The following is a 140,894-nucleotide window of genomic DNA, read 5'->3' as shown; positions in this document are numbered from 1 at the left end:
TGCCCACCCCACCCTCCGTGGGCCGCCTCCCCTCCTCGTGGGGTGTGGGGTGTCTCAGTCTTGGGAAGAGAAAGCAGGTTGCCTCCTGTTGCTGGGTTTCAGTAGTTGAATGTCTTTATTATTTATCTGTGTCCTTCTCGGTGTGATTTTTTTTTTTTTGTTAGTATTTGGTACCGTGTAGTGTTCTGCCTTCTCCCAAAAGGACGTGTATATAACTTCAGACAAATGTAAAGTGTGTAAATAAGACGGCTCGTGAGACTGACCCCTCTGCGTTCAGGGTGAGGCTGCCCCTCTCTGCATGGTGAAGAGAGACCCTATTTTTGTACTGCAATGCCATGTGGGGGGTCAGGGCCTCCCCGAACCAGCTGGGAGTTGTTGCCTAGATCCATATTTTTGATGATGAAATCTGTGGCTCGACACACCTACTGATCGAAATGGATGTCTTAGTCTAGGTTCCTATTTTGTCATATGGAATTGAATAAAAGGCAGGATGTACTATTGTTTCTGAATCACGTCCTTTGATTATTCGAATGGAAACCAAGGTTATGGCCCGTGCAGGTGGGTGTTCATCCGTGGCGTTTCTCCGAGGAAGGTCAGTGCGGGTCGACCACTAAGATTTAAGCAATCTCTCCAGGTATCTTGATGGTTCTTGAGATGTTTAGTTTTCACTTTCTCCTAAAATAAAAAGGCAGCTTCCTGATTTGGGGCTTTTTTCACCTGCGATGGAAGAGGCTGTAGCAGGCAATGCCTGTCAAGGGCCTTTGGCAGGATGTCCAGACTGACTGCGCTCACTTTCCGTCCTTGTCATCGGCTTTCAGTACCAACATTGGCTCTTCCGGTCGCTTGGAAGACGGGTCGCTGTGCGGGAAGGACGTGGACAGGGAGGTGCCCCGGCCCCCTGGGAGCACCTGTCCCGCCTCCCTGGTGGACGCTGGTTCCTGACCCAAAGCCTCTTTACCTCCCCACAGCATCTGATAAGACACAACTTTAAATGATGTCATAGCTCCGGACTTCCACATCTATAATCCATTTCTTCTGTTCCTGAGTGACTGCTGATACCCAGAAGCCACAGTAAAGTGCCAGGTGATGTCATGACTGGTCAAGGCACTAACCACTAAGCTAGCTGCCCAGAGCCCGTTCATGTCCTCCAGCTGAGGGATCCCACCGACCACGTCGATTTCACTGCTAGGCTAGAAATTACTGGATGGAAAGGGACTTAATCAGGAATTCAGATTCTTTTCAATGGTGAAGAAACAGCAAAGGTTCCCACAACCACTTAAAATAGTTAATAAAAATTAAAGTGCAGGGAAAGGGGGATACACTTCTTATTTCAAAAGTGTTTCCCGTGTGAAACCAGAGGCGCCTCGGCTTCACGAGCCTGAACATGTGTGTCTTTGTGGCATCAACTCTGGGCGCTCAGACTGCTGATCAAAGAATCAGAAATGCCAACAACCCCTAAATATTATTTATTTAAGTACGTTTCTGTTCTAAGTGCATTGCAGGAACCATTCCCATGGAACATCCATGAAGAAGGATTGTTAAAGGGCTCCAAAGCGATGGTTTTTAAACTCCTCACCCGCGGCAGCTGCGCGGCGGTGTGCGTCCCCGCCCCAGCCCTGTGTCCTCAGAGCCTGGGTTCCTGCTCAGCTGCACCCAGTCGGTGATCAGGCTGTGGTCGGGGCGTCTCCATCCCGGGGCTGCGTGGACGGTCCCCGCCCAGCCGCCTTGTGTTAAGACCCCGTGTGGGCTCGCTGGCTCCCGGGCCGAGGCGGGAGGGGCCGCTGGTCCTCCTCCTGAGAAATTGCTGATGATGCAGAGAAACAGGCCTGGGGGCAGATTTTAGCTGCAGTAAAACCTGGTCTGCAAAATATTCCATAAAAGCCTGGGCGGAAAAGACAACGCCCCTCGCCCACGTGTGGGGGACGTACTGGGCATCACGTCGGCATTCTTTACGGAGGGAACCCTGGAAAGGGAAGCCACGCAGCCACTTTCCTGCCCTTCCGTCCACGTGTCCACACCAAGTGACCAGGCAGGGGTGCAGACGTCGCCCTGCTTGCCGGCTGCCCACGGGCACGGACGGGGCCAGGGCCCCGCTGGCCTCCCTCTGGGACCTGGTGGGTGCAGCCCCTCCCGCCACTCCGCCCCGTGTCTGTGGGAGCCAGGTAAACTCTGACATGAATAACCCTTCCCACTTTGAAAACCCAGTGTTTTTTAACCAGAACTATCACTAACATACACCTTCCTGCTTCTCCCCCAAATCCACTAGACAGACTAATTGATGGTATTTATAGAGAAAGTACAAATGGTTACCTAAGAATATAAATATGAGAAATCTATTACAAATGACTGTGCTAAAGAAATGTGTGGCGTCAGTTTTGGACCATGGGAAATGTGATGGTATCTTTGATTTTTTTTTAAAAATCATTGAATTTATTGAAGCTTTTAAAATGCAACTATATTTAAAATAAAATAAAGTCAAGCTCTGTGAACCTTATGCTCCCTGCGTGTTCTATCAGAAGTGTTTTGTAAAGTGACTTGTTTTGAGTCACGGGTCTTACACACGTGCGTGTAACACGGCTTCCCGTTGAGGTGCGGTACATATGTTCAGAAGAGAAAGCAACGTAAGTGACGGCTGTTCCTTGCTGTTTGCTTTCGTGTGGCGCGCCCTGACGGGTGACGCTGCTTTCCTGTCCTCCGCGGTGACTGTCGCACCGTCCGGTCTCAGCTTGCCGGCAGCATTGCCACGGCTGTGGGGCAGAGCTGTCTTTCATTCCCCCATGTGCCGCTCCGTGTTACTGAGTGAGGAATGGCCCCGGGGGAGGAGATCCGCTTGGTGAGGCAGGAAAGAGTGCCGTTAATGTAAGTGCGTCTGTGCTCTGTTACGTCCAAAGTTCTCTGCAAGGGGGGTCCACCGGCCGAGCTCAGGGCGCGGGGGGCGGGCGCGGGGACCCAGCCGCGGTGACTCCCTCCCTGCAAGGGATTCAAGCAAGATGTGTCTGCGGACATCTCCTCAGGGGGCAAGTTGTGAGCACGGGGACTTTGTTACCCGCCCCCAACGCCTCCGAGGCTGGCCTGGCCCCCATAGTCATGAGGTGCAGTACGACCTTATAAACTAGAAGTTTTGCAGAGAAGTGTGACTTCCTTCCTCCCCTCTCATCCTGGTACTTGGTGTCCTGGCTGGTTCCACGTGTATGTTTTCTTTCTCGCTTAACGTAAAGCGCACCTGACTTGAATGTGCCGCAAGCAGGGATTTAAACATCGAAATGACAAAAGTCGTCACATTTCTTCTGTAACTGGCAGGTCTTTTAATTACGTACGTGATGGGCCATCTGTTTTTGTTTTTCCTGTTTGCTGCATCAAGGGAAATTCGGAAGCAGCTCTTGCTTTGACCTAAGGTTACCCAGAAGAAATAGGCCGCAGTCTCCCACTCGTACCGCCGGAGGGCAAAAGTTTGAGGGATGAATAACGGAAAGTTATCTAGAAACGTCCCACTCATTCAAATAATTCAAGGGTAAGTTAGGTTTTGAGTGATACATTCTTTTTCCTTTAGAAACAAGCCTCGAGCTCTTTCGTTTTCTTCGGAAATCCTCTAGTCTCCGCGTGCTTCTTCGGGGTGCGTCTGTGCAGAGAACAGACGCGGAGTCTCTCTTCTCTCAGGCTGCTGGTCCTCGATGCGTGTTTTGTTTGGCGCTTTTTGTTTTCCCTGGTTGGTTTCCATAGCAGCATTAGGTGTGGGTGTGCCGCTCAGTGGACAGTGACCAGAAGTGTTCAGGTGTGTGGTCCCTGGGCACAGGCCCGGGGGAGGGGCTCAGACGCCCTGACACAGGTGACGCTTCGGAGAGGCGACATCAGTCTGTAGGCTTCCGGGCTCCGGGGGAGGTGGAGCCGCCTGGGCCTCCCCCAGGGAAGTGCGTGTCCACAGGGGAGCAGGACTTGCAGAAGCAGCAGAGACGGGAAGAGTGTCAAACTCCCAGCATCTCACAGGTGCACAGCTGCGGGGCCCTCAGATTTCAGTTAGGACCTACAGGCAATTTAGGGAAATGAACTTGATCAATAAACATCTGTGAATGATTCGCTTTACCTGAGGAACACTCCGAACGCTTTCCGTCGCTCAGGAGACTTCATAGCATGTGTGGCCGTTGATTTCCTCACTTAGCTTGACCCCTGGCCAGGTGCGAAACCCGCCTTACCTCTCTCCTTGTTAGCGTGGCCGCTGTACCCCGAATTCATCTCCTGACTTGGTGTTTCCGTTCTTTTTGATTTCAGTTTGACCTTGATCTTACCAATTTTGCCAACTGTTCTGGCTGGAGAATAGAACAGGTTTTAAATTAAAATTGTAATTTGGTTGTTGTCAAGGATGGTCTCTGAAACTAAGCTCTGAACCCCAAAATCTTTCTCTCCAGTGGCCTGAGTTAGGAGCTCAGTCTTAGCAACAGACTCTGTGGTCTGCGACGAAGTGTGTTCGGCTGAAGACAATTGAGGGGTGTCCCAGGAGCCCTGGAAAGGGGCACAGATGATGAGTCAGTGCCCTGCACCCTCCCAGACAGCTGGCTTCTACTTGAATCACACAGGCCACCCCTGCAGTGCTCAGGCAGCATGTGAGCACACAGCACATGCATGAGCCCTACCTGTCAAGCCCTAGGGAGCCAACCAGGGGGTCCGCAGGCCCCCAGCCCACCCAGAGGCTCTGCTGCAGCTGATCTGGGGGGGCGTGAGAGTGTTTCTAACAGGGTCCCAGCTAACTGTGCAGGGCATGTGCACATGTGTGGAGCATGTGTGCACCTGCATGGGGTGTGTGCACCTGCGTGGGGCATGTGCACCTGCGTGGGGCGTGTGTGCACCTGCATGGGGTGTGTGCACCTGTGTGGGGCATGTGTGCACCTGAGTGGGGCATGTGCACCTGCATGGGGTGTGTGCACCTGTGTGGGATGTGTGAACCTGTGTGAGGTGTGTCACACCTGTGTGGGGCGTGTGTGCACCTGTGTGGGGCGTGTGTGCACCTGTGTGGGGCATGTGCACCTGTGTGGGGCATGTGCACCTGTGTGGGGCGTGTGCACCTGTGTGGGGTATGTGCACCTGTGTGGGGCATGTGTGCACCTGTGTGGGGCATGTGCACCTGTGTGGGGTGTGTGCACCTGTGTGGGGTGTGTGCACCTGTGTGGGGTATGTGCACCTGTGTGGGGCGTGTGTGCCTGTGCGGGGTGTGCACCTGTGCGGGGCGTGTGCGCCTGTGCGGGGTGTGCACCTGTGCAGGGTGTGCACCTGTGTGCTCTGCAGGAGGTCTGGTGAGGCTCCTGCACATCTCAATCCCACCGACTGGCACCAAAACGGGGGCCACTCCCCCACAGTCCACAGTTGGCCGGGCTTCCTTGGGCGTCATTTTACCACTTTATGAGCTGAGGATCAGCGCTGTTTCCAGCTTCATCGCACACCTCACTCAGTCACGTCACACAGTGTCACTGTCACCTGTCGGGCTCCTGCTTGCGCTGTGGAAACAGCCGTGTCACTGATGGGCAGGCGGGGCTCTTTCCCTTGTCCAGGGCACAGAAGCCCTGTGACAGCTCTGGGTCGGGGAACAGGCTGCAGAGGTGGCTCCCTAGTGTGCCAGACTCAAGGGCAAGTCATAGCACAGCTCTGGAGGGCATGCGAGCACTTCGAATGAGAAAGGCCACAGCAGGGACATTTAAGGATGGTGAATACGAGGCAAAGCATTTGTTAAATCCTTCTATAACCCCTGACTTCACTCAATAGAGGGCGGGGTGAGGGGGTGGATGATATAGGGGATAGTTGGGAGAGGATGGGTTGATGATGGGTGGCTTACAGATACAGAGAGGGGACAGATAATGGATAAATGACAGGTGAGCAGACAGACATGCAGACAGATGATGGATAACTAGATGATAAACGGATAGACGATGGATGAATAGGTGGTGGCAGAGGGATGACAGATGATAAAGCCGCAGATGAAAGAAGCTTGGTACCTGCCCTCAGGAGGCTGCGTTTAGCCAGGAGACCTCTCTGTGTGGAGGCCACAAGGATGGCCCGGCACGTCACCCTCTGGAGCCCCCAACTTCCACCCTTTCAGAGGGTTTGTGTCCAGCCCAGTAGGATCCTGGAGCCACGGTGTCCACCAGGATCAGCTGGGGCTACTTAACCCCCAGTCCCCCAGCCCACCAGAGGCTCTCCTGCCATGGGTCTGGGTGGGGCCTGAGAGCGTGTGTTTCTAAGGGGTCCCCAGTGACCAAGCTTTGTGAGGGGCCTACGTGGGGACCAGAGCAGTGTTCTCAGCCCTGTGCTCATCAGCATCGCTGCACAGATCACCTCTCCTTTGAAAGCTCGCCAGCTCCCTCCAGACCAGGTGAGTCAGCACTGCCATGGGGTCCGCAGGCTTCGGAACCCCACCAGGCTTTGAGAAACTGTAGCATCCAGAGCGCCTGGAAATCTCATTAAAAAGCAGACTCGGGATCCACAGGTTTGGGTGGGGCCTGGGACTCTGCATTTCTACCAGGCTCCCAGGGGATGTGGGTGCTGCTGGCCCTGGGACACATTAAGAAAAGAGAAAAGCCTCAAGAACTGCTGGAAGGCAGAATTGCTGTTATGGAATCAGAGAAACGCCTCTTCTACACGACCCAAGGTGCCCACAGGCTTTCGCCCTCCTGTCTCCCAAAGCCCTTCCTCTATCAGTTAAGTGTACACTTGACTGAAAATAACAGAAACCCCATTTTATAGCTTAAATAGGGGCTTGGTTTCCTTGTAAAATCCAAAGTTCAGAGTTAGGGCGTTGCTGGGGATGACTCAGCTGCCCAGCAGGCCACCAGAGGCATTCGTGTGCTGGTTGGTCCTCGTGCCGCTCCCTCACGACCACGAGGTGGCTGCTGCAGCCCAGACGTCATGTTCACGCTCCCCTCCAAAAGGAGAAAGAAGAACAGAGGCACGAAGCCGGAAAGCAACTCTCCATCTCTTCATCAGAAGAGTGAAAGCTATTCCAGGAGCCCCACCCAACAGCCTCCAGACCAGCACCGGGTCACATGGCCACCCCTGGCCAGCCAGGGGAGGAAGAACAGGTGTGTACGAGAGACAGTCAGCCTACCACCAGGTCATCGCTCGGCCTTCCCACCTGCTGCCCTGAGCAGGCCGTTCCCACTGACCCCTGGCTGGTGGGATCTTCTAGGCTCTCTCCGTCCCACCAGAGGTCTATTCTCTACTCTTGCTGTGAGCCAGGCAGGGAAGTGGATCCCTGCCAGTCCTTGGCTGGCATGCGCTTTATGATCAGAGACCTCAGTTTGGATTCCAGCACCGACCCTCATAATCTGCGATTCATGTTCTCTAAATCTTAAATCCAGGGTTTGCACAATGGGGCTTGGGGCGCCACCTCACTGGGCTTCCATGGTGGACCTCCCCCCTGAACCAGCCGTCACTGGGAGGCCTTTCCCGGCTCTTCCCAGGGCAGCTCGCTCGTCCCTCCTGATGAGGAGCCGGGCACCATTTATGAGCAAAGTGCCCGCTGGTCTGCCTTCTGGCGGCCCCATAAAGGCTGGTGTGAAGCCAGGCAGAGGGACGGCACCGGCCAGGCACTCCCGGTGCAACTTCTGCTGTGACCAACTGACAGGGTGCAGGCCTGGGGGACAGGGCCGCACAGCCCTGGGATCATGCATCTGGAAACTGGGGGTGCAGCTCAGCGTACAAAGGGTAGGGAAGGTTGGAGTCTCAGGAGGGTTAAGTTTAATAACGTGGGTGCAGTGTCAAGGCACCCACATGCTGAGCTCTGCCACCAAGTGAAAGCGAGGGAAGCAGGGAGCGGGTCTGATCTGGTGCTGGAGGCAGAGCCACTGCTCTGGGCAGTCCCTCCCTCCCGGTCACAACAGGGCGTCACCTTCCAGCAGAGTCCAGGGGCTCAGACTCCCACCTGGGGCTGCTGTAGCATCTTTGCGGCTTTGGTGCCCACGGCTCGTGGGGGCAGCAGCTGTGCTGTGAGCCGCGTGTGCGTGGCCGGCTCCGCAGAGCATGTCAGCTGAGCACTAACCCTGCGTTCCCGGCAGGAGTGTCCCTTCCCTCAGTGGCCGCTGTCACGGAGCCGGCCCCAAACCCTGGGCACCGTCCATGCCCAGCAGACGTGTGCCAGGGGGTTGCATGTGCGGAAATACCCTCAGAGCTTTAAAGAAGTTGGGGGGCCAAGAGGCACGCCAGCTGGCGAAGACCTTGACTACTTTCTGCGTCTCCCTCCCTAGTGCTTCCCGCGTGATGATTGGCGGGGCGTGCGGAGCTTCTCTGCCGCTGCGTCTCTGTGTTCAGCTTCACGACCCAGGCGACGCGGGCGGGGTGGGTGGGAGAACTTGAAAAGAATGGGGTATTATCAGTAAATGTGCTGGACGCCTTGCAAATTTGAGAGTGTAAATTGAAATTTTACAGGACTAATGAGTTTTTGAAAACTGTGAGCCAGGCTTGTGCAAACAGTTCTCTCCCCATTTAAGATTTTCTAAATGAGACTCAGATTTCAGGAGCTGCTTTCCTCCTGGAATGAATAAACAGCCGACGTCGCTGGTGTGTTTCCAGCTATTACGCTTACACCGTATCTTGCTTCCATGTCACTGTGGTGTGTAGTGTACTTGAGCCAAAACCTAGGTGCTTTGTAACCATCCCTGGACGCAGCTGTCACAAAGGTGAATTCTAGGTATTTGCTTTTCGTTTTTTTCACGGACTGTGAGGTCCTGGACATTTTCACACAAGCCTAAAATTAACTGTTGGAGTTAGTAACTGTGTTTTTGAAATTGCTTTTGGTTCAGAGAATTTATAACCCAGTGGTTGTTAGAGCATAGAAGCTCATTCTTGGGCTTCAGCCTCAGTGTCGGGTTTGAATGTGCATCAGTGAAGTGCTGTGGGCCTGGGCACACTTATATATTGAGTCCAGAGACTTGCTTTTAGGGGTAGCCCAGCCACATACCCTGCACCGTGCAGGTAACCTTTGGTCTTATTACAGTGACCACAGAATTCGCCTGACGTCACTGTCAGCTGCTGTAAATACCATCTGCCTCGATGCAGTTGCGCGATCTCCCTGGGGAAGGGACCCCAGTCCACGGTCCGGGCTGTGTTTACTATGCATTTACATACTCCTATTATGTGACATTAGGTATTTGAATGGGAGGAATATGCCATGTGTTCTTCAGTATCATTTTCTTCCTACGCAGGTCACGTGAAATTACGTCTTTTGCAAAAATAATAATAACCTACAGTATAGTTTATCTTTGTTGCCTAGAAATAGTCTTAAGTGTAATACAGAGAAATCAAAGGCAAAGTTGCTCACAACGGGAACTGACAAGAATTGGGGAAGTCATTACAAGTTCTAAGTTGTGGGTTTTCTTTTATCTTTTTGGTGTGTTTACTTTTTGCCCACAACAAAAATACAACAGGTGTTGTGTAACGTGCTGGGGATCTTCCAGCCCTCCAGTTCCATCCACGCACTGCTTCACATTGACCTTAATGCTGGAACCATTGATTCTGAACTTTTAACCTGTCATCTTTAGACTCAGCCGTTTGCTCAGCCGTCTCCTTTTCACCTGAAACAGCTTCTCATTCTGTTACTTCTGTGTTTAAAAGATTTAAGGATTTCCACCTGAGCGGTAGTTTTCATCCTGTGTGTTGCAACCATTGTGGGTCATGAAATCAATTCAGTGGCTCTAAACCACCTTTTTTTAATGAAAGAAAATAGGATAGAAAGTGTAAGGCTGCAGAGCAAGTGCAAACGGTGAGTTTTGCTTTATATCCAATTTCCTGGTGAGGGGTCGGTCAAAGCGTGACAAACGCCGCGGTATAAAGAGAGGCCTTTCCCTCTGTTCCTCTGTGTTTCCCCCTCCTTTCCTTCCACCTTCCTTTCTTTGAGTCTTTAGGTTCTTAATAAGGATTAAAGGCCAAGACTACAAAATCAGAAGTCAGCCAAGATGTCGATTAGGGCTCTGTCATTGGCCGGTGCAGTCACAGGTGAGGCACGGGACCATCAGCACCCCTGCAACGTGCGCGGGATGCCGGCACCTGCTTTCCGGGCCCCCGGCGATGCTCCGTGGGCACCTGTGCAGGTGAGAGCGGGATCCCAGTGAGCCCTGGAAACATCACCGACTGGCACTCAGCTCTCGGGTGAGCTTTTGCTCCAATGTTTACAAAGTCGATTAGCTCAATCATTTCTCCATTTCTACATCCCTTAACTGTACATTATTTATTCAGCATTTTCTGTTTGGGGTTTGGTTGGTTTCTAAACAAAGATGTATATCCCTTCTTATTAGAATTGTTTATACGTTAAGATTTTCTGCGGTCCATGAGACAGGAATGATCAGATATTACAAGGAGTAATTCCTGCTTGAACTGAAATATATTGGAAGAAACCTAACGAGGTTTCCGGGGATGGCAGCCGCTCAGCGAATTCACGCATTACTGGGAGAAGGGTGGAGGCTAAGTCACATCGGTTTTGGATTATGAATATGTGGGGAAGGGGATCACAAGCCACTCGGCAACGAAATGAGTAAGCCCTAGGATCTTCCCCTGTCTCGGAAGCTCGTGAAAATAAATCATTTAGGAAATGAAGAAGAAGGCCGAGCCGTACCACGACATGGGAGGGCCAGACGTCACTGTCCCACCAGGGCTGGTGCTAGGCTCAGAAGTGAGTCACGGACGTTTAAGAAAGCTGAAATAAAAGGTTCCTATTGGCAGTCGTTCTGTCTTGCAAAAGGGTTTGAGCTTTAAGTGGGTAACAACCATCAGAACCTTAATCTGGGGGATCTCGCCGGACTAGATCCTGTAAGACTGCGCCTGGTACCGACAGGCCAGGACCCCGTCCTGGTAAATTCTGCCTTTCTGGGCACCTAGAGGGAGGTAGCATAACTCGGTGGCCAAAGAATTATAAACCCAAAACTCCAAAGGAGATATAAACTTGATGGATCACCTTAACTACACAAGGCATAGCCGCAAACGGAACAATTGTCTGAGCAAATCCATACTTTTTCTATTTCTGAGAATCCAGGAGAAACACTGGCTTTTTGTGAGTTATGAAAGGCTGTGTGTGCTGATTGCCTTTGCAAATGGAATTTTACACCCAAGGCTTGCTTTCCTTTGCTGCTGTAAATCCAGCCCAACAGTGAAAAAGTCACCCACGTCACCGAAGAATCTTTTATCTTGGCCAGAATGGGCACAATCGGTTGTTGAGAAAAATATATAATGCGTTTTGTAAGCATTTGCGTGCTCCGGATCAGGGCTATAGGAGCAGAACCAGCCCCCTTCGTGAAGGTGGGATGTGCATTAAATAGGGGGCTGGTGGGCGTGGTCTCGTTGCAGAGGGGCGGGGAGAGTGTTCTGACCAGGTGGACACTTTTCTAAGACAAACAGGACTTGTGTCCCAGAAGGTCCATCCCAAGCAAGCACAGGACCAGTCTCGGGTATCAGCTCAAAGATCACTGTAGAAGTGCAAGCCTCACTGACCCGATATGGAGCTCTGCTGAACCCTGCGTGCCAGTGCTAGCAGGTGTGACGTGAACGCCAGTGACCACCGTCACATGACTCCTGGCCATCAGGTCCCCCGTTACTGAAGGACGAGCACACACACACACACACACACACACACACACACCCATCATCCGTGGCTGTTAAAGCCTGTGCCTTCCAAGTGGTCACTGATGTCTTTCTCTGGCAAGGCAGCTCCAAGACCCTGACAAGGTGGCCGGGGACGAGGGCTGAGTGGGAGACATCCACACAGAATTCTCTCCCCTGGAAACTCAACCTGGTGCCTTCATCTAACGGAGAAGCCACGCCATGGATATCAGCGGTATTTAAATAGCATTTCGAATACTGCCTGCAAGTTTTTGTCTACCAGCTCTGGCACGTGACAGGGACAGGGAGAGGCCCAGGTCCTTCCGTCTAGAAGCCTGAGGAGAGGGCCAGGCTCGCGGCGCCTCTGCCCGTGCGTGGGAGCCACATGGGATCCTCGGGCCCATTTTCTCCTTTTGATTTTCTGTCATGAAACATAAGGCAGAAAATAAAACAGAACAGAAACCACGTGGCCACCCCACTGCCGTGGCCAGCTGGGCTACCGCCTTTATAATGACGGCATTACATGCGCTGCTCACGACTGTCACTGCCTCGTTCACCTTCGCGGGTGACGTTGATGGAAAATCCCGCGCAGATGGATGACTTTTTATGCTGAATCAATTTGGTTTCTACGGAAAAGAAATGAAACCCGACAGCTGGAGGGAGCAGGAGAGCGTTTCCAATAGCGTCACGACTTGGAAAACGTTTCTTTCTCCTGCTCTCGCTCCTGTTACTAAGAGAAATTTCTGCCCGAGATGTGTTCCTTGCTGAGTCGTAGGGGCTGTATCAATCCTGGGAGAGACCCGCGCGGTGCACCAGCTGCACTCACGGCGCGCGGCGGAGGGCGCCCACCTGGCTGCGCTGTCCCGCCTGGCCACGCTCTGTCCTCTGCGCTGTGGCCCCACCACCCGCCCCCACAAGGGGACCTGCAGATGCCCCGCAGCAGCTGCCCAAGACGCAGAGGCAGCGGTCCCGGGCGGAGGGGACGTTTGGTTCGTGGTCTCCTTCAGTCCCCGGGGTTATTTCCTGTCAGGGCTGCTCCCTGATACAGGAGGGCCTTCACAGTCCCCACCAAATAATTAAGGGGTTCGTGATCCAGCTATTTTGACTGATAAAAAATGAATTCCGATGGTTGGACAGGCACATTTTACGCCAACTTGTGAGCAAGGCTCCAGGAACACCAGCATGCACGTGCTCAGGAAGGTGGGCCAGGCCGCGTCCCCAGCGGTCCCCAGAATGTCCGCAGAATCCCTGCGCTTCTGCCTTCCACATCTGTCAGCGAGGAGGCCGGTGGGCAGCAGGTTTGGACTCAGGGTTCGGACTCAGGCCCGGGTGTGGGTTTGCCTGCAATTTTTTCATAAGAACAGAGAACTCTCCCTTACAAAGAAACTGAAATGGGAGCATCGCTGAGGCAGTCAGGTCGAGAGGCCGAAGCCAGACCGTCCTTCGCCTGAGCTCTAGGCAGTTCAAACATCCCCGCCAGCCGGGAGGGACGCGTCAGCGTGCAGTCAGGCAGCAGGAGGGCCCGCTGCTCCCTGAGGGACTGGCTCCCCGCGTCTGCGCTGCTCCGCGCCGCCCTCCCTGGAAAACGCCGAGGCTCCTGCAGAGTCTCCCAGTTTGGCTCCTGCCGTCCCTCTCGTGTCCTTGATCTCAGATGCAGGCGGGTGGCTCTGGGGCCCAGGTTCAAGGCCAGGGCCCTCAGTCACCGCTTCTCCCAGAAGGGCCCATCTGGGACCCTTGCTGAGACTGAGGTTCTGCACGCTGACCCCAGATGCAACTCGCCAGCGGTCTCTGCAGGGAGGGCTCAGGACGCCCGAAACTGCCCGGAGTGTCTTCTCAGGTGCGGCAGTTCTGGGGTTTCCTCAGCAGGGGGCCCCTCCAGGTCATGGTGCTGGGGAGGCAGGCAGGGCGCTTGTCCCCATGCTGGGTACCAAATGTCCCAGTTTTGCTTGGGTCACGTGTCGATTTGGGGCAGCCCCAACCCTTGGCCTCACTTCCGCTCAGAGTTCTGACTCAAACATGGACCTGGAGGACCCGTGAACCCTCCTTGCAAAGCATGACGAGGGGAGGGCTCCCCTGTCACGACTTCAGAGCCTTTTCCTGGGGCCTGGTGTCTCAGCCCGTGTGTCGCAGTGGCCGCCGGTGCCAGCTGGCGATGCACAGTCAGGGAGGGACCCGGGACCCACTCATGTCCAGGCTCGCTGAGTCGTGTGGGAGCAGTAGGAGGAGTGCGTGGGGCCACCACTGGGCCGGTTGTTCTGGGGCCCAGTGACACCTGCCAGGGGACGCTCTGTGGGGGTGCTGCGTCTCTGGACACGACCAGCACGTCACTCTGAGTTATGCCCCTGCCCCGGTCCTGGCCATTTGTGAAGACCTTCCCGAGCTGTGAGGGGCTGTGGGGCATGGAACCGCCACCCAGGGCCGTCCTGTCCTGGGCGTGGCCTGTCCCAGCTCTTCCATGGGTGTGGCGGGACGGGCTGTGGCTCTGTGGAAAGCCACCCAGGCGCAGCATGTCCGCGAGGGCAGGGCTGCTGCCTCCTCCTTCCCCGAGTCCCAGCAGCCTCCCAGAGTCAGACCCAGGGCCGCCCTCGAGGTGGCCGGTGGTGTTCCCGGAAGAGGATGAGCAGAGGGTTCCTAGGACCGCGTGGCTGAGCATCGCCTCGTAGGGGTTGCTGCTCGTCGGTGTCACAGGTGCGTACTGGCTGCCATGGCAACACCTCTGCCGGGCGGGGTCCCAGTCGAGCACCAGTCAGCCGCGGTGTGTCTGCGCCTCGGGGTTGAAGCTGTAGGAAGAGGAGAAGGGGCCTCGCATGCAGCTCAGATCTGCTCCTAGTGTCCCCTTAGCCGCGGGTCACCTTGTTTGTATGACGACGCGTGAGTTCACGTCACGCTCTGCATGTGTTCCTTTGGAGGGGGTGTCCCCTACCGGGATGACTATGACAAGCGGGTGAACACCTAGAGCCCATGACGCGCGCACACAGATGCGTAGACCTGTTCGCGGTGGTCGCGTGGTCGCGTGGTCGCGGTGAGTCCAGTCTGCGGTTTCACTGGACGTGGCTGCAGGTCACGAGAGGCAGGGGCACTGACTCTCACCACTGCGCTCCCGAGAATGGGGGTCACTCTGAGAAGGAGCATTGTAACGTAGGTGTATGTTTAAACCACCATTAAAAATAAGGGGACAATATGCGTGTTGGGTTGCTCCCAGGACCCTCTGAACCCCCGGGAGAGCTGGCTGCCGTCGCCCTTTCTGGAGCACGAGTGCGGCTGTCGCCCAGTGGGGACTGCGAGGTCCCCCCCCCCTCCGACCCTGCGTCCTTGTGGAGATTCCCCCCGAGAGAGGGCAGCAGCCACGGTTGTGCCCGGAGGCTCGGGCAGCCGGCCGGATGGCTTCCTCGTGGAACTGGCTGGTCCACGGGACTCTTGCACACACCTTGGTGCTGTCCCCGGGCGACAAATTCCACGAAACCAATCAGACAGGCCCCGGAGAAGAGGTGGGGGCCCGTCCCGATAAGGATACAATAGTATAAACTCAAGTCCATGGCCCATTCCCTTCCCTACTTTGTACCTGATGTTCATTTTCCCAATGTCCTTTTTTGGCCCCAGCATCTCATCCAGGATCCTCATGACATGCAGTCATCAGGCAGGTACAGCAGCCCGTGGTCCCGGCTCTGGCGGGCCTTCCCGGCCGAGACACACGATTAGGTCAGGAAGGAGAGGAAGGCCCAGAAACACAAGGAATCAAGAACCTCGGGCCCTGAGGTCTCCAAAGATGCTCCTAGGATGTGGTTGTTGGATATGCGTCCGGTTTCACGTAGAACAGCCTAAATATCATCGAACTGTTTACCAACAAGAACGCTGAAGAAGTTGAAATGACAAGAGAGAGAAGGGGCTGTTGGCTGAGAACCATGCCCTGTAGGACCAAGAACCAGCGAACAGTGGCTACGTGGCGCAGAGCTGTAGGGACCAGCCCAGGCAGCTGGGGGGCCCACTCTGAGGCCGGGGGTGACGCATCGCCCAGGAGACTCAGGTGAAAGATCCGTGACTGTGCTGAGTCCTCAAGGGGTGGCCCTGGGTTATTGATACGAGTCACGTGATCCGGCCCAAAGCCCTGCTAAGGGCAAACCAGCTGCCGGTCTCTCCCTGGGCCCTGGGCTGTTGGCTTCCAGAGCTGTCACCATGTAAACTAAAATACTTGGGACCTCACAAGCTGCTTTTAATTAAATCGCCAAGCTTCCCATTGGGGGTTATCTGCATATTCGTGGCTTTCTTTTTTGTGTGAAATGAGCCTTGTTCTATGGGAAATGCCAGGCGAGCTTGCCTGGGAGGATGAGGACGCGCCGTCCTCACTGACTCCTGCTGCCGAGAGTCTGTGCCCACGACAGCGTGGACAGGCCGCCGAGCAGGAGGGGGTCCGCTGTCGTCGGGGCGACTAGGCTCTGTGGAAACCGACCGCTGTGACATCGTCACCATCACCTGGGGGGCCGAGGAGCGGAGGGACTATAGTCTGCTGTCACCAGGGAATGTGACTTCCTGGTGGCGGACCTGACGTGCACTAGAGCGAAGTTTCAATATTTACAGGGTATAACACGTGTGGATGCACATGTGTGTGCGTGCTCTGGTGACGGTCCCTGTCACCGCCCAGATGCCACGGGGCATGTGTAGTGTGTGCGGTATGTGGTGGTCCTTCCCTCGTGTCCAAAACATCCTGCGTCTCCAGGTGAAAGGTCTCAGTGAACAGACGGGTGGTCAGAGGCTGTGGACTGTAAAACGCTGTTTCTCTAAAACTGACCCGGGGACCCCGGGCTACGCCAGCCCAGCCCAGTGCAGCAGGCTCTCGTCAGAGCGGGGAGCAGACCCTGAGACTTACAGGGGAGGCAGGCCGACGCTGACCCCCAGGTGCCCGGCGGCCGTGTGGGAGGAGCCGGCAGACACAGGCCCAGACTGTGTGTTTCTGAATAGTTGTGACGTTCTGATAAAATCAACACGACCGAGGTCGCCAACCCTGGCTTCACTGTCGCTTGTCCCCAATCTTTCTACGCTGAACTCCGTGCAGGTAGCCAGCAGAAAACAGGGCGAGCAGCACACAAGGACCAGCCCGTGTTTCCCACGAAACTTCCATCTGGCCACAGGTTTGACACAGGTCTGACACAGGTCAACCTTTCTGCCTCGGGCCTGGGCTACAGCATTCAGGGTGACACTGGTCTCTGAGTGTGGCCCTCCCCCGTCACGAGGGCCCCCCATTCTCTCCTCACTCTGTGCTCTTGCCAAGGGGGCCTTTGTATCACCTCTGTTTCCTCACAAGCATTTCTGAATTTTATATTTTATTTTTAACTAAGGAATTAAAAAAGGAAAAGTTTCCCCTCAATGAAATTTCATTTTTAAAAGATTTTTTCCTTCAATGTTCAGTGTTCTGCCTATTCATAATAGAAAATATGGCAAATATAAATATACATACACAAAGGGAACTTCACCCCAACTCCCATCACTGTTGATTGTTTTTTGGTAACATTGTTATGCATTTCCTTGCAGACTTTGGGTACGTGTGCATTACACAGGTACCCACGGACACACATGGGTTAGCTCTGGGCCCCCAGTGCTGAAAGTGTGAGGCTGCTGCCTGCCATAGCAATGCCGATTTTTTCCGTGGGATCTGCTGATGCACAGGTATTGGAGAGCAAGGTGCTCCCCAAGATCCTGCAGTTACTACAAAGGTCCTGGCTTGTGTGGTGATTCTACCACAGGGGACAAAATTACACTGGTGTGACTGCCTTGTGGCCCAGCGATCCCACTGCTGGGCATTTATCCCCCAAAAACCCAAAACACTAATTCTAAAGAACATAAGCACCTTTACGTTCACTGCAGCACTGTTTACGATCACCAAGGTCTGGAAGCAGCCCAAGCGCCCATCAGTAGATGAGTGGATAAAACAACTCTGGGGCATTTACACAGTGGAATATTACTCAGCCGTAAAAAAGAAAATGTTACCCTTTGCGATAGTACAGATGGACCTGGAGAACATAATGCTCAGTGAAATAAGCCAGGCAGAGAAAGATAATATCAAATGATCTCACTCATGCGTGGAATCTAATGAATTAGCTGAGCCAACAAGCAAAATAGTCAGACTCACAGAGAGCAGGCTGACCGCTCTGGTGGGGGGTAGGGGAGAGGGGTGAGCAAGAAAAGAAAGCGAGAGAAGGAACTCAGGGCCATGGACAGCAGAGTGGTGGCTGAGCAGGGGGAGGGGTGGGTGGAGGTGGAAGAGGGTGTAGGGAGGTAAGTGGTCGTGGGAAAATACAGGTAAAAAAGCACTGGTGTGGCTCCCACAGGGCTGGCCAAGAAGGAAAATACAATGGAGAGCAGTTATCTGAGGGGCTTCTGCAGCGTCCTTGTACTGCTCTAGCTGCTCTTGCAAGAAATATGCTGTGGTTTGAACATTTAATAGAAAATTGCATCTACATCCATAGGTGCCTTTTTCAACTTTTATAAACACATTTAATGATAGCTGTTCTGTCCACAGGCGTTTGAGTGGATTCTCGCAAACACAGGCTGTAATGTGCACATCCTGTTTGAATTACAAGGGAAATCATTGGGAACAGTAGGGCCTCCCCCAGCACATGCGATTACTGCCGTGTTCCCAGAGCCTGTGGTTTTATTTTGTTCATCTTGACCTTTTCATACCATCCTTACTTTTCTCTTGGGAAGGAAAGAGTGATTAAGATGTGATAGTCTGTTTTGCATTTCACGGAAACATCATCTGGGCGCCCATCCCTGTCCTGGCTGGGACTGAGAACAGGTGAGTGCCTCCCGGAGGCTGACGGGCAGGACCAGCTCACCTGGGTGGGGTGGGAGCCTGGTTGGGAGCCCCATCTCTGCTCTGGTCCACACCCCCTGTTTAATGGAGCAAGTTCTTCATCCATGTCAGTGGACAGAATCAAAGGCTAATGTGGATTTATTCCAGGCAATTGCTCCCTTTGTTTTTCTTAATTCATGAGTATTAATATTCTTTAATGAGGGATTTATTTTATTGTTTGTTTTTTGGGGGGGGAGCTCTGCTTTCCTCCTTTCTGGAGTGTCAAGCAATAATGAGCTCTAAGTAACAGTATATTCATAAAGTATGAAGGGAAGAGGAGGGCAAGGCTTGGTGGACTTTCCTAAAATTCTAAGGTTTCACAAACCTTGGCATAGTCCCACGATTGCGCATCGGCGCGAGGCCTCATCTTGCAGCCTCTGTCCCTTCCAAGGCAGATCTGATGTGTCGCACAATTCTAAGCCTCAAATATCCGACCCGAAGAAAGGAAAAGCAAGCAGAGACACCAGCACCAAGGGCGAGTGGACGTGTTGTGAAATCTTTGTTCTCACACCCATGCTAAGGGCTTCGTAGGATTCTCTGACTCGACTCCCATGGAGATCTTTTGACGCTCATACTATTATTATTCCCATTCTCTGGGCAAGGAAACAGATGCTCATGTCAACATTGTCCGATCGGACAGCATCTGGGACGTTTTCTCACGAAACACCCAAACGTGGCATGCCGGGCCTTTGAGCTCTAAGACATGAGAGCTGATGAAACATGAAGGAGATGTTCACGGATCTGTGAGTGCTTGTGCACGCTTCGTACTAGCATTTAACGTCCCCCGTAAACTTGCTCAGCGGTGAACAAACAAACCATCAGAGAGATGGCAGCAAACACCCGGCTTGCCGGCGGGCTGCTCGGTAAATAATGACATCAAAGGCGAGCGGAGCCGCAGATGGTGGGCAGAAGGGAGGTTCCTCGTCTTCGCTGAGGATAAATTACGCACCAAAGGACTCACTCACTGCAAGTGCCCCATTCGGTTGTTTTAATATATCCCCAGAGTCAGGCAGCATCCCCGCAATCTGGTTTGAGAAGATTTTCTTCACCCCCAAGAAAGCCCACACCCACCGGCACCCCCACCACACCCCCAGGCCACCACGGAGCTGCGTGTCGGGCCCTCACGTGTGCTAATTCTGGGCGTTTCACATAAACGGAAGTGTACAACACGTGGTCTAAGAAAGATTATTTTTTATCGTAATTTCAGTAGCTGTGTACCCATCATAAGAACTCTTATTCAATGCAACTGAAATTGCTACTCCCAGTGAGGAGCAGTGGAAAGGAGGCCGCGTGAGAAGCGTCAGAGTCTCCAGCGGCTTCCGTGGGCATCAACAGTTAGGCGTTACTTGGCCCATCTTGAGCACGCATTTTCCAAGGCTGGTACTTTTCATCTCGCACGTGTGGCACATGTGTGCACACACACACACACACACCAGTGTCATGGTTTCCAGCATGGTGACCCCGTGTCTGTTAAAGGGCTGACCTGCATGGCACTCACTGCATTGGTCTCATTTCGAAGATGTTCTATGTCTTTTATTACATAAAATTTATGCTCCAAGAATTAACCAATCTTGGGGGAAACAATTTTTAAATTGTGTTTTCTGATCAGCTTATAATTTCCCTCTGCTGTTCATTTTAATCCGCATTCTTTATTTTCTCTATGTTCTGGTTATCATTTCACTTTTGCGGCCCATTGAAGTCCTCTGATAACACCAACCAACACAACAATTATCACAGAATACTCAACGTGGTCTCTATTCTCACGGTAGAAACCAAGGTCAGGAGTGTCCCAGAAAGGTCACGTTCACAGTCGCTTTGTCATCCGTGGGGGAATCTGTGTCACCACAATAGCTTGCTGCCTCGTGGACGCATCTCCACCGTTACGTTGCAGTTTTCCCTTTCAATCACTCAGCTCTGTGTCTAGACTCAGTTACCGGATAATATACTCACTGTCCGTCACCCAATTATTATGGTACTAAATAGGCAAATGAAAAGGTAAAAGGATAATAGCATGAACCTGTAATAAACCAGGGCCTGTAGGGCTGGAATATGTCCATGATGTTTGGGAGCCTCTCTGTTGTCCTGAAGAGCTTAAAATGTCAAAGGACACTGCACAGTGGCTGTTCCTAGCCTGAGGCCCAGGCCAGTGTCACGTTGCTCCCACCTGAGCTCGTCGGTGACATGGGGACAAGGGCCACCCTTCTCCTCGGCTGTCTCACAGCTCCCAGCCTTGTGGACAGCTAACCAAGGGGACCCTCAGTGACCTGCACTTTCACGGGGTGATGGCTGGGGAACGGAGCCTTCGGGTTTGAAGGGGGAAGCCGGCTGTCTAAAACACAGGGGGTAGTTGGCCGTGCACACAGGAGGCAGCCTGGCTCAGGGCCGAGGGGCCGCGACTGCGCCCGGGAGCCGGGTCGGGGCTGGCCGAGGGGCTGTGACCTTAGAAGGGTGCACACAGCCACAGTGAGGCGGGCCCGAGAAGGGGCTGGCTCCATGCAGGACTGGCAGCAGAAGGTGGCGCGCGCTCACTCATGCACATGCAAGCTCGGTCTGGTGGGCCTCCACATGAATCTCTCCCTTTCATCTGTGTGGCCGTCCATTTTACAGGCGGGGCCACTGACACTCAGGAAAGTGACTGCCCCGCGAGCTAGGGTGCACGAGGCCCCAACAGGACCCAACCAGGACTTGAAAGCAGGCACCCTTCAGAAAGGGAAGGCGGTCGGGGGCGTTCCCAGGGTCATGTGGGCCAAGACCTCCGTTACTGTCGGATGGGGATAAGGGGTCCCTTTCTCAGCGTGGAGAAAAGCCAGGGTCTGAGACTCAGGAGTGCCACCATTAACTGCCACATCGTCACATACAATGGCCAGGGGGTGCACTTCCCGCCGTGTGGGTGAGCCATGGTAGGAACACACAAATGGGACTCATGCCAGCGGAACCCACACCTCGGTTCCTTCTGGGGCAGCAGCCAGCCTCTGCCCCCGCTTAGGTTTGCACGCTGTTTCATAGAAAAGACATTCATATTAAAATCACAGAGAGGTTGTTGGCTACATGAGAAGTACGCGCATCACTTAGGACGGGGCGTCGGACGCCCCACCCCCGCGTTTCCCCGGTGGACGCGCTGTGTGTGTGGGTCTAAGTAGCACTCAAGGCCCTGGGAGGCACCGGCTCCCACGCACACGCAGCTTCATCGTTTCCTCCGCGGGGGGTGTGCATCACCCACAGTTCTTGGTGGCAGATAAGAGAAAGGGCCTCTGATGCACATGACGTCAGGAGCACGTGGGAGGGAGTCCATGGGCTGCTGGGTGGTCACCGCCAAGAGCTGCGGGCTGGGCGCGCAGGACGGAGGAACCAGGGCCCGGCTGTGAGCCGCCCCTAGACATCGCCCCTGTGGGTCTCTCCAGGTCTCCCCGAGTCCAAATGGCTACCCTGAAGTTACATGAGCCAGGCACCCGGGAGTGGGACACCTCTGGTCTCCTACTTCTGTGGTGAGAGGTGGGTCTCCCCTTCCTCCCAGTCTCATAGGAACAGGGGGATGGGCGCAGTGGGCCCAGCCCCTCTACCCAGCATGAGCACAGGATCCACGATCAGCCTTTCCTTCTTGAATGAGTCTTCCCTCTGCAAGGTCCAGACAGCTGACTCTCTCTCCATGGGCATGTGTGTGTGTATATAACATGTACTAGAATTCCATTTTATATGATTGTCTTAATGCAAATGTTAGTTTCACTAAATGAGCTGATTTCCATTTTTCCAAAAGAAAATATTTTATACATACTATATAGAAAATTTTCTCTCCCTCTCTTTCTCTCTCTATATAGTCTGTATGGGAAATATTTTAGATACAGAAATTTCTGTACAGAATTTTCTGAACATAAAGTTATAATATGGTGGTACTTGGTATTATACCCTCGCGTGAATTTTCAAGGGATTTTTTTTACATTGCTATGAGAATATCCCACATTATAACTTGTGGAGTTTGCAATAAATATAAGTCAGTATGAACCATTTTACTTTAAGGATTTTGAACTGATTAGCTTCACCTGCCTCAAGTGGTAGAGAGACAAACAATATGTCAGCAAAAGAATGCACTTCTAGAGCTTTCTTAGGAGATGTTCACTTCGGTCATTATTGAGACTATGGTATTTGCCTGGAAAGAGATTTTCAGGTGTTAAGATTACAGGTGGAAGGATTGTCAGCCACACAGCTGTTGACAGAACAGCCTTATTGATTCCCAACCCCATCCAACCGTAACGAGACTCCAATGAGTGCAGTTTGATTCCGGTTTATTTAGTCTTCAGGCAACCCTCTGAAACTCTCCACGAGAAGCTATTAATGACATGTTTCCCATTTTGATAGAAGAGCTGAAGCATCCATGGTTCGTTACAAAGCAGCAACTGAACGAGGATTTAAAGAAAACTTTGCATCCTCCGAGTGTATTGCTCTAACTGCGCTTCATCCTGATGTAAGCAACAGAAGGCTCTTCATCAAGTCCTTGGGCTTTCGAGGCTTATGACTTAGGAGGCACATGTTATGTAGATTCCCTGTGTTCACACACCCACTCACAACATGCATGCACATATGCTCGTATGCATACAAAATTTTGTATTTGACCTAAATTCAGAAAATGAGTAGAACAAATTACTCCACAAATGTAATTTGTTTGTAAATTATGAACTTGCTGTAATGAATGTGGGAATATTGTGTCATCAGTTGAATAAAAATCTTATTCTAGTGCAGTTACATTTTTCTCCTTTATAAACAACCCAGGCATCGTAAACCTGGAAGGTACTTCGTCTTTCCCCTTTTATTATTATTTTTTGAAATCCTCACCTGAAGATATATTTATTGATTTTAGAGAAGGAGGAAGAGAGGAGGGAGAGAGAGAGAGAGAGAAACACCAATATGAGGAAGAAACATTGACTGGTTGCTTCCTGTATGTGCCCTGACCAGGGACCGAACCTGCAACCTAGGCATGTGCCCCGACTGGGAATCAAACCCACAACCTTTGATGTACGGGACGATGCTCCAACCAACTGAGCCACCCAGCCAGGGAAATCTCTCCCCTTTGAAATATATACTTCCTTTCAAGGAGTAAAATACGATGTTGGAAATCTTGTATTTTGGTCCATGTTGAGATGTTTTGAGTTCGGATATATGGACGAGAGCGGTAGGGATGAAGCTAATTTGTGGTTAACAACACACAACAAACACATAGCATCTGCCCCGTGGGAGGTTTTCCCGGAGCAGAGCAGGGAGACACATTTGCAAACTGCTATGTCGTTGTTGTATTTATATCCGCACAGCACCTGTCCCTCCCCTGGGTACAAAATTGGAATGAAGAATTTTTGCTAAACTAAATTAGCAATGCAAAAAATGAGGTCAGAATTTAGAAGAGTCAGAATTTTTTTTAAGTGGATAGGCTGTGGAAGAGAATTGTCCACGAGAGTTGGAGTCCATAAAGGAGGAGGGTGGGATGATTTGCCTGCAAGTTATCAGAGAAGGATCAAGATGACAAGCACCAGATGTTACAATATCAGCTGTTGAGTGGGGCCAGGAGCTCTGTTACAATGTCAGTTGTTTGAAGGACTTCGAGTCGTTACAATGTCAGCTGTGGAGATGAGGAGCTGTTACAATGTAGTTTTTTAATGACTTTAAGTTGTTACAATATCAGCTGTTGAGTGGGGTGAGGAGCTCTGTTACAATGTTAGTTGTTGAATGACTTCAAGTCGTTACAATGTCAGCTGTGGAGTGAGGTGAGGAGCTGTGTCACAGGTCAGCTGCTGCAGTGAGTGAGTGAGGGCAAGGATGAGTCAAGTTCATTTATTAATGAGGTCCCTGTGTCCTCTGAGACTAGTGTCCATGGAGTGGCCTCTGTTCAAGCCACATAAAAAGCAATTCAGTAGCAAAATGACAACCAGAAAGTGGGAGCAACTATGTAATAATATTATTTTAATAAGCTTTTAAATTACAAAAATATACGAAGATATTTAGATAGAGTTTAGAATCTAGAACTTTAGGTTGAACAAACTGCTCAAACACAGCGCCATGAAGGATATATACATAATAAAAATAAAAAAGGCACAGCAGGGCCTAAAAACAAGTTACTGAACCAGAAACACAGAGAGGAACGGTGAGTCCAGTCTGCGGGTCCCACATCTGGAAGCAGGCATCGGGGGTGGGAGACAGGCTCACTCCAGGGGCTTGCGCAGGGCGTCCAACTTGGAGTAGGACACACCGACCAATCAAACCTCCCACCACCCACCGAGCCCTGTTGCTGGCAGCTGCCTACAGCTGCAGGCGCTACTGACAGTCCTTGGTTGGTTAAAGGGGCAAACGAGCAGTCCGGGGACATTCCAAACGATCCCTGTTAGGGGTGGCAGCGATTGTGCGGCCAGCTGCTTCCTAGAACAAGAGGGGGTACCCGGGGGCTCTTAGAGTGCCCGTCCTCAGGAGGCGTGACCACAGGCCAAGCAGTATCTCAAAAGAGACCACACTTCTCTCCAAGTCCCCATGGAACATTTGGAAAATGACCATCCACTAGGGGTGGGTGGCTGGAAAACTCCTGAACACTGTTGAAGCTTTAGCATTTTGGATCTTGGAATATAAAACCTACTCACTGATTGTATAATTTGGAAATATGACTATGTGTTTGGGCAGGAAGAAAACCTCAACTTTAAAAATCATGTTACACATTCAAATTCCTAAGCTATAAACCAATAAATCTTGATACCATGATAGCAAAGTTCAGAACTCTTTGAAGACTAGACCACTCTTTAGAGGCAACTTACCCGGGAATAATGAAATCTTGAAAAATAATAAAACCTAGGGAAAAACTTAAGGATAAGAGAAACCCGACCATATTTGCACGTAGAAGATGCAGTGAGGAGCTAGGGACTGAAACCACCAGAAATGCGAGGTACGGTGGAGCAAGGACCACACAGAATCAGCCTGGGGATCGATCGCGTGCTTCCCCGCCCGGGGTCGGGAGCGGCGAGGAGGAGGATCCCGGCGTCGGGGAGGGAAGGACCCAGCGCCAGGGAGCAGAGGGCTAACCGCGGCGACTGTAAGCAGTGAATAGACGCACGTGTGCAGCGGCTTCGCAGGACCACGCGGGTCACAGGCACGCGGGGCGGGGCCCAGGCTTTCCAGGGCAGCGGCTCCGGCCCCTGCAGCCCGGGGCGCGGACGGGCGGCTGCCTTCGCCCCGCAAGCGAGAGGCGTCGGCGTCCCGGAGACCCGCAGGTGGCTGTCGCCTGGCCCAGCCTCGGCTCTCGCACCTGCGCGCACTCCGGCCGCGGGCCCAGCGCGGCGCCGCGTCTGCCGGGTCCCTGCGGTGCGGAGCCGCCGAGCCCGGAGCCACGTGGGGCCGCTCGCCGCTTGGCCTCCACCGCCTCGGGGCGGATCCCGCGTTGCGGAGCGGACGTCGCGCGGGGACCTCAGGCGCCCCGGCACGACTCGGGGCCCAAGTGGGCGGGGGCCCACGTGACACCCCCACGGGCCTTACAGAAGACCTCGTGGCGGGCGCGCGCGCCCCCGCCGCACCGTCCCCGCTCACAGCACGCGCTCCACGCAGGCCGACGCGCGGCGCATGCGCACCACGCCCACGCCGCTTCCACTCTTGCCCTCGCCGCGTGGTGACGTCATCGTGCTTCGAGGAACAGGGGGCGGAGCCTCGGGCCCCTCCACCGCCGGCGCGCGCTGTCGTCATCGGTCAGCGACGCGCGGTGACGCCATCTGGCGCCGACTCGCGGACGGCCGGTTAGGGCCCGCGGGCGGAGCCTCCACCGGTAGCAGCTGAGGGGCGTGGGCGGAGAAAGGAGGCGAATTGAGGGGCGCGGGAAGGGGCGGGAGGCGGAGGCCCGAACATGGCGGACCAGATCCCTCTGTACCAGGTGCGCGGCGCGGCCCACTCCAGCGCGGCCAGGCCCGGGCCGGGGGCCGAGCGGCCCAGCAGGTAACGACGGCCCGCCCCGCCCCCCGCGCTCCCCGGGTGCGCCCGCCGCCGCCTGTCCGTCGAGGGCACCTCCTCCTGCGGCGTCCGGGGCCGTGTCAGGGCGCCGGGTCCGCCCGGGGAGGTGGCTGCGTCCGGTCCGGGAGCTGCTCGGAATGCGACGCGGGCACCGGTCCCGCGCGCCGTCAGTGTCCGGGGCGCAGGCTGTGACGCCGGCCGAGGCCCCTCACCTCCCGCGTGTGGGGAGCGGGCGGAGGGGTGCCCCCTGGTAGTTCGTGCCGGGAGCGGGACACGGAGGCGGCCGCAGCGGTCGGTGCGCTCTTGGCGCCGACGCGCCCGCGGAGCGGAACCGCGTCTGAGAAATGCCGCCGGGGTTTGGACAGAAACTCAGGGAAAGGGCAGCGGCGCCTTCTGTCCCGCAGTTACGCGGGCTTGTTCCCGAGGAACGGGGGAGCAGGGGCCCTTGGACACGCGGGGCTACCCCAGGCCCCAGCGTCCTGCACCGGGACCCGAGTGTGCACGTCGCCGTTCCTGGGCGGGGGCAGGGTCCCCGCGGCGGGGCCTGGGGGGCGGGTTCCCCACGGGACGGGGCCGGAGCACGTTCCTGCCTCCGTCCCCGTCCCCGCCGGCGGGCCTCGGCGGGCGTCCCGGGCTGGTTCTCGGGGGTCGGGACCCGGGCAGACGCGGACCTGGCCGTCCCGGCGTCCCGTTCCCGGGGCTCTGTCGCCGGCCCTCGCGGGCGGGCTGCTCGCGGCGCCCCTGTCGCGGGGCCCCTCCTCCCCTCCCGCCGCAGCCGGGGCTCCGAGGGCCGCGATGGCGCCGCCCTGCCGCCTGCGGGCGGTGTTTGCGGGCGGCCGCGCCGTCGGGCCGCGCTTGTCCGCGCCGGCGGCCCCTCGGTGGGCGTGTTTCAGCCTCTCACGTTCGGGGTCATTAGACGGCGGAGCCCGGAAAGCCGGAGTTGGTTTATTAACGTCGCGTGTCCTGCGCGGTTAGGCTGCAGCCGCCTCCCAGGCCCGCCCGCATCGGGCGCGGGGCCGCGCTGGACCCCGTCGGTTTGGGCGCCGTTCAGAGCTGCCGCCGTTCTTCGTTTTACTCCTTCCCTGTCGGCGAACCGTGTGCCTTTGAGGCCTTCTTTCCTTCGGGGAAACAAAGCAAAGCTGCTGGGACGAGGTTCGGCGGCTGGGGCGGGCGGGCACGGGGGCCGCCGCCGGGAAGCGGGCGAGCGCGCCGGGTCTTCACGAGCAGCGGCTGCAGCCTTCGCCCCCTTCCCGCCGCGCTCCGGGCCGGTGTCGGGCGGCGGCGGGCTCCGCAGACCCGTGACGATGAGCCCGCTGCGCGCGCCCGCGTGTGCCCTCCCATTGCCCCCGCTCCTTCCCGACGCCCCGGGCTCCCTCCCCTCCGAGGGCCCGTCCGTCGGAAGAGCTTCTGTCGCGGGCCGGACGTTTCTTCGATCGTGGACCGCCTCCACTTCGTTCCAGGACGGTTTTACGGGGTGCGGGGTCCCCGGTTGACGGTCCCCAGCGCCCGACGACTCGCTTCCCGTTCTGCCGCCCCTCGCGGTCCCAGGCAGGAGGCAGCGGTCGTCGCCGGGGAGCCCGTGGGCCCGCCCCCGCCCGCGCTCCGGCCGCGCTGCGGTTCTGTCTTCGCCTGCGGTTTCCGGGAGCTTAACGGGGACGGGGCTCAGCCTGGGTTTCTTTGGGCTGATGCTGTCTGCCGTTCATGAAGCTTCTGGAAGCGTTAGTTTTTGCCTCGCCGAATTTAGGGAGTTTTTAGCTGTAATTTCAAGTCCTCCTCCTGCTCCTCCCTGCAGAGCGGCGAGCCGCGGCAGCGGGACCTCTGTGCGCGTCCTCTCCCCGCGGGCGCTCCCACGGGCTCTTCCCGTTTCTGGTCTCAGGCTCCTGACTCGGCCGTCGGCCCCGCCCGGTGACGGTGACTCTGTCGCCTGTTTCGGTTGTATGCTTCTGTGTCTTTCAAGACAGCTGGTAGCTGGTTGTTCAAGCACTTTTATGTTTTCTGCTGACAATGCTGTGCCCGTGTCCGCGTCTGCGTCCGCCTCGCGCGTCTTTCCCGGCTCACGGCGGGGCTGGCAGCTCTCGGTGGGGCCTCGGCGCGCTCCGGAGCGGCAGGAGAGCGCGGGCCTGTTGGCGTCTTACTTCCAGTTCCGTGCGGTTCGTCCTGTGACCGAAGACGCGGCCTCTGTCGGTAAGAGTTCGGAGGCCCTTGGAGAGCAAGGGCGGCGCGTCGGTGTCGGGGAGGCGCTCTGGCCTGCTGGCCGGTTCCGGGAGTCGGTGGCTCCGGGCTGTTCGCAGTAGGTGGTGCCGCCTCGCCGGGATCGTGCGTGTAGTTCACTAGTTTCTGCCTCGCTCGTTTGCGGGTCTGTGTTCCTGATAGACCAGCACTTGTCGTTACGTAATTCCCATCTGTCCCCAGTCATGTTTTTGCTCTAAAGTTTTCTTTCTCTGACATTATAACCACTCCTGCTTTCTTTTGATTAATGTGTGCCTGGCCTATAATTTTCCATCCGTTTACTTGTAACCTATTTATCTTAGAAGTGAATTTCTTCTGGTTGGCATATGGTTGCTTTATATTTGTTCTCCTCTCTGCCGGTGTCTGTCTTACAGTTGACACACTTAGAACATTTGCGTTCAGTGTAGTGATTGGTAAGTTAGGGCTCATTCTGCTGTTTTGCTTTCTGTTGTTTGTGTTTTCTGTTCTCTGTCTTTTCTGTGCTGTATGGGCTACTGGGACATCTTTTTCTTTTTGGAATTCCATTTTGATTTCTCTGGGATGGTTTCAGTGCACCTGTCTGTATTGATATTTAGCGGTGGGTCTGGGCACGCGTCGTCACAGTGCGGTGGTGCCCGTGTTTCATCGGTTTGAGTGAAGGGCAGAACCCTCACACTTCCACACCCTTGAACGCTCCCTGTTGGTGATGTAGTTACCTTGTAAAAGTAGGTGTAGCCCTGCCCAGCGGCTCGGAGCATCATCTTGTAAATGTAGGTTCGATTCTGGGTCCAGGGACAGGCCTGGGTTGTGGGTTTGGTCCCCAGTCGGGGTGCGTACGGGACACAGCCGATCGAGGTTTCTCTCTCACATCAGTGTTTCTCTCTCTCCCTCTCTTTCTTTCTCCCCCTTCCTCGCTCTCTGAAATCAGTGGAAATATCTACTCTCAGGTGAGGATTTTTTTTTTTAAGTATATGTAAGTTTTACATATGTTAAAGTACACAAATTTTTTAAAATATTTTACAATCCATTTTATTTATTTGTCTAAATAATTTGTTTATTTATTTATTTTTAGAGAGAGGGGAAAGGAGAAAGAGAGGGAGAGAAACATCACTGTGTGGTTGCCTCTCACTCACGCCCCCAACTGGGGACCTGACCTGCAACCTAGTCATGTGCCCTGACTGGGAATCGAACCAGCGACACTTGGCTCGCAGGCCGATGCTCAAAATATTTCTTTTATGTACAATTAGAACCAAATAGCAATGTTACAGTTCTTTGCTTTATCTTTCAAACAATTTATAAAATTCCAGAGGAGGAAAGCCGATTGTAGTGATCCATATTTTTTGCTCTTTCTGTTCTCTTTTTTCCTGATTTCCCAGAATTCTTTATTATTTCTATTCTATTTTAAGAATTTCTTAGCTGTTCTTTTAAGGTAGGTCTGCTGGAAACAGATTTTCTTTCTCTTCATCTGAGAATATCTCAATTCCCCTTCGTTCCTGAGGGATAGTTTCAGCAGATACACATTTTGGAGTTGGCAGTTCTCTTATGTCAGCACTTGGGAACGGCCGCATCACTCTGCCCCGCACCGCCTTCTCCGACCCGCTCAGGGCCCTGCTGTGGCCCCGCGCTCTGTGGCACCGGGTTGGGAAGGGCGGTGCTGTGTAAACGTGCCCCCCTGGCCTGTGGCTGCAGGCACGGGGCTGACCTTGCGCTCCAGCGTGAGGCAGGTTAGATGCCTCCTCCCGCTTCTCGCTTCTCGGGAGGGTCCCTCGTCCGGGTGGGGCGGTACCGCTGTTGCACTTCGGATGAGCGTGTGAGCGCAGCCCCTGATTTTTCAGATCATTGTCTCAGCGTCTCCTGTGGCAGGACCTTGGGTTTGGATTCATCCATTTTGTCGTCTTTGTTCACATTGTTTTTACTCGTTTTAAAATTATGTTTCCAGAATTATACTTAATTGCTGGAAATGTTGATTTTTCTTGAGTGACAAACCAATTAAGTTTGTATGACGCTAGGCAACAAAGACACTTAACATTCTCTGCTGAGCCTGTCTCTGAAAAATCCATTGTTCATCATCGTATTGTTTTCAAATACTGAGGTAAAATCTTCAATACAATAGGAAAATTGTGTTAAAACGAGGTAAATTGCTTACCAGTTCAAGGGCTCCTTGCCGCAGGCAGGGGACCGAGCCTGACGCGCGTCTGCTCCTGGTCTTTCAGGCTCGCTGCCCTGCGCCCCGGCGTCGGGGTCGGTCAGCTGCGACTTTGCTAAACGTAGCCCCGCAGACTGAAGACCTGGTCCTGTGCGCCGCGTTAGCATGTGTCCAGGCGGCGGTCTGAATTTTAGCCGCATTTCGCACACACGGCCGTCTTCTCGTGGGCTGCTGTGAAAGCCGTCGTGCTGTGCGGAGAGCGAGGCAGGCCTCGGATGGGAAGCACGAGCTCCGTGTCAGGCCTGTACAGCAGTCACGTCTGTTTGCTCCCGTCGCTGTGCGGACTGTCCCTGCGGCAGGGCCGTCCTGCAGCGGGCCGTGCGCTCGGGCGGCGCGCTGTCCCCTCGGCCGGCGCTCGTGGCCGTGGCACCTCCTAACATACTCGTTTTCGACAAGGGGAGCCTCCTACTTCATTGTTCGCAGTGACAGGACGGCACTCAGTTATGGGCTCACCCAGGTCTAATCGTTTTCACGTTTTTCCGTGCCCTTTGGGTGCCCTTTTATACAGCGCAGCATGGCGGCGGCATCCTCGTAGCTGGATCTCGTGTGTATTTTAAGTTTTCGTGGGACAGTCGGAGCCTGTGGCTAAAGGTCACGTGCATGGCCGAGGAAAGAGAAGGCTTCTGCTGCAGCCTCACACGCCCTTCTCTCGTCTGTTCTCCCCTCTGACAGGTACCCGCTGGAAGACGAGTCTGCCCACTTGGACGAAATGCCGCTGATGATGTCTGAGGAAGGCTTCGAGAACGAGGAGAGCGACTACCACACGCTGCCGCGGGCCAGGGCCGCGCGCCGGGGACGGGGACGAGGGCTGCGGGGGCTGCAGCGGCTGCTCTGCGGGGGCTGGGCGTCCCTGTGCACCAGGTGCGTGGCCGCGGCGCCTCCCACTCCCCCTCACCACCACCCCCCCTCCCGAGGGAGGTGCTGTCCGGTCGGTGTCGGCACCGGCGAGGCCGGTCCGAGAGGCGCGGGAGCCAGAGCCACTGGTTCGCACTCAGGGTTGTTCTCCGCTCCTTTCAGGTGTGCAGCAAACCGTGTACGTTACGGGTGCTTTAATGTTTAAAATGGAGAAGCTCTGTCATTTTTGTGATCAGGCCGTGGTAGGGTTAATTCTGTTCCCCATGTTGACGTTCATTAACTGGGCTTGTTTCTGAAAGGCAGCCGTGCGCTGTAGAATGCGGTTGAGTGACACGTGGCTGTGCACCTGTTTGGCTTCACTGCCTTGACTTGGAATAAGCGTTTTCTGTTCATTTAACCAAAACGTGAAGAGTTGAGTTCTCCTATTTTACGCAGGCTCACTGGTGGCTGAGATAAACTGACGTGTGTGTGATGTGTGTCCAGTTGGCTCCCCTCTGACCTTGGAGCTCAGTATGGGAAAGCGCATTGTGCGTCTGGGACACATCGTGCCCCTGGGACAGGCAGGACAGGCGGTGCCGTGCTCACTGTCCTCCTGCTCCTCGTCGTCCCTTGCAGAGCCCTGTCAGAAGCTGGCCCGTGTTCGTACGCCTGTTTTGATTCCTGGGTCAGCTCTTGGAGTGGCACTGGCACTGTGTTCCGAGGACTCCCAGGGACCTAGGACCCCTCGGGGATCAGCAGAGAGGCCAGGAGATGAGGCCGCGCAGGGTGTGGGCTCGTCACCCCACCTACTTCCAGCCACAGTGGTCCCTCCCCTTGTGTTTCTTCCCTGTGTGTAAGCTTCTTGTACGAAGGAGGACTGGCGTGGCTACATGGTGTTTTAGAAATTGCTGGCTTGTGATGCTAACTTAAAAACTTTCTGTGTCTTTAAGAAAACTTTTTCTAGGTTACATAGGCGATATTCCAGGAGTGTTCTTTGTGGGTACATATTCAAGTCTAGGGTTAATCTCTTTTTTTGTCCTGATGGGCATACACTGTAAGGACCGGACAGTTTCCTGTGAATGGTGTGGACTTGAGAAAGGACCGTGGTACTCACCCATCCCGTCAAAGAGTTGCCAAGAATTACAGACTCGACATTTTCAGCCTTCACAGTGCTGACTGCATTGCTACAGTGATTGCTTTTGGTCTTTTACAGAATTTTGTTTGTTCCAAATGGAACATTGCCGAATTTTGGGTTTAATTGGTAATATATGTCTTTTCTTAAGGAAAACATTAAGAACATATTTAACCATGTAGATGGGAGCAGCACAAAAACCCATGCTTGGGGGACATTAAAGTAGCTCGGTAAGATACACGAGGCGTGTGTGTGAAGTGTTAACAAGCTGGGACCAAGCAGAGGAGCTGACCACACCAGCTGGGCAGGTGCCCCTCGGGCTGCACTGCGCTGGGGACGCAGGGGTGGTCGCAGCTGTACTCTGGCCTCCGGCATCCTCCTGTGTCAGACGGGGCGTCCGGCATCCGGGTGGTGTAGCGGCAGCCGTCTGAGACGCCGAGTGGGTCACAGGGTAAGGATGAGTCCCCGCACAGCTGGGGAGTAACGGGACTGCGTGGTGACCGGGTAGCAGAGGGCAGCTTGGGGCTGCTGCTGTGAACCAGGCAGGAGCGCCGGGGCACGGAGCAGGGGCGGGCGCCACCCCGTGGGACCCCCACCGAGGGCAGCACCGTTGGCCCCGTTGTCGGAGGGCGGGCTGAGCAGGAGAGGGGGAGAGTCTAAGAGGAGCTGGAAGCTGCTTTTATTCAGAGCCTTATTTATTTTTTGCTTAAGTCAAGCATAAAGAAGATAAATATTAGGAACATTTTACCAAGGTCTACCTGACCACTGCCTTCCCACCAAAATCCAGTCAAGGTGGGAAGGCTGGTCTGACAACCTGGCCCCCTTCTCAGACCCTGACCCAATACTGGGGATCTGGACGCAGGTGTTAGGTGTGGAGACGCCACCTGTTCTAACCTATTTGTAAAGTGGTGGCATGCAGCAGTAAGGAATTTCTGTCCTTGCTGACACTGAAGTTCATGATTATTTTATTCTTAATAGAGATGAGTTTGTTACCTTTCATCATTTTCTGATGTATTTTAAGAGAAGTTGTCTGCTGGAAACTTTATGCTCTGGCTAAAACTCATGGCTGGGGCCCCCCGGCCGGGGACACACCCCAATGCTGGGAGCCAGGGCTGACCCGTAGTTAGCGTGTCTGCGGGGAGGAGAGGCCCGCGCATGGCTGTCAGCCCACCTCACGGGCGTCAACTGCTGACTCAAGCCCAGGCGTCCGCCTGAGACCCGTGCTCCCAGGACAGGGGGTCATCTGGCAAGAGGCGGCGGGCGGGTTCGCGTCAAATCAGCGAGCTTTGCTGCTGCAGGAAGTGCGTGGACGGTGGTGCCGCCATGGCCAGGGCCCGGCAGGGGAGACCGCTCCTTCGGGTTTGGTGCCGGACATCGCGGGTGAGCGGCTGCGGCGGGCCTGTGTTAGGGAGCCCCTGCGGCTCAGCAGCAGGTCCGTCATCGGTGTCTGGTGACTACGGAGGCCGTCGTCATTGGCTGTAAATGAGGGGTGCTCACTTAAGAAGCCCCCCCAGCATCTGTCTTCCGTTCCGTGCAGTTGCTGCGAGTGGCTGGTGAACGTCTGCCAGAGAAGGCGGGAGCTGAAAGCGCGCACCGTGTGGCTCGGACACCCCGAGAAGTGTGAGGAGAAGCACCCCAGGAACGCCATCAAAAACCAGAAGTACAACGTCTTCACCTTCATACCTGGGGTGAGACTTACGTTCTTGAGATGGTTGCCTCTTGGAGATTGCCGGCTTCCTTTGTTTTCACTGTTTGTTTTTTATTTTTTAATTTTTCCCCATTAATTGTGTTAATTTTTGCTTTTTAACCGTGTTAAAATGACTGTTAAGTAATTCATATGCATTTTTAATGGACATATAGAATTCAACTGAAGAAAATTTATAGTTTGGTTATTGCTTTCAGTTCTAGATAAACATCATATTTATATTATCGTAGAATGAATGGGTGGACAAAACTAGATAAAATAATTAGAAAATAAATATAAATTTTGTTTACCTGGAAATTTTGGGGGGAAAGTGGAATGTAATGTTTAAAGACTGCCAAGGAACTTCACAATTAAAGTAGCACAATTTTTTCAAATACGTGACTCAATAGCAAAACGGTTATTAGCATTTATGACTATCTTTTCTTCTTCACATTATAAACTTTACGCCTTGTTGTTGTTCTCTTTAAATAGGTAGTGTCCTAACTTTACGTTAAATATTTTGTTGTTTTTTATTAAATTATAATACCGAGTTTATGCTTACAATACTAAGTAGTTGAACATTTTGTGTTTTTGGTCCAGCATTCCCTATTTTAATGACAGATTTATTTATCTTTCTACAGTCAAAGGGGAGCTGGTACTGATTATATTTCTATATCAAAGTTTTTGACATATTTTAGGAACTTGCTGTTATGCTATTTTGTCAGAAAACCTCTTGACTATGTGACATGAGAGTTGCTTTGTCCTTCATGTGTCATTTACATTGTCACGCTGCCTTTGCGTGGGCACTGATTGTCCCCCGTCCGTTCAGTAGTTGGCAAGTGCTTGGTAAGTGCAGTGACCCTTTATTAAAACCCACACAACCATGGCCTCCCATTAGAGGACCGATCATCTGTCAGGACAACAAAATGCCCAGTGTCTGTCAGACGGTAAATGGGCTCATCTCTCTCTCAGGTTTGTTCTTAAATACCGTGGATTGGCTGAGCATTGCACACGCTCCTAAAGGTCTGCAGGGGCACTCGGTGTACGACAGAGCGCTGGTGACAGCGGCCCAAAGCCAGCAGTGCCCCCTCCGCTCCCCCGCGGGCCCACACCGCCTGTCCCGGCCGCGGCGCCGCGGCCCTGGGGCTCTGCCCGCACAATATTACTGTATGGACGGTTTTTTCCTTAGGTTGCCTCTTAAATTAGTCTTTTCATGTAAAACGTCGTATTTTAGAAACATTTGGTAATTGCACAGTAGGAATTCTATTCCATTTTTAGCATGAATGGCAATTTCTGAATTGCTAATAGGTATAATTTATGCTAACAGAGATTTTTAAAGAAATCACCAAAGAGAAAGGGCTTTCGTCCTGCTGAGATTAATTTATGAAATTATTCCAAACATTTTCAGACGGCAGCTGAACGTGATGATGAGTGTAGACGTGTGATCAAGGTAACTGACTTCTCGGTCACACACAGGATGGGACGATGATGCAGGTGACCTCGTTATGTAAAAACTGGGGCTCCAAACCCTTTAAATCCACAATCAGTCCTTACCCCAGGGCTCTGCTCTGGTACAGTTCTGTACCTTCCAAGTTACATAAATAATGGTGTCCAAGGAGATTTGGATTTGCAAGTTGCAAGTTTGTAATAAGTTTCATTATAATTGTAATGTGCTGTGAGTTTGTCCTGCTTGATTTCTGTTTAAATCTGTTCGTTTGAGAATTTGTAAATAGAGGTCTATTTATATACTAGATCTTGTTATTCTACCTTAAAAATAATTCTGTTTGAAGTAAGCAGAAACAAAGTTACAGGATTTGCATTTCTAACATTTTATTGAATGAGATTTATTTTATATTTGAAAATATTGTTGAAGATCACATACCAGAAGACTGGAAAGACTATGTCGGCAGCTGTCCTCCTGAACATTGGTCTGTAATTCACAGATCTCTATATTTTGTCGTTCCCTGTCCTTCAAGGGAAGTGAATACCCAGAGAATAAGGCCGTTTGGGGGGAAGTCATGCCTGTGTGTTCTCAGTCTTTGTAAAGCTGCCCAGATGTCCGCATTCAGACAATGTGCCAGTCATGGTTTATTCTTGATCATTTCACGAGTAGGAGGTTCACACAGCTTTTCCACTGAGGTATTTTCGGAGTTGCTATCCAGACGCACATCCGCGTGTGTGTGCTGGCTGCTCACCCGGGGAAGCCACTGCAGCCTCGCTGCTCGGCTGTGCCCCGGAGGGTCGCAGGTGGCAGAGGAGTCAGAGAGACTGGAGACGCAAAAGCTTCAGAGGACACTTAACAGAGTCACTGTTCTGATGATCTTCTTAACCAGTTTGTTTTAAATATAGTTTGGGGGTGATCTTACCTTTCTTTATATGTGGCTGACTCATTGGAAAGTTCATGCCAAAACTATTAACGTTTACTCTGACTTAGAGCACATGTGTACTGTTTCATGGAACTGCAGTTAATTAGGCATTGTGCTGATTTTAATTATTTAGTGAGGTATTAAAGAGTTTACTTGGAGAGACTGTGTTAATTTTTTTCTTTTCTTTTTTAGGTTTTGTATGAACAATTCAAGTTTTTCTTGAACCTCTATTTTCTGGTAGTCTCCTGCTCCCAGTTTGTGCCAGAACTGAAGATAGGCTATCTCTACACCTACTGGGCTCCTCTGGTAAAAGAAAACATTTTTGAAATTAACTTTATTATTAAATGTTTAGGATATAGTTTTAAGAGTTGAACTAGATAACAGATGAATTGATCAGATTTTTAGAAACCTGATTTGTCGCTATCACCGAACCTCTGTCAAAAGGCAGTTGGGGGTTCTGTCACTGAGGTCGTTTGCGGCCCTGTGGCCATGCACTCTGCCCGGTGGGGGGTTCCAGAGCACCCCTGCTGGCAGTGGGCAGGGCCCACACCCCCTCCCCAGAGAACAGGCCTGTCCCCACCTCGCTCCCTCCTGGGCCCACCATTCACTTGGGGTGACGTGTGGGGCCCACCTCCTGGCTCTCGACGTCCTGGTGCGTGGCCAGTGTTCCCCTCCGGCTGACCCAGGAGTCCATCCTGAAGGATCTCGGAGTCCAGGCAGTTTCCGGTTGGTGGGTCAGTGTACAGAAATGTTTGAAAGGCAGACGATGCTTACAGATGTTCCCGTGCTGTTTGCTGGTGGCTTTTATTGACTTTCAGTCTGTGGAGACCACTGCTTGTCTGTGCTCTTCCTTCCACCTGGGAGATGCACAGCCTGTCTGTGTCTGTTCCTTGGGGCCGAGCAGGGGAGCCGTGCGGGGCGGGAACCGGCCTTCAGGGAGGGGCTGCACAGGTCCAGGTCCCCGCGGCGCCGACAGCCTCCGGAACCCACACAGGGCGCTGGCGGCTTGTCTCTCCGGTCCAGGTGACCCACGCCTCAGAGAGGGCCTGGGGGTTGCGGTGGGTCTGGGCTATGGGACAGGCTGGGAGCAGTGAAAGTAACTGCGCAGGTCATCTAAGCACAGGGGAGCTCTTCTCTGCTCGTTAAATCAAGGCGAGGCCACTGCAGTGAGAGCAGCCAACCCCAGGTTAGTGAGGGGGCCAGAGCTGTCCGTGCAGAATTGTCGCAGTGAAGGAAATAGGGGTCTTCAACTGCATCTCTGTGCACAGCGTCCCGCTGGCGCACCATCCGTGCCCAGAGGCAGCTGGACAGGCGGGTGGGTGAGGGCACGGAGCTCCGGGCCAGCAGAAGGGCCCCTCTGCCCCTCCCCGTGAGTCCGTGCGATGGAGGGGAGGAAATGGTGAGCTCCCCGCGTTCCTCCGCCCAGAGAGGTGGCAGAGTCACATGTGCGCTCCTTGTTCCACTCCCTCCTCCGCAGTCGCACTGAGGTGGTGCGTCTCGTCAGGTTCTTGCGACGCTGGAAAGGTTGTTCGTTTAACTACACAGGACAGTGTCTGGCACCTGGCCCCTCAGAGGTAAAGTGATACCATAAGATACGGACAGAACTTTCTCTTCACCAGAATGTGGACTGTTTGGCACCTAGTTCCCATGCTCCTAGGGGACCTGGAGAGGTAGAGAGACTGCCACTGTGCGACCCAGGTTTCGTCACCGACTGTGGACAGGCCACGCGAGGCATGGCTGTCATGCAGTCTGACTCACAGGCTCAGGCCCAGGACAGCGTGGCCGTGGGCCACCTGCGCTTGGCACTGCAGCTCGTGTCCCCAGCCGGGCTGGTGCTGAGTCGGGCGCGGCCCGCTGCCCACAGGCGACATGCCTGCCCGTGTGTCCTGTGAGCCAGCGCCTGTCAGGGCCCCGAGGAGACTGCACGAGACGAGGCTCTGAGGGCGGGGGTCCACTTGTCTGGACCCCAGCAGCTAAGGAGGAGGTGGCAGCATCAGCTTCGCTGTCCCCACCTGCCTCCTGTCCCCAGGCTGGCTGCCAGGGGCTTCTCAGGACAATGTGCTGGTGTGGGAGCCGCATCCCTGGCCTGTGACTGGGACTCCGTGTCCTCTTAGGAGTGTCACCTCCAGTTTTCAGGAGTGGGGACCTACTCCTCCTGGGGGCATCTTCTTGGATGTTCCTATGGTGACACGGGAACTGATTGCCGCTCCCTGACTCGCTGGAAGCTCTAGGAACTCGCACATTGCTGTGGTTTGTTGTTACCTAAGGAAGGAATTCACCATTAACTTCTGCTTTGCTTAAGCCTTGGGTCTAAAGGGGTAAAACTCAGATTCACCTGGAGAGTTTAACTGTCACGTCTTCATCTGAGGCCTGATCCCGGAGGTCAGAGGTGAGGGGACAGGTTTCAGGTGGGGCATGAGAGCGTCAGTGTTGCCTGATCAGCAGCCCTTCCTTCAAAAATACTGTTGAAGGTCTAGGGCAGGGATGCTGGTGCCGAGCCCTGGAGGCGGATTTGCCTACATGTTTGCCAAATTCATATTGTAGAAGACGCTTTGGTAACATGGGGAAGGGTGATTTTGAAGGGGACGAGGCTGGAGGTGGGAGACCGAGGCTGTGGGTGAGCCCCGAGGAGGGGCTGAGCCCGGCCCTGTGTCGAGGAGGCCCGAGGGTCGTTTGGGAGGCGTGGCCTGCAGCTGGGGGCAGTGACCTTGTGTCTAGGCGCAGGCTGTGCCCCAGAGGCCCTGCCTGTGATGGCGGGTGAGTGGGTGGGGTGCTGGACTGCGGGCTGAGGTTGGAGCCCCTCGCCAGCCTTCGGGCAGCTGCACGGATGGACGCCAGCGGCCTGCTGCTTGTACAGAGAAAACCAGAACAGAAGGTGATTGTCCTTCCTGGGAAAGCCATCCTGTTCTGCACAGAGTGGCCGGCACTCATCCACCAGGAGCAGCAGCCTCTGGGAGAGGCTCCATCAGCCATGGGACGGGGCTGGGCGGGCTCTTCACAGAGCGTGTGTGTCCGGAGATGCAGACGCAGTCTCTGAAGGTGGGCACAAGCCACGTGTCAGTGGGCAGCAGGTCGCGATGGGTCACCAGCACAGCAGAGCTTCAGTTGGGCTCTTACTTGGAAAGGAGAGAGGGCGCAGACAGTGGCGGAGTCTCTTTGAGTGCTGCCACCTGGCGTTGCGCCCAGTGAGGAAGTCCTCAGGACGCGGTCACGCGGGACCTGCTGGGCGTCCGGGGCGCGTGGGCCCATCAGTACGAGATGCAAGTGCTCGGGTGGCACGTCACGTCAGGCCTCGCCGATGTCACGTTTGAGTGCTCGAGGGTTCCACACCCCATTCAGGGCTGATCGAGGGTTTTTTCTTTGGGTTACTGAGTATTTCCTGGTATTTAGCTTGAAATACATATTATGATGTGAACTTTAAAGTTCTCTTGGGATGGTAAGAGCTGTAAACCAATTACTGTATTATATTTCTTCTGCGCTGTTTCAGCATCCCCTTTTCGTCTTTTTTCTTCACTCTCATTTATTTTGTGTTTTAGAAGTAATATACACTTGACCCCTGAACAACACGGACTTGGTCCTGCACAGCAAAAATGTGCATATGACTCTTGACTCCCCGAAAGCTTGGGCAACCCCACGGCACGGTGCTCAGGTGCCCCCCCCAGCGCAGCAGGGCAGAGACTGTGCAGGTGTGCCCCGGGGTGCCTGCGAGTGCATTCCAGGGTCATTGTCAACTGAGGGGAAAAGTAGAACTAAATAGTAAAAGAACTTCTTCTTTCTTTTTTGTTGAAGTCAAGTGTTCTCAAATACCTCATATCATTTTGTTTTCTAGGGCTTTGTCTTGGCTGTGACCATCACCAGGGAAGCAGCTGATGAGTTCCGGCGCTTCCGGCGGGACAAGGAGGTGAACGCGCAGCTCTACAGCCGGCTCACAGTGAGAGGTTAGCGGGGCCCCTTGCATCCAGGTCGCCGTTGGTTCAGTGTGGTCGTCGCTGTAGAGGTAACATAAGTGAAGGAAAGCGTGTCTTAATTCTGTCACTGAAAGTAGTCGTACGTGACTGCATATGGCATTAAATTAATTTTCTTACTGTGATGCATATAATTTCAGGGTAGACTTCTATTTATTTTATAGATGCACGGGTGTATGTGTGCGACTGTAAATACACTACATGCATACATGCATGTGCACCTGTGTCCATGATTGCCTGATGCGTTCCGTCGCAGTTTGTGTATAATGCGTGTGTCCTTAGACACATGTGAGACCCAACTGGTATGTGCACCTTCTCCATGAGGCATAGCATCACCACGTTTAAATCTGCTCGTGTTGTATTTTAAACACAATCATAAAAGTCCGGCGTCTCGGCCACGGCTGCGCTCCCGCTAAGGAGGGTGAGGAGCACCTGGGGTAACTGTCAGACTGCGCGTGGCGGCCGCTGTGTGCCTATTTCTCCTTGACCTTCATTCAGAGCTTCGCCCTGCTTGGCTCATGCTTTGGAGGAGCTTGCTTCTGTGGCTTTCAGTCCCAGCAGAAACACAGTACTGCGTTGGGACAAGAGTGGGTGAAGGCAGACAAACAGGCGACGAGACAGGAGGAAAAGGGCGGTGAGAGCTGGACAGCGAGGGGAGGTGCCGCAGAGGCCAGTGGCCCCGGGTCTGCTGAGAACGGGGGCGTCCGGAGTCCTGCCTTCTGTTTGTAGATGGACGTCTGCACAGTGATTATGTGACGTAATCCTATCCGAAAAACTCCCTTTTTTCACCTTACTAGAATTTATTTCACGTAACGTACAGTTCCTCTGTTTCGAGTAGACAGTTCGGTGGTTTTGGTGTATTCACAGAGTTATGAAACCATCACCACCACAATCTGAGAACATTTTTAACATTATAGAAAGAACCTATGGGTTCTTGCTCCTTCCCGACCACACTGCAGCCTCAGGCAGCGGCTGATCTGTGTGGCGTCTCTGCGGACGGGCTCTTCGGGACATTTCGTTTATGTGGGACCTGCCACACGGGGCCTGTTGTCACTGGGTTCCTTCACTTGGGACAATCTCCCCGGCGACCCCACATGGCAGCGGTGTCGGTGCTTCATTTCTTTTTGTTGCCAAGTGGGTTCCGTGGATGAGAGGCCGCGTGCTGTTTGCCCGGTCACCAGTGACGGACACCGGGACTGTTCCCACGGGCAGGCTGCTGTCATAGCGCTGTGATGAACACCCGTGTACAGGTTTTTATGACCGTTGTTTTCATTGCTCTTACATATTCCTAGCAGTGAAATTGCCAGACGGTAGTAACTGTTTCTGATGAACTGCCAAGCTGTTCCGTAATGGATGCACTGTTCTACATTCTCAGCAACCCTTGCTGTTGTCCGTCTCTCGGACAGTAGCCGTCCCTGTGGATGGGAAGTGGATTTTCACTGTGGTTTCAGCATGCAGCTCTGATGACTGATGATGAGGTTGAGCATCTTTCTTTTAACTTTTTTTTTTAAGACTTTATTTACTTATTTTTAGAAAGAGGGGAAGGGAGGGAGAACAAGAGGGAGAGAAACATCAGTGTGTGGTTGCCTCTCATGTGCCCCCAACTGAGGACCTGGCCCGCAACCCAGGGCTGTGCCCTGACTGGGAATCGAACCGGTGACCCTTTGGTCTGCAGGCTGGTGCTCAATCCACTGACCCACACCAGCCAGGGCTGTTGTTGGACATCTTTTAATGTGCTTAATGGCCACTCAGTTGTAATCTTTTTTAGAGAAATGTTTATTCAGATTCTTTGCCTACTTTTTAACTGAGTTATTTGTCTTTTAATTGTTAAGTTGTACAAGTTCTTTATATATTCTGTACTTAAGTCTTTTACTAGATATAAGATTTGGAAATATTTTGTCTCAATTCTGTGGGTTGTAGTTTCTCTTTCCAGATGGTGTCCTCTGGTGCACAAAACTTTTTCATTTCAGTGAAGTCCCTCCCACTCATCTTTTTTTCTCTCGTTGCTTGTGCTTTTGGAGTTGTATCTAAGAACTAACCTGCCAGCCTGAGATGACAAATATTTACTTCTGCATCTTCTTTTAGGAGTTTCATAGTCTTAGTTCCTACATTCTGGTCTATTATCTATCTTAATTTCATATTTTGCCTGTGGTGAGTCCACATTTTTTTTTCATGTGATTATTAAGTTGTCCTGATGCCATTTGTCGAAAAGATTACTCTTGATTAAACTGAGAACATTAATTATTAAAAAGCTTTGTTGCTTAGTAGTTGCCTGGCAGAGGAAAGGTGTGCTATGGACTAGAAGGTTAGTTTGGGAAAAGAACCCCTCGAATGGCCAGGGAGATGGGTGGCGCTTTGGTTGTCTTCCGTAGACTGTAGGGTAGACCCAGCTTATTCTGACGGTTGCGCTCGCTGTGGGGTCTGAGCAGAGCGGGAGCCCGTTTCTGCGCATCAGCTGCATCGCTCCGCGGAAACGGCGCGCTGGCGGCGGGGGGCGCAGCCTCAGTGCCCTTCCTGCGTCAGGGACAGCGCCCAGGCCGGCGGACGCGCTGAGACCGCGCCTCGTCACAGCTCTGGGAACAGTCCGGGGGCTACAGCACCCAAGGCGCCGTGGAGCCCAGGCGAAGGCAGCCCGGACACAGCAGGAAAGCTTCTCCGTGTTCTTGCTCCTGCCCCCCTCACCCCCCATCACGGCGCCGGCTTGAAGGCAGCAGCCCACATCCTCAGGGTGGGCCTCTGTGCCCGGCTCTGAAGGGGGCAGGGCAGGGCTGTTTACAGAGCGCTGTGGCTGTCCGTCTCACCTGTCTGAGGGCTGCTGGAAGGACTGACGGAAGCTGCCTGTCTTTTTGTTGTAGCTACTTGGAGCTCACACAAGGCAGAAAAGCCGAAAAGCGTGGGCTTCTCTCAAGCGTACGTAAGCCTCTGGAGGCTGGGGCGAAAGAAACGGCTGAGACGGCCCGCAGTGTCAGGGACCAGGCGGAAAGAGTTGGCGAGAGGATTTCTTGGGAAAATTGGCGCATTCACAGCTGCCCACGTTCACGAGGGAAGTTTGAAAGTCAAGGCTGGAGCTGGATGCGTGCTCAGAAAAGACCCGAGAAGGCCCTTCGCCCCGGCCGGTCGCTGGGCTCAGAGACGCAAGCGCAGGTGCGGGCTGAGGCGCTGGCGTACTCAGCACAGGGTCCGCCTGCACGGGGCCCGCCCCCCTTCTCTCTCTGCCTCCCTTGCTCCCCTCCCGCCCCCCTTAAATGTGAGGAAACCTCTTTCAGAGACCACGTGTGACGGAGAATACACACTCTACCAAATGAGTCTAGAGAAGTCACTAAACATACAGCTGCAGCCTATGCCAAGAACCAAAGTGGGGCCCGTCCACAGAGGACAAGGACTCAGCCACCTGCCCAGGGAGCTAAAGGAAATGAGTCGCTAAAAGAGAGCAGGAGAATAATGTACTATCAAACACAGAATGTCAATGAAAGTATAGAAATTATTGAAAAGGAAGCAAAAGAAAAACCTGGAAATGAAAACTGCAATACATATTAAAATCAGTAGTGAGTTTCTGGAGCAGATCAGAATAGGCAGAAGAAACTATCAGTCTGAACTTGGGTCCCATGAAATATTCGGTCTGAGAAGCAGAAGGAAGAATTAGGAAAGTAAATAAATCCTAGGAGACTTCTGGGAAGGCAGCCAGTGTGCTCATGTCACATAACGGGATCCTAGGAGCAGAGGCGAGAGAAAGGGCGGAGAGCTGTTTGAAGGAATAGTGGCCATTAACTTACCACATTGATCAATGACATGGATCTACAGACTCAGGAAGTTTCATGAATCCCTGGAAAGGTAGATGCATCAAGAGCCACCCAGGGACACTCGTTAGACCGTGCTGCCACCCAAGGGCCAAGGGGACGCTGACAGCAGCCACTCGTCACACGTGAGGGCTCTGCAATGAGAAGATAAGGAATCAGCAGGAGAAACACAGTGGCATTTTAAAACAGTGAAAGGAAAAACTGTCGGTCAAGAATTCTATACCCAGTAAAACTACCGTCCGAGTCCTGGCTGGTGTGGCGTCATCCTGTCACCGAAAGGTGCTGGGTTCAGTTCCTGGTCAGGGCACAGACGTACCATCACAGGTGTGGATGTGTGTGGGAGCCATCCTGTCAATGTTTGTAACCTCCGCTCTCTCTGAAAGCAATGAGAAAATATCCTTGGATGAGGGTTAAAAGAAATGCTGTCATTCAAAAATGAAGGAGAAATTCAGGCATTTTCAGAAAAACTTAGAATTGGAAACAGGGACTCAAGCCAAGAGACACACCTCCACGGTCACTGCAGCACTATTCACAGTTGCCAGAAGGTGATAACAACGCAGATGTCCCGTCCTTGGATGAGTGGATGAACAGAACCGTGGCGTGTTTGTACATTGGAATCGCATCCAGCCCTGAAGCTTGGTGGAAGTGAGACATGCTGTCGCGTGGATGCACCTCGACCATGCCGTGCATGCTGCGCACAGGTCGGGACTGGATGGGCGCCCGGAGCAACGGGGGCAGGGTGCGTGTTGTGGCTGCCGTGGCCGGGGCTGCGTGTGAGGGCCCGTCAGCGCCGAGGAAGGGGTCTCGGCCCGATGGGCTGGCTGCATGACACTGGGGGGTGCTGTGTGCCGCCGGAGTCATCCATCTTGTGTCGGTTTCACCTAAGGTAGCGTAAAATGGTGAGGAGGACATGCTCATGTTTTGTCTTTTCACTTACGTGATGTTTGAACTTAAAATACTCTTCAAAAACCACGTTTTGCTGGCGATCTGCTGAGTTTCTCCTGTGTTTTTCTTCTTCCGTCTTATTTTTTGTTGCAGGCTTTGCATGGTATGTGTCACCACTTCGAGCAAGTGTCTGTGTTGGTACAGGGCAGAGGTGTGCGTCCTTCCCTTGCGTGCTGGTTGCTGTTGCTTTCCACTAATTCTTGGAACCGGGGGCCCTTTGCCCCCCACTCTGTTCCCGTTCCCAGAGTGGCGTTGGCACTCTGGGAGGACTGAGAACCTGTTTCCACAGAAAGCCTCTGGGATTTGGACTGGGACCGCATTGAATCCGTAGGAAAATTCAAGGGAGAATTGACGTCTTAATAATGTTAAGTCGTCTGACCCATGAATGAGGTCTCGCCCTGTATTTATGTCTTTTAAATTTCTCACCCATATTTTCTTTTTTTTAAATAGCTTATTTATATATGTTAATAAATGTATTCACGACTCATTTTCCAACTCTCCACTTTGCCCTATTGTCTGTGAGAAATTAGGCTCCTGCCTCCTCGCCCACTTCCATGTCAGGAGAGTTGGGGGGCAGTGCCACTCCCACCCACGCGACCGAGGCCGGCCAGGGCCCCTCTGCCTGCCAGCCCAATGCCGACCTTCGGGCGTGCACCTCGCTCCATCATCGCCCACTCCTGCCCCCCCAAGCGTGTTTTGTTGGGAATAAGTCATCAGTATGTCTCCATGCTTACTTGATAACATCCGTGTTGTAGTTAAATGTGTGTCATGGGGTCATATCCTCCTTAGTCTGTTATGACATTTGACCTGTTTTAACCGGTTACAAGCAGAAAGGCTGTAGGCTCCTTCTGTTCTTTAAAGTGGGTTAAGTCTGCATGTACATTTGGGAGAAGCAAACTGAATGTCATCAAAGTGTCTTTCATTTACACTTTCGTGATGAGAGCCCGTCACGGTCCCTCGGGTGCTGGGTATCATAGCTCTTGCTGCGCTCCGTGTGCAGGGGCGTGCCCGGTGCCAGTGCCTAGTGCCAGTCCCCAGGGCTGCCTGGGGCCTGCCCTGCTGTGTCACCAAGGAGGCCTGGACGGGGCGCAGCTTCAGGGAAAAGGAGATGTTGTAGGAGCAAGGAGGGCGCCGGGCAGCTGTAGGATGGGGCAGAATGAGGAGACAGCAGGGACCGAGGAAATGTGGGCACCCTGTGCAGCCAGAGCTCTCGGTGGCGGCAGCCAGGACGGCCGTGCACGGGGGTGCCTCGTCCTCTAAGGCGTCCTCGCACAGTGCAGGGTTCCCGGTGGGACAAGCAGAGCCCCCACTTTCTCAGCGAGTGCGTTTGAGACTCACATTGAATTAGGGAAGCGATGCTGCTGGAGACTACGTGGTGGTCTGTTCTCTCTGTCCAGGCAGGAAGTCCCCGGGCGCAGGGAGGTCACCGGGCAGCCCCGGTGCTCAGAGGATCTGGAGTGAGACTGGGAAGCTGAGTTACCTTTGACCCCAAGGCTGGTAAGATGGAGGCTTTCCTTCCAAGGGCAAGGGACGCGCCACCCTGTCCTCGTGAGGCGCAGAGGCAGGGCACACTCGCTGCTGGAGGAGGGTCGAGTGGGGAGCCTTCCTCGGGCAGTTCAGGGAGGGACGGGGCTGCGGGCACCTCACGTGGCAATATTCCCAGCTCACTGTTACATCAGCAAGGAGACGGGCGGGCGTGTGTGACTCCCTGGGTACTTGACAGTGAGCGGAACAGAGAGTTTGTAAGAAACACTGTTACTGTGTTTAAATCCTGGCATATACACTGAAGTATCTTTGTCACTATATTTAGAACTTGCTTCTAAGTATTGTTAAATTTTGCCCTGGCCGGTGTGGCTCAGTGGGTTGAGCTCCAGCCTGAGAACTAAAGGGTCGCTGGTTCGATTCCCAGTCAGAGCACAGGCATCGGTTGTGGGCCAGGTGCCCAGTTGGGGGCACGTGAGAGGCATCCACATGTTGATGTTTCTCTCCTTCTCTTTCTTCCTCCCTTCCCCTCTGTAAAAATAGATAAATAAACCTTTACATATTGTTAAATTTTCCATGCTGATTCCATAAACGCTTCGTGTTGGTTTATGGCACTTGTGTTATATGTGCTGTGACTGGTCACATTTAGGGATTTTTTTGTTGTTCCCAGTGTCTCCCAGCTCTGCTATTAGTACTTCACCAGGACTCGCTGTCGGCTCCAGTCACCAGGGCAGCCAGAAATCACACTGGTCGTGTGGGCGTGGCTATCCAAAGAGGCGGCCACAGGTCCTGGTGCGGGGCCTCCCTGGTGGCTCGGGGCCTGGGAGCAGCTGGCTTCCCCTCTTCCTGTCAGTGCCTGTTGTGGGGAAAGACACCAGAAGGCAAGTCCGTGAGTTCTTGTGACACAGGCCTGAAGGAAGGGTCAGCGTCCCCCCAAACACAGGGTGACGTTGAATTCAGACATGTGTGCCCTGAGCACATACGTGAAGCAGACTGTCATACTGCTCTGACCCCACACCGTTTGGCCTTCTCTTTGTTCGTCTGATAATGTTAACATCAGAGAGCTTTCTGCGTTTTACTGTGAACTGTTCTCCTTAAACGTGGAATTGCAAGTAAGTAGCTTTGAAATGAATAACGATCACTACATGATGCCTAAAATTGAAGGCTATTAAATATAAATGCTGTTAATCACATGAAAGAATAATAACCTTTCTCAGAAATGCAAAGTCTTGATTAAGAAGTCAAAAAGGATGTTTTCTGTTTCAAAATACCATTTAAAAAGTATTGACTGCCTTTTTATTGCATCTCTCGTCTGTTCCAGCGAGTGTCAGAAGCAGCAGGAAGGGGCCCTGGGGTGGGGAGCGCAGTGAAACGTGGACAGCAGGACGGGCTCTGCCGAGGCCGGCACTGCGGCCGCCTGCCGCCTGCTGCCTGGTTGTGGACACGCGGGAGCGGGAGGGCGTCACGCGGGGAGCTCGAGGTGACCCAGGCAAAAGTGATTACAGTAGACACTCCCCTGTGGCTGTTCTCTGGCTGTTGATAGACATGCTTAGGAATTAGAGACGCCTCAGGACTTGTGCCTGTGCTTCTAAAGAACATCGCTATTTTATGAATCAAAAGTAGCTCCACCCCCAAAAGTAGCTCCGGCCCTTATGTGTTTATTATGTAATTGAGGGGCATGAGAAATATAACAACATTTACACGCTGTCGGTACCCTGCCAACAGCTGTTTAGGGGGCAGTTGGGCACCATTGAAACCCAGCTCCTTGAAGAGGCATTTAGGCAAGAAGGTTTCCTAACGGGGTGAATTGGTCTGAAAGTCGGGGAACAGCTGGCGATGTGAGGGGCTGGTGGTGTGCTGTGAGCTCCGCTCTGGCCGGTGCGCCTACCGAGAGACGGGCCTCTCTCCCAGAAGCGCCGTAGTTACGGGGACAGGAAGAGCCTACCGGCTGCTGCTGGTCCTAAACGGGAGCCGGACAGGAGGGAGGAGACCCCCGGTGGGGAGGGAGGCACGAGGCCGAGTCCAGGGACGCGGGAGCAGGAAGAGCCCAGTGTCCCATGGTGCCTTGGGGACATGCCATCTGCTCTGTGTGACAGGGACAGCCTGTTAGGCAGACGTTAGACAGGCAGCGGCCTCGTGGTCCCTGTGCACTAGGCAGCGCACACGGTGGCGCGCAGAAGAGCCGCTGCCGTCATACAGCGTCAGGCCTCCGTTCCCGTCGCGGCCTGTGTCTGCAGTACTTCTGCGGGCTCTGTCTCCTTTTCCTGCGTTAGCCACGTGCCCGTCATAGCCAGTCACGGCGTGAATGTGGGGATTTCACAGCTCCTTGCGAGTTATTTTATTTAGTGGTATTTCTGGTCATCGGAAGTTGACACACACCTGCAATAATGGCTGATTTGGGAAGAACCTTCTGAGTGGAATCCTCTTCCACATTCCAGTGTGGTTTTTATTGGGGCAGTTCATCGTATTTGGGAGCTAAGAGAAGTTAATTTTTAGTGACTTGTCTATCTGAAATATTTATTTTGAAAGTATAGGTACAAATAAATATCTAAAGCCCAAAAGTTATTTCTAAAGCATTGTTTATCAATTAAAAGTTTAACTCTAGTGTGCTGTTGTTTCCTTGAGTTGATTATAATTCTTCTTTTTTTTAAGGTAAAGTGGAAGTTAAGAGTTCAGACATACAAGTTGGAGACCTCATCATAGTGGAAAAGGTTGATGCATTTTTAATATATTTTAGACATGTATGTGCCAATTATTGCTATTTAGTGTGATTGCAAGTAACTTGTGAATATGAAGAGAATTGACGTATTTTAAATCTTAGCATCATTGTGTAAGATTTGCTGTACATGAAGAAAAATCTAGATTTTTTTGTATAGTCCTGTTTTGCTAAAGTACATTTCAATGTGTGTAAGTGAAGTCATATTTTGTCTATAAAATAAGACATGTTAACTGCTTAATGTATTATCAGAATTATTTGATTTTACTAAAAAATTATAGTAGACTCTATTTATAGTAGAATACATTTCGGTTTCTTGAACTTCCTTTTATAGATAGTCATTCCACAAAATTATTGAATAGTAATTCTTAAGGTTAGTAATAGTTAATTCTTTTTTTTTTTTTCCACGTTTCCGCACTCCCTGCCAGTCACATTGTAATGATAGTTAATTCTTATGGTTAATAAAGCGTAAAGATGGAAAGGGAAATGGAAGTAAAAGAGGATTAGAAAGAATAAGTGTAGGTCAGTGTAGGAAGAGTCCACTGAAAAGCCTCACAGTGGTGGGAGGGGGACCCACTGGCCACTGGCCTGGGGTGTGGCCGCACCTCCAGCCGCATGGGGGCCGGCCTGCTTCTCCTGCACAGGCTCCCCGCCCCTTATTTGTAAACATTTAAAAATTGAATGGCAAGCTTTTACAAGGCCTCTGCAGAGCAGCCGGAGACCTGGGTGCCAGACAGCCTGGGCCCCTGGTGGAGACACTTAGTCCAGGGAAGAGAGTGCTCATCCTCCTGCCTCCGCGCCTGCATCCCTTACATCAGCCTCTGCTGAGAACCTGTGGCTGTGTTCAATTTTACAAATTGGGTAAAATTAAACATTCTGATTTGAAACTCATTTACACAGTATCCGTTGTTATAGAGACTATGTACGTCACTACCTTTGGTTCCTCCTTAGACTTCAGGTGCTTTCTGGGGAGAAGGGCGACAGTGGGCATCCTTGTGCGTCACGTCTCTGCACGTTTCGCTGGGGCAGACGCTGACGGGAGAGATGGCTGAGCCCGGCGGTAGTCATGTCAGTCGGGGCGCAGTTTTCCTTAAACACCAGCACTGACTGCCCCCGAGTGTCTGTGGTCGGGACTCTGGGTGCACTGGGCTGGCTCTCTTGGCTCCGGGCCCCTGTGCGGGCCGTCCAGGGCTCCAGCAGGCAGCTGTCACCTGCAGGCTCCACTAGGCTCTCAGCGGAACTCAGGGCCTTCCTGGCCAGGGGCCCTCTCGCAGGGCCGCTCACACCGCCTGCCTGGGAGACAGCGGACAAGAGCGTGAGGGCCGGCGGCGTGCACCCAGCTGCTTCAGGCCCCTTTCCGTCCAATGAGACTGTCGCGTGGGGTGCTGGGGCCGGAAGACTGGGGTGGGACCTGGGAGTCGGCTGTCATTTCCAGCGCCAGCCCCGGTGAGGTCCGAGGGACCACGTGGATCTTGTGGGAAACCGTCTGGACAGGACAGGCCTGCCACTGATGTCACACTTAGTGCGTGGTGGACGCCTCTCCTTGGAGGCTGGGCCCGCGGCGAGGGGCTCCTCTCACCACCCTCAGGGTAGGGAGTGCAAGTGCCCCTCTGGACACATGACAGGGCCATGTGCAGAAACTCCCACGGCTCCATCGAGAGGCTGCTCGGAACCCGCGAGGGCGCCACGGCGGCAAACGGTGAGACCCCGCTCCCCTGCCGGTGCCGGTTTGATGCACCAGCAGCGAAGACGGGGAGGGGCCTACGCTGGCAGCGCCCCCGTCATGGCTGGGAGGCAGACCTGGGGCACCAGGGGTCACGGTGCTCAGGGACGCAGTCGGGGTCCCGTGCAGGCTGCGTCATGCCCTTAGACCGGGACTTCCCACGGTGTCCCCAGAATTGATCTATAGGTTTAACACTGCTGATCAGAATCTCAGCAAGGTGTGTTTGGTTTTTAAACAAGATAAGCTCATTCTAAAACTGATTTGGCAAGACCCAGGCCCTAAAATGGCTAAAACGGTTTTGGCAAGAGAATAAAGGGAAAAGAATCGGTCTTCCCAAGGTTAAGGCAGCCTCCTAGAGATGTTGATAGTGTGATGTGGAAGAAGATAGAACCAGCCAACGCAGCGCTGGAGAGAACCCAGAAATAGACTCGCCCGGTGTGCTCAGGGGATGCGGACCTCGTGCAGGAGCTGTTCTCGTGGAGACAGGCTGGCCTCTGGGTGGGTAAGGCAGGAGCTGCATGCACACCCGTGGACACCCAGAGGAACCTTCACCCACCTGCCACACTTTGTGCAAATATTACATCAGAGTAGATCATAGATCTTAATGGAAGCTGTAGAACTGTGAACATTTAAGAAAAACAGGAAAAAAATGTTCGGAATCTAGTCCAGGAAAGTAGCTCTTAGACTTGACACCAAAAGCACATGCATCAGAGATCAAATAATTTTGATCAATTGCATCTCATTAAAATTAAGAACTGCTTTGTGGAAGATGTCAGTATGAGGAAAAGCAAACGACAAAGTAGGAGAGTATTTGTAAACCATGTATTGGGCAAGGATTTGTACCTAGAATATGTAAAAACTTAAAAGTCAACAGTAAAAAAAAAAAAATCAAATTAGAAAATAGGCCAAAGATATAAAGAGAGTGTCACCAAAGAAGATACAGAGATAGAAAGTAAGCACATGGGAAGGTTTTCCGTATCACTGATCACCTGGGAGTGTAAACTGAAGCACGGTGACGTGGCGCTGCATGCAGAGCTGAAGGACCGCAGTGAGAAGCGGGCCGACCCCAGACGCCGCAGGGACGCGAGAGGACAGGCCACGTCTGCCTTTCTCGTGAGACTCAAACACTACAGTTGTTCTGGAAAATTATTAGTCCGTTACAAAGCTCAGTATGCAAATGTTATACGACCCAGCCGCTGAGCTGTTGAGCCTTCATCACAGAGGGGTGTCCATTGAAGTTGGCACGAAAGTCTGCATGAACATTTACCTTCATTATTCGTCATAGCCAGAAATCAGCAACGGTCCTGCTATCCACCCCCCTCTCCCCAGCAGTGGCCAGGGAATTCCACATCAGACCACCGCGCATCACGCTAGGAAAACACAGGTCCTACCCTCACAGTGCTCCTGGTCTTGAGGAAAAAATAAAAGGTATCCAATAATTATTTAAAGTTACCTTGTTTATTTACGAGCGCCTCATGGAAAACAAGACGTGATGAGGGAATAAAGAGTAATGGCTTGAAAATGAAACTAAGAAAATTTCATTTACAATGGCATCAAAAAGAGTAAAATACTTATAAGTTAAATAGAATTATCGTTCAAGAATAAACGAAAGTACAAACCTTCTGTTTGAAAGCTGTGAAACATTGTTGAAACATATGACAGAAGATGGGAGTAACTGGAAAGACGTCTCCTGTCCACGGATCAGAAGCATCGCAGTGGTTACAGTGGCCGCAGTGCCCGGAAGCTGGTCTACAGGTCCGGTCAGCGCGGCCCCCTGTCCCCCACCCCTTTCGACTTTGCGGCTGACCTCGTTGCGGACATTGACAAGCTGGTTCTCAGGTTTATATGGAAACACAAGGGACCCAGGACTGAACAAATTCTCAGTGTCCACATCTCCATTTCAAAACTTTGTCCAGTTACGGTAATCAAGACGGTGAGGCCCTGGCGGGATTCAGAGCCGGGAGTCGAAGTAGAGCTGTCAGTTTACGGTTAACTGGCTTCGACGGGGGGGCCCGGGGGGCCTTTGTGGCGCAGCCCAGCGGACGAGTCTTCCACGCGGCTGTGACACAGCGCGGCTTTTGTCCACGCTGCCGCTGGTGGGGGTGTGGGTTGCTGCCTTCTAAGCTTTGCCGACCAGGGCTCCTGCTGGCCTGCTGCCAGGCCTGCGCCTGGGCCGGGGCTGTTGGGTGGGGGGCACGCAGGCCCCACTCCACTGGGTACTCTGGTCAGCAGCGTGCAGGACACCCCCCTCCTCCCCCGCCTGCTGGCCCTTGACCCGTGTCCCGCAGCGGTGGCTTCAGTGTGCGCTTCCTCGAAGGCCAATCATCCGGACGCCTTCTCACTGGATTTTGGCCGTCTTCTCACTTGGGCAGAACCTGTGAAAATCGCTCGCCATTTTTCTCCTGGGTTAGCCCTTCTTTTCCTGCCAGGGTGCAGGCCTCTGTTGTGGGTGTGAGTCCCTTCTGTCGCTAGTGTCTTTCCCTTCCTGGTGCGCTTTGTGGAACAGGAATCCTAAATTGTGATGAAGTCTCCTTCATTCATCCTTTTATTTATGGGGGGGTTGTTTTTTTTTTTAACTTTTTGATAGTGGGAAGGGGTCTTCTTCCTTTGCAAAGCGTTATGAAAATATTCTTCTATATGATTGTTTAGGATTTTTTATTTGGACTTTGACATTTAGAAATATAATTCATCTGGACTTGATTTATGTGTTTTGATTGAAGTATAGCTTAGGCGCGTGCGCACACACACGGACACCCCCCCCCCCCACGGTGTCTGACTTTCTCTGCACGATTTCCGAAAAGGCCACCATGTCCTCACTGGCCTGCGGTCTCATCTTCCTCACAAACCCAGGTCCTTCTGGAGCCTCCGCCTCCCACGGGTGCGACTCTCAGGGAAGGCCTCCCCGTCCTCATTACTGTTCTGCGTTTTCATTTTGCTGCGTTGTAAGCCCACTCTCCGTGTGTCTCACGCTTGTCCTGGTCGTTCTTGGCCTTCATGTTTCCTGTGCGTGTCAGCAACCCCTCGTCAGCTCCCGCCAGGACACGACGGGGTTTTGTTGCACGTGTTGTCAGTTTATGGACACAGCATGTTTGCAGTGGTGTACATTCTAGTTCTGAAACATGATACATTGTGTTTTTTAGGTTTTATTTAATTTCAGTAATATTTTACAGTTTTTTATAAGGCTTGACAATCTTTTATTAGTTTATTTTATTTTTTCTTATTAATTGGGCATATTTGAAAAATGTTTACTTTCTCTATTTGTTTTCTATGTCATTAATTTTTGTTCTTTATGTGCTTACATCTTGTGCTTTCTCTGTGGTTCATTGGCTTTTTTTTTCCTGCTTTCAAATGGATATTTAGTTCTCTGAGTGTGTTTTCAGCCTCCCTTTCTATTGGGTGCATTGAGTGGTGTATGTTTTCCTCTTAACATTTTCCTGACTTTGGCTGTGTTCCACGTATTTTGACGTGTTGAGATTTTATTACTATGTAGTTAAAAATATTTTCTGATTTCCACTGTGATTTCTTCCTTGACCCAGGAGTTCCTTAGATCTTAATTGCCATTCTTTCTTCACATTAGAAACAAGCAGCTCTATTGTACACATACTTGTTTCAGCCTTAACAACTTATATTTGTTTTTTATTGCTTGTTGACTGACGAATCATCCATTTTGTTTCCTTTTTATTGACTTAATCGGGGTGACCCTGGGTAACAACATGACACAGGCCTCAGGCCACAGCTGCACGCGTGCTCCCCCAGCCAAGCCCTGCCCACTGCCCCGCCCCACCCCACCCCCCCCACCCCACTACCACTCCACCCCACCCCCAGCTATCAGCCTGCTCTCTGCCCCGCCCTTTGTGCAGCGTGGGTGGGCACAGGGAGCATTGTGTTCAGTGACGTAGGCCAGTCAGAGAGAGCTGAGCGCCACGGGACCTCGCTCGGTGTGGAATCAAGTGAACACACTGAGCCAGCAAGCGCTTCTTACATCGTGTGTAGAGAGATCTTCATGCAGGTCTCAGAAGTAAAAATAATTCATGAAATTGTGTGAAATATTCTAATTATATGTTTTCTTCAGTTTGATACAGCTTTCCCAGTTGATTAATTAATAATAATGATGAAGTAAATGTATGATATAAAAGTTTTTATATGCCATACAGTGCGTTTTGAGTTATTTTTCCTTTTCTGCTTTGTAAAAGAATGCCTCCTCAAATTTATGGAATTTATCTTTGCTTGCTCAGTTGAACTTTGATCCTTTCATTCAAAATGTATTAAGTATTTTATTTCTGCTCTCCTCTGTATGAGGTGTTGGAGGAGTCCTGTCCTCGCTTCCTAGGGTTGTTCAGGGTGACAGGGACGATGTGACTTTCTCTGAGGCCGTAACTGCCGCACTGTGAGCTGAGGTCCAGCAGAGGCCGCAGAAGGGGCAACAGTTAGCATTTCTCAGCAGTGCGGCAGCTTTCAGCCATCACTGAAGACCATGCACATAGTTCATTAACGGAAGATCTTAAAGAGCCAACTAAACCATGTATCAAAATACTCATTTTTAATAGAAATTGTAAATGTGAATTGCTTCAACATAAATTTTAATTCAGTATTTTAGTGGTTTTTATTAGCTATTTCTGCTTTGGAATGAAATTGTGTTAATCTATAAACCTTCATGTAGCTAATTAACATTTTCTGTTACTCTACAGAATCAAAGAATTCCATCAGACATGGTATTTCTTAGGACTTCAGAAAAAGCAGGTATCTATTTTTATTTACGTTATTGATGACTTGGTATTTTGGCAGTTTAATTTTCATTTTGAAGGGAAAAATATAAAAAATTTTCTTTGAATAATAATCATTAAATTCATTAATTTCTGAATTACATTTAACTTGATATTTAAAAGAATGATGTTATTGTATGTTTGTTTAAAAACTGTAATCCTTTCAGAACCTATATATCAAATGAGTACTTTCATTCATACTTGTGTTGATACATAAGTAATCAAATGATGTTACTGTTACTAGGAATTTGATTGCTATTCTGCATTTGCAATTTTATTCATTAACTCAGCCAACATTTATTTACCACTTACTACATCCCAGGCACTGCATCGTGCTTAGGGTACATGAGGGAGCAAAGCCTCGTGGCTGCCCTCAGAGCTCAGAGCTGCGTATCTGTGGGGGCACACGCATCGCAGTAGCAGCTCTGTGCTACACAGACACTTAAGCGTGGAAAGACCCGTGGGGGAATCGGGTGGGACCAGGTGAGTTGAAGTGGGCTTCCCCAGAAAAAATGGCACTTACATGACCTGAGCTTGTAACAGTTACAAGGGTCGAAAGGGGAATAAAACATAATGAGACAGAAACTCCAGATGGTCAAGAAAACTGCTGTTGGAAACCAAGATTCCTGAAACCTGGTCTGCTTTGGCCAGTTGCCGATGACATGACCTCACCGCATGGTCACAACTCGCACCGTCTCTGCAGTGACGGGAGGCGTACCAGCTAAGGCCCACAGAATTTCTGCCTCACACGTCTCATGTGGTTGAGTAAATGAACAGTATTTTTAGAGGAAGCTCGGCATATTATTTTCTGTAAGCTCCGCGTATGTATTATTATTGGCATCATGAAAACTCTAGAAAGGACGTGGTTACGTTCAGAGTGGTTGGTTGCATTTTTTCCCTCCTGATGTATGGGACGACGCTCCAGCCAGCCGAGCCACCTGGCCAGGGCTAAACAGCACTTTACTGAGGGACATTTCAGGTCATGAGAAAGAGGGAAATTTTTTCCGTTACCAGCTATAGTTCTGGTTATTCACGCTGGAAGGCCAGGCTGCCATTAACATCTCGCTACACCTAATAACCATGCAACCTCTGGGTGCTTGGTCCATTTCCTTTCTTGTGGGACATTTCATGGGAGGCCTTTCCCCAGTGGGGCAGAAACTGGAGAGGCGCATTTCCAGTTGACTTTCCTTTCCTCTTGGACAGACAGCCAGACTCCTTTTCCTGCCCAGTTAGACGGGGTCAGGCCCTGAGGGCTGGCTGAAAGAGGGTCCCTGAAAGTCCAGTGTGCCACTTCCAGCCCCAGCCTCCCCCTCTCGTTGCCACCTGTCCTTCCGTTCCCTGCACAGCCGGGCCCACAGCGCATGCATGACAGGGGACCTCGGAAGCTGCCTGTGGGAGTGGCAGAGCGCCCCTCCTCCCAGGTGCCTGGATGATGTGTGGGAAGAGCCCCTCCCCTCCCACTAGCAGACGGCTCTGTGTGAGAGACGCGTTTCTGAAGGACCCAGGTGCGCGGTGTCTCTGCCCAAACCTCGCAGCGCTGCAGCCGCTGCCCGCCTGCGCCCCTCTGCACGTCCGCTCGGCCGGAGCCTGGTCAGCCAGGCGGGAGTGGCGAGGCCTCTCGGGCTCCCCTGGGCCTGCAGGCCAGTGGCCCTCTGGGCTCCCAGCGATGTCCTAGAGCTTTTCAAAGCCCCTTTCTGTCGTTCGATGTCCAGCTTTCCTTTGCAGGTGTTTGTGGGGCTGGTTGTTGACCCCAGCTGCATGACCACCTGAGGCAGCGGCGACGGTGAGCAGTTGTCACTGATTGTTTCTGACAGACACCCCAGGGAAAACACTGTTCTCGGCGGATGACCTCTGCGTCAGGCCCAGCCCAGGCAGCCCTGCCTGTGGAGTGGCCACAGTTCTCTGGCTGTTGGGTTCGGGCCCCTTGGTGGCCGCTAGACTGTCGGCTGGCCCTCAGGACCCTGGAGCCGTGGGGGCAGGCCACGCTAAACAGCTCCCCACAGGCCACCGGTGAGCTTCTGGAATAATGCGCCTGGGGTGGTCACAGTGAGTGGTCACGTTCCGGAGTTCTGACTCCGTTGCTGTGACAGTGTTTGCTGATATTCTCATACTGTAATGGCAAAGTGGGTTTTCAGAGGTCTTATACTGCCGTCCCTGCTACCCTCACCTACGTTTATGATTTGTCTTCATTTCTAAGTACAGTATATTCATTATAATGTATAACAAAAATGTGTCCATTTGGAGATGCTTTTATATTACCCTTTTAGCAATTGTGCCGAAAACACGTATAAGATTAAGAATATTATCCTAAATATGGAAATAGTTTTAGATAATTAGAAGATATAGATTATATAGGTTGTGTTAGGAGATAAGAGATGAAAATTCAGCATTTTAAAGCTGCAACATAGACAACTCCACTTTTCAGAGGAGAAATCTTGAGGGTGGGAGAAGCTCAGCGCCTTCCTGAAGATTATACGATAGTAGCAGTTCTGGAAATTCTGCAGCCTCTCAGCGATCCTTTTACTGTGTCATTATGTGCCAGAGTTAAGGCCGCAGACAGAAAGGGAATAGAGCACATGGCATAGCAAGTGAGAGACTCGCTGCACCAGCTCCAGGTCCCTAGTAACAATCTGTCCAAACTGATGTTTCAGTGACGTCATTTGGGTTTTTTCTCTAATTTTGCTTTGCGTTCCATGTTGTGGGGACAGTCACTGTGCCGTGTAATGAACGTAGTATTTGGGATCTCTTTGAGAGTCCTAAGAATTATCTCCTTGTTCCCTGCACGCACATACAGAATATACACACGTGCTAAATTTTTTATCGTTTTATGCAGTTTTGGAAGGTTATTAACGGATCTGAGTTTAGGACTTTTACTGTAGTCTGTTTTAGCCTGTGATTCTATTCTTCAGTTGTTGTTTTTTCTATCATATTATAGAAAACAGTGACTAGTTATTCATACTAACATGTCAGGTACCCATTTCATGCTGTTTTTATTTTCTTTGAGAAACAGACCAACAGCTTCCTGCTGTATAAAGTTTGTGCCATAGTACTGCTTTCAGTTAAGGATTCTTAGCTTTGGAAATTCTATTTGTATGACTTCAAGTAATTATTTTAAGTGTTCTATTTGCCTAGTTTTCAAAAGTACACATAGTCAGAATTTTTTGTTTATCTGCTAATATCATTTCATTACTACCCTTCAGTCTTTGTTCAGAAGAACCTGGTAACACGTTGTCTGTTAGAGCAGAAATCTTCAAGCCCTAGCAGCGTGAGCGTCCTAGACCTGCGCAGCCTGTTCGAGCCTGGACAGTAGCCACGGGCGATTGTCAATACAGCTCTTCCTGGCACTGTATTGACTGTGTATTAATACAGGATATTCTGTGGGGCCGTCAGCTGATTGTTTAAAATGTAAATGAAGCTGTTGATGGATCTTGTGACTGATGGCTTAAATTCCAATTAATCAATTGCTTCATCAGTTTCTTAATTCAGATCAAATATCTCCTGAATGCATGCAGTTCTTTTAGTGGTATTAAGAGAAATTAATGCTTGAGAACTAATTTTCATCAATCTCTTATAAATGCCAATATCTTTTTCACGTGGCCCCTAAGTGATGACATTAGAGTTGAAGTGTGTGGGACATATTACAGCGGCTCGGCTGTCACTTGTTAGGGGTGAGGAGAGGTAATGGCACTGCGCGTCCACACGCTCTCTGTGGTGCTATTCATCTTGCCGCCGGCTTAAAAATTTCATGCAGTCATTAAGTCATATAAATGATTTAGAAATTAAGTTGGGTGTCCAACAATCTGGCATTATATATGCACAGTCAATGTCTATTTTTCTTTTGTTGGGCACATACTGTAGCCCGTTTCGTTCATAGCTGTTGGGTCCGTGAGCAGTTGCAGGGTGACATCGCGGGGTGTGACAGACTGACGCGCTGTGCCCCGCCGCGTCCCCGCGGTGCCTTCGCCAGCATCTGCGGGGCTCTCCTCTCGGACCCTTATCCTGACTGATCTCAGTGCGGTTGTCACTGGACCTGTCTCTTCCTGTCAGCTCTGGTCAATGACACAAAATAAAACCAAGTATTCATAAGGAGCTGTAATGGAATATAAGCAGACCGGATTAATTATTTGTTTTTGCTGAGCATCAGCTGAAGCGCATGCTTGCTGTGAAAAAATTAGTAGCCACAGCCTGTGTGAGACGAGTCCAGCTGGCCGAGTCTGGTCGCTGCCGCTCCTTCCGCCCCCTCTCCAGACCCCGTCAGTCACTGCCCATCAGTCACTGCAGCCCTAGCAGTGCTTCCTGTAACTGAAGGTGAAAAACGTTGATTTCTTGCAAATTTTTAAAGTAACACATTTTTTAACACGAAGCAAGTCCTTTTCTTTAAAGAAAGGCAACTCTATTGTTTCCATGTTTCGTAAGTTACAGCAATCTAGATAGATAAGCTTTCACCTTTAGAAACGCAGAATGTTTGAAATTTAGGAGGCTCTGCAGAACCTCACCTTTTCCTGTTTTATGTTAGAAAGCCAGACCTGGTGCAGAGCCAGGCCCTAATGTGTCCAAGGACGGCCCGACGGCGTCCGGCTTCCAGCTCCTCATGGAGCTTTTGTGCTTTGCATCAGGACACACCCAGACGCAGGATGACCGCGCCCGTGTTCAGGGGACAGTCTCACGCACACATGTCAGGCAATGAGCGAGGCAGTCAGACAGGCGGTCCTGCTGTGCCTCAGGAAGGTGGGCTGGCCTCTGCGAGCCACCTGGGCCCGGGGCAGTGGTGACGCCCCCGGCAGAGGGTGGTCAGACAGGTGCCGACATGACTGGTGGAGAGATCGCGTGGGGCGCACTTTTGGCGCAGAGTTGCTGGTGGTGATTAGTCGAAAGGACACTACTTGGCAGAGAAAAGCGCCTGGTCTTTTGCATGCAGAGAGCAGAGCATGCTCACGCGTGCAGCCCTCTCCTCCAGGGTTCCGGGCACACGAGGCCGCAGTGCGTGGGGATTGCCTCGGACCATGTTAGTGTGAGGGCACGTGTGTCTGGTGTACGGGACTAAGTATGTGAACATTCCTTATCAATCTGCCTTAAGGTTTCCCAGAGAGTGGCTCTAGCCTCACGCCAGTGCCTTCCGGGCGTGTCCTTCAGTGCTCAGAAATGTGCTGTCATCTGAGGGCGGGTTCCGGGCAGGCCTGAGGGCATCGTCAGAGCATCGGTGGGTTGTTGGGATTTCACGTCTCTTCACGGTCACGATTGGACAGGGTGTCGGTGTGTTAGCAGCTTAGACCGGGGTCTAGCATTTTGCGCTTTGCTGACGGAACGGGCACTTTCTGAGGCTGCCTCGGGCCACCTCCTCACCAAGTGAGACCTCGCGTTCTTGGCTCCTTTCGAGTATCTGCTTATCGTTTAGTTATCCAACCGCGAATCAGAGGTAAAAATGGCCCATGTACTTTTTCTGAAATAAAGCACAATTAAGCTTCAACCTCGATCGGCAAGAACACCAAACGGGAGGTGAGGGTTGCGTAGCTAGTGGCCTGTGTCTTTTCAGCAGGCCTGTTTTGTGAGTCGGACACAGAAAGGCTTTTACAGATTGTTGTCCAGGGGGCTCTTTAATATCTCGTTCTTGGAGCTACCTGCGCTGTGGAACTTTGGGCTTTAAGTGCCTGTGACTCAGGAGTTCTTCTTCTCTGCTTCCAAGGTTCGTGTTTTATTCGGACTGATCAACTCGATGGCGAAACCGACTGGAAGCTGAGAGTGGCCGTGAGCTGCACGCAGAGGCTGCCGTCGCTGGGGGTGAGTGCGCCCCCCGCACCCCATCCGCTTGTTTTCAGTGACTTCCCACGTGCAGTGATAATTTCTTAAAATAATGTTTATTACTAAAGAAGGGTCATTGGAAATGATGCCAGAAGAGCACCCATGGTGTCTTGGTACGTAGCCTGTTGGGGCCCAGCTCCGCGTGTCCGTCGGCGCAGCGCTTTCTACGGTTACAGTAGGCCAGCCATAGCATGCTAACTTAGAAGTGTCGTGGTCCGCACACTTCGATAGAGTGGGGCTGAGCACTTGAATTAAGCGACCGTTTGACAAATGAAAAAGGATTAAGTTCTGATATGGCCATAAAATCAAACAGCAGTGTGTTCTAGAAATAGGAACTGTGCTGAGTGTCTGATCCATCAGTCAGAGTAAACGTGTGGCTTTGTGTAATTCGGCCGAGCAGGCACAGGTGCTCCTTTCATGGGAAGGGAGCTGTAACGCTGCTCTGAGTACAGGCAAGGCCCCTGGCTGTCCCTGTCACGGCTCGCACACCCGTCACTCTCCCCCGTGTTGACTTCTCTGTGATGGCGTGGACTCGGGAAGACTCAGTCTCATTTGCTGCTTGTCGCAGCAGCCGGTGAGCACTGTGTCCACTGGGACCCAGGAGGGAGGGAACTGCACACGTTAGGGCTTTGCTTAGTGACCTGAGGACGCAGCCGGGAGCAGCCTCCCAGGTGGTGCCTCCCCAGCATGCCCACTGCACACAGTGCGGGGGGCAGGCTGCCCCGCCCGGGGGTCGAGAAGGCTCGCGTTTCAGGCACCCTGCGCTTCGGGAAATGGGTTTCTGGCTTTTGTGATCAGGCAAATTTATTAACAACAACGAGTCACAGTAATACTCAATAAATCACGACTTGCTGATTTATTTCAAAAGATCCATATAGCAGTAAACAATACCATTTACATTTAATGCGTTTTATTGAACGAAAGGCAATTTTATTTGTAATGAACCACATGTTATGATTAAGGACGTATTTTAATGACCTTTAAGTAATGTGAACCAATGTTGCCTTGACCTAATAGCAGAGGCTTTGCCACATGACGAGAACTTCAGAATGGGTTTTAAATTACCATGAAAAGCTTGGAATGGCCTTGTCATTACCGTGCCATCACTCAGGCATTTGGTGTCCAAGATGTCCGATGAAGCACGTTCCCTGAAACACCGCACACACGACGAGGGGAGCGTGGTCACGGGCTTGTCCTTCATGTCTGCGTCTCCATGGCTGTGGGTGCTGTGAGCGCTTTGTTCTCTGAGGATCACGATGATGGTGTCATCTTTGAATGGTGAGCGGTTCTCAGACCTGTCTCATCCTCGGCGCGCTGGCCAGTCGGTCAGCTCTCGAGTCACACTGGCGTCGGCCGAAAGCTGCTGCACAGCACACTTCTTGATGTGTAAGCAGCTGGACCCCATCAGCCTGGAATAAACCGTTGTCCGTCGGCACAGAGTCTAGGCTGCCGACTAGTCGGAGACCCACAGTGTTGAGCTGGGCAGCCCCCCTTCGTCTGGTGCAGCATCTCTGTTCCCTGGGGCCCCGAGGAGTCATCCCATGGATCTTCCTGCGCGGCCTCCTTGGAGATGCGAGGAGAGTTGTGCGCAGTGACCGAACCCCGAGCCTGGAGCCAGACGAGTACTCTCTGCCCACGGGCGGTGGCTCTGCGGCAGTGCCTCCCAGGGCGCAGCCTCCATGGCCCGCAGTCCCGGCTCCATCACTTGTGTCTGGGCCTACAGTGGCGACACTGTCTTCCGTGGAGGGACCCATTGGTCCCGTTCTGTGAGTGGTTCCTGAAGGTGGGTCATGCCCTCCCTTCCCATGGTTTTGCAAGTGCCTCACTTCACATACCAGCCCCGTCTGCTCTAAGGTCCAAGGTCCAGAGCAGTTGCTGTTTCCTGTATTGATCCACCTCAACATCCCAGACAGAGGTGGGTGGTCCCAGGTTGAGAAGGCAGCAGTCCCCGCTTCATCTGTGACTTTCAACTGTCCCACGGGTCTGCTCCCTGTCCCGCCTGTCCTGCAGCAGGGGATGGCACGGGGCACTGCGTGCGGGCACACGTCACGGCTCACCGACCTGCTCGCCAGGTGAGCCCCCCCCCCCGGTGAGCGCAGGTGGGAAGCACACAGAGGGCTGTGTCCTCTGCAGGGCCACGCCCGCCTGAGGCCAGAAGTTGTGTCCTGGAGACATGGGAGGGCAGTGGACAGTGACCTCCACCCTCTGCCCCTTGTTTTGTCTCCTGTGGAGCTGCTTTGATTTCCTCCCATGCTTCTCACTGGGGGCCTTGAGACTCCAGGCCATTCTCACAGCAGGTTGTGTGGCCCTCAGAACGGGACGCCCCTCTAGAATCTTCTTGTTCCAGAGTCGGCTCTCTCACACTTGCCCTTGAAGGAGTGCTGAGCAACTTGAAAATGCGTCTATTTCTCAGCCACCTGGACTGAAGTGGGAAGTGAAATGCTGACAGATGTCACCTGTGTTCTGTGCATCAGGACAGGAGCCAGCAGCCTGGCTCCTGCTTGCAGGGGAGCCCGAGGGAGGCTGTGCACATGGCCAGGAGCCCCCGCTGCCCTGCCGCACTGGCCACGGTCACGGAAACCGGCCGGAGCGGAAGAGTGTCGCTACAACACTCCGGTGTGTCCTAGGCTGGTCAGGACAGGAGCCCTGAGGAAGGCAAGCGGAAGTGGGCCCGTCAAAGGACGTGCCTGTGGGAACAGACCTGGGCCTGGCAGGGGACACTGGTCCTGTGCCCAAGAGGACAGCCACTGTTGGCAGAAGCTCATGGCTTGATGACCAGGGCCTGGGTGCCTTTCTTCTCTGGCATTGGTGGGAGCCCCTGAAACCCACACACCAGACCCTGGCCAAGGCGTCTGCAGCAGAGGCCTGGCGCTGTCCCAGGACCTTGTCCGGCTGGTCTCAGGGACACCCTGCAGGGGTCCTGGCGGCAGCAGGGGCTCAGCACCTACGCACCTTCCGGGCCGCCTGAGAAGACCCCGCTGCCCCATGGCGTTTTGGGCTCTGGACTCTGGCAGCAGCTCTCCTGGCAGCAGGGGCGAGCGTGCGGACCATTCTGCGGGGCCCGGGTGGCCTTGCCTCCTGCTCCGCAGTGACCCCTGTGGTCACAGCAGCAACATTGGGGTCAGGCAGCTGTCCCAACTCCCCGGCCCCTCAGTCATGCGCAAGCAGATCTTTCCCTGCCTGGAACAGCGCACTCTGTCACCAAGCCGCCTGAGTAAGGCCTATGTCCTGGAGGGCGAGGGACAAGGGACAGGCCCTGGTCCCTTGCTTGGGCTGCAGCTGACGGTCTGCAGTGCCAGCCAGCAGGTGGCAGCAGTGAGACACCCCAGGAGGGGCCTCCCACGTGCACCTGCAGGCAGGGTCACATATTGGGGCTGACAGTGGCCCAATTTCAGGTCAGAAGCCCTCAGTCACGGTCAGCTCAGGCGGCCCAACCGGTGCCCACAGCGCCCACGGGAGCCTGAGCAGCTTGGACTCCTTCACCCTCCTGTGAACAGGCTGAGGCCAGCACCCCAGCCACACTCAGCCCTTTGGTAGAGACAGAATTCTGAACGTCTGTATCGAATTTGTCCAGTTTTCTGTAGCCAGCTAGAAGTGTTTTAAAAAAGAGAAATAGCTAAAATATCAATAATTGAAAGACTCCTAAAACTTTACCCCCCAAAAAGCTCCAGCGTCAGCACCCCCATTCGTGGCTGTACCTGTGCAATGCTGGGTCCGCACGGGCCGGTCTGAAACGTGCACGGCCCGTCTGCACTGCCCCGCCCGTCACGTTCCGTCGCCGCTGCGGTGTGGGCGTGCGTGTGTGCGGTTGGTGCGCAGTCGCTCTCCTGGGCAGGGCCCCACATGGGTGTGGGTGCAGCCGAGTCCGAACAGACTAGGGCCTTTGTGCCGCAGACCCTTGCTGGCCTAGCGAGGGTCATCGTGCGCCACTTAAAACCAAGGCTCCTTCGTATGCGTGGCTTATGTTAGCCCAGCTCCTGCTCTCTCAGTGAGACCACCTGAAGCTCCGGACCAGCAGACACACTTTTATAGTTACCTTCACACAAGGGCTTAAGGTCTCGTCTCTGGAGGCCTGCTGTTTAAACCGCACGTGTGGCTGTGAGCGGCGTAACCGGAGGCACGTGTCTGCTCTGCTTCACACCCCACTAGGAAGGGAACTCCGTTCTCTACGTACAGGCCAGGGCCCCGGGAGACATGTGTGCGTTCTCTGCCCAGCTTCAGTTTGCAGCAGGTGTGGCAGCTGCTGGAACACAGACAAATACACAGACCTAGGAGTTTGCCAAGTTGTCTATAAAACGTAAATCCTACCGAATACTGACCACTTTTCTCCTCCTAGAACTTCTGATACTCACACACAGCCTCCGCTCTAGGGCTGGAATCCTGGGGCAGCCCCGGGACACACACACCTGACCAGTATCTCCCAGGGACTTGGGACATACCTGTCATCAGGTAGCAGTGGTCTCTTAGAATCAAGAGAAATTGCCACACCTCTGCTGAGGTTAAAAATGGTTTTCATTATCTTCCATCCTAATTCATACTGTCGGTGCACAACATGTAAGGAAGTCGACCACCCCTTTTGGTAAATAGTATATAAAGATATTAATTGGTAACTGAGAGGTCTCTAAGGAGTTCTGCTTCATTATAACATTATCGACGAGGCTGTTTTGTGTTCCAGGACCTCTTCTCCGTCCGTGCCTGTGTCCACGCTCAGAAGCCTCAGCTGGACATTCACAGTTTCGAAGGCACATTTACCAGGGTGAGTTCAGTCTTTGCTTAAGTACAGGTGTTCTCATTGTGTGTGCAAGTGGATCACAGCAATCCTTTATTCTGAAAGAGCAATTAAATCAAGAATAAATTGGTAGACCTTTTAAACTAAGAATGGAATGCCTAGGAAATGTTTCAAGTTTTTAAATTTTCCTATATCCAATATCTTTAGGATACATTCAGTACATTTTTTTTCTTTTTCTTTTCTTTTTTTAGCGTGTTTACTCTTGAGAAGATCTTTCACCCTTAAAACATTATGAGTCAGCAAAACAAAGTAATTCAGCTATTTCCGTTCTGACTCTGGATCATAGTTGGTACCCCGTGATGTGCACATCATTTCTTTATTTCTGTGACCTGGCTGCAGGGAGGTGCCTGCCTGTGTCTGTTCCCTGCACCTACGTGCCTGTTCGATGACACATCCTTGTCATTACTGTGCAGCGTGGGTCCAGCGTGAGGTCCCCTCTCCTCCTGTTTGGTGGGACTTGGAGGAATCACTTGATTTTAACAGCTTGTACTGATGCCGTAAATGCTTTCTAATACTGAATAGAGTCTTAACATATGACTATAGTTCATTTTGAATTCCTGAAATTATTTTTGAAAGGTTTCTATTGGTACGTTCAACTCTGTTTCACTCCGGGTCACACGCAAGGCTTGGCGAGCAGTGGTCATTTGAGGAAGCGTTTGCTAGGTGTGTGTTATGTGCCAGGCGCTGTGAGACCATGGGTGGCAAGGACGAGCTGTGGAGGAGGTGGACGTCACTTGGTGCCTTTTGCAGACGCACTGCAGGGGACATGTGAAGACAGGAGCATGGTTCTTCTGCTGAGAACTCTGGCATGAGCTCAGAAGAAAACTGAGATCTTTGGTGTTTTGCAGAAATGTTTATGAAAAGAGCAAGATTTTGTTGAAGACTTTAACATATGTGAGAAGTAGTCTTACAAAAAGGCACCCTTAGTAGAATAAATTAAGAGATATTACTGTACCCACTGTTAGTATTTTGGAGCATTATTTGCTTCTTCCTGTTTCCCAGATTTAATTGCTTGTTACTTGCTGACGGCTGACCATGTTTGCTAGACCATTTGTGGAAGCACATAGCAGTCAGGGAGGGCGCAGGCGGGGCTGGGACCGAGGCTGCAGTGGTGGCATGTGTGACTGTGAGCGTTGGAGTCCTGTCCTGGAGCGTGTCCCGGAGCGTGCAGGTGTGCGGGGGGAGGACCCATCTGAAGGTCTTGTTGAAAGAAGAGAGAAGCCACTTACGGATTTTCGGCTTAGGAAAGAAATTATGACGGTGTTTTTAAAGATTTCTCTAGACTCCCTGGCTCCCTTCACATAATGGCAGGTCCCTGAGCTTAGGTCCCCTATCTCCCCAGCCCCTGCAGGCCAGGGCCTGGGTGCACATGCCCGGGCAGAGTGACAGGCAGGCCTGGAGCCGGCGTCGGCCTGCACCGGAGAAGGGGAGTGCTGCTCCCCGCTGCACGGCACAGCCAGCCGGCTCAGAGCCAGGTCACGCGGACTGCCTCCTTCCCGGCTGATGTGATACACCAACCCTGCGCAGGCGCCCGTGTTTCTCGTGATACGCCAACCCTGCGCGGGCGCCCGTGTTTCTCATGGGGTTTGTTTTGCTTGTTAAACACATAAAGCTTGAGTTCTGAATTATCTACATGCTAAATCTTTATTTTTGTGTGTAGTTTTCAAAAGGAAAGAATAAAGCTGCTAAATAACTACTTTGGTAACTAGGAAGTGGAATTCAGTTTAATTACCGAGATATCAACCGACCGTTTAGCAAAGTGATACCTGCCGCAGTTCTTTTTTATGGTACAAAGTACGGAGTGCATACAGGACAAGATGTGTGTTTCTTTTGCATTAAATAAGAGTCGGGGCAAATCAGTTAAGGGGCCCCAGGGCAACAGATGCGGCATGGCTTCTGCTGCTCCGCAGAGCGCGGCACACGGGCTCGCGTGGGGCCCCCCTGAAACCGGTGCTGGGGAGCCCTGCCAGCTGGCAGGTGGTGTGACCTTTTGTGTGACATCAGAGACCCGACTTCGCTGCTCTTGGCGGCAGAGCCGTTCTCTCTGAAATTCGGACCCCAACACTGCGCGCACTGAGACACGCCAGGTCCCCTGCACCCGCCTCCTGCCGCAGCGCGTGCCGCCCTCCCATCCCCGGCTCTCCGCCCCGCGGTCGGCTGATCCGGCGCCCTGCTGTTCAGGGGGTTGTCAGCCGTCATTTCTCCGAGGCTCCCACCGTGAGCACAGGGGCTGGCTTTCTGCTGTCCCATGGGTCCTTCCTGCTTTCTCCAGCCTTTCTCTTTTCTGTTCCTTGGTCGAGATCATTTCCATTGTCCTGTTTTTAAGTTCACCGATTCTTTCTTCTGGCTGCTCAAATCTGCCTTGAAATCCCTTTGGTAAATTTTTAAATTTCAGTTATTGTATTTTCATCTCTTAAATTTTGGAGGGAGGTTTCTGTTTAGGTTTTCTGCCTCCATATTCATAGATCACATTTTTTAACTTTCTCCACATTTTTATTTCTTTAAACATCTTTAATATTTTTCTTTTAAAGTCTTTGTCTAGTAGATCTGTTATGAGGTCATTTTCAGGGATGGTTTGTTGATTTCTACTTTTCTTTTAAATGAACTGTACTTCCCTGTTTTTTACGCCGTATTTGTGGTGGTGGTGGTGGTGGTGGTGGTCCAACACTGGAGGCCTGAAAATAATAATGCAGTAGCTCTAGTAGTCAGGACCTCCCCCTTCCTCAGGTTTTGTTACTGTTTTGGAGGCTGTCTCCCTGCCAAGGATCAGCCTGCAGTGCTCTTCTCTGAGCTTTCCTTGGTCAAGTGAAGTCACTTTGTGTTTTTCCTCCTATCTGTTCTGATGTCCTAGTCTTTAATGTCTGACTCCCAGAGTGAAAAAAAAAACTAGAAAAATGAAGGTACGGGAGGGCCCTCGCCCTTTAAATCTCCTTAAGTCATTTGAGCGGAGGGGCAGGTTCTGCTCCAGTTGGAGGAGGTGCAACAAAGTGCCCCCCCTTGGTGTGCACCCCTGTGATCAGAAGAAGCCAGGCAGTGGTCAGTGCACAGGTTCCCATGCTGGGGACGGGCCCTTTGCCCACCCTGTCTCCCACAGCCGAATGTACGCTCCGCCGCAGGAGCAGGTGCCCCGCTGCCTGCCGTGCAGGGGGGCTGGGGGTGGGCAGCTGTGCCTGCGTGAGCCCTAAAATTGCCTCGCTTTCCCCTGGACGTTGCAAGCCTTCAGCAGACTTCAGGGTTCACAGGTGCATTCTGCCCCCGTGTCGGCCAGGGGGGGAGAAATTCCTGGCCCTTCCGCTCGGCCATGTGCTCAGAATCCTCCGTCTGAATCCCCCGCTTTTCCGCCTTGATCTGCAGTGCGTTTGCACCGCTGGCCAGCTGCCTCCAACTTGCGGACTTTGTAACACTGGACATCGCAGTACGAGCCCTAGAAATGGCGGGACTTGACCTTGCTTTCCTCTCTCTTCCTGAACAGGAAGACAGCGACCCGCCCATTCACGAGAGTCTCAGCGTAGAGAACACGCTGTGGGCAAGCACCGTGGTTGCTTCAGGTAAGAGAAGTTGTTTTCACAGCTGCTGCTGCGTAGCAGGCCACGCGCGGGGCTTCCGCGCGGCTCCAGACACGCGATTCTCCCGGGGCTTTGTGTTCCGTGGGGAGGGTCCTGAGCGCCCTCCGCAGCCACGGCGCTGGCCGGGCCTGAGCGCGCGGAGCAGGCGGGAGTGCGGCCGCAGCGCGGAGGGTGCCCGGACGTTTTCACAGCGGAGGGGCGTATCTTTTCCTGCGTCCATTTCTGTAGTTTCTCTCCTTAATCCGTTGTGGCGGTGTTCACGAAACGAGCGCTCACACCATAGCAGTAACTCAAACATGAGGCCTGGTCCTCTGTCGCACCTCGCAGGGGCTCCTGCTCTAGAACAAGGCCAGTTGGTGTAGGGGCGCGGTCGCCCGGGAGCTGCCCCACTCCATGCGGACAGCCTGAGGGACCGCGCAGACCCGCCCCGGCAAGCCAGCTGGGCCGGGCAGTGGCCCGGGAAGCCCAGTCCCCTTGGGGGTTCGCTGCCCTACACCACGCAGTGGGCGGGGCCGGGGCTGGGGCGGGGCTGCACGGGGGGTGGAGCCGGGGCTGGGGCGGGACTGCACGGTGGGCGGGGCCGGGGCTGGGGCGGGGCTGCACGGTGGGCGGGGCCAGAGCTGGGGCCCTGGCTCTGGCAGACCTTGCGGTAGGGCCCCAGCTGTGTGCCCCTGTTGGAGCCCAGTGTCTGGATTTCCTTGGGGAGCTGGGCTGCGTCGGGCCGCTGTGCCGCGCGCGTGAGCTCACTGCTGTGTCTCTGCATTGCTCGTGCTCTTTGTCCGCCCCGCATCTGCCCCCCAGCCCCACGCGGGCATGCGCGCAGCCAGAGCCGCCTGTGCAGAGGCTCAGCTGCCGGACCGACGGACAGGCTCCGGGAAAGCCCCCGCGACTGCGGCCAGCCAGCGGCTGTGGGGGCGGCAGTTCCCGCTGCGCTAGCGCGGTCTGGGCCTGCTCCTGAGATCAGGAGACACTGGTGGCTTGATAGCTCTCAGTCCTTCTGTCTTTCTCTCTACATCTTGTCTTCAGCCCGATGAATGCGTTGTATTTTGTTGCCCCTTGTGTTTCATTTTTTAAATTAACAGGTAACCCCCTTCCATTATTCTTTTGCCATATGTACAGATTTACTCAACTTACAGCCCATCAATACATGCCCTTTGTCAAAGAGAGTGGAGAATATTTCAAATATGCTGAACTCTGGTAATTTTAGTAATTAAAATGCATGAGGGACTCAGGAAAAAAATGCATTGTTCTGATTCCAGCAAGTACTCATTTTCAGTAAGAATTAAATGAGATAACACAGGAGCACCTTTACCAAACATTAATATTGAAACACCTAAAGTTGACTGAGGCAGTCTGTCAAATATTATACTTACGTGTGTTCTACTGAACGTGTAGATATGTTCAGTATCTATGTCCATCTGCATGAGTGTCTCCTGGCAGTCTTGTTGATTTCTCAGATTTCACGTGGACGCTTGGAAGTGTCATACCAGCGTGGGGTCAGCCTTGCTCGTCAGCTGCCTGCATCTAGGACAGTGGTGTCCAGCTTGATTAACTTTCAAGCCTTTGCTGAGACTTGTTTATTCTGCTAATGTTGAAAATAAGTTAATTTTGCAATTTCCCTTGTTCTATTTTATACTTATTTTACGCTGTGACACGTTTATGTTTTGATGAAGTTACACTTGATTAGTGAATTAGGAAAGTGTTTAAACTGTCCAGTCATTATGTATTTAATACTTTTCTGTATGCTCAGTGCAGGCGGAACACCTGGGACGCTGACTGGGATGATGAGGTGGAGAGAGACATTGGGGCGGGTGGGGTTGCCTGTGCCGGCGGGGGTCACTCTGCCGTCAGGGGCACAGCCTCCCCGGGGACACACATTTGACAACGGTGGGGGGACTGCTTAGTCTAAAGAAAGAAATACGTGACCCCTGCAAACAGCACTGCTGAGCAGGACCCTGTGCGCTCTGCAGGGAGCCACCGTCCTGGGACCTCAGGGACGCACAGCCGTCACTATACCACACTTCCTCAGTGCGTCCTGGCTAGCGACTCCCTAAGGACCACACTGAATTAGTGTGACGTTGGAGTTTCATTGTCGTAGCTAATTCTGCACTGGCTGCGATTGTCTTCCTCACCCTCCTCGTGGCTCTTCCCGTCAGTCTGTGCAGAATTGGGGAGCTGTAGGCGATGCCCCGCTGCCGCTCTGGAAGGCTGTCCCCCTGGCCCTTCAGAGGCGCAGCCTCTGCGCACGTGCGCTGTGTGGGCTGTCCCTGCATGTTTCATGCCTCTTCTGTCTTCAGTCTGCTAGTCCGCCCGCTAAATTTTCCTCGACGTGCCAATGAGAGAACTAAACCTTCAGGAGACGTGGGTGGGAGAGACTAATAATATCTAAATCAAAACCAAATATTTATGATCCTGTTTCTCTTACTGTTTTAGTTGTACATGTGCCGCACGTCAGCAGAGGCTCTTACATCTTAGGACTCGAATCTTTGCAGTGAAAATATTCTTGTCAACTCTTGTTAAGAAAAAGTGCTTCAACTGGAAGCCATATGGTTTGAAGGTCACATGGTGACTTTGACCAGCGAGGAATGTGGCCTCTCTTAATTTAACTTCAGGGTTAGAGTTGCCACCATAGCAGACATTAATGAGTGGACACATCGTCCTTTCTGTTTTCAAAGAATATTTGAACATGTGCTAATGGTGTCTGTAGGTGAATTTGTGTTGTTGTAGAAGCCATTTCAGTTTTTCAAAATTTACTTTAAAAGTTGAGATTAGGTTTTCTTAAATCAAATGAAATATGCTATTGGATAAATTTATATAAAGTTCTATGGTGTAATATTTTCCATCAAAATTATTAATTAGAAAGTGTTATCTCTGTGCTTACCTTTCAAAGTCTCTCTGTAAGGACCACTTTCGTGTTTTTGCAGGTACTGTAATAGGTGTTGTGATTTATACTGGAAAAGAGACTCGAAGTGTAATGAACACATCCAATCCCAAAAATAAGGTAGGCTAGATAAGGAGCAACTGCTCTCCTGAACCTACTTTTCCTGTCCTTAAGAAAGTGCATGTAGCTCTGGACAGCCCACTCGCTGCAGCTTCGTACATGGTGTCATAGAGATGTTTCACACTGCGGGTGGTGAGGACAGGGGTCCTCTGTCCACGTAACAGTGTGCTCACACAGAAGACTTTCCAAAAGTATCTTTTCTTGGTTAATTAGAATTCTACATGTCTCCTAAATTTTCTTTGTTGGATATATAATTTGCCCATAATTTGACAGTTGATTGTAGGTCTCTTGATTTCTCTTCAATCTCTTTATTTAACAATTTGCACTCTTTATTTTTATGTTGATTCATTTTAAAAAGAATCTATATTAATGTTTTTAGAGTGTTTAATTTGATAGTGTTATATTGTTTACCTATTCTGTAAGTTATTTCCACTTTAAAACAAGTATATTAAAAATCAGATTTTAGTTTTAAAGACTGCTTGATTATATTTCTAAATTGATTATATTCCTGTTACATTCCTAAAATTGTTATTTATCCAGTCAAGGTGTGTATAAGGTAAGCATCTGAAGTTATTTAGGTGACCTTTCTCCAGTTGATGACCACAGGTAAGGATTCTGGCCCTGGAGCTTGACTGCCTGGCCGTAGTCTGGGCATCACCACTGACCAGCTCTTTGACTCTGGGCTTGCAGCTGAATCCTGTGTCTTACTGGTCAGTAAATGTTACCTGGCATCACTGTGTTCCTGTAAAATGAAATGTGAGGGGCAATGGATGCCGTTCATGTTGAATCCAGCCCTCACTGAGTAAGCAGTTGCGCGAGGTTCTGGGCTGCAGAAAGCCTGCCGTCGCCCCTGCACCCCTCCCCCGTCTCGTTCTCGTCCCACCCTGCGAGGTTTCCTAGGTGCAGGAGAATGGGCCTGATAAAGGGAAGGGCGCCCCTGAGGTTTGCCCAGCTGGATTTACAGCCTTCCTTTGCCACCTCTCAGTCTTACGCATGGGACAGCAGTGCTCTCCCCGTGGCCAGCCCCTTCCAGGCCCTCGGTCAGCCTTCCGTGCCCCTGTCCTGACCGGAGTCGTGGGAGCAGTGACAGCTAAGGCCGAGGCAGGTTACGTGTGTGCACACACACACCACTGCGCATGCACATGTGCGCACACACCACATATGCATGCACCTATGCGCATGTGCACCACCTACACACGCCCATGTACGCACGCACATGGTGGGCACGGTGCTGAGCACTTAACATGCGTTAGGTCCCAGTCTGCACCCACCGTCAGGGACAGGCAGCGTTGCCCTTGGGTTGCAGAGCAGGGACCGCCGTGCGGAGGGCGTTGCTCGCTTCCCCCTGAAGGCCTGGGCGTGGCAGAGCTCCAGCTACATGTGGAAGCATTTGTGTAAAGTAAGGGGTAATCTTAGAGAAATGAAATCTCTAAATTTGCATATACTGTTGAATCTTTGTAAGTGTTAAATGTCAGATTTAAAAGAGAAATTTCAAAAAAAGGTTGCAGGCTGCGATGGGCAGGAAGTAGCGGCTGTAGTTTTAAGGACACAGGGGGCATGTGCTGAATGTGAAGAGGGTGGCGAGCGCGTCCCCAGATGGACACGAGAAGACAGATGATGAGTCACTGTACGGCACTGTGGCCTGCAGGCTCCCATCTTGCTGGTCTGACAGAGCTCAGGAAACCCACACACTTTTGGACTTCACAGCGGCCTAATGGGAATCAAAAGTAAACATTTAATAGGGAAATCAAATCATTGACCCAAGTCTGACTGGATTTCTTCAGGGAAGCGAAACGGCTCCCAGCCCTCCGTCCTGAGGGCCACCGTGTGCGTGGAGCGCAGGCAGGCCTCTGTTGCACGTGGCGGGCAGCTGAGGTTTCGTTCTCCGAGTCCGTTGACAGCAGAGTCGCTGGGGCTGGGCATGCGTATTCATGAATGAATCGGGTCTCTGTCCGCTGTGACCCCGGCTGCCCGAACACCGCAATGGCTTACACAGGTCTCTCCTCTGCTCATGGCACACACCTGACACTCTGGCAGGTCTCTGCTCATCATGGTCCCTCCAGGCCCCTGGACACGTGCGTCTGCGACCACAGGGTCAGAGGGAATGGCACAGCGGACTCCATGCTGCCCTCACAGCCTCTGCCAGGGCCTGGGCGGGTCCCCTTCCTCGGCCAGAGCACGTTAGTGGCCTCGTGCGAGAGGAAGCACCCAGGGAAGTACGGCCCTGTCCCTCGTGCAGGGGGGAGAGCTGGCTCCCCACCCTGTGCTCGTGGTGAGAGTCTCCGGTAACAACAAGAGGGGCCTCGGAGAGCCCAGATGCCGGGAGCTGAGCAGAAGAGGCGGGAGGACAGCGGGGGAGGAAGGAGTGTCGGCCGTCAGCCCGCTGTGCTGCAGGGGTGACCAGGGACCGTCAGTGAAGTGAGGGCCGTGCTGCTGACGGACAGGCCTTGCTGTGGGGGTGTTCAGGTGCAGCCCAGACTGGGGCAGGTCGGCAGCGATGGCCAGCGTCAGGGCGGGGAGACTCCAGACACCGTGGGGGTCGCAGCAGACGGACGCGCCTCGGGGAGAGGGCTTCGCTGGTTGTGTCTGTTCCCAGTGGCAAGGCCAGTATCACAGACCTGTTAATGTCTCTGATGGAAGACGAGCAGAGGAAACGTTCTACAGAAGAATAAGTTTCCAGGAGTAACTGAAAGATATAAACATGAGATGATCCCAGAGGACGTGGGGAGCAGCTTCTGTAAAACGCGGCCTCTGGTTCGTGTGAAACGTGTGCAGCCATCATCAGTCAGTCTCCCCTGCCCGCCCGCCGCTGCTCCATTATTAGCGTAGATGGGGGCCTGCAAGCCTGGAGAGCGGCTTTGAGCCCGAGCGTGAAACCCAGCGGTGAAAGCGGTGCTGATTGGAGGGGGATGCTGGTGAGCGGGGTGTGAGGCGGGGAGCTTGCGCAGGCGCGGGCCGTGTTTGAGGCACTCTTGCCGCATGCACAGAGGAGCGGGGCCGCGCACGTTGTGAGCCATCTTGCTTCATCCCGGGGGCGTATGTTGACAAACGCGCTGTGGCAGCTTCTCTAGCTGCTGCCCTAGCCGTCTGTCTTATTCCATGACCCTGGCCCGCACAGCCTCTTCTCGCTCCCCAGGGGGTGGCCCTGGGCTGGTGACATCCACTTCACATCTGCCCACACAGCCCGGATTGGGGGAAGGGTGCTGATGTGTCCTCGACCCTGGAGCCACTGTCACCTTGGGTCACGCCTCCCTGAGGGGCACAGAGGATGCCTGGGTGAGCTCACCGGCTGTGACTGACTCCGAGGGTCGGCCCTGGGGACCCTGGGCGCCCCCCCTCAGGGCGCTCTGAGGGGACCTGGAAGCCCAGCTCGCTAATTTCAGGTAACCAGGACACACAGCCTGTGCTCACTGCCGAAGCTGACAGACTCCTCCTTTAAATGGGGCATGTTTTATCCAGACGCACGATGAAGAACAAACCCACAGTCTTCTCAGCGGAGGGTGGTTCTCAGGTGAAAGGCGCTCCGAGCTCCTGTCCAGGGCGAGCCGGTTCCCCTGCTCGTGTCAGGGGGCAGCCATAAAGCAGGACGATGGGCCCCACGAGTTTGAAGACTTGACTTTAAAACGTGAACAAATCAAAAGTTTTTATTACTAAGCAATTACTTTTACAGTAATATTTGGTGGAAGTTTAAATTATAAGGAGTGCCACGTGTGTAACGGACTGCTTCATAAAACTGCACTTGAGGATGACACTCGACTGCCTTGAAGAGGAAGAACACTCTTGTGGAAGGTTAAGAAGAATCCACTGTGACAGGTGCCATTTTCACGCCATTCATAATAATAAGTGGCTCAGAGCAGGAGCTTCAGGATGAAATGATAATACAAATTGCTGCAGGCAGTGATTTTAATCCCTCGGGCATATTGATTTGCGTTGCTAATAAAAAGATGCTTTCAGGCATCTCATTGACAGACAGACAGGTGATACATGCCATTATGGGAATCGAAGCTCTGTGGCCTCCCTGAGTGGCGAAGGCATCTTCAGATAATAGGACAGACACAGAGCTCTGCGGAGGACTGCGCACGTGAGACAGCGAGGCTGTCGTCGAGAGCGGCCTCTTAGTTTAAAAGGACAGCCTTTTAATATCTTTTAAGTTGCATTGATTTACATTAAAATATTACAATGGAAAAACTTCTCTCTTTGCTAGGGTTGCATGCAGGCAGAGCACCCCTTCATTTTTTAAATAGTTGCCTTTTTGAATAATAAAGTATTTTCAGATTTAAGTGCTACTTTAAAAATGGAACCTTGTGCTTCCAAAAGGCCTGCGTGGTGCAGAACGCAGTTCCACAGTCGGCGCGCACAGGTGAGGGCTTGGGAAGGCCTTTCTGGGTAACTCGTTAACACTGACAGGTCACCGCGTTCCACGGCCTCCTCAGGAAAAGACTGGCCAGAGAAGCGCCCCGTAGCGGCTGCCGCCCAGATGGGGCCTGCAACCCCATGGCTCCGCACACTGCGCCTCACGGCGCGCCGGGTGCCCCAGCAGCGGGACTCGAAGTACACGGGTGACGTCGGGAGAGCAGAGAAGAGGCGACGCGCCAAGTGTTGGCAGAGGCGACCTGATGCCTGGGCATGGCGCGGGCCGGCGGTGAGCAGTGTCAGACCCGGACAACGGCCCAGCCCCGAACGCCTCACACATGGGGGTGTGTTTGCCGAGCAGGAGTTCTGAGCAGCAACACAGGCATGTTTGTTACTTAAAGGCTGCACCTGTGTCCCTGGAAAGACTGCGTTTACGTAACGTTCTGAGTGAGGAGGGCGCTCCGGTCGTTTCTTGCGCAGTAAATAAGAGCTGCTGGGTAGCATTTTTCATCAGCTCTGTTCCTACAGCTGAATTCTCTGCAATCAAAACCCTGAACAGTGAAGTACAATCTATTTAAGAAGCAAATAAGCATTTCAGTAATTGTCTTTGCTTTTTGAAATCCTTGATCCTTTACCCTGAAGCTGTAAAAACTTAGACATCTGTGGAACTTGTGATGACTTACTCATCACGACATTTGTGTCTTCACGAGTGAGCTCCCAGAGCTGAGCCTTCATGGTCAGTCAGCAGGTGGTGCTCTGAAGCGTCCCCGGCAGCAGCCTCCTTGCGGGGTAAGAGCCGTGGTCTGAAGGGTCTCGTGCGATCGTGGGTGGGAGAGGCAGCTTCACAGCTCCGTGTGGGTGGGAAGGATGGTGGCATGAGAGCGGTGACAGTGCTGTGAGTGAGGACAGAACGGGAGGCAGTGAGACATTCCTGTTGTTTCGAAATTCTCAGAGTGGACACCATCTTCCGGGGGCGCTGTGAGCTGCCAGGCAGGGTAGGGGTGTGGTGTCTGTGCCGCGTCTGCCGCGTGCTGTGGGTCCGAGCAGACGTACTGGGGGTTCCAGGCTGGAGGTCAGCGGTGGGCACAGCCTCTGGGTCTCCTCGCCGCGCCTGGGAAAGGCTGCATTCGCAAGCTCTGGGGGAGTCGCTGTGGCGGCTCCTCCTCCACAGGCAAGAAGCCAGGCACCTGGCAGGCAGGTGGGCGCTTCTGCTCGGGGCTGCGGCCAGGGCGAGGACGCCAGGGCAGTGGGCGGCCCGCTGGGGAGAGGCGAGCTCAGCCCCACACTGCCGGCTCCGTGTGCGGGGAGCCCCCCAGGTTGCTGCTGGAGTTGCTGGGCTGCGAGCCCGCCAGGCAGCAGACCGTGCACTGGGGTGCGTGGTCCTGGCCTCGCACAGCACCTGCTGCACTCGAACAACTCAGGAATGTTGGTTAAGGAGCAGTTCATGTTTTTAAGCCTCCATAGTTACTTTTTTTTCTAAGCAATCATTTAAAAAATATTTCTCAAACTAATCTTAGCACATCTGGTTTCAACTTGTCCTTTCACACATCTAAAATCTGTTCTGGGTGCGTTTTCTTGTATTTGATTTCTTGACGTTAGAGTAGCAACTGTACCAAACTTTCTTTTTTATAACTGGGTTAAAACACGCATGTGATAAATTTAACATGAGACTCAGTAGCTTTCTTTCCCCATGTAATTAGTACTGTCAGCTAATAACTGCCTTTGGAAAGCTTTGCTCTGTGTCATGTGAGCGTGAACTCCCCCTGGCGAGGGCGGCCTGGCTCCTCTGGGGGGGCGGCGACCCCCACGACCTCTGGAAGGGCTATAAACCGCTGGGCTCCGTCAAAGGCAAACCTCTGAGTCCTGGAAGTCAGAGCGAGCCCTGTGAGCGCTACTGGAATCAGGGTGCCTTGTCTTTCTTAGTGCTGTTTTCAGGGGCCAGGAGCCGTTTCGGATGAGCCAGATGGGGCAGTGAAGGTGCGTCAGCCTTGGCCAGTGACCGGCGCCGTCGGGTCACAAGGCCTCGGCAGATGTTTGGTGCTGTGTTTACCGTTTAATACTTGAGGGTTGGGGGCGGGGCCATGGGAAGACTAACAAGGCAGATGGTGCACAGCGCCCCTGGCGTGCCTCCCCCCCTCATGCTGAGAGCAGGGTCACTAGGGGACGGGAGTGCAGTGTGACGCTGCTCCCTTGTCCTGAGGGCCGTCCCGTTTACCAGCGCTTGACCCCATGCGGGCTGTGGCCGGGGATGATGGCCGGTGCGGCCTGGAGTGCGAGCGGCCTCGTTCGCTTGGTGGGAACCTGTGCGGAAACGAGCCCCGACGGGAGCCGCCTTCAGGACCAGCATCTGTCCCGCTGCGGACACTTCCTTCCTGCTGAGCAGTGAGGCCTGGTGACGTTTTGTTTGACGAAGGAAGACTGGACAGGTGGGGCCGCTGGGGGTCCACGGTCCACGGGGGCAGCGGCACCCAGGCCCCTTTTCGGCCACCTCCTCCCGAAGCACCTCGGGTTCTAAGCGGGCAGGAAGACGGTCACAGAACGGCAGCGGACAGCCTTCTCGGGTTTCTCTTGAATCTGTTAAGCCACAAAATGCACGCTTTCAAAACGGGCGAGGAAGAGGGACTCTTTCTATTGAAAGTTCATGCTTTTATAAGGAAGAGTTCCCCCCCAGCACTTTTAAGGACTGAAAGGGCCTCATGTGAACCCACACAAATGGCCACAGGATGCTGACGACACAGCTGCTGCCCACACGCCGGTCACTGAAGTCCTGGGTTCTTCCGCAGGCGCCGGGAGCTTCCGCAGTCAAGTGCACTCAGTGTCCGGTTGCACACACATTGGCTCAGTGAGTGGCCAGCTCCCCTGGGCGTTGTCGGCCCGAGCGCCTGGCTCCCTGGAGTCAGTGCGGCCACGTCCCTTCCCTTCTGTGCTGCGCACTCCCACCCCCTCGTGGGTGCCCTGCGCCCTTCCCGCCACAGGACTTGGCAGACATTAGGAGCAGCACCCATGTGGGCCCCAGCCCTCAGGGCCTCACTGGCTGTCACCTCCATCGGGACCCCTTTTTCGGACTGCTTTGTTCCCCGCATCGTGGGACAGCGGCTTGTTTGCGGCTCCCTCGTCGCTGTCAGGCCTTCTCCCACCTGTCACCACTGACCACCTGTCTCTCAAGTCCACTGCCACTGCCTCCAGGGGCGCCCTGGGCTGCGCACCCCTCACTCATGCCTCGCCCACAGGCATGCCTCTGCTCCGTGGCCCCGCTCCCCTGTGTGCTGACAGGGTGCGACAAGGTCACTGTGTAAAGAGGGGGCTGTCTGTCTCTTCCTTTGCATCTCGGTGTTTCTGGGGTGCTGCGCGGGGTGCATGCTCAGCTCATTGGCGATCAGATGAGTCAATCCAGGGTAGCTGCGCGTTTTCCCGTCTGCCTCTCCCGCACAGCTTGACACCCCCAGGGGCAAGAGCTGCGCCTCGTTTGCCCTGCGTGCCCAGCTGCGCAGACATGGGGGCGTTGGACAGTGTACAGGGGAGCTCACAGGAGGGAGAGGACGCAGCAGTGCTCCAGTGGGCACTGATTACCCACAGGCGGTGCCCACGCAGGCTCCGCCCAGTCCTCGTCAGGGCGACGGCCTGTCTGTAACGGGTCCCACGAGACGCGCTGCCCTGGATGCTGTTGGTGCTCGGGGGGGGGGGGGGGGGCACGGTGGTGTTGCCCGTGTCGTCACGGGTGGGGCTCGGGGTTCCCGCTGGGTCATGGGTCATTCTGTGCTGCTGTCCTGGCCCTTCTTTGGCCTGTGGGAGTCCCTTCAACCTGCTGACTATGTTCCATTGTCGTGAACCCATCATTTAAAAGTGTTTCCTGTTCTTCTGTCACAAGAAGATGTCCTGCACCGTCTTCGCCACAGGCTGGGCTCCTTTCGTCAGCAGAGACTTGTGTTTACGAGTTGGGGTCTGGAAGCTGGTATGCTCACTGCTGTTGAGACTGGGGCGATGGATAGATGGACGGACGGACAGGCTTGGGGGATGGTAGGGATGAATGGGTAGGCGGATAGGTGCACAGATTCACACACCTGTAGCTCTGTGTCTATTTCTGCATTTATGTGCACCGAGCGCCCTGAGTTCAGGCAGGCTTGCAGTCCCAGTTCACGCTGTGGGTTCTTCTGGTCCCTCTGTGCTGCTGTCAGCCCCTGCCTGGCCAGAGGAACCCGTGACCATCACCCCTCAGGCTGTCCTCCCTGAGCTTCAGCCCCTGCACCGCCCACCCGGGCTGTGTGCTCCACCCCCTCCCCACGGGGGCCATGCCCGCTCTGGTGCCTGGACCACTCTGCTTAGGCACCTCTGTGGGCACTGTGTTCAGTTGGAGTCTGCTTGGTTCATTTGTATTTTCTTTCTCGAGGGCTAAACCGGGGGCGGCTCGTTTTGTGATGTCAGCTCCGGCTTGTCATGTGTGAGGCAGGTGTGTCAGTGCACAGAGGGGTCGGCCACTGAAGGAGCCAGTGAAAGGCAGGTGCAGGCGCCGGCCACCCCCACCCCCAGGAGGAGCCTGCACCAAGCGTGCACCGGCCTCTGTCTTCAGTGTTCACAGGAAGAGGTGCGGTCCTGAGCCGGGTCCCCTCACACGGAGCACAGCTGGCGCCTGGTGAGCAGCACGTCTCACCCTCTGCGTGTCCGTGGTCCCCGAAGACCATGCCAGCAGAGCCAGGTGCTCGCCGAGGTCCCTTGTCTTTCCAGAAAGCTCTGGGCAGGGGCCCTGCTGAGGCCTCGTAACTCACGTGCACATGGATGCCATCCCCCATCCACGGGACCCAGGCGGAGGGACAGCGGGGCCGTGTGCCGTCCCCTCCCATGCCTGCCCTTTGTGTGACAGGGAACCTCTGGGGCCTCAGCCTGCGCTCAACACGCAGTGACGCTGACCAGTAACGAGCGCTCTTAGGTGTGACTTGCCCTGCCGGCATTCGGGCAGTTTTGTCAGTGTTCCAGATTAAGTGACATCAGAGTTAACGAACAGGTTCAGGAAGCCAGATCTAGAACCGTGTCGCTCGTTTGGCTGGAGCAAGCGCCGCTCTGGCACTGACGTGGAATCCGAGGGGTGCTCATGGCACAGGGGTGCTGCTCAAGGACACTGTCACGTGGATGTGTGCCCCCCCCCCCCCCCCCCGTCACCACACCTACTCAGAGTGGAGCCAGGCAGAGGCGGTCATGTGACCACAGGAAGCTCTCTGCACGCACGACTTAGAGAAGGATTTATTTTGTTTGGGTTGGATATTTAGTCATTCAAGCAACAATTTTCTTAAGTTAGAGTCAATAATTTGTTTTTTTATTACAATTACAAAAATTGTTTCATAGCCTTAAGATATAGACGGTCTGAAACACACAATATAGAGAACAGAATTTTCATAATGGATTGACTTAATATGTTTTTAATTCCAAACAACATAAAGAAAAATGACTGCTCCCAAGGCTGAATTTCGATGGACAAGGGTGCATGTGCCGCCCGCGGGACAGATGTGACAGCAGCACGTGGTCTTGGTCCCAGAGCCACGTGTGTGCGCCTGGCCCGGGCAGCGCCGGCCCCGCAGTGTGGGCAGTCAGCCCTTGTTTGAGGTGCGCTGGAACCACGGCTTTCTGGGCAAAGAATCCTCGCGATTTTGAAAATAATTATGGTTGCTAATTAACTGAAACCAAAAAAGTAAGGAAGTGGTTTCTTGGACATTTTAAAGTATCCATGCTCTTTGCACCATTTTATTTCATACACATTTGGACCGTTTGGGGCGGTCAGTGCGCAGGGTTGTGTGAACACTGAGTCGGGACACCAAGGCGAGGCGGGGTCGCGACCTGGCGCGATTTTGTAGTGAGATGTGTGCCACTTGGGAGAGACGTTCTACGTCTGAGTGTGTAGGGTGAACAGGGCAGTGACTTTTCCCCATAAGCTGAGCATGAGCAGCTCGAGGAGAGTGGAAGGTGCACTCAGTCCTTCTGTCCGTGCTGCAGCAGCAGGTGTCAGGGCCCGGCGGGAGGGCTTGGCCGTCTCCCTTTCACCGTGAAGGGCCCCTCTGCTGCCTGTGGCCTGGCTCAGGCCCCGGTCAGCCTGGGGTCTGTACTGACCAGGCTGTCCACGCAAACGGCTTTTCTGCGTCTGACCAATGCCAGTTTCCGTGTGTCGTGTTCTGTGCCGATAGACTAACCGTACATCCTCGTGTTCAGTCTTGTGCCTCTGTGGAGGAGAACCTGGGGGGCTGCGCCGCTCCTCCCCCATGCAAGGAGCACGGGCTGCGTCTGGCACGTGGTTCAGCACAGGGGGACACAGGTGTGGAAGCGTCTGTCCCTCGGAGTGCGTCTGCTGACCTGTGAGCAGGTCGTTTCAAAACAGATGCAACCTTTGCCGCCTCAGGATTTGTGGGTGTTTGGGGAGCCCTGACCACCTGGTGTTGTTGGCAGCATGAAGGGAGCACAGCCTGAGCAGGGAGGTCACGGGCGTCCTAGGAGAGTGCCCGTGTGGGTTCTGCCTGCGTGGGAACGCGTTGTCACACTCCTGGCGGCGGTTAAGGCAAACCTGAAATACTAATCCCTAACCTGAACGCGTTAACTGGGGTGTGACATGTTCTGTCCATTACACTGACTACTCAGGGACTTGTTTTATGGAAACAAGGTTGCACTTTGCACATCGAGGCCTATGTCCCATGAAAAACTGTTTCACATGGACCCCTGAGGGGCTTTTAACGCTTGCCAGTGGAAAGGTGTAGATGCAGTTAGATACGGTGCCGTGACCCTGGTCACGCTGGACTCCTGGGGAAGGTCCCACCACGGAAACAGGGGGCGTGACCTGGGGCCCCTTCAGGAATCAGGGTCAGAGGACACGGACACAGAGGGGCAGAGGAAGCCCATTAGATCTGAGACAGACGTCAGGACGAGGGAGTGACCGCAGTGTCACGTGGTGGGGCAGGAGCTTGGCCTGGAAACAGCTGTGGGTGTGACTGGGAGGGGTTTGGGTGACCTTCGAACCTGTGGTGGTGATAGGAAGCCAGCCCAGAGACCTCCTGAGAGTGTGACAGGGTTGGGTTGGAAATGCTAGGCCATAGGAGTCAGAAATGAATCGGTCATAAACCATTTAAACCCAAAAGGAAGCCATTCTGCATGAGTTACTAGTGTGTGGGATGCCTCTGGTGAGAGTAACCTGGTTAAACCTCCTTGTGTGCTTGTCTGAAGTGTTCCCTGATGTGGGCAAACTGGGAGCCGGCCCGTGAGGTCGGACACCCAGTCTCTGTTGCCTCCCTGCCTCCAGACCCCGCAACAGCCCAGGTGCAGGGTCGTGCCCCCGGGGCCCTGAGCACGACGGCCCCGCGCCCCATCCCGAGACCCCAGGCTTTTCTGAGGCCCCGCAGTGGAGGAGCCCGTCTCCCGTGTATGCGGTGACACTCGGGCTGTGGCCTCTGTGCGGAGTCTTCCTTGGTGCTGTGCGGTGGCTGACTGGGCCTTCACAGCCAGCACATGTGGGAGCAGTTAGAACAAGGGTCCTCCAGGTGCTTTGACAGCGCTTGGGTATCAGTGCTGTGACCCAGCCGCTGTCCTCTGGTGGCTGAATGATTGATTTGTGTCTAAGAGCGTTTGAGTGTGATATTGCCTAACACAGGGTTTCCTTGTGGACGGTTTGCTGGCTGCCAGTGACCCTTAGCTGCCACCTGGTGCAGGTCCTGTGCTTCTGTCATCTGCTGCTAATTGCTGTCACCTGCACATTCAGGCCTCCCAGCGGAGGCAGCGTGAGCAGGGCACATGCCACCTGGGAATGGGGACCTCATGCCTGCGCACACATAACCCCCAAAAGGGAACCGTAGGCTGCAGGCTTCTTAGCAGAAGCATTTTAAGTTTGTGTGCACTTCAGTACACAAGGCATGAAGTACAGTGACCGTTTGTGAGGGATGTTAATTCACTGAATCCAAGCACTTTGTCTGTCTTATGATTTCTTTTAACGGCTCCAGCACTGAGTGGCCCGTTGGGGCCTGAAGATCATCCCCACAGCACCTTCCAGGCGACTCCACAGCGGGTGCGCTTCAGTCAGGGCAGTGGCCCAGAGCCCCACGCTAACGGGTCTTGCTTATAACTCAGAGGAGAAGGCCTGATCGGGGGCTGCACTGTGCCCAGGGCACCCACCCAGCTGGTGGCCGCGGACGGCAGAGGAGGGCGTGCGTGTCAGACCGTTTACAAAGCTCAGGCAGCTGTGTTTCCCTGTGGACTGCAGCTTCCTGACATGCGCCATTAACCCTGATGAGCTGCTTCCTTTACAAAGACTCTTGCAGTCCTGAACGCTGCGTATTAGCATTTTCTGCCCCTCCAACTGGAAATGATTTGCTTTATTGTAGAGTGTCAACTTGCTCTAGTTTCTGATGCGTTCTAATTGGTACTTCAGAGTATAATCATCGGGAGATACCACGCCACGCATTTCTTTATTTGGAAATTAATATAGACCTTTTCTCTTTATCTGTCAATCTGGGCAACTTTTCACACAATTCCCAACTCGGGATTGCTTACAAGCCATTAAGTATGAAATGGTTCATAAAATGTCTTTGAAGACATAAAGTAACACAAAAATTTTAGATAGTTTAAAATAGTGTTACATTTTGCCAAGATACCAGTAATAAGCATCTTAATAGATAGTTTTTAATAATAAAAAGCAGATGAAAAGTTTATTCAACCCTGTTATGCTTATCATTTAAATTTTTCAGGAAAGCTGCTGAATTCTGTTTTTATTACCAAATGAAAGAATGCAAATCCTAAGAACCATAGATTTTGAAAATGAACATTGATTCCAAGTGTCCTTCATCCTGTCCTCTCTGTCACTCTGCTGGGCTCCCCGTAAACTTCAGATGTTGACTGCGACTACCTTTGGTTGGTAGCTGTTTACGCTGATGTGGGTGGGACAGGAAGGGGACAGAACCTTCTTCACTTTGTTCAGATTAATAGTAACTCTGAGGAGTTTCACAGCCTGGTCAGCATGCATGTATCTCCATGTGTTGTTAGTGTAATCAGAAATAGGTGATGTGTGTCTTGTTACAAGGGAATCTCAGGTACTCGGTGACTAACGGTGGAGACACGGACTCCAGTGAAGATCCTTGTAACGGAGCCGGTCAAGGCGGCTAATGTCGTCGTCGTCGGCAGCCGTCCGTCTCGAGAGACGATGGTGTAGCTTCTTAAGTGTCTATCTGCACCGCCGAGAATGGCTGTGCAGTCCGACTCGGGAGTGACACGGCATCTGTCTCCTCCCGTGTTGAATCGACATCTTGCGATGACGCTGGAGTGTCCTCTCCAGTGGAGCTGAAGCTACAGAGCCTGGGCAGGGTGATATGACGCTTGGTTTAAAAACGCCGTTGAGTGGTTTTATGCAGCGATAGGTGCCAGACCCCGGGAAGGTGGGGTGGAGACCTAAGTGGTCCATAAACTCCCGCGTGTTTACTCAGTAAAGCCTGGCACACCAAAGGGGGTGGTGACACAGTCCTGGCCCTGTCAGCCTGTGGGACACTTCGCTAGCTTCCTGGTCCCCTGTGGATTCTGGGGAGCCGCCCACGGGAATTGGGGGTGAGGGACATGCTGAACCAGAACCCCGTACACCAGAGCAATGACACACTGCAGAATTTTCCTGCTAATTGCCACCCCCCATGATACCCTAACTTAGAATTAGCAGCCTCGCCACACTGTGTCTCCTGTTTGACCAAGTCATCCTTAAAGAGACCAGACTGGCCTCTGTTACATAAAAACAGTGTTAGCTACTGTTGAGTAAACTCCACGCAGGGACCGTGAAACACTAACGCTTGCTGGTACCCCAGAGTTGGACGTGAGACGGCAGCACTTGGAAAGGAAATCACCAGACGGATTTCTGACTCTGTTATAGAAATTCATCTGCATCATGACCTCTTATGAAGAGAATCTAGGGCTGGAAATTAATTACATTGCAAGTTAATGATGTTTACTAATAAAAACGGAGCCATTCCCTTCTCCAAGATTTGATCAGGCCTTAACTGCAGGTGGAAAGGTGGTATCCTGTGTCCTGTACAGTTTCTGTGTTAAAAATGAGTCCCCATGGCCAGGGGCCAGGAGGCTCCGCACAGAAGGGCTGGTCTGGCGCCTGGCTACCCCAGCCACACCAGTGGCCACACGCGCGTTCGAGGCGGGAGAGAGAGTCCCAGGCTGTGTCCCGCTCCCCAGCCCGGCCCCTCCGTCATCTGGGCTGCAGCGGCTCAATAAGCCACCGGCAGGAGTGCGTCCTCCCGTGCCCCACTTTCTGGGCCAGAGAAGTAGGAAACGCCGCTTCAGCCCTTTGAGAAAGAACTTGGGGGGCGCCTCCCCACGGGGAGTTGCTCGCTCGGCCCCAGTGCCAGGGTGGGTGGCATTGCGGCCCTGGCTGTGTGCTCAGTGACCCCCGGAGCAAGAGTGCGTGCGCCGTGTGTTAGTGGCGTTCCTGTTAACGTGCGGACAGTGCTTGGAAACACGGGGTTGCTTCCCCCCCAGTGATGCAGTTTATAAGTCACGCGCAGGTGACTAGAGGGCCGTCTGCGGCCCCGTGTGAGTGGGCAGCTTCCTCTGTCGCGGGGATGACGAGGTCAGTGTATGCGGTAGAGATGCGGGCTCTGCAAACCGTTGGGGGCTGGGGGGGGCTCAGCAGACCACCAGCTCGGCGCCCCGGGGCGCAGGGGAAGCGCCGGATGCTCCCCGCGTGTCACTGAGCGCGTTAGTCTGAAGCTCCGGTCTTGAATCTCGCATGACAAAATATTTAGGGTTACTCATCTTGCTTTAAAAAAATGTGTTAAATACACTGAATTGGTGGAATGAGGTCGGCTTTCACCAACAGCAGGTTTTCAGTTTAGAAAACGCCTCGAGCTCGCGCGCCCTCTGCTGGCGGAGCCCCCCACCCCACCCCCGCTTTCTCCCCGCGGGCGCCCGCCTGTCCCTGGAAGACGCGCAGCGAAATGCCGCACCGCGGGGGCGGCTGCAGAGGCGCGAGCGGGTTCCCGGCAGTGGGCCTGGGGGTGGTTGGCAGTCCTGGGCTCCTCTCCACCCCCGCCTTTCAGCGACTGTGGGCCCCGCTGTGAAGCCCGGTCGGGAGCGCTGTAGGTGGGAAAGCCACGGGTCTCCTTACCGTCGCGCGCTGGCTGTGAGTGTCCCTCGTGTGCAGAGAGCAACAGTTAAATTTCCACGTGCTTTTCAGCCTGTCTTGCATATTTGTGATACTTCTGTTTGTTTTGAATTTGGCTCTGATGTGTCACAATTGAGAATATTTGTAATAATTTATAATAATTACTAAATGAAAAAGTTATCACCAATTTTTAAATCAGTTGCTTTACATTTGGTGACTTCTGATGTGTGGGTTGTACTCTGACCGAGGCTCGAGGGTGGCAGGGCAGCTATCAGACAGTGACTGGCCCGACCAGTGAGTCCTGCGGGAGCGTGGACAGGGGGCCTGCATTCGCAAAGCGACTCTGAGGCGGGGGGGGGGGGGGGAGATAGAAATGTGCTGTTTTATGGCACTTTCGACAGTTACAGAAGGTATTCTGCTGCTTGGCTGTGGCCGTGGGAAATGCAGACGCCGACACCGAAACCCCTCCAGTCATCGGGGCGGTTAGCGCTTTGAGAAGACGGCCTCTCTCCGCGTGCACATGGCATGTCTGCGTGCCTGCGGCAGAATCCCGCCCCTGACCATGTGCTCACGGCGGGCCGGCTGGCGAGCGCCTGCCAGGGGGCCCTGTCCTGGGCGAGCGGAGCCGTGGTTTGGCTTCATTCCCTGTCCCCCCTCGAGTCCCTCACACTGACGTGGGAGCCCTTCCCACGCCGTGCTGAGCAGCTGAGCCTGGCAGTGATCCTTCTCTGTCTGTATAAAGATAAAACAACTCCATTTTCTTTTAAAATGTCAGCTGTTTAAGGGCAAACATCTTAATAACTATGTAATAAGCAAGTAAAATCCTTAAGTGCCAGTGCAGAATAATCTGGCAAGCCTGGGCATGGTCCTCTGAAGTGAATGAGCTCTGAGGTCGGAGGCTTTTCTGACCTTCAAATGGTGAGAGGTTACAGGAAACCATAAGACAAAATAATACTCCGCTTTCTGTAGGAGTTTAAACTGGCTTTCTGACAATTGGCTATTCTAAAATGCTCTCATTAACACGTAGGTTAAGTGTCAGTTTTAAGAGAATAGTATGTAACAACATAATCAATAAAGTATACTTAAAAAAAGAGAGAATGGTAAAAGTATGTTGATGTTCACATGTTAATACATGTGATGTGAATGCCATAGGATCAGCAGCTAGTGGTGCATGTACCTTTGTCCTGGCCAGTCGTTGCAGGAAGTTTTTGTCACGCAAGACTTGGTTCCAGCTTGGGGTGCACATTGATCTCTGGGGGACGTGGCAGCAAGATGAGGCTCAGCCCCAGATGGATGGGTGCCGTGTCCCCGACTGAAGCTGGGATCTCATTTGTCCCGCATGCATCCGAACACCAGCCTGACCTTTCCTCGACTGAGCAGGAGAATACTGTATTTACCCTTTACCGTTGGTGCAAACCATTATTTTCCTGAGCACCATTAGCTGTTTAAAACTTAGTACATAAATTAGAGAGGCGCTAAGTGGATCTGTGATCGCTGCCATTAGCTGCGTGTGAGATTATACGGGCAATTACTGTGCTCGTTACCCTGGCGCGGCCCCTTTGCAGAAGCATTGCGGCGTCTTGGGCATTATGCGCAGATTTCCCCACCGAGGTTAAAACTTCCAGGAGCGCGTGTAATCTTGTTACCACAGTTGTTTCGAGTAGAACAAATATTATGACGAGTAGAAGATAATTTGCTTTGCTAAGAAGTTACAACAAATATTGAAAATTACTTCCTAGTGTGCTTACCTTTTCTTACACAATCATAATCACTTCAAGTGATTATTAATTTATTTTATGGGTGAAAAGGTTTTGCAGTCAGAGCAAAGGCTATCTGGTCTGTTCATGTCCCAAGAAATTTTTCAAAGAAGAGATTCACATGAAAACCCAAGTTACCACTTTCTTTACAGAATCTGTAACCTTATAAGTTAACTAATTTTTATATTGAATGGTTTGTAAGAGTCCAGATTGCATTTTAGATGAGTTGAAGAAACTTTAAAGGTGTTTTAGAGAAACGTGTATAAAAATGAACTATTAATTGAAAGTGGACTTTAAAAAAAATACGAGTTGAAATGTATCTTTTCCTCTCACTGTTTTGCCAGAATTGGCAAGGAAAACCGCACAGCAGCTACAGCTTGGTTGCGGTTACATTCCTGGAAGACTCGTCCCAGCTCAGAACGGGCTGCCTGCAGGGACAGGACGCAGGGACCGCCCGAGAGAGGCTGGCCTCGCTCTGTGGGGCTTCCTGCGCACCCCGGCAGCAGGCGGGAGAGGCCAGCACCCACGAGGCCAGCACCCACCCGGCCAGGGCGAGCGTGACCGTGTCCACACTGGGACGTCGCGTGTTGGTGTGCCGCGGCCTGCGTGTAGACTTCCGACCCCGGGGGTGCGTTTACAGAGGAAACTCTGCCCAGTCCTGACTGTTTTGTCTCTGCTTTTCCAGCCTTCGCGGCTATTTTGCCGGGAAAGTGTGAGGTAGTGGGCATATGTTTTGCCAGACAGTGAGTCTTTATTTTGTTACAAAAAAGACCAATTCTGGAAGGCCAGATTAAATCATTCCTTTCACTTTTTAATGGGATTTGGGTGAATAGAGTAAAATATGCACTTTGCATTCATTGATAGCATCTGTAGGTTGAGATAATTGAGTCTTTTTTCGCTGACTGAATGAAGGATGACTTCATCGGAGCCGCGGTGAGCCTGAGATGCAGGCCGCCTTTGTCACAGCCCGGGGAGCGCACTTTGCACCATGCTGTACTTCCTGCCTCAGTTTTTCTTCTTTTTAATCCCAAACCCCATTTATCTCCGTGATCCAAGCATGAACCATGTAGTAGCTGAAGGAGTGGAAATTGTAAGCTATCTGTCCCTGCTGTGCTGCTTTGTAAGTGGAGGGGACCCATCGGGCCGCGGTCCTCCGCCGCCGTGGGGTCCCAGGGACAGGGTGCCTGTCCAAGGAACTCCCTGCTGAAAGCTGCGGGAGAACGGCCTCACCTGCAGCCGCACTGGGTCCCAGTGGATGCGCTAGGAGTCTGTGCACTGAGTGGCCCGGGAGAGCACATGTCAGGCTGGGGCTTCTTCCCCGTCCTGACTGCACCATGACGGGACAGGGCCTGCATGGCCCACACCCACCTCGGGAGGGGCGGTCCCGGCAGCTCCCCGCCCCCCTGCAGACCCTGCCCTGGAAGTAGAGCCTGCGCCGTAGGCAAACGTCAGTCATATCTGCGTCCCCGCTGCCATTGCCCTAGTTTCTGCCCTGTTTTTAAAGGCCCCGAAGTGCCAGCCCGCAGGGTGTGAGGTGGGAGAAGGGCCTGAGCTGGGGTAGGAGGAAGGCTTTCTCTCCTGTAATTCTCTTTTACTGTATTTAATTACTGGTGTTCGTCCTACTTTTTCTGCTGGATTGGCTGTTTCTTGTGGGTGGCATCTCACAGTTTACTCGTTTTTCATGACCTTAGAGTTTAGGGGAAAAACAAAAACAACATGGTAGACATTTCCATTTATTTCTGTAATTAATTTTCTTCACAACCACACTTAATGGATTTTCGGACAAAGTTTTGTGTTTTCTCTCTTAACTATAGGTTTAATGTTCTTGTGAGAGTTTGTGGCAAATATTAATCTGAAACAGATACAAACTAAATACATGAAATGTGGAATAGGCTAGCTTTTATTGGCCAAAGTTAGGGATTTCAGAAAATACTACAAAATAAAACAAGTTAACAGTCCGGTAATTCTCAAACTTTTAAATTTGAGAATTACAGTATCTCATTTATTTTATCAAAGTTTTGGCGATTATGTTTTCTTTTTTAATTACTCTCTTTAAAAACGTGCACCAGATTCAGGAGCAGCTCAGACAGCCTGACATGATGCTGTCTCCTGCTCGTGTCTCACAAATCGTGGGCGAGCAGCTGGGTCCTGGCGACACTGGGCGCCCCCAGGCTGGGTCTGCAGAGCCTCTGGGACCGCCTGGGGGGCACCAGCTGTCAGACAAGGGCAGTGAGGCTGAAAGAGCAGAAGGACATCCCCAAGGTCACACAGCACGTGTCCAGAGACTCAGGCCTGACTGTCTGATGATGATACGATGATGATGATGATATGATGATGATGAGGAGGAGGAGATGATGATGACAATGATGTAATGACGTGCACCCTCGGTCTGGAGCTGCGCGCCGTGCTGTGGAAGCTGATACCTGTGAGCAAGGCCCTGCTCGAACCCCCTCCCTGCTCACCCAGGCTGTGCAGCCAGGGCCACAGGGCGGCCTCTCCACAGCCCCAAAGCCCAGGCCCCCACCAGGCACACCGCCCTGCTCAGCGGTCTTTCCACAGTGACACTGAGCCAAGAGGGAGATGTCATCGATGTGGCCTGAGCTCGAAGTGGGAGGGATGCCCTCAAATGTGTGGTGCTCTCTTGGGCTGTAGCAGGAAGGCGACAGGCCGCTGGTCCCGCACAGAGCACCACAGCAGTGAGCCAACACTCACGGGCGTCATTTCTGCGTACCTGTGGCCCCGCCCGTCAGTGGCCCGCACAGTGGCCATGCGTGCGGGTGCCCGCTGGAGACTCAGGAGCGGGCGTGTGCGCAGATTGCGGCCCAGGGTTTGGGCCGGGCTCACTGCTGTGTGTTAACCAAGAGAAGGTCTCTTCCAGGAGCTCTTGGCAGGCAGGGTGACGGGCACCCTGGCCTGTTCTCGGGGGCCTCTATCTGAAGCCAGCTGTAGGTAGGGGCCCCCTACCCCAATGCCTGCTGCAGCAGTACCGGGAAAACGCGCGTCTGCTCTTGTGGGAGCTCACTGAGCCCCCAGGTCCGCCGGGCCTGTCCCTCTCCTGCCTCCCGTGTCCCTGTGAGTAGACGCCCACACTCGTGTCCCAGCAGCGCCTGCCTGCAGCCTCGGGGGCGGAGCTTGTCCCCAGGGCTGGCTCCACACCCACCTCTCAGTCTTTCCCCAAGGACAGTGGAGGGAACGTGGTTCCTCTCTCATCCCGATGAGGGCGGATGCGAAGGAGAAGGCGCGGGCGCTGTCGCTCGTTTTCGGATGTGTCGCGTGAGGGGCGTTATGCGCCAGCCTTACCTCCCTGCTTTCCGTCCAGGTGGGCTTGCTGGACCTTGAACTCAATCAGCTGACCAAAGCACTCTTCCTGGCGCTGGTGGCCCTCTCCGTTGTCATGGTAACCTTGCAAGGCTTCACGGGCCCGTGGTATCGAAACCTTCTGCGGTTCCTCCTGCTCTTCTCCTACATCATCCCCATCAGGTAAGTGGGGCCTTGCTGGGAACTGATCATGGTGTTATGGAAACTTGTGTCCATTCGACGCCTGGGAGTAAGGAGCCGGGAGGCCTCCAGTGGAAGATAGTGTGGGGGAGGGTCAGTTCTGTTAGAATGACCTAGAAGTCTGATATTTTTATCTTACATATGTGTATTGGTAATATAATCTTCAACAATTGGGAGATAGAAAATATAAATCTGAATCCAACAAAATCGTTGTTTATTGCTGACGGACTTCTGTCTCCAACGCCCTCGGTCTGCATGCGGTTGCTGACGTTTTGAAGTTCCCTGTGTTTCAGAGGCCATGTGATCTCTGTCACGTCAGATGAAGCACCGAGTAAGGCAGCTTCTGTATGAGAACCCATCCAACTCGAGATGGGGACATAAATACTTAATATCAGATGTCTTTAATTCAGACTGATGTTTACTACAAATGTATAAAAGTCCATCTTAAAATACCTCCACAAAAGATATTTTTAAAAGATACCCTTAATATAGATGATTGAAAATTTCATATGAAAGAGCAATCAAACCGTCGCAAATCGTGCGTGAAGTGTGAATCCAGACTGGCGATCTTCTGTAACGGAGAACGGAATAGCCCGCATGCAGGCAGCAGGCCCAGGGACAGAGCACGCTTTTACTTACAGACAGCACCTCTGACTGCCCACACAAAGGCCAGGTCTCTGCCGTCCAGTGCGTCCCAGCAAGCGATGGTGCTGCCCTCCGTCCTAGGCACGCGCACAGCTGTTCACACCCCTGCACCTGTCTCTGCGGAGCAAGCGCCTTTCCTTCGGTCTTGTTTCTCCTCACTGCTGCTGCCTCTGCCCGCTCTCCACGTGTGCAGTGGCACTTTCACGGCCGCATCGCCGTGACGTGTAGGCCCCGGGAGAACTCGGCGCCTCTCTTCCCCAGGCCCTCCCCCTGCACCTGGCAGAAGCCACTCAGCAGCACCCAGGTCTTCATGGCAGTCTTTGAGCGAAGCACTTCATTTCCGAGGACCATCTCCAGCAAAATGATAACATGAAGAGGCTCGACGCTTTCCCCTTTATCAGATTCCCAGAAAGAATCGATTAGAGTTAGGACAGTTAATGCAGAAGGGTTTTAAGAATAAACCTAATTTTTATTTTCTTAATTTGAAATATATGCATGTTTAGTAAAAATCAGACAAGACCTAATAACAACAGATGGCAAGGAGTGTGGCCTCACCCACTCCTGAGACCCCTCAAAGGCTGTGCGCTGTGTGACTTGCGCGCATGAGTGGGGGGTCCGCACGGCTGGACCAGCACGCACCCCCCCCCCCCCGCCTGCACCTGGGGAGGCTTGCTGTGGGTCTCTCTCTGCCTAGACTGTCCGTCTGCAGTGTAACACCCAGTGAGTGTGAGCGGCGCCCTTCACGGCGGACTTCTCCCTGCTCCCCTACGGCTGGGGCAGACCTCCCAGGAGGGACAGGGTTCGCGCAGCCTCCTCAGGGCTGAGTTTACATTTGGCTCAGCCAGCTTGTCTTCCTGTGCAGTTTCCATAAAATATGAATAACAGTGCATCCTCGTATTTCCTAAATGCACTTTTCAGTTTCACAAAAGATAGATTTTTAAATGCTTCCTTGTTTTGCAAACTGCACAATTCTGGAAATTGCTTCTTTCCCTACTGACCTAACACTCCTACAGGCTTTATAAATTTAGGGAAGTGAAGCTTTGAGTCACCTGATAGAATTTATTTGTCTTTCAAGGAAAATGTTCTGAGATTTAACTCTTACCTTTGTAACTAAAATGAATATACATTCCCCGACTCGTCTGTGTCACTCACGGCAAGTGGCAGTAGGTTCTTCACAGGACATCTGGGCCCCGGGAGCCAGGTCCAGGCAGTTCCTGTCCCTCCAGGTGCCGCTGCTTTGCCAGGTGCCCCGTTCGCGTCCGGGCTGCAAACTGCCTCGTCGGTGCGAGTCTGAGCGTTTCCCTCTCCCGCGAGGCCTTGTGGGTGACTGTGGCGTGTGGTGCTTGACAAAGTGGGGACGTGGCGAGGTCCATGGTGTCTGTCGCGGGAGGCGGGAGGCGGCCCGTCCTTGACCGCCAGCCGGCCTGCGGGGGAGCCCAGGCCCGCCCTGCGCAGCCACCCCGGGGCGCTCGGCCCGAGCCCCGCCTGCTGAGAGCGGCACCTCTGCGGTGCCCAGGGACAGGGGCGCAAAGTTCGCTGCAGTTCAACTCCCCTCGAGTTGTACTGAAGGGCAGTTCTTAGGAGCTCCCGTTCACCAAGTCCGTGACCGATAGCGCACCTCCCCGTGGCGCTTTAAAGCGAGTTCACCTACCCGACACCTTGGTCAGGCCGCGTTTTCCAGGGGCGCTCGGGGGAGAGCGCTTTCGTCCCCGCTCAGGCCCCGAGGACTGGTGTCTGTGGCTCAGGGAGCCCACGTGGCACAGCTGCAGGCGCCGGCCTGCGGGAGATGGCGGGGCGGCTCACGGCCCACTGGGCCATCACGGAGGGAGGCAGGCCGTGCTGCGGGGACACCCTCGTCAGACAACGCGCCCCGGGACTCACCCCGGAGAGCCCAGGCGGCCCTGAGGTGGTGCGGGGGCAGCAGCGCTGCGGCCTGGCCTAGATGGGACCGCGGGGCAGGGCAGGAAGCTGCGGGCCTCACCAGAGCCCCAGCTCAAGGGGGCCTAGCATGTGCTGCCCCCTGGGATGGGGACCATGGGGGCTCCTCCTCGGCCTAGTGGCTCTGCCGACCTCTGCGCCTGAAACGGGCAGTGTCACTCACCAGTGAGAAATCGGGAAGAAAAGCCCTGCATTTCCCATGGTCACGTGCCCAGTGTAGCCTCTGAGCCCTGGAAGGATTTCTTTAACGGTAGGTTCTCACATTGTGTTTTCCGTTCCAGGTGCCTCAGCACCCCTCACAGACAAGACTGTCCCGCTGGTCTGCGGCCCCATGTCCTAGGCCAGGTGTCCATACGTGCACGGGCCTGTGTGGGCCCCCCTGTCCAGTCCTGTGGCCTGTTTGTCGGTTCCTGATCTGAAAACAAACTGCCTTACTTACAGGCTGTGGCCAGAAGCTAGTCGTTGAAAGGACAAGCCGCTCCTGTGTCCTCTAAGAGTATCTGCTCTCCTTGGCCACCTGCATGTGACGCTGAAGCTGCCAAACCCTGAATCTGGCAGCACTTAGCGTAAAAACTTCTCCCCAGAAAGCTGGCACAACTTTTGTTAGAGCTGTCTTAGGTGCTTGATAGTTTTTAAATGCGATTCTAAATACTGTTTTTTGAAAGAACTATTTTCTATGTATTGGTTGCTGGTTCTAGAAAAATAACATTGATTTCTATAAAATGATTTAATCTATCAATTCTGGTAAACTATTGATTAATTATTAATCTGAGTCTATTGGATTCGGTGTAGATAATGACATCATCAGTAAGCAATGACAGCTCTGTTCCTTTTGATTCCTGGACCATTTATTTCTTTCCCTGGTCGCTGAGCCAAGGCTTTCCAGTCAAACATTAGGGAGAAGTAGTGACTGGGACGTATTTCTTTTGTTGCCAGTGCGAGAGGCAGATCTTGGAACATCTCATCAGTCGTATGCCGTAAGTTTTCATAGAACCTTTCATGTAGTAGGGAAGAGTCTTTCCTTATTTTGCTAAAAGTTGTTTTTAAATCATGAGTGTAGTTTTAAGATAATTTCTGCTAAATCTATTGAGATGAGTTTCCATCTTTAAATTTTTCTTTTTTAATATTTTAATATGATAAACATAATTTGTGGACTTTCTAATGTCAGACCTACCATGCATTTGGGGGCTGGGGTGCAGCCTTCCGTCCTGCGTTCTGCGTCCCACGTGCTTGTGTCCGGGAAGCTCTGCGTCAGCTCAGCCCCTCACCTCGCTCTCCTGGCCTTGGTATCGTGACCAAGTGTGCTGACACGTCTTCTCCTGCAGCTCCTCTAACGTGTTTTGTTGAACTTGTAAGGATCTGTCTGTGTGACAGTGACACAGTGGGGGGTCACATGAGCCTGAGCTGTTTGCTGTGGGGAGATGTCCAGCAGAGGTGACTTCTTTCATTGGTTCATAGGTTCTTTAAACAGGGGTCATTTAAATCGTGGACAGGAAATAGTCAGAAAACTCGATTTCAGGCTTTTTATTTCTTCCTGAGTCATTTTGCGAAGCTGTGGCTCTTGAGGGACACGTCAACTCTGCCTGAGTGTCCAGACGCGCTCACAGACGCTGGCTCGCTTCCCGTGTCTCCTACAAGGCGAGGCTCTTTCCCTCCCTGACGCTCAGTGCTCCGTCCTCAGTCCTTCGGTGTCCAGAGGGTTTGTCAGCTCCCATCATTGTGGCCACACCCGCCCGCCCCCGGGCTCACTGGCTCTCTGCTGCATGACGTTCTTCTGTTTCGTTAGTGCTCCTGGACTCGATTTCCTTCCTCCTGCTTTCTTGGGTTTTTATTAGCTTTACTTCTTGACGTAGATGCTTAATGCACTCGTTTTCAGCTCTTTTTTCCTTTTTGCTTGTGTGCAGTTGAAGCTATAAATTTCCATCTGAGTTCCACTTCAGCTGCATCCCAGAAGTTTTCATATGTAGTATTTTTGACAGAGTATTTTTTAATTTCCACTTATTACAAAGTTATTTCTTACTTTACAAACATGTTTGAATTTTCAGTTATGTCCTCGTTTATTTTAGCTTAACTGGTTGTTGTCAGAGAACGTGCCCCTTGTTTTTCAGCTCTGTGAACTGTCACCCAGGTGCCGGGCCCGGTGGCGACTTGATCTTTCCACACTTTCTGCGTCCGCTTGACAAGGACTCGGGCTCCGAGCTGTTGGCAGCAGCCGTCCATCTTTGTCCGTGAGGGCACAGTGGTTACTCCTGCTTTCCGTTAACATGTTCTCTGCCTTTTCTCACAGTTGTTCAGAGTTGTATTAAAATCTCCCAGCAGTATTGTGAAGTTGTCTGCTTTCCCTTGGAATCCTATTTTTTGTTTTATGTATTTTTGTGGCTCTGGTATTGGGTATGTACAAATTCAGATTGTTGTATGTTTCTGCTGAATTAAGCATTTTCTCATTATAAAGTGACTTTCTTTATCTCTGCTGAAGCTTTTTGCATTAAATTCTACTTTGGTTTATGTTAATATAGCAATGCCAGCCGGCTTTAATTCGCTTGGCATGTCTTTTTGTCTTTGTACTTTCAACTTCTCTGTGTATTTATATGTTTATATATGTGTGTGTGTGTGTATATATATCTTATAAATAACAAAATTTAATTTTTATCTACTCTGATAATTTTGACTAGTGCATACACAATTATTGTAACACATTTTTATTTTAAATCTACCATTTTATTTTGTGCTTTTAATATGACTTACCTTTCCTGCATATTTCTACTTTCTTACCATTGTATTTATTATTTTTTTATAATTTCACTTTTTTTCTCTAGTAGTTTGGAAGTTTATAAAGGGTTTCTGTTCTTTTATAAGGTTGGTGCAAAAATAATGTCCGATTTCGAGGTCTATTTTAAAAATGAAAAAGCCCATGATTACGAATATATTTATTTGTTAACACAACCTTCTTTGCTTTCTAGAACCTCATTTCACCTGTCAGCTAGCTTATAAAGGCCACGCTTGTAAAATTCTTTAGGCTTTGAAGCAAAGTATGAATCCAACTCATTTTCAACCTCTTCTCTTGATGTCAGCCTAAGACCATCAAAATGGTTCTGTGGTCCCTGAAAGAAGGGATAATCAGAAGGAGCAAGGCCAGGAGAACATGGAGGGTGAAGCAGTATTTCCCAACCAAGCTCCTTCAGGAAATTTTTGGTGAGTCGAGCTGTGTGAGGATGAGCATTATGGTGATGGAAGATGACACCTTTTCTGTTGACTAAGGAGGGTCACTTTTGGTTCAAAGCTGCTTTCAAACGATGAAGTTATTCACAGTAAAGATTATCAGTAATTGTTTGATTGTTGTCTAACAGTCCGTAATGGACAATTCCTTCCGTATCCCACCATACACTCAACATGATCTTCTTTAGGTGAAGTCCTCCTATTGGTTGGTGAACTCTTCTTCCTCCTTGACTGATCCACGATCGGCGGCGTGTAACATTTTGGTAAAGGAACTGCTTCTCAGCACCTGTAACAAGCCGACTTAAAAATGGTGCCTGAAGGTGCCGCGAAAGCAATGATTCACAACAAGCAACCCCTGTTGTAGGTTCTCTGGAGACGGTTCATGTGGGACCCTTTTTCCAGCTACTGGAACCTTTCCAATCCTTTTCAGTTGGCGTAGCACGGTCGTGTGGGCTCCGTTACATTGTTCTGTGAGTTTCCCAGAGGTAATGGTGGGGTTTTCTGTGACAGCAGCTTCCAACACCACAGAATCAAGTTTTTTTTGAACGACCCTCTTTTCCAACACCACAGAATCAAGTTTTTTTTGAACGACCCTCTTTTGGCTCGTTTTTCAAACTGAAATCCTCACTTCAGAAATGGGGAAACCACCTCCTGCAACTTCTTTCAGTTCACTGCGTCATCCCCACAAGCGTTCTGAATAGACTTTGCTGCTGTGCTTGCGTTGGCACCTTCATGAAACCCACGGAGTAAAACGTGTCTGCTGTGGTCTCTGGATGGGACGAACACGGGTGCAAACATTGCGGACGATTATGAGCACTACTTTGATCGTCTGATAAAGTAAGGTATAAATTAGTCCCTGTGACATCAGAAAATTGTAAGAAGAGGCACAAGTTTAATAAATGCATCTAAAACTTCCTTTTACAAAAGTCAGACATTCCTTCTGCACCGACCGTTTCCATCAAAGTCAAAGTTGACCGTTCCCATGACACACCCCTCCCGTGTCACTGTCTTCACCACCCCGACCTTACGCCGGCTTTGCTGTTTATTTTCACTCCACTTACTCTTAAACCCCACAAATACTGTTTCCGCATTTTCTATTCATTTTGGTTTATCCATGCTTTCGTTTTTCCTTTTGTCTTACATTTCAGACCTTCCATGTACAGTAATTTTTCTCCTGTCAGAATTTATTATTTAGCTTTGTTGAGTGCTGATCTTTATTAGGGACTCTAGATTTTCGCTTGGCTTGCCTCCTTGAAAAATGGTTTCACCCGTGTATGGATTTCCACTTCACATTTATTTTACTTTCCTTTGGCTCCGTGTTGTTGCTTAGTGGTCGCCTTTGCAGCCTTTCCTGCCGTGTGTGCCCCGCCCTCCCAGCTGCTTCAGCTTCGCTCTTCCTGGTGGTCCTGCCCTCAGCTGCAGCGTCTGCAGAGAGGGGTCCTCTCGCATAAGGCCAGGGGTTCACTGGGCCTCCTGAGTCAGCAGACAGCTTTCTTTCCTTCATTCCAGAAAGATCCTGTCATCACCTCTTCAGATACTGCCCTTGTTACAGAACCCTGGGCTGCTCCAATTGAAACAGAACCCACGGGCTGTTTAGTTAGGGGCCCGATTGCCCGCCGCCAGAATTATGACTCAATACCAGAGTTTGGTGAAAAGAAAAAGAATTGTTTATTTAATAGTTACATAGATTTAGATTATTTGCGGATTTCTACCATTAAGTCTTACGTTCCTTAAAGCACACACACACATATTTCTGCTTCCCCCTACCAAACCAGGCTAGTTTTAGAAAAGTCAGAGATACTGTTTCCCTACCTCCTAGACACAGTTCAGCTTTACCGGTAGCTGCCAATCATTCGATTCTGATTGGGGAGGCCTTTCTGTGTTGTGGTGCCCGCCAGCTTTTAATCCAGAACCACGTGAATTCCCAGCCTTTCCTTTCCAAAACCACAAAGGTATTCCCCCTTCTCCAAGCCGCAAGGTGTTCTCCAAGCTGCATGGTGTTCCTTCCTTTCCCAAGCCGCATGGCGCTTCCTGTTTCTAATCCGTATGGAGAGCACCTTCTTTTCAAAGCACCATGGTGTGTCTCCTTAAAATGTCTGCCACTTATTTTTTAAATCCCTGACTGCATGCTCTGACGCAGTGGGTGTGGTACCCAGTTCTGACCATTCACAGAACCTCACACAGGCTCTGTGTGCTCTTTCCGTACCATCCCCCGGTCCAAGACCCCTCCCATCTTCCTGGGCCTTGGATGCATCAAAGCCATTTTGCATAACAAAGACACCAGCCACCAGCCTCAGGCGTGTGAAGGCATCCTGAAAGCTGCTTCCTTTTCCGCATCCCCCAGCCTGCAGGCTCTGGGGGTTTTTGTACACCTCCGTTCTGTAACACCCTTACCCCATTCTGTCTCCTCTCTTTTGGTGACATCAAGCCAGTTTGTTGATGTCCTCGCCATGCCCTTGGTTCCTCCCTTTCTTACTTCCATCTTCCCACCTTTTTGCCTATAGGCCCCATTCTAGACGTTCCTAGCAGCCGGTTTCCTGTCCCTCATGGCATCTTTGGGAGGGTCTCATCAGTGGTAAAACAATCAATTCCTTAGTTCAGTTACTGACTTTTAGCTATCACATTCCATTGTTCTGTCCCGTCAATTACTTCATTTTCATATTTGCCTGTTCCCTGCAGACAGTTTTCTGATTTTCCTGGTGCGTTCAATTCCTTCGTAACCGCTGTGCCCTGTGTCCTGTGTCCTGTCTGACACCCTGACCACCCCCTTTCTGCTTCTGCCTCTGGCTGTTGCCCCGGTGTACTGTTTCACTCCGAGCTGTGTGGGGGTTGTCGCTGTGTTTTGGGGGGCCTGTTTGGCCTCTTCATTGGAAACTGTATTTGAAAAGCTAGTTATGGAAACCACTGGAGATCCAAGTGGAAGTGTGTTTTCCAAGGCACATACACTTGCTTCGGCGGCATATTTGGAGGGTCCACATTCAAGATTCTCAGCCTCCGAATCATGAAGGAAGCCTGTGCCCGGCCTGGCCCCCAAGTGCAGGCCCCTGGGCTCCCGGCTGTCCCTCCAGTTGCGGTGTCACACTGGGCCACTTGTCAGAGGAGGGGGACTTGGGGGCCTCCGCCCGTGACAGGCTGTCTCTGGCTTTGCTCCTGTGGGGAGTCCAGGCTCTGGCGACTGGCAGGTGATCTCAGGAGAAGGCGCCTGGGACCACCTGCCGCTCTGGCATCTAGAAAGTCTTCACTATCTAGTCAGTTAGTTATTTCTTTTAAGAATTAAAAAAATAAGTTTACATGTCATTTCTTATTGTTTCCAGTGGAAATTGGGTTCTAATAAAATAGCCTACTATTACCAAGATCACAGCGCTTTCCTGCAATTTTTATATAAAGAAAGTTACACACATTTCAAGAAATTTTCTGATTAACTTCCACAGCACTTCTTTCCAAGGGTAAAATTTTGACTTCCCAAATGAGATAAAACGGCATCTGTCCCATTTCTGTTAAATGGCAATTTAATAGTAAAAGGGTTTTGATAAAAGTTCTCATGAAAAAGGCTGAGAGTTCCTTTTTCTCAGATTAGGATCTGAAGTCCCTGTGGGAGGGATGCAGGTGAATGATCTCAGGTGGGCTCTTCCTGAGGAGTCTGACTGCCCTGGGGCTGCTTTACCTGCTGTGACCGGCGCCACAGGTTAGAGTTCAAGCACAGCCGGCAACATGGGGCCTCCGTGGGTGGCCCAGCACATTTTAGGAAAATACAGCTCAGATTTAGTCAGGGTCCAAGTTACCCCTCAGACATGTCCAAAGGGCCACCAGTACAACAGTGTCACCTTCTGAAGGTAACCTGTGCTGTCTCGCCTTGGTGAACGTTCCCGAATGCACCGGGCCACGAAGACAGTTTGCTTTGTTTTCTGACGTGACCGTGAAGCTCCCAGCCGCCTCTGGCTCTGTGACCACGGAAAATGGCCAGGGACTTCCGCGTCACTTGGATCGGGTCTCTGGATCACAACATCACAGCTGCTAAATCAGCAATATAATGGGTGGAGAACGCTTCTGGTACTAGCACTTCAGGATCTATTCCTCTGACCTCAGAGTGGTAGGGTCACTGTACTTTTGTTCACGAATGTTACTATAAAGTACAAGTTGAACTGAGGTCTTTGTTTTCAAATTCTGTAAAATTAAAACATTATGAAAAGTAAGTTATATATAATTGCTCTGTAAACTAAGTGTTGGAAGTTTGCGCTTCTAGAGATTTTTAACATTAGAAAGCTACTTACCACACTAACCCTGGGTCACAACAGGCAGTAAGTGAGAGTGACGTCATCCTGCTCGGTGTGGTCTCGGCAGAGACACCCCCTCAGTCGGTCACGGGCATCGTCGGCTGCAGCTCTGCGTGGTTGCCACCAACCCAGCGTCACCTACATTCCTTTTCAGTCTCCAGCAGGCACCGGTGTGCGCCACAGCGCTTCATGAAGTAGTGAGCTGTCGCCACTCCGCAGCGTCGGTGGTTTATTCAACTGTCTGTCCTTCGTGACTGGAAGGGAAGGACACGGGAAAATGGGGTCAGAGAGGAAACGCAGGGGAACGAGGTGCAGGGCGGCAGCAGGGTGACGGGTGTGCACGGGGGCACATGGAAGTTGGGACTGGCTGCGGGCTCTGGGGGCGGCTCCGGCCGGGGCTGAGGCTCGGGACAGCACCGCCCCGGTGGCTCTGCCCTGCCCCTGGATCCCCGCCGCAGCCTCGCCTCCCAGAGCTGCCCACCCAGTGGGAGCCACGGTCCGAAGACTCGCACACACGTGCATAAGACACTGCGCCGCCTCACTGCTGGTCACGCGTGCTCACGCACCGCCCACGCGGAGCCCTGGCCTTGCCGCAGCCGGCTCCCTGCGCAGGCCTCTCTCTCCGCACTTCCCTTCCCGCCGCTGGCTGTCTGCTCCTCGCAGCCAGCCGGTCACAGGCCCCGGCTCGTGTCTCACTGAAGCCCTTCCCCGTGGGAAAGCGTCTCACTTGCTCTTGTTATGAAAGGAAGACCCATTTCAAATATTCGTCCTGGTGGGACACAGCATGGCCCTCTGCCCCACGGGACAGTGGCAGCAGCCCCCCTCTCTTCCCACCCAGCATCACAGACCATGAGTAGCCCCTTCACCTCCCCCCAGGCGTGTTCTGGGGTGTGGAGAGGTGTGTTGGCTTAAAGCACAGTACATTCACTTACTGGAAGTCTAAAATTCGATGGGACTTTATGTAAAGTTAAAGATACCGCGTGTAAGTACATTTGTGTGGCAGCCGTGAGCATGGAAGCATTCACAAGGCGGGACCCCACTAACCAGGCGATGGTTTTATCTGGCAGTTTGCGCGTGAACTTGGACATGGGCAAGGCGGCCTACGGGTGGATGATGATGCGGGACGAGAACATTCCCGGCACCGTCGTGAGGACCAGCACCATCCCAGAGGAGCTGGGTCGCCTGGTGTACCTGCTGACGGACAAGACAGGTATCATGGGCAGTCGTCTGCCTGCCTCAGGGTGACCTGGGGGGCGGGGGGGTGTGCATGTGTGCACAACAGTATTGATTCCTCGTTAGAATTTCTAGACTCGGCTCTGGAAAACTGACACACAGCTCATCTTCATTTTCTAAACTGCACGTTATCAGAATTAGCAAAATATTAAATGTTTCTGTGTTTTGGATTTTCTCGGCCGTATGCGGTTTCTGCCTTGTTTAACTGTCTTTTCCCACCTCTCCACTGGCGTCTGAAGAGCAAAAACTGCTGTGTGTCACAGGGTGACACCGGTGAGCTGTTAGGGAAAATAAAACTAAGGTACGTGACCCTGACGTTCTAACAGTGACGGTCTCCTAAGGAGCCTTCTGCCGGTGACAGATCGCATCATAAGGCTTCACGCCCAAATTCTTTCCGTCCTTATTTTGATTTTTTTCTTTTTCCACCAAAGAATTCTTGTCAGTCCATAACATATTAGGTACAAAACAAATGGAATCCAGCACTATAATAAAAGCCATACCTTAGAGTTGAAATCCCCCCTTGATTTACTGACTTATGATTTAAATTCCAAGTAATTATTTGTGAATTGGAAATTAAATATTTGTATAAATGGTAAAGAAAATATGTCTGAAATAAATTTCAGCATTTTAAATACGGTACTAGAAAAACCCTCCCTGTGGTCAGAAAGAAGACAGAGAACCCTCCTGACAACAGCTTACTCCAGCCACTGCAGCCGGGCGGCAGCTGGGACACGATGAACAGCAAGAAGGAGGAACGAATGTTTGTGGGTGCAATGACCAGCCGAGGAAATCACAGCTGGAACAAGCAGTCTGTCCGGTGGCAGGCACCAGCCGAGCGGCAGGGAGCCCCTTCCCTGCAGAACAGATGCAAAAACAGCCCGTTCCTGGAGCCTGAGTCCTCACAGAGCGTGCCCCCTGGGCCCGCGGGCTGCTGAGGGCACATGTGCCCAATGACTAGACATCACTGAGGAACGGAAGAGAAGCCCCGTGCGTTGAGACCCCCTGTGTCACGGCAGCTCAGCCAGGCCAGTGTTGGGCTGTGGTTCCCCTTCGGGCGGACACGCGGGCTGAGGAGGCAGGCGGCGCTCCTGGATCAAGAGTCACTGGAAACGGCAGCCTGGGGCGGAGGGGCCTTCAGAGTCCCTTCCCAGCTGCATCGAGCTGGTGGGAAGAGGTTTAAAGAATAAATCTGTGACAACATGGAAAGCAAGCAAACAGATCAGAGGATCCAGAGGTGGAGCTGTTTTCGGAAATAGTTTGAGAGCAGCCGGAGCAAAGCGGGCCCAAACCCAGAACGGTTCTGTGGCGTAAGAGGAGAAATGCTGAATGCACAGCCGACAGGTGCGTGGGGCAAAGTGTGCGGAGTCCTCCCGCCCAGCGTTGACAGCAGCCACCCAGCTTCCCAACCAGTCAGCCTGGACGGCGTTGACAGATACGATCGGAAAGCAAGAAGCACCAGCAGAAATCCAGGCACCAACATGAACAAGCGCACTGCTCCCAAAGAAAACAGGTCAGTGGCTTTTACAAAGAAATCCAAAAGAACTGGCCCTGGCCAAGGTTGCGGGTTCAATCCCCTGTCAGGGCACATGCAAGAATCAACCAGTGATGCATCAGTAAGTGGAACAACAAATAATGTTCTCTCTTTCTCCCCCGTTTCCTCCCTCTCTCTAAAATGAGTAAGTAAGAATTTAGGAAAAAACCATCAGGAAAATGTTTGAATTTTCCAACAGTGTGCAAAGCCCCCTGGGCACACTGCGCCTTGCCTTCCTGCCGGCCCCCGCCCTACACAACCCCCAGCTGCTTCCTGCCTCAGCGCATTTGCTGCTGGACTTCTACGGGGACTGGCCTCGCTCGCTCTGCATCGCCTTGGCCAGGGTCAGGCACATTGTAGCCGGTGTCAGTGCATCCTTCCTTGTTACTGCTGACGGGTGCTCCCCGCACGGACACACCCTTGGTCAGCTGGCAGACGTGAGAGCTGTTTCTGGTTTTCGCCTCTTCAGAGTCAGGCTGCTGGGAACATTCAAGGTTCTCACGAAGGCAATTAGGCAAGACTGTGTGTGACGCAGTCTTTATATAGAAAATCCCAAGGAAGCTTCTAAAAATGTATTAGAGCCAATAAGTGAGTTCAGTAAGGTTCCAAGACACAAGGTCAAATAGAAAATGAATTGCATGTCTATACACTAGCAATAAACTGTAAAAATAGAACTACGTGAACAATTCCATTTAGTATGGCATCAAAAAACAAAAATAGTTCATAGTGTTAAGATGCAACAGCAATCTCCAAATTGATCTATAGCTTCTACACAACCCCTTTCAAAATCCCAGCTACCTTAGTTGCAGAAATTTGACAAGCTGACCCTAAAGTCCATAGGGAATTGCAAGGGTCTAACCTGGTACCAGTCCTGGAACAAGAGCAGAGTTGGAGGACTCACACACCCTCGTTTCCAAGCTGCAGTAGCTGTGACAGTGCAGCCTGGCAGGGGACAGCCCTGCGGTCAGGCCCCGGGGTACGTCCTCCGCATGTGGTCAGCTGGTACCAACAAGGGGGCCCAGGCCTCCCGTGGGGGAAGAATGGTCTTTGCAGCAAGTGGTGCTGGGACACCACCCAGCCACATGCAAAAGGAGAGCGCACTCACCCCGACCTCACACCGTGTGCCCTGGTGAGCTCAGCGCAGGTCGGCACAGAAATGTGCGTCTGACATGGCTCCGTCTTCAGAAACTGTTCTAAGTTTGCTTTCCATTCCATTCTTCCCAGCTCTGTGACACGCCGAATAAGGGCCTTTTAGGTACCCACCTAAATACAAAGCTTGGTAAGCAACCCCAGAGGAGAAGGAAATAGTTCAAACCTGGGCCACAGGGATCTTCTAAGTGATTTTAAACTAGATCTGTAAACACAGCGGTGTACTCACCGCTTTACCTCTGCTCGTGTGTAGCTTTGCTCAGTGGGGTTTTGTGCACGTGCAGAATGACCAGCGGCCTCTGCAGACGGCAGCAGGAAGCCGAGTGTCACGGCGTGGTTGGAGTTGGGACTCTTGGAGCTTGAAGTACTGTCACCAGGCGGATGGAGGACAGCTCGCTCATGTGATATATTGGCACAGCCGTCACTCCGCAGCCTCAGATTTACGGCTGGAAGTCGTGCCGCGTGGAGTCATTGTGGCGACGTGCCTCTGGTCTGGGGAAGCATCTGGTGTCCACAGGATTTACTGCCTCCTGGACGCCAGGGTTTCATCTTCTGTCATCTCACGGAAGAGATGCTCCGGAGTCAGCCATCCATCATGTGACTCAGACACAGGACACTTTCAGCCCGAGACAAACTGATGGACCCAGGAGCAGGTGGCAGGCGTCATGCCTCCCGACCGAGGGCCTGTGGCGCCCGTCTCTCTGGCCTCTGTCCTGCGCAGTTTACCGCGGGCCTGGGGCCAGTGGACTGCGAACTGCACTGCGCCCAGGGCGGACCGCAGCACTCAAGACCGTGGTCGGTTCCTCGGCACGCCGGGCGCAGGGAGGGACGAGAGGGAGCCTCGGGGTCAGGCAGCAAGACGTCACCTGGGTCCGCACTGAACCAGGCCAGGGGCCCGGCCTCCAAGGAAGCTGGGAACCACGGCCCTGCAGCCGGACGAGGGTGTGTGCGTGGGGCTGCGTGTGGGAGCGCGGGCGGGTGCTGGCTGTTCTCTCTCTGTCGTTCCAGCAGTCACTGGGGGACAGAGTGAGTGGCACTGGAGTTCCTGTGTTTTGTTTCTCCGATTTGTCATGGGAGTTTCCTGCTATTTGGCGCCGGCTGCAGGTGTGCCTGTGCGTGCACCCCTCCCCCCCACACAGCAAGTGTGGTGCCCGCGCGCCACGGGCGTCTCCCAGGCGCCGTGCCCCACGTTAGGTGGTGGTGATGAGAAGAGGACCTTGACAATGACAAGACATCTAAAACCAACCTCCTTCTCCAGATCATCTCACTAAAGCCGAACGCCACAGAGGCCGCGGGAAACAGGGATCGGGTGCTGCTTCACGGCGCTCTGCAGCCGTGTGAAAGCCCAGCCCTCGTCGTCACGGGCTGTTTCTGTCCACAGCTAGGGTCCCTCAGCCTCGGTGACCGCGCTGTGCGCAGTGAAGCACGTGCAGAGAAGCCCGGGCCAGCCACGCGGGACCCGTGACCACATCAGTTCTCTGAAACCAGGCAGCAGAAGTTGCACCCCCCTCACAGCGCATTTTAGATGAAGCGACGCACAGAGAGTGCGTGGGGTCTCCCTCCGGAGTCCCGAGATGCCGAGCGTCCTGGCGCACCGGGGTCTGAAGCTGCGGCGGCGCCTCTGAGTGCTTGCTTGGCGGCTGCCTCACAGCTGCTCGTGCGTCTTTCCGGGAGGAAGCCCAGACCACGCGCTCCCGGCGAGGTGGCCTGCTCGTGCACCCCGCGTGCTGCCTGCCTCAAGCCCACGCTGGTGTCCGGTCCCACGGACCCGCCGTCCCCGGGAGCGACCACCTGACCGCCGGGATACGCCCTGCGTCTGCCCAGAGGCCAGTGTGCCCCGGCCACGCCTCCCCGCCGCTCGCCTCCTGCTCTCCTCCCGGGGGTTAAAAGCACCTGCTTCTGTCAATGAGAAATGCTTCATTTTTCAAAACAGGGTTTTTGAGACGTCTGCACACACTACGTTGGGGCTCGCTGTCCTGCTGGGCAGGCTTCTGTGTGTCATCTCAGAGCTGTGACTCAGGGTTGCGGCTTCGTGCCGGTCTCCTTCCAGGTGGGCCCGGCTGCGTGTGCACCAGCAGGTCTGGGCTGGGGCCCTTCACACCAACACGGCCACCGCACGGGGGCTGACGTGCTCACTAGTAAAACGAGAATGGTGGCGGCCAACAGCTCAGGACACGTGTCCCGGAGTAGCTGGTGGTGGCGGTAGAGGCGTGTTGGGGAGGACGGAAGGTCCCGGTCTCGCTGACCCCCCGTGTGCGTTTACGTTCGGTCGCAGGGACCCTCACCCAGAACGAGATGGTGTTCAAGCGGCTGCACCTGGGCACTGTGTCCTACGGGACAGACACGATGGACGAGGTCCAGAGCCACGTCAGGAGCTCCTACGTGCAGGTGAGCACTGGCCCCCGTCCTCCTTTGAGAACCAAGGAGCCGACTCGGGCCCATTTTAATAAGCGTTGCCACCCTGTAGAGCCAGACAGGGCAGGGTGGCCTTGAGTCAGTCTGCTGTACGTTTTCCTGGGGAACGACCTGTAAAAACTACTCAGCTGAGATCACATGTTGAGAATGCTAAGCAGAATACCTCGTCTCATGTGTCGGAACAGCCCGTCCGTTTTTCTTCAATTAATAAGACTCTCTCGTACATTCTTTTGGTTTTTCACCTTTTCAATAAACAAAAGTAGAAAGCTAGGCTGGGAGCCCAGCCCGCCTGCTGGGCCCGTCCGTGGGCACCGTGCACTGCGGGCCTGTCCTCTCCTCCCCCCGGGGCTTTCCCAGTGACTCGCACACGTCCCATCTTCCCCTCCTGCGTGCCGCGTCGCACAGGCTGGACGGACGCACGCGTGGGGCCTTCCGCCCAGACACAGCTTGGGTGCGCAGCCTGCCTGGGTGCCGAGAGCGCCTCCCCCGGCAGCGTCCCGGTAGGCGCGAGCCGCACCTCTGCGATGCTGACCCGTGGAAACAGCCTGCCATGCACATGTGTTTGGTCCACCAGTGTTTACATACTCGCACACGCAGACCTGAGCGCCGCCTCAGTGCAGGTGCCACTCGTGCAACAGTGTTTGGTCCCCTGGGACGTTCACTCGTGGAGGGAGAGGCGAGGAGGCCTGTCTCCCTGGCCTGGCAATCTGCGTCGGGATTGAAGGTCCCAGGTGGCGCGTGCCGGTTTAAAAATTAATTTCTATTCTCCATGAATATGAGTGTGATTGTACTGGCTCCAAATAAGGAATTTTATAGAAAAATAAAAGAACAGATGAGGCGTGATATGAAACTAGCACCTGTTTAATATTGTTTCCATCTAAGAGGACTTTACATTTTCAGTTTCTCCTGAAAGCTGTCTTGATTTCCTGGTTAGACAGTCCTTCCATGTGGAATTGGCATCACTGCCCATGTTCTTCATTATGAAGATGACAGTCGCCTACTGGTCCCCTCTAATGCACGCGAGTCCTTTATACCTGATTATACGCCCCCACAGGCAGCATTTGGTGACAAAGGGCATAATCCGTAATGGAGTTTGTGTGGAATCAAATTGTGCCGCCGTCGGTAAGCTGGCGCGGTGCGGAAGGGGGACGTCAGGGAGTGGCGCTCGGCGGCGGCGTGGAGCGGCGCGCAGATGGGGGTCTGAGGCTTGCGGCGGGTGCCCGCTGAGCGGGGAAGTTAAACCCTCCGTCAGCCAGCGCTGTACTGTGATGGGCAGAGGCGTCACGGTCCCGCGGCTCTGCCTCCCCGTCCAAGAGCCGCAGGCCGGGTTCCTCAGGAGCGTTGTCACAAGGGGGCCTGAGTGGCTGAGACGGCTGACAGGCCTGTGGGGTCCGGGGCGTGCCCCCCCTTCCCCGAGCAGGAGGTGAGGAGTGGAAGTCACCCGCTGGCTGGGGGCCTCGGCCCCGGACGCAGCCGAGTGTCCCGAGAGCCTAGCAATCCCTGTGCTCAGTGGCCGCTGCTCCAGGAGAATGGGGTGCTGAATGTAGCGGGGGGCAGGGGGTACTGCGTGCGGTTCTTCTGATCCACGGAACGGGGCCCTGACGTTGGGGACGGTTGCGTGCGGGCAGGTCGCTGGGCTCCACAGGGGTCTGTGCCACACTGAGTACAGCGCATGGGAGGCAGAGGCACAGCGGTGGGGGGTCCGTCCGCCCCGTCTTTTTCCCAGGCTCAGCCAGCACCTGCCCCAGGAGAGGGCGGGTGGCAGGACGCCGTCGGGTGCCGAGCGTCACAGCGCCGCCTGGGCGCACGTGCCCTGCGGGAACTCCCGGAGCACTTGGCGGCAGCCGCGTGCAAGCTGGCCCCGGCCCCCCCAGCCAGCGACGGGGCGTCCAGTCCCGCCGCTCTCACCCCGGCGGCGGCTCCCGCGCCCGCTTCCGCGCTTTGTCCGACTGTGGCTTCTGTGTCACAGCTGCACTCGCAGGCCGGCGGGAACAGCACCGGTTCAACACCGCCGAGGAAAGCCCCGTCTTCGGGCCCCAAAGTCAGAAAAAGTGTGAGCAGCCGTGTCTACGAGGCAGTGAAGGCCATCGCCCTGTGCCACAACGTGACGCCCGTGTACGAGTCTCGAGCCAGCGTGACGGGGGAGACCGAGTACGCGGAGGCGGACCAGGACTTCAGCGACGAGAGCCGCACCTACCAGGCCTCCAGCCCCGACGAGGTCAGTCAGCCTCGTAAGGAACCTCGTCCCCCCCGTGGGACTCCTCAGAGCACAAGCCTGTGTTGGTGGGTGGGTGTCATGGGGACCCTGAGGTATGAGCACACGACTTGTGGGGGCAGCTCAGTGACAGTGTCTGAGGCAGGCGTGAGCGGGCGTGAGCGGTAGGCTGTGGCTTCCGCGCCCTCGCGTGTGGTCTGATGCTCCTCACGGCTCAGCACAGCTGGGACTCGGTCACGGGAGAAGTGGGCGAGAAGCCCGCGCTGCCGAGCTCACAGCGGCACCCTCGCCGGGCTCTGTGTAGTGCGGCCGCTGAGGCGGCAGGCGGCGCTCGGCTCCGTCTTCTCTCCAGTGAAGTGCCGGCTCTGCCGATTCCCTTTCCAGTGACTATTGCCAGAATTTTAAAGTAAAGTAATTTTTTATATCTACAGGAAACAGAAATGATAAAATCTTAAATATGATAATTAGTAATATTCAACTTTACATTATTCTTTGACTTTTAGGTTGATAGACATCTGTTATTAGACTAACTTGCCGACTGTACTAATTGGAAAGTCGTAGTGTATTTTATAGGTAGTTTCCTTACCCCCTGACCCAGGAGGCCAGCAGCGCAGAGGGCGCTCGCCCCGCCTTTGCGTCTTTGCGTCCAGAGGCGAGGCCAGGGTCCTGCACACACTGCGCGGTGGCCCCAGAGGTGTAATTGAAAGGGGACACTCAGCACAGCCACACACACACCCGTTTCTCAGCACAGCAAGGTGTAAATTGTCACCTCTGGGCCCCACTACCTGGCTGCCAGCCTGGCGCTTCCCTTCCCGGGAAGACAGCGGCCTCCCCCTCGCTGGTCTCCTCCAGGTGGCCCTGGTGCAATGGACAGAGAGCGTCGGCCTCACGCTGGTCAGCAGAGACCTCACGTCCATGCAGCTGAGGACGCCCGGTGGTCAGATCCTGACCTACCACGTCCTGCAGCTGTTCCCCTTCACGTCGGAGAGCAAGCGCATGGGCATCATCGTCCGGGTGGGTGCTGCGCATCTGCACGTGAACCCCGCGGGCCACTGTCACGGGAGGGGCGGCGTGGCATGAACCCCGCGGGCCACTGTCACGAGAGGGGCGGCGTGGCGTGAACCCCGCGGGCCACTGTCACGGGATGGGCGGCGTGGCGTGAACCCCGCGGGCCACTGTCACGGGAGGGGCGGCGTGGCGTGAACCCCGCGGGCCACTGTCACGGGAGGGGCGGCGTGGCGTGAACCCCGCGGGCCACTGTCACGGGAGGGGCGGCGTGGCGTGAACCCCGCGGGCCACTGTCACGGGAGGGGCGGCGTGGCGTGAACCCCGCGGGCCACTGTCACGGGAGGGGCGGCGTGGCGTGAACCCCGCGGGCCACTGTCACGGGAGGGGCGGCGTGGCGTGAACCCCGCGGGCCACTGTCACGGGAGGGGTGGCGTGGCCTGAGCACAGCTGCTTGCTCCCCTCCCCACAGGAGGAGTCCACGGCAGAAATCACGTTCTACATGAAAGGTGCCGACGCTGCCATGTCTGCCGTTGTCCAGTACAGCGACTGGCTGGAGGAGGAGGTAACCGCACCCTGCGGCACCCGTGCGCCTGCAGATCAGCGAGCAGAGCAGGCGGGACAGTGTCCTTTCGGCGGGAGGCCCTGGTGCCCGGGGGTGAACTGCGAGGAACCACGGTCGGGGAGAGGGGGAGCGCTGCTCAGGGACAGACAGTGGCGCCCGCTCCGGGGCTGGTGTGAATGCCGGGCACACGTGCAAGTGGGTCCTTCTGGAGAATGTTCTGTTTATATTAGTGAAAAAGTAGAGAGCATTACTCACTACTCATTAAAAGGTCTGAAATAATAATGTGTATGTAGCCAAAGTTATGTTTTAATATATTCATTTTGTATCCTAAGTTATTTGCAAGAAGATTTTAATCTAATTCTGATGTGTACATTAGCTTCACTTTAAAAGCAGAAGGTAAAATACAGACGTAACCAGGGGGGTTTTCATCAAAGTCTCCCTAAACAAGTAGGACTTGTATTTAGCCCCGTGAGGTGTTAGTATTTGCTGTTTACACTGAGATGTTAACAGGAAGCTGGGTTGCAGAGCAAAGCAAAGCCCTGCACTTGGGACGCGCCTGAGCGCGCTCCTGCTGCCCCGCGTCCCCCACCCGGCCCACGGCTGTCCATGTGGGGCCACGCCCTCCCGTGGTATTGGCAATATGAATCAATAGCTCCTGGGGCACTGGGATTTAATCAGGGACATGAATAAATTAAATTCCCTGAAGACCTAGTGAAATGCCATAAAAATTACTTTTGGTCATAATGATGTGCAATTCATTATAAAATACTTGTTTAATTTATTTAGCTTTATGAGGTCAAATCAATAAATGTCTTGCAACAGACAGATAACGTCAGATGGCCTCTTACAAGGTAACTGTATTAACGACCCTTTGTGCATCCATTTCCTCAATGTGGAGGTGTCTTCTCTGTGATGAGTGACCTCCACCCGTCTGTGTCAGGCTGTCCTAGTCAGAGGCCTTTCCCGGCAGGGCTCGTCCGTCCGCGTGGGCACTCGAATCCTCTGTCTGTCTTCAGACAGGCCCCCAGGCTGTGTTGCCAGCCACACACTTGTGTTCTCCGAGTGCTTTTTAAAAACCCACAGCAGGAAGCACTAGCCCTGCTCACTCACCCGCCCTGTTCCGGAGAGGGCCGGCTTGTCCAGGTTGTGCAGCGAGTCTGCACAGACTCCCAGGCAGCGCGGCCAGGACGCAGTGCCACGGCAGTCGCCCCCCCACCCCGTGCTGGACGCAGGACCGGCGTCCCAGCACACAGACCCATCGCCAGGGTTTCAGTTTCTTTTCCTTAAAGAAGCAGCTGATGCACTTGGGTGACGTCTTTGCTCAAACGCGTCGTATTACATACATTTTTAAATGTAACTGGAGACGCTGTCTGGTTGTCCTCCTGCTGTGCTGGGGCAGAGGAGCACGATCAGAAGGCCCCGCCCTCCCCGGTGTGGCGACAGGGCCTCTTGGCCCCCGGCCCGCCTTTGCCAGGCCCCTGCCCAGAAGCCCACCACCCAGCCAGATGTGCAGGCGGGGCACCGTGGTCTCTGTTAACCACAGATGCCCAGAACAGGCGAAACAGCCAGAGTTCGGAGCTTTAGAAACATCGTCCGAGTCGAGAGTAGAGAGGGACTCGGTGACAAGGGAAGGCCAGGCAGTGGGGGGGTCCAGGGGCCGCACGGCCGGATGAGCCTCAGCTGTCGTGGCAGGGGAGTGCCAGACAGGCTGGTCAGAGCGGAACAGCTTAGTCCTCGTCACGTCTGACTTAAACTTCACTTTCTGTAGAAACACGTTGCTCTGCAGCAGTCCTTCCTTCTGTCCTCACTGCATGTGGGGCTCCCCGTTTCCCGGCCTCCCCCTCCCCCAGCCTCCAGCGTCAGCCTCCCTGTGCTTGACCTGCGGCCCAGGGCCAGCGTGGAGCACGGTGTGGCTCACGTGCTCAGGACGCTTGTTTTGAGAAGTCTGGTTTGTGGCGGGAAAGAACAGTGCTTGTCGTCTGGAGAGCTGCACCGTGACGCAGCCCCCAAGTGCCCTCACTTCCCTCCCCAGGGGCCAGGAGAGCAGGGACAGCGTGCGGCTGGGGTGACCATGTGGGGGACGGCGGGCGGTCTCCTGAGTCCTGGGCCCACCGGTCCAGCTCACTGGCACGGGGGACAGAGACCGGGAGCAGAGATGCAAATGCAGAGGATGTGGTCACAGCCGGCCACGGCCCTGACTGCACAGAGGCCCCTGTGACCCGCTGCTTCTTTCCAGTGTGGGAACATGGCCCGTGAAGGTCTGCGCACCCTTGTCGTTGCAAAGAGGGCGCTCACGGAGGAGCAGTACCAGGACTTCGAGGTGAGCAGTCCCGGGGCCCCCACACCCTTGTGCCCGGCCCTCCGGGCTCCTCCTGCTCAGGTGACACCGAGGCCACGTGGCCACGGCTGGAGCACAGGAGCGAGGCCGGCCCTCCACTGCAGCCCGTGGGGAGTGAGCGGTGGCGCGTGCCGCGTACTCGGTGAGTCCCGATCGACGGACAGCACACGTCTGTCCGCAGAGCCGCTACACGCAGGCCAAGCTGAGCGTGCACGACCGGGCGCTGAAGGTGGCGGCGGCAGTGGAGAGCCTGGAGCGGGAGATGCAGCTGCTGGGCCTGACGGGCGTGGAGGACCGGCTGCAGGCGGACGTGCGGCCCACGCTGGAACTACTGCGCAATGCGGGCATCAAGGTACCGCACCGCCACCCGGAGCCGCCCCTGCGCACGCGGCCTCAGCGCTTCCTGGCACGAGGCCCAGTTCCCCGGAAAGCGCTGTCTCACCTGGTGGTCCCCGGGGAGCCGTGCGCTGAGTTACAGGTGCCGAGAAAAGCTATTTCAGCACGGCCGCGCCCTGGGGCCTGCTCTGCCAGCCGCGTCCAGAACGGGGGCAGGTGGGCGGGTGGGCGAGGGACCTGGGGGCAGGGAAGCGCAGGGCGGGCAGTGAGCCGTTCCCGCTCAGACGAGTAAAGGACCGGGTCCTGACTGTTGGGGTGAAGAACTGCAGTTCTGCAGGCAGACACCCGCTCGTTTCCTTGCACTTTTTCACGAACTTCCGGCCCGTCTTTTCTCAATTGTCCGGGCGGGTCACAGCACGTGGCAGGAGGGAGCACCCCTGGGTGAAGCCTGGGCCTGGGTATCAATTCCTTGCTAAACTCAGGAAGACTTTCTGGACTTTTCTGTTCTCTTCCCGCTTGAAGGAAACAGCCTTCATTTCCTCAGGTGATGCCCCTGAAACCCACGTCACTGCTGCAGCCAATGGGCTTGCCCGGAGGGGCACATAGGCCCTGTGCCGGCAGGCTGGTCCCATGTCCCTCGGCGCCAGCCTTGTCCTCTCAGCTGTCCCAGCCCAAGTCCTCAGACGCTGAGCAGAGCCACCATGCACCCAGGGAATCGGCACACATGTGGCTTTTCTGTCTCCTGTTTCTGAAAATGTGTGCGTGTGTGTGTGTGAGATGCGTAAGACACCTAAAACTCTGGGTGGTGAGAAGTCACAGGAAGTTTTTGCTGGTATGAAAAATACACAGGCCATTTGGTTACGTCGAGTGTCCTGGTTTCGCGCTCTTATGTCCTCTAGGGACACTTAATACAAGATACGGGCACGTGTGTGTGACTTCGAGGTTTTACTGGGTACAACTTCCAGCTTAACTGCGCCTGTTTACCCACTTAGAACCCCGGCTTCCACCCGAAAGCCAGCAGCTGGAAGGGGGTCTTCAGGACCCTCCCAGGGCCCGGCCGCGACCGTCGGGGTGCCCCACCCTAGCTGTAGGTGTGCAAGGCAGCCCTTGCGCCACCTCGTGACGTGCCTCCGGGTCCCAGCTCTGAGCCTGAACACCACTGGGCTGCCACGGGCTTTAGTGAAGCAAGTTAACTGAGGCTTTGTTGGGGGGTAAGCACAGAATTGAAGTGTGCAGCTCGTGGCACCAAGGACACGCACAGTCGTGTGGGCGCCAGCACCGTCCACCTCCTGCAAGTCTGACACGCTGTCCCCATGAAACCAGGCGCCCGTCCCCTTCCCCGTGTCCCCAGCACCCACCTTCCTGGCCCTGTGGCTCTGAGGGCTCCAAGGGCCTCCCGCGAGTGGAACCAGACACGTTGGCTCTTGGTGACTGGTGCTCTTCACTCAGCGTGGCGTCCTCAGGGTCCACCCATGTCACCCTGTGGGCCGCAGTTGGCTCATCCATTCAGTCTCGATGGACACTCGGCTGCCTCCACACTTCCGGCGGTGTGAGCAGTGATGCTGCGGACGTGGGGCTGCATGTGTCCGCACAGGAGGGACGCTGGAAGAGGCAGGGTGTGACGGGTGGGCTCAGCGGTGGGAACTGTCTCCTAGATATGGATGCTGACGGGCGACAAGCTGGAGACGGCCACCTGCATCGCCAAGAGCTCTCACCTGGTGTCCCGGACACAGGACATCCACGTCTTCCGGCCTGTGAGTCCGCTGAACCTGCATCCAAGCGTTCAGGAAAATGTTTTATCTCAACCACACGGGTCGGTCCTGGGAGACTGTGCCTTGTGCTGCTGACTGACTGAGTGTCAGTGCTGACTCTCCTGCTCGGTTTATTCAAACATTAGGAATAGATTTCTGCCAGTTACATTAACTGTGATTGAAAGCTGGCTTTTTCATAGAAACAAGGTCTGTCTAAAGTTAAAAGTACTTTTCTGTTGTACTATTGGAATCACTTATACAGCGAAACACCTGTTTTGAAACAGACATACTGCAATCACGTTCTGTTCCATTTGTAAAGGTGTATGTTGGTAAAAATGACGTTTTCCCTTTAGTTACTATACCCATCACAAGTGGTTCAGAAGCTTCTCTGTGAGTCAGGCTTTACATACAAAGGAGGAATGTGTTTTTAATCTGCCACCACTTTCAGATTAAATTATCTTCCTTAAATAGCTCCAAGAAAATTAATAGAAATGATCTAAATTGATGAGCTTACTGTATGTATTAGTTATGACTAAATTTAATTCAAACAGTGGAAGTTCCTTGGGTCTTGGTTGATGATGGATGAACACTGAGTCTGTTCTAAATGCAGCACTTGCTCCTACAGAAAGTTATTTGAATATAATTTACATGCAAATGTACTTTATTTGGAAGCATCAGAATCGCAAATTAGGCCCTGCAGTTGACTATTTGCAATTAAATTATTAATGATTCTGATAAAACTTAAGATCAATTTTTGTTGACTTTTCAGCATTATAGCACCACAAATTAAAATTGCCACAGTAAAACCCTCGTCTTCAAAGATGAGTCTGGGGTCAGTGTGGACCACGTGTGACACTTCTCATTTATTTCCATCCTGGAATGTGTCGGCTCTTTTATGCCCCGTCAAATCTCCACAAAAAAAAGTCAAAGCGGCATGTCGGTTTCTAAAGTGCTTCCGCTCCAAAATTGGTGACATTGAACACTGTGACTTGGCTTTACTCTTAACCTTGGCCGGCTTGGCCTCACAGAGGAGATGTGTGGCCCCGATGGGAGGAGTGGCCTGGCGAGGGCAGTGGCGCCAGTGTGGCATCAGTGAGGAAAGGAGGCCGGGCCTCGGTCCCCTGCACCACAGACCTGCAGCTGGTGGGGCGCAGGAAGGGGCTGTCGACTCCCGGGCCTGCTGTCTGCTTCCTGACAGGCCGGCGCCCTCTGTTCGCCGTGTCCCATTGCGGCCGTGGTGCTGTGCCCGCCGCGAGTCAGGAAACGGTCCGCAGGTGCCTGCTTCCGGCGCCGGAGGACACACCTGAAGGAGCTGCTTCTTGCAGGACTTCAGGCTGAGGCGCCCTTCAGTTTTAGGTGATGTGTCTGAGGGCGCCACTGTGACGTGTGCATGAGGGCCTGTGTGTGGGTGCCCCTGTTTTGCCAACACTGTCGCCTTTTCCCCTGGGTGCAGGTGGCCAGTCGAGGGGAGGCCCACCTGGAACTGAACGCCTTTCGAAGGAAGCATGATTGTGCTCTGGTCATATCTGGGGACTCCCTGGAGGTGAGGTGGTCCCAGCCCAGCACGTGGCTGCCCGCCTGCCTGCGCCCCTGGCCCAGCACGCACCAGCTGTCCTCCCACGGTCCCAGGGCTCACCGGGTGGACTCTGACCATTGAACGCGCTCCCGTTGGGCGGCGTGGAGACGATCCACTGGGCGGTGGGAGCCGGATTGCGGGCACGGAGACCCTGCATGCTCGGGGCGGCTGCCGGCGCTGCAGGCGGGGTGACCGGGCCTCTGTTCCAGGTGTGTCTGCGGTACTACGAGCACGAGCTGGTGGAGCTGGCCTGCCAGTGCCCCGCCGTGGTGTGCTGCCGCTGCTCGCCCACGCAGAAGGCCCACATCGTGCAGCTGCTGCGGCAGCACACGCGCCGACGCACGTGTGCCATCGGTGAGCCCCGCCGCCCCGCCCGCCCCGCGCACAGCACCTGGGCCGCGCCCTCCCAGGCCCCACAGAGTGTAAGAGGCACTGGTGTCTTGAAGTTTACAGGCAGAATCCTTGCCGGCCCTGACACCGGGTTGGTGGCATCTCTCACATCGCCCCCTGGTGGAAGGAAACGGGAGGGGGGCGTGTCGGTGCCTCACCCCCCCCACCCCCGTTTCCCTCCCAGGTGACGGCGGGAACGACGTGAGCATGATCCAGGCCGCCGACTGCGGGATCGGGATCGAAGGGAAGGTGCGTTCTCCAGCCTGGCGTCTGCAGTGCGCGCTCGGGGCCGCGGCCGGGAGCCGGCTCCACCCAGGGAAGGCGAGCGGTCCGCTTGATGAGAGGCAGGCAGAAAGCAGAGCAGGTCAGGGCTGTGGCTCCACGGTCCTCGCTGTCCTCCGAGGTCCCCGTGGACATCCCCACGTCCCCTACGGAACCTGCAGTTTCTCCCTCATGCTGGACACACGGGTCCTTTCTCAGCGCCATGTCTCCTGGCTGGTATGGGGTTTGCCTTCTGTGCTTCCCTGACGACCCCCCCGGAGACCTGGGAACAAAGCTGGCTGCAGATCCGCCTCTCCCTGGGCTTCTCGGCGCCGGGTGCCCACAGCAGGGGGCCTTTGGCGGGGCTTCCCGCGGGCGGGCGGCCCTGTGTGAGAGCAGGCGGTGGCGGTTCGGCACGAGGGGGCTCGGGCCCACAGTCGTGCAGAAGGTACCCGAGAGCCCCTGGTGCCCTGGTCTACCTGTTCTGCCTCTGCTGAGCTGCTGGGATACCAGCAGGTGCCGAGGGAAGGGCCCCGCATCCTGGTGGCACTGCCGTAGCCTGGCCGCCTGCCCCAGAGGCCGCCCCGCACAGCCCGGCAGGGGTCTCAGCTTCTCCCGGTGGGCTCTGAGCTCCACGGTGCGCCGCCCAGCGCGGACTTGCCCCGTTCATGAGTTGCTTGTGCGCTGCAGGAGGGGAAGGCAGCCTCGCTGGCGGCAGACTTCTCCATCACGCGGTTCAGGCATGTCGGTCGGCTGCTCATGGTGCACGGGCGGAGCAGCTACAAGAGGTCTGCGGCGCTCGGCCAGTTCGTCATGCACAGGGGCCTCATCATCTCCACCATGCAGGTGCGCGGGCACACGGGCAGGCGCGGGCGGGAGGCGCGAGGGGCCGGGGGCACCTGTGAGTAACGCTGTCCCCTCCTCTCCCCAAGGCCGTGTTCTCCTCCATCTGCTACTTCGCGTCTGTGCCTCTGTACCAGGGGTTCCTCATGGTGGGGTGAGTGCTGGCAGGGGTGGGGGGCACTGACATGGAGGAGCCCAGGCAGCGGTTGTCTGGGTGGTTCACGCAGGCGAAGTGCTTGGGCGCTGCGGATGTGGGAGCCGTCTCTGGCCTCAACATGGGGTGACACCTGTCTGCTGTCCCTCCCACGGCCCTACTATTAAATTAGGGTTTCTGTTCTCATGGCACAGCCAGAACGTGTCAGGAACTATTGGGTTGGCCAAAAAGTTGGTCTTGTTCCGTACGATGGCTCTAGTGGCACTTGGTTGTCTTTAACTTCATTTGAAACAATTTTGTTAGGTTGTATTGTGACAGCTGTCACATCAACACGCATTTAAAAGAACATCAAAATAGGGGAACTTCTGTGCAGCCATTTTAATATTGAAGAGGGAAGAAAATATGCAACACTTTTGGCATATTATGCTGTATCATTTCAAGAAAGGTAAAAACACAACTAAAATGTAAAAAAAGATCTGTGTGGTGTATGGAGAAGGTGCTGTGACTGACTGAACGTGTCAGAAGTGGCTTGAGAAGTTTTAGGCTGGAGATTTCTCACTGGACAGCGCTCCACGGTCGGGTGGACCAGTTGAAGTTGATAGCGATCAAATCGAGGCGTTGATTGAGAACAGTCCACATCCTACCACACAGGAGACAGCGACAGACTCAAAACACCCAGATCAGTGAAGTTATTGGTAAAAATGAAAGATGTGTTTTTTCACGGAAAAAACTAACTGGACTTTCTGGCTGACCCAATAACAGCCAGAAGCTGGGAATGACCCGGGCATACCCCACAGGAGCCGGCACAGGCACACGCACACACGCAGAAGGAGGGATGCGCAGGGACAGCAGCGCGTGACCCCGCTCAGGGAATCGGGCCGAGCAAGAGTGCCACCTCCCCAGGCCGCCTGCTCCGGGGTGCGGTCGGCCAGCTTGAAGTGACAAAAAGTATAAGATGGAGAACAGATTCGTGGTGGCCAGGCGTTCGAGGCACTAGAAGGGGCGGGGTGGCAGGAGGGCCTGGGGGCAGGGCTGGGGGCAGGGCTGCCCCATGCCAGCGCCATGTCCTTGTCCCCACCCTGGCTGTGAGGCTGGGCTGCAGCTTGTGAGACACCATCACGGGGGCAGCTGGTTCTCTGTTACACCTGGTCGCTGTCGGCGAGGCCACGTCCTTCTCACAGGGTTTAATTCAGAAAGAAAGCCGGGTCCTGCCCCCTGAGCGTCTGTACGGCTTCCCGACCGTGCCGCAGCGGGGTGAGCGGAGTTTCAGGAGAAGCCATGCTTGGTGCCACTGCATGTCTGTTCTGCTTTGTTTTTGCACCTTTGGCCTCTGGTCCCAGAGGGCGTCCCTCGTGCTGACCACACTGTGCTCTGGGTCCTCAGCTACGCGACCGTCTACACCATGTTCCCAGTGTTCTCACTGGTGCTGGACCAGGACGTGAAGCCGGACACGGCCATGCTGTACCCAGAACTCTACAAGGACCTCACCAAGGTACGGGCCCGCGGCCAGGCGCCTCAGCCCCTTGCGACACTCCCAGCCTTTATGAGAACACTCCCCTGAGAAAGGGTACCCGGCACGAGGCAGTTCCCACAGGTTTTAAATCTATTCCCTTGTCCTCCCAGACTTTTTTATTTCTTCTAGTTATTGTTGGTGTTTTCCTTTGAGTCTCAACTTCAAAGGGGAAGCGTGCCAGCAAAAACGAGTGCTCTCCCGGGTGTCGGCAGTGGGGCGGGCTCACGGTGCGGTTCCGGCTTGTGGGCTCGCGGCCGCTGCGGCTCCCCCGTGAACTTAGCGAGGGGGCTGGCAGGAGCTCCCCCCTCTGTCTGTGTGAGGACCCCAGAGCTGCGGTCCCGTCTGCCCCTCGCACCTGCTGCGGTGGGGGCTGCAGAGGCACATGGGGGGGGCGAGTGTTTGTCCCCGAGACCTGCGGGCCGTGGTTGCGATGACGCTGCTGAGAAAAAGTCCACCCAGAAACTATGCAAAAAATTCAGTCATTTGCCTAAAACTGTGTTAAGGTTTAAATATTCCTGAAGGAAGTTTCGAGTTTGTCACAGTTTTTAAGAGCGAATTTCTACAGCCCAGAAGACGTGCTCTGGGGGTGGGCGACCCACTCAGCTCTCCAAATGTAGGTCGTGGCGGCTTTGGAATCTTCCAGAAGGCTTGCTTTCCACGAACCAACACTGAGAACACAGTCCACTAACCCCACGTAAACTCAGCTTTTATGGCCAGTAACCTGAAAGCCTCGGCTCGGACTTCTGCAGAGACCACAGCGTGGGGCAAGGGAGCAGGCCGGGCACCAGCCAGCCTGGAGCCGCTGCCCACCAGACGGGGGCCGACCCGCTTTCGCGGCATCACTGGGAGGCTCTCGTGAAGTGAAGGTTTATCAAGTTCCTGGAAAAGTACCAGGCACCCATACGGCTTTTATAATCAGGGCAAAAATAGAGCCAGCTACTAGTATAGTATAAAATAAGGTCCAATCTCAAGCATTATGCTCATCGTGATAATATCATGAACATTGCAAGTAGAAGGAAAAGCTTTGGATTAATCTAAAATGGTGAAATCTTACCAATCAGTAAAGCAGAACAGGATCAGAGATTCAAAAACCACAGGAAGAACTGTGATTTTAGTAGATTGTTTCGCTTTTCCAAGCCTGCAGAGACGCGTCCTTACTGCCACTCACAGGTGTTGGGGGAGGGGCTTCACGTGGCATGTAAGTGAGGTGGGTACCCGGAGAGGGGACCGTGCGTCCCAGCTGAGTGACGGCTGCCCCAGGCCGCCCAGGCACTGCCAGTGGCCAGCGTGGGATTCTGCGCCGGGGCCCCTGGAGGGCAGCCAGCAGCCCGGGGGCCTCCCCAGCCCCTACGCCTGCCTTCAGCTGATACGCTTGACCATGCGGGCATGTTGGGTCCTGTTAAGGGTACTAGCTTTCCATTTTTGTTATGGTGACCAACAATTTAGAATATTTTAACACCTTCTTACTAGTCGGGACACTGCATGAGAGTAAGTCAGGACACCAGGGCTTAGTCACTTGTTTTCTCCAGCTGTGCTGTTTGTAATATGTACAGTGGGTCCTTAAAAACCTAACACACTTCACATCCTTTGGAAACAAAGTAGCACTAAAGGACTCAACCACTTAACTTGCTAAAAGTCGGGTTGCTTTTTCCTGCTGGTGCTGGAGAGAGAGTTGGAGCTTTGTGTTGCTTCTGAACGCTCAGCCAGGTTGGTCTGAACACGGCGCCTGGTGTCACTGTCCGGGGACCGTCAGCGTGCGTCTGAGTCCATCGGCAAGGCAGGTCCGGGGACGGTTCTGTGCTGGCGGTTTCCAGGCGTGCAGGGCGCAGCTGCTGGTCCCAGCGGCCTGCATTTGGTCAGGAAGAGAAAACATGAATCCAGGGCCGTGAGATGAACGCAGAGCAGCATAGGACAGGGTGTGAGGTAAGCAGGTGGGGACGTAAGGAACTGTCCGGGGTCACTCTGTCTTGGAAGGTCTGAGCAGAAGCCCAGGGCCACAGTGAATGTGAAACCCCTCCAGGGTCAGCGAGGGAATCCAAGTGCCGCCCTGGCAGAGCAGAGGACGGCCTGTGCTCTACGCTCATTCACGGGCTGTCTGTGCAACGGGACGAGCTGGAGCCGGGGACACACCGCTGCGCCTCTTGCACCTTGCATGGGGACGCAGGTCTCCGCCGTGGAGGGAGTCGGCCGCCCATGAAACAGATTGGACCTCTCACTGCTCCTTCCCCTTCCAGGCACCTACAGGAAGTGAGGCGATGGTGACGGATATTTTGAAGTTCCTCTCTGGATGGCCATGGTCTGATTTGGATAATTAACTTGACCCACGCTCACTGCAGCCACTCCGACCTCTGGGGCTACAGGAAGGAAGGTGGGCGGGCGGGCGTGCAGCACTGTCCTCCCCGCGGCGGCTCCATCTGCCCTGAGTGCCAGGGCCCCCATGGAACAGCCCAGAGCCTGGCACCCACAGCTCAGGATGCCATGCGTGCCCCAGCTGAGCGGCCCTCATGCTCCAAACATCCCGGCTGCAGCCGTGAACTCAGTTACAATCCGTGGGTTTCTGTTCGTGCTCAGTTAAACCACCGACCGCAGGGACAGCGGGGGCGTCACGAAGGGGACCGTGCGGGCCCTTCAGGGGAGTCTGTGAACCATGAGCCACTGAACAATTAGAACACGTCACGTTTTATTTTATGTTGAATATTCTCAACGTGGTGTAACTTTTGAAATGCATGTTTGTGTTCTTATATAACTTTTAAATGAATCAGTAATACGACAGGGAAAGGACATTAAAGACATAGAAATTAGAAGGAAGAAATAACACTATCTACTCATGCCATGGTTGTCTGTGTAGAAAATCCCAAACAAGCCACACAAAACCTTTAGTCTCGGGGTTCAGGGCCCAAGGAAAAGATCTGAGCCACTTCCAAATCTGTGCGGTGACCAGCTGAGGTCTGAGAAAAGGTTCACTAACAGCACGGAAGCGCGAGGTAGCCTGGTATAACTGACGAGGTGTGTGTGGGGTGTATTTGCTGAACACTGCAGGCCAACGAGGAGATGCTGGGAAGGGGTAACTGAGTGTGTGCAGACTGGGAGACGCGACATTGATGAGTCCTGAGCAGCAGGTTCTAAAATGCGTGTGTAACGTCAAGCAAATAGAACCCCCTGAGCGGTTTCCACGGAGAGGAGCGAAGCTGGAAGACTTGCTGTGGGCAACGGTAGCAGCGGTGGACAGACGCGTGTTGGTGGCACAGATCGAGAGCCCAGAACACGGCCAGACGTGCTCTGCCCCTCGTGAGCGGGATCTGGAGAGGGGACCGTCCCGTCCACAGTCAGTGTTCCCCTGACGGCCGGCCCCAGGCGGCAGCGGACCCTCCACAAAGTACCCCCAGGACGGGGCGTGGCTCTCGCCCGTGGGCCCGGCCGAGTGCGGGGGGAGGGCCAGAAGCACGAGCCGTGAGGGGCACAGTGGGTACATGGGCCTTCCTCCTCAATGAAGCCCCCGGGAGGGATCCTGTTCAGGAAGTGAAAGGATAGGCCACAGTCTGGCAGGAAAATGGTCACCCTCCTGCCCGAGGACTTGCACCCAAGACACATAGCCCTCGAGCCCCGAAACAGCCCGGCGGACGGCCTGCTGAGGGCGCCTGCGTGCAGGTGGCAAGGGGCTCGTGACAACGCCCCCTCCCCTTCGTCGGGGAACTGGAGGGTTAGCTGTGAGGTGGGAGTGCAACGTGAGAGCCGCGGGCACGGAGACCCCCCACGGCCACGTGCAGGGGGCGGGGACCCTCGCTGTTGGCAAGGTCAAGTGAGGCGGCGCCCGCTGCCCGCCGACAGCCCCGCGACTCGGCGTTGGCCCCAGAGGAAGGGCGGCGCGCGTCCCCGCGGAGTCCTGGGCACAGGTGTCTGGGGCGCCTTTGTCAGGGCTGCCCCACCTAGAGCCAGCCTGGCGTCCGTCACCCAGTGACCGGCGCAGCCACGCGTGGGACGGCGGCCAGCGTGAGGAGGAGAGCCGTCGCTCAGCGGCACAGGGGGCCTGAAATGTGTTTTGCTGCACAGAAGCGGCCAGACTCAAAAGCGTGTGCGACCCACTCAGGTGACCTCTGGGATGGAGAGCAGGCCAGGGGTCGGCCCTGATCCCGTGGCAGGTGGGGCTGGGGGGTGTGGGGAGAGGGAGAGGCCCAGTCTGGCTCCATGGTGTAGCATGACGTTGCTGGTCAAACCCGTAAAGAGAAACCACAAGACAACAGAACACAGACGGTGACAGACACGCCTCGCCACACTGGCGCGGTCGGGCGGGGGTGGGGACAGCGTGGCTATGACCCAAGTCTCTGGGAAAAAGCGTCTGACTGAATCTGCAGCCAGGCTGATGGCAGGGACCTCACAGGGACCCTGGACTCACAGGAAAAGTTCTCTGAACACGTAGGTGGCAGGTGGCGCTGATGAGAGGCGAGGTCAGAGCTGGGGAGGGACGGCAGGGGTGCCGCTGTGCCGGGCAGGGTGCAGGCAGAAGGGAGCCGGCATGCACACCTGGGAGTGGGGGGGACCTGCGCCCTGGAGACGAGGGTCCTCACCCGTGTACCAGGAAGTGGCAACTGGAGCCAACAGGAGAGCTGCCAGGGACCAGAAGCAGAGCTGAACTTGTCCCTTAGGAACGCCGCAGTGGGACTCGAACAAGTCACTCCATTGTGACAAGAAACAGAAGCCACAGTGGGGTGACCCCCGGGAGTGGCCTCCTGTTTGCATCCTCGATGTCACACCAGGTGGCACCTGTGTCGTGTGAGCAGCCTGGCTCCCCCCGCCACCGACCGGCTGTCAGAGCCGCGGGTCAGGGCCAAGGTCAGGGACCTGCCCGGTGCTCGCACACCACCGACCTCGCTCCTCAGGCGGTGGTTCTGGCCAGTTTCGACGGCGCTTCCCCAGCTTAGCTGCCTGCAGGCGCCTCCGTCCCAGACTCCACACAGGCAGGATGGCAGGTGGCAGCTGATGGCGGGGGTCGCGAGGGCCTAGGGGCCTGCGGGGTCACCAGGCTGAGCCTCTGAGCCGCTGGAGACCTGGTGCTAACTCACTCCCTCCTGTCTCCCCAGGGCAGGTCCTTGTCTTGTAAGACCTTCCTCGTCTGGGTTCTGATCAGCATTTACCAAGGTGAGGAAGAGGCCGGCGGCGGCCGACAGCACAGCGCTGTGAACGTCAGTCGGCCTTTTCTGTCCGGCCGCCCACCCTGGCGGGGCATCCGGAGCACACAGAACAAGCCACGCAGCCCCTCGTGTCTTGCAGGCGGCGTCCTCATGTACGGGGCCCTGGTGCTCTTCGAGTCCGAGTTCGTCCACGTGGTGGCCATCTCCTTCACGGCCCTCGTGCTCACCGAGCTGCTGATGGTGGCGCTGACCATCCGCACCTGGCACTGGCTCATGGTGGTGGCCGAGCTGCTCAGCCTGGGCTGCTACGTGGCCTCGCTCGCCTTCCTCAATGAGTATTTTGGTAAGTTGCCTTGGACTTATTTCTGGACAATTGTCTGTTAGTGTTTTTTAAACACGTTTCATTATTGCTTCTTCATACGTGGTCTTAAATCACAGATCACAGTAAAACACACCCCAAAAAGCATCAAACACAAGCTTATTGGGGGAAAGATTCAACTCCTTGTAACAATTTGTAAAACTACCTGATTCAGCCGCTGGGCTTTCAGAGACACTGAGTGGGTGGCGTGGAGGCCCCTCCACGCCAGGCGCCGGTGGGTCCCACACGCACAGCAGTCTCGTCACAGTGATGTGACGTCAGCAGCATCAGCCCAGTGACGTGACGCTGGATGAGAGCTAATAGCAACGTGACCCTGGACAGGGTCAAGCGGAGGCCATCCCATGCTCCTCCCGCGGACTCGCCTCGTGCCACTCTCTTGGTGACATCACAGGCCCGCGTCCCTTCCCAGAAGGCAGCGGCGCCCCTGCAATCCACCCTGACCTGGCCGTGGTCAAACCTGCTTGTCACTACTGTCCCCAGTTCAGGCCTTTGTGGCCAAGTGTGGGAGTGGCCTCTGCACGTCATCTGCAAGCCACGCACATGGCCAGAGGGCAGTGTGGGCCTCAGAGCAGCCGAGGGAAGAGAAGGAATGTGGTCTGGGAGGCAGGGCGGCCTTAGTCCTCGGGGCCCGGGAGGTGGGGATGGAGACTCATCCACGCGGCGGAGAACGGTGGCGGCTGCTCAGGGACAGCGGTCCTCACCCCTCCTGGTCCAAGACCAAGGACCCCGTCCTGATGGCACCTCAGCGGCCTCAGTGCAGGGGCATCAGGACCCACAGGAGGCCAGTGAGCCCCCGTGCCTTCGAGTCAGAGGCGGCGGCTGCTGGTTTCTCGGGCGAGACTGAGGCGAGTCATTCACCTCCTGCAACTTCAAAGCGTGAAGCCAGCCCTGCCGGGTCATCTCCGAGGCACGAGGCAGAGCACACACACGTGTCTGCCGCGCTGCAGACGCCTCGGCAGAGCTGGGTTCGCGTTGCTCCCACACGTTTGATCTGGACACGTCATAAGTGGCTTGCGGCTGACGACCAGCCCTTTGACCGGCGGGCTCTCCCGTCCAGGCTACTGATGTGCAGCCGGGCCCCCCACAGGCCTGGGTCCCGCGTGGCCCACCCAGAGTGTCTGTCCTGTCACTGCCACTCGGTTCAGCCGGACCTGTGTTCTCAGTTTCAGGACAGACCGCAGCAACGCTGGCACCGGGCTCTCCCGTCTTGTGCTCTGTGCTCCGTGTCCACTGCGGCAGGAAGCCCGCAGGCTGGCAAACGTAACACGTTCCAACGAGGCCGCAGCCGGTCCGCATGTCCCCAACTCGGCTCAGCACAAAGCGTGAGCTCCTCCTCTTCCTGCCCTGTCGTCACCGCTGAGGAAGCACCTGGGTGTCGGGTTGCCTGGGTGCTACTTTAATGATGGCCCCCTTCACCTCTCTTTCACCTGTGATGTGCTCAAGTGACGACACAGGAAGAAAACGCACAAGGCCCCCCTCTCCAGTCACCCGCCCAGACTCACGGTGCAGCTCCGGCATGGAGGGCAGGGTGCGGGAGCTTCATCAGAGCAGCGGCCAGTCACTGGTTTTCATCTGAGAGGGCCCCATAGTGTCCTGCTTCCTGGCTCCCCAGGGAGTCGGCATGTGACGTGCGTGACCTCGTGTGCGCCTCCTGCAGGCTGAGCCCATCCCCTGCTTGGGGCCTCCGCTGGGCTTGGAGCCACTCGCCCGGCGCCGCACCCCCATGGCTGGCCTGGAGTTCCATAAAGTGGGGTCTCGGCATGGTCCTTTCCCACGGGGCGACTCGGCCAACAAGGAGCCAGGACCGTGTCCAGGAGGCAACAGTCAGTCCCCCCCCACCCCCACCCCGGCAGCATCTTGTCTTTTCACGGACAAGCGCCTGGGAAGCATTGTCAGGGTTTTCAAGAGGGTCAGTGCTGACCGTGCACAGTGGTCCTGGCCCCCAGGCCCACACCCTACACACAGGCTGGGGTCTCCCCCACGACTCCTCTGCATCTCAGAGCCATGCCCCACCCCCAGGCCTGTCCTGCCTTGGGCAGCCGTCCACAGGGGCTCCTGCCATTTGGAGAGCCGGATGCGGTGGACATCAGGTTCTCAGTGTGCCCGGCCTCAGATGGCAGGTCTGGGACCATGTCTGGCAGGGCCCTACAGCACTTCTCTGACACCGAGGCTGAAGGACGGGCAGGACAGGCCTGCGGTGGCCCTGCCTACAGCCACGTCCGTCATGGATGAGGGCAGAAGGGTGGACCTGGACGGCTGAGTGAGCACGTCACAGGGTCCTGCCGCCTGGTGCCTAAGTGGCTGCCCCTGGCCGGCCTTGGGTGGCCTCGCTCACACACTCTGAGACTGCCTGGTCTCTGCTAGGAGAATTCATTGTACCTGGTGCACAGGTAAAGCCTGAGGTCCGAGCAGGCTGCCTTCAGGGGCGGCCGTGCCCCGACGGGGTGCAGAGTGGGCCGCACATGGCCTCCCTGACTGCCCCTCACGCCTCCTGTGCTTCTCCCCACAGATGTGGCCTTCATCACGACAGCGACCTTCGTGTGGAAGGTGTCGGCCATCACCGTGGTCAGCTGCCTCCCACTCTACGTCCTCAAGTACTTGAAGCGCAAGCTGTCCCCGCCCAGCTACTCCAAGCTGACCTCCTAGCACCGCTGGGTTCCTGCAGTGGCCCCAGGCCAGGCGCCCACGCCCGGAGCCTGAGGAGCGCCGCAGGGGCCGGGCCGCACCCCTGGTCCCTTTCACTTTCTAAAGTTCCGTTTCCACGTTGGACCAGCTTCGTTGCTGCAAAGCCTCGTCTCACCGGGGTCCTGAGAACTGAACCGGAAGCTTGTTGAATGCCCTGCAGTTTCCCACCACGTGGGGGCTTCCGCTGCTGCCCTGACGCATAGTCTCCTCCCGGCTCCTCCAATAAAACCAGATGCCGAGACGAGATCCGCGCGTGTGTCCTGGGCGCCGAGCGCTGCACGGGTGGCCACTGCAGGGGGGGTGGGGGGCACTGCTGTGGGGGAGCTGCGGGTCAGGTTCTGGCCTTCAGGCATGAGGTCACTGGACTGCGAAGCCACATCCGCACGCGGACACTGTCCTGCGAGCTCACGGCCACAGCGCTGGCGCCCTGGGCCTCCTGGCTGCGTGGGCTGCAGGTGCGCACGCGCTCTGGACCCCGCGCAGGAGGCCTGTCCCCAAGCTGTCGTCTCCCCGCCAGAGCCAGCCCCACTGCTCCTGGTGACCGTCATTGTGGGGGCGGGGGTGTGGGGTCGATGAGTCTGGGACCCCCCCCCGGGGGGACCACAGCCCACCACTCCCCAGAGCCGGGGTTCTCAGCAGCTCGGTCAGCCTTCCTGGCTGTTCCTAAGCGGGAGGCTTTGGGTCCCACAACGGGCAGTTCGGGTCTGTTTGCGCCCCCCAGCCTGGGATCCCACCACAGGCCCCGTCCCGTCCCCCACCCCCGGGGAGGGCAGGGCTGCAGCCCAAGCCCCCGTGCCGGTCGCGAGACGCGAGCCGTCCCTGCACCGCCCACGCGGTGTCGCTGTGCACCGGCCTCCGCCCCAGAATGGGCGTCCCCGGGCTGGACTGAGCGGCCTCCGCAGACTTCACAGGGTCCCTCGCAGCCTGTTGTGGCGAACGAACCGAGCCGGGAAGCTGTGCGCCGGGGACGCGCCGAGCCCCGGGGTCTCAGGGAGCCAAGACGGTTTAAGTCCACACTCCTTTCACCTGTGAGGTGGGGCCAGGGTCACCCCAGGGCGCTGGCGGGGCCTGGGCTCCGAGTGCTGGAGGCCGCGGCTGACGAGGGGCGGGCAGGACCTGGAGGTTATTCCCCCGACGCGCATTTCAGTGGTTTGACAGTGTCCGCGGCCCCGCGTCCGCCGTCCGCTCCGCGGGAGAAGGGGCCTGCGGGCACGCCCCACCCGAGTGTCCGCGGGCGCCACGCTTGCTCCTCCCCCGGGAGGGACCCGGGACGCGGGGGGCCCAGTCTGTGCCGCGGCCGGGAGGGTCCGACGCCCGTTGGCAGAGCGGGGCGGCCCGCAGCCGCTGCCCCAGGGACTCTGCGTGGGTTTGCGCCGGACCAGCCCGCGTTGTCCAGCGGGCTGAGATCACGGGTTTGGCTGCAGTGGGTTTTGGAGCAATGGGGGTGCAGGGCAGAGGGCTGGGGTACGAGTCAGGGGGCCGAGGTGGGTTTAAGGAGGAAGGGACGGAGCGAGCAAGTGTCCCAGGGCCTGACCTCGGGGCCTGGAGGGGACTGGACGGCTGCGTGGACGGACAGAGGGGCAGAGGGCGGGGCGGGTGAAGGGTGGCCTTGTCCCCTCTCAGCTGGCGGTCCCAGGAGACCTCAGAGAACCCTTGAGGGACAGCGAGGACAGCTGAGAAGGGACAGGAAGCCCCTGGGTGCCGCCGCTGTGACTGCAGAGGGTTCCAGCAGGTGGCGCTGGAAGCTAAGAAATGCCCGCTGCCCGCGGGGCTACGGCCAGGTCCCAGCCAGCGGCTCTGCGGACGCCCGCGCTGCGCGGGTCACTCGCACGGAGGAACCCCGCCCTCCTCAGGTGTGTATGGTCAGGGGTCATTGCTTGACCGGGCCTGCGGGGACCTCAGGGTCCCCAGGTCCTTCTGGGGAGATGCCCCTGCCCGTCTCCCACCTGCAGCCCTCTGGGGTGTGTCTCCAGGTTCCCTGGTGACACAAGGACATTGGTCCTGGATCCAGGCCCACCCTGCGCCAGGACAGAATCCTCATAAAGAAGGACTGTCTCCAGCCCTGGCTGGTGTGGCTCAGAGGACTGAGTGCCAGCCCGCTGACCAAAGGGTCGCAGGTTCGATTCCCAGTCAGGGCACAGCCCTGGGTTGCGGGCCAGGTCCCCAGTTGGGGGCACGTGAGAGGCAACCACACATGGATGTCTCTCTCCCTCCTTTCTCCCTCCCTTCCCCTTTCTCTAAAAATAAGTAAAATCTTTTTTTATAAAAAGAATGACTGTCTCCAGATACTGCTCCACCCCGAGGCTCCGGGCGGCTGCGGCCGTGGGGGACATCAGGCCACCCAGTGCTGTAGGGCAACTGCTGGGCACCAAACCTCACTTATTAAGTCACTTCATATCCGTTCAGGCATTTCTGCTGCCTCTCACCTGAAGGCGCAGGTGTCTCGCCAGCCAAGCACCAAGACAGTCCCACTCCGTGACGGAGGCGAGTGCGGGTCCAGGGGGTGTCCCCGCGGCCTCACTGTGCCAGGGAACCTGCCCCTGAGGGACAGGCTCTTGGGAAGAGTCGGAACCCTGGTGTCTGTGTGGCGCTGTGGTTTGAATGGTGGCTCTCAGGGTCATCGGTGGTGTGAGCCCCAGGTTTACGGCACAATGCAGGGGCCCCGTCGCACACAAAGCAGCCAGTCACAGCATCTACCCTGGACTCTCGGGCGCCTGGTCCGCTTGGTGGGAGTCCTTCTGTCCTGAGTTCCCCCTCGGCCTCGTGACCATGACTCCGTTTCTCTGTGGCTCCGGAGGAGAAGGGTTTTGGCTTTGCCAACATAAGGGAGCCACCAGCAGGAGCCCCATCATGAGAACAGCTGCGGGTCCCCCACGAGCAGGCGCTGTGGTTCCCATGTCGCCTCAGACCAGAGCTGAGGCAGCCACGGAGTGTGCCCCTGGAGGCCCCCTAGCCCGGCGAAGCTGTCACAGGACAGGGCCCATCCTCTCCCCGTGAGCCTGGGAGGCACCTGCTCCAGGCCAGCAGGTTCCTCAGCGCGGCCGCTAGGACGAAGCAAGCGGCCCATCCCGCAGCCACGGGGCCCCCGGACGGCACACCTGCCGCGGCCTCTGCAACCAGGGTGGCTTCCGGGGGAACCACCGGCCAGTTACATCTGGTCCCCATTCCGGCCAGGTGGTCTTACTTGCATTTCTTGGGGTCTCGTGCTGCACCCCTGGAGGTACTTGGGAAAGGCCAAGGTTTCTGCGTCTAAGTGGTGGCAGCCCTGCCTGTCCTGCCCAGGACGAGCTCTGGTCACGCTCTGTGCTGCCCTCACAAGCCCCGACTTGGGACAAATGGCTGCGAGACGGGGGTAGCTGCACTGAGCAAGGCCCAAGCCGCTCACCTCTGGTGGCCTGGTAAGGATTTGCGGGGACACCCGGTCTCAGGATTAATGTGCGAGCAAGACAGGCCAGACGGAGCCCAGGGCTGTCAGGTGTGAGATTGTGCATTTAGGAGCCGGGCGCGGCAGACAGCCCAGGAGGTGCAGGGCTCCTGGCGTGGTCAGGATCAGAGACGCGTGGTGGGTGCCAGGGGCTGGGCCGGGGGCTGCGCCGGCGGCCAGGGTCAGTTTGGGAAGACGGGAGGCATCTGTGGTGACCACTGCGCTACAGCAGGAGTGTGCCTGAGGCTGCCGATTGGGGCGCCTACCAGTGGCTAAGAGGGTACGTTTTCATTATGTGTATTTTACCAGCTTTCAGAAATACCCATAAGGGGCACCGGCTGCCTGAGAACCCGAGGTCCAGGTGCAGGAGGGCCGGGTGGGGGGTGGTGCCAGCCAGCGTCCACCTCCCAACGCGCGGCCACCCACCCACCGCCCGCGGCGCTGGGGCCAGTCTGTCCGGGGCCCCGGCTGCCCTGCGCTCATTGGTGTGAGGTTGGAAACAGCTTCGTCGCTGAGGGTTCACATTCGTTTACACGTTGGCGACACCCCACTTCCTGTTTCTAAGTAGAGAAACGGCCTCGGTGGCTTGTAAACGGTGGCCGTCTGCTGGACATCAAACACTTCTGACAACCTCTTAATGGTTTTCACGTAATGAATCAGAAGCACATGGACCGAATTTCCCTTGAAATTCACTCGGATTTAATATGAGTGGAAAAAGCGCCAGAGCTTGGGCAGAGCTTTATTAAACGAAACACACTTTAAAACTAGTTTGGGGAGCCATGGAGCCCAGCCCTGGGCCGCCCCATCCGTCCCATCCGTCCCTGGCTGGAGCCTCAAAAACTGCATCCCAATCACAAACAAAAGTCACTCAGGTCAAAAAAGGACGACCCTAAGCAGGCAGAACCGGCTCAATTCAAGAGGTTAGGATAAAGCCACCAAGTTTAAGGAAAAAGTTACAATGTGGCCATTAGAAAACTACCGTTGCTGTTACTGTGTAAGAAGAAAACACTGCTAACTCGCAGGTGCAAGCCCTGAAACAAAGGAAGGTTTTCAATGGGCGGAGGCAGGTGTCGCAGAAGCAGGTGGCTCCTGAGCCTTCCCCAGCCTTGCCCTGGGCATGGAGACGCGCCCGGGGGGACCCTCCCGCCCCGCGAGCACAGGCCAGAGGATGTGGAGACCCGCCCCGCAGAGGGTCTTCCTGTGAGCCAGCCTGCGGGGGCCTCGGGGGCTCAGGGCAGGTAAGGTATCTCCCGACCCGTACGGTGGCCAGTGTGGCCGGACCAGCCCGTACCTGGCGAGACCCGCTCAGCCTTCTAATGCTTCTGGGAGCGTCAAGGTGAAATGAGGAGCCAGTCCAGGCCCCATGGGCTCAGCTGCCGGTCAGGTTTATGCAGCCTCAACATTTCTTTCTCCTCCCTCATCACAGCATCATGTATTTTTTATCTCCCTCCAAAGCCAGCCCCTCTCGTCCTCACAGAGCAAGAAAGTGTCCTTTGGCCAGGTCACTGAGCTCTGGCTCTTGTGTGACCCAGGATCCCTGTAGCTGTGATGGAACCCCAGCCCCAGCCAGGCCAAGCAAATAAGGGACGCAGTCTCCTCACTGGGTCCCACTGGATTCAGACGCTCAAGCAGCTCACGGACCCGCCTCTGGGCTGGGTCCCCTCCACACAGTGCCCACCCCCAAGGAGGTGACCACGCCCACCCAGCAGCTGCAGGTTCACACCCCTGTGGAGGGTGGGGACAGCCCCCTGTACCCCCCTGGAGTGGGGGGCCACAGACGAAGGCTGTGTGACCTGGGTGTGGTCCCCACCATGCTGGCCTGGAAATAGTGCCACGTCCAGTGCAGAGCCCACAGCAGGCGATGACAGCAGGACCTCGGGGGCAGCCGGGGGCCCTTCCTGGGCCACAGGCAGCCCAATGACACAGGATCCTGGGAGGAAAACAGCCACTTGGCATTTGTATTTGGTTCTTCGAGGTCCCCACAATGAATGACCACAAACAGGGGGACACAAAGCCACAGAAATATGTCCTTTCGGTTTCAGAGGCAAGAAGTCCAAGGTCAGGGCACCAGCAGGGCCAAGGGGACCCTTGCCTCCTCCCCCAGCGGCAGGTTGCTGGTGAACCTGGGTGGTGGCCACAGCACACGGCAGAGAGGCTGGGCCCAGTGAGCACGTGGCCTCGGTGGCAGGGCCTGGGGACAGGACTGCAGCACACGCTCCCCGGGTAGGACCAGCATCGGACCCTGGCTGAGAGCCACGGCCTCCTGGGTCCTCTGGGGGGGGGTTCGCCTGCCAGGGTGTCATTGACAACAGCAGAGCGACCCTTTCCTTGAGGGGAGATGCTTATCAGCCAGTGTGGCCAGGGAAAGAAGGCGTCCCACCAGAAGCTCTGTCAGCCCCGGTGACTGTGGCACCCAAACTGGGCCCCCTGGGGAGCAATGGAAGGGGGTCTGAACACCTAGGGAGGGGAGAAGACGTCACTCAAATAATCCAGCCACTTGCTAAACAAAGAAACAAGCCAACAATAACAACCAACCTGAGTGTGTGTGTGTGTGTTGGGTGGGGGGCGGGGACTGTACCAGAAGCTGCTACAATGTATTGTCTAAAATGTCCAGCTTCCAACAAAAAATTATCAGGCATGATACATACATTTAAAAAAAAGCCTGCAAACAAAACTGCCTGTGAGAGACAGACCAGATGTTGGGTTTCACAGAAAAGTACTTAAAAATAACCACTATGGCCCTGGCTGGTGTGGCTCAGTGGACTGAGCGCCGGCCTGCAAACTGAAAGATCACAGGTTCAATTCCCAGTCAGGGCACAGGCCTGCGTTGGGGGCCAGGTCCCCAGCTGGGAGCACATGAGAGGCAGCCGACCGATGTATTTCTCACACATTGACGTTTTTCTCCCTCCTTTCCCCTTTCTCTAAAGATAAATCTTTTTAAAAAATAAAAAACTGTACAAAGACTTTAGAAATACCAAATAAATAAATAAATGTGAGGAATGATCAATTTTAAAAATATCCACTAGGAATGTGTTCAAGGAACTAAAGAAACACTTGGTTGAAGAAGTAAAGGGGCTTGCAGTGATGATGTCACATCACACAGGCACCACTGATACAGAGTTGCAGGGATGACGTCACATCACACAGGCACCACTGATACAGAGTTGCAGGGATGACGTCACATCACACAGGCACCACTGATACAGAGTTGCAGGGATGACGTCACATCACATAGGCACTCCTGATACAGGAAATAAACTGTGAAAAAGAGCCCAACAGGAGATCTGGAGTCAAAATGTGCGACTGAAGCAGCAGGCTCAGCAGAGGGTCAGCGGCGGGTGTGCACAGGCAGAGGACAGACGTGGTGAACCTGAAGGCAGGTCAGCAGTGATGGGGGAGGCGGCGGAGAGCGGCGGGCAGCCAGGATGGAGGGAAGCAGATGGGGAAACAATTACACAAAGAAAAACCGTAGAAAACTGGTATGGCTGTACTAACGTCTGACAAAATGGATTTTTAACACAAAAGTTTTATAAAAACTAAAGAGGGAGCTCTCATAAGGATAAAAGGCCAAACCATCAGGAAAACAGCAGATATCAACACACATGCACCTAATAACAGAGCTCCAAAATAGATGAAGCAAAAACTGAAGGAACGAAGGGAAAACCTGGGTAGCCCTACAACAATACCCCACCAGAGACGGCAGTACCCCACTGTGAGTGGTGGGTGTAACCACCAGACGGGACAGCAACAGGAACCGGAGCCTTGAACGGCACCTGACACCAGCTGGGCGTCCCGACACCTCAGCCACCACCTGCGTACACGTTCTTCTCACGTGCACACGGAACGTCCCCAGACAGACCCCTCACAGCGGGGGCAAAAGCAGGTGTCCAGTTGCTCCTATGGAAAATCCTGCAGGAATGAATAAGTAACAACACAGGAGGAAACGCTTTGGTGTGCAAGCCCACTTCTGCCCCACTAGGGAAACCGACTCAGGCTGCCCACGGCCACTGCACTGACAGAGGGCGAGGTGGGCGGCCACGAGGACCGCAGGAACGGTGGGGAGGTGGCGGGAGAAGGCCCTGGTACGCCGCACGAAGTTTTAAAACATTCAGTACCTGACTATTCAGTCAGGGCACTGACCTCTTTTCCCTTAGGTCGTCAAGTAAAAAAATGTCCACATGCAGCACAACAGCCATCCTGTGCGAGTGAATCAAAATTATACTATTTTTTTGTCAGACTGGCAAAAATCTACAATATATTTTTGGTGAGCTGCAGAATGTCAGTAATTAGCTTGTGTCGTGAAATGAAAAAGTTGAAAACCGCTGGACTAAACGGGAGTGTGGGGACCTGGCTCCACAGCTCAGCGGTGGAGAGCAGTAACTGGGAGGGGTCTCCGAAGGACATCGGGGGCCATGCTGAGTGGTGCGACCTTTCTCCTGACGCCCCAGGCCTGTGCTCGAGTGATTGATTGATTGCGGTTTCAGGTCTGGTGGTCTGGCTGAGGTTATGCAGGGACCCCAATGAAGGGGACCTTTGCAATGACCCGCGGGGGAGCATTGATGGGATATTGCACAAGAAGAAGCACAGTGTCGGATCTCTGAACCCCAAATTCATGGCTCTCAAAGAACACCCCAAACTTAAAAGGAAAGTCTGGGTGTGCTGATGGAAGGGAGCCCCTTCTTTCTCAACTCCAGCCACAGCTGTGACATTTACTTGCGTTGGCTTTTTTAAAATCTCAGCAGTTTACTTAAGAGGCAATAACCTCTCCATCATGCCTATTTCTTAGCTTAACGCTCAGCTCTACATTCTGGCGCGTGGCCAAGGTCCCCAAGTCCACTTGCCAGCCCCTCTGCTGAGCCCGTGCGCTTCTTCCCCGCTGGTTCAAAGGCGCTGTCAGGCAGAGCCCACACCTGTCGGCGAAAGGAGTCAGAAGCTCCGAGAGTTCCTATGGAGAAGTTTCCCCGCGGCCAGTACTGGGGCTCAGAATGCGGACGCGGCGCGGACATGCGTTCGCATTGGGCCCGCGGACATGTGTGTGAGGCTCCTGAGCAGCAAGTGGCACCTGCGTGCGCCCGACTGAGTAACCGGAGGGAAGGGTGGGCCCTGGCCGGGCCTCTGCGCCGAGCCCGGCAGAGGGCGGGCAGCGCCAGGCCAGGTGCGCCAAGCGGTCCCGCGGGGCCCCCGGGGCGGGAGGCCGGCGGGTTCTCAAGTCCTCCTGACCCGGCCGACCGCCCACATCGCCGAGGACCGCGTCTCCACAGCAGTTGTGCCTAAACACAAAACCCCACCAACGTGACTGCCCGGGTCTCTAGAAAATCCTGGGCCGGGTGGGACGTCCCCAGTGCGCTCCAGGAGAAAGGCCTTGGCGTCCGAGGGCACTTTGAAAGCGGTAAGCTTCTGGGGTGTATTTGCCCCAATAATCCACAGAAACAACAGGAATCTAAAAATAGTCTTGTTTTCTCCCCTAAGCTCCTTTTAACTTCGTTAGTCATCACCCATTCTTAAAATAAAATCCGTGTAACGTCTCTCCTGGTAGCGGCTGTAAACACACCTCCAGAGGAAGCGGGAGACCGGGGAGGCGGGAGGGGCGCGCAGGGGCCGCGGCCGCAGGACGGAGCTCGGGGGCCACGGTGGCCGCAGAACCCGCCGGGACCGGGGGCGCGCTGGCCCGCGGGCTGCGCCGCCGCCTCCGGAACTCCCTGCGCCCTGGCGCGCGGCCACCGTGGTCCCGGCAACGGCATTAAACAGAAGGAAACAGACGGGGATTCCGTCACCGGGCGGAGGAATAAGGAGGGCATTGAGCGCAGACAGGAAAGAGCTTTTCTGGATGGAGTGAAAATTATTTA

General features: G+C 54.3%; 1 protein-coding gene across 1 annotated transcript; it reads left to right on the top strand.

Moving 5' to 3' along the window:
• The first annotated feature begins 26,164 nt into the window (after nucleotides 1-26,164).
• ATP9B (ATPase phospholipid transporting 9B) lies at nucleotides 26,165-131,865 on the top strand. Its single transcript, XM_090285375.1, has 29 exons — nucleotides 26,165-26,368; nucleotides 31,470-31,658; nucleotides 34,301-34,451; nucleotides 37,006-37,119; nucleotides 40,643-40,751; nucleotides 49,655-49,713; nucleotides 56,130-56,181; nucleotides 61,888-61,982; nucleotides 66,679-66,759; nucleotides 70,265-70,340; nucleotides 73,283-73,359; nucleotides 93,905-94,065; nucleotides 105,224-105,366; nucleotides 110,345-110,457; nucleotides 112,454-112,702; nucleotides 113,552-113,713; nucleotides 114,177-114,269; nucleotides 116,506-116,589; nucleotides 116,789-116,959; nucleotides 118,599-118,697; nucleotides 120,148-120,237; nucleotides 120,480-120,624; nucleotides 120,845-120,909; nucleotides 121,612-121,767; nucleotides 121,854-121,918; nucleotides 123,302-123,410; nucleotides 128,510-128,567; nucleotides 128,700-128,903; nucleotides 131,449-131,865. Exons 1-29 carry the CDS (start codon nucleotides 26,280-26,282, stop codon nucleotides 131,583-131,585), a joined length of 3,396 nt encoding a protein of 1,131 aa, XP_090141501.1. The 5' UTR covers nucleotides 26,165-26,279; the 3' UTR covers nucleotides 131,586-131,865.
• Nucleotides 131,866-140,894: the final 9,029 nt, after the last annotated feature.

This window comes from Furipterus horrens, unplaced genomic scaffold, assembly GCF_987537825.1.
Source record: "Furipterus horrens unplaced genomic scaffold, mFurHor1.1.pri manual_scaffold_8, whole genome shotgun sequence".
Taxonomy (NCBI): domain Eukaryota; kingdom Metazoa; phylum Chordata; class Mammalia; order Chiroptera; family Furipteridae; genus Furipterus; species Furipterus horrens.
The sequence above is the reverse complement of the archived record's forward strand: the minus strand, read 5'-3'. Positions and strand labels throughout refer to the sequence as shown.

Excerpts from the sequence above, each read along its gene's own strand:
- ATP9B (XM_090285375.1), top strand. The coding sequence starts at position 26,280 with ATGGCGGACCAGATCCCTCTGTACCAGGTGCGCGGCGCGGCCCACTCC. Across the intron at positions 105,367-110,344 it reads CCTGCTGACGGACAAGACAG|GGACCCTCACCCAGAACGAG; the intron begins GTATCATGGGCA and ends GTTCGGTCGCAG. Across the intron at positions 121,768-121,853 it reads TCATCATCTCCACCATGCAG|GCCGTGTTCTCCTCCATCTG; the intron begins GTGCGCGGGCAC and ends CCTCTCCCCAAG.